General features: G+C 49.1%; 4 protein-coding genes, 1 long non-coding RNA gene and 1 pseudogene across 10 annotated transcripts; 4 read left to right on the forward strand and 2 right to left on the reverse strand.

Moving 5' to 3' along the window:
* Positions 1-28,222: 28,222 nt before the first annotated feature.
* DUSP23 (dual specificity phosphatase 23) lies at positions 28,223-29,704 on the forward strand. The gene is made up of 2 exons (XM_057727347.1): positions 28,223-28,616; positions 29,273-29,704. The coding sequence occupies exons 1-2, from the start codon at positions 28,350-28,352 to the stop codon at positions 29,456-29,458; spliced, it is 453 nt and encodes a 150-aa protein (XP_057583330.1). The 5' UTR covers positions 28,223-28,349; the 3' UTR covers positions 29,459-29,704.
* Positions 28,495-62,723, forward strand: FCRL6 (Fc receptor like 6). Of its 4 annotated transcripts, XM_057727321.1 has the most exons (14): positions 28,495-28,616; positions 41,451-41,618; positions 42,396-42,527; positions 43,043-43,172; positions 47,604-47,668; positions 52,149-52,169; positions 54,015-54,281; positions 54,808-55,092; positions 55,219-55,494; positions 55,873-55,998; positions 59,321-59,386; positions 59,954-60,025; positions 62,288-62,319; positions 62,396-62,723. In XM_057727321.1, exons 5-14 carry the CDS (start codon positions 47,626-47,628, stop codon positions 62,522-62,524), a joined length of 1,317 nt encoding a protein of 438 aa, XP_057583304.1. In that variant the 5' UTR covers positions 28,495-28,616; positions 41,451-41,618; positions 42,396-42,527; positions 43,043-43,172; positions 47,604-47,625; the 3' UTR covers positions 62,525-62,723. The 4 variants fall into 4 exon arrangements, with proteins under 4 accessions (XP_057583304.1, XP_057583294.1, XP_057583320.1 ...); XM_057727311.1 differs by lacking the exon at positions 43,043-43,172; XM_057727337.1 differs by lacking the exons at positions 43,043-43,172; positions 62,288-62,319; positions 62,396-62,723 and adding an exon at positions 62,157-62,281.
* Positions 62,724-64,198: 1,475 nt separating this feature from the next.
* Positions 64,199-67,342, forward strand: LOC130835722 (uncharacterized). 2 transcript variants are annotated; one of them, XR_009049019.1, is made up of 4 exons: positions 64,199-64,582; positions 65,004-65,190; positions 65,274-65,378; positions 66,855-67,342. It is a non-coding gene; the product is annotated as an uncharacterized LOC130835722 (long non-coding RNA). The 2 variants fall into 2 exon arrangements; XR_009049020.1 differs by having other exon boundaries at positions 65,018-65,190.
* A 2,351-nt stretch (positions 67,343-69,693) lies between these two features.
* SLAMF8 (SLAM family member 8) lies at positions 69,694-80,006 on the forward strand. Its single transcript, XM_057748038.1, has 5 exons — positions 69,694-70,471; positions 73,002-73,328; positions 76,562-76,867; positions 76,948-77,052; positions 78,816-80,006. The coding sequence occupies exons 1-5, from the start codon at positions 70,384-70,386 to the stop codon at positions 78,878-78,880; spliced, it is 891 nt and encodes a 296-aa protein (XP_057604021.1). The 5' UTR covers positions 69,694-70,383; the 3' UTR covers positions 78,881-80,006.
* Positions 80,007-92,116: 12,110 nt separating this feature from the next.
* Positions 92,117-92,670, reverse strand: LOC130830446 (60S ribosomal protein L17-like; annotated as a pseudogene).
* A 1,960-nt stretch (positions 92,671-94,630) lies between these two features.
* Positions 94,631-102,981, reverse strand: VSIG8 (V-set and immunoglobulin domain containing 8). Of its 2 annotated transcripts, none has more exons than XM_057727362.1 (7): positions 102,784-102,981; positions 99,079-99,254; positions 97,950-98,151; positions 97,605-97,826; positions 96,753-96,872; positions 96,230-96,419; positions 94,631-95,317 (listed from the first exon to the last, which is right to left on the reverse strand). In XM_057727362.1, exons 1-7 carry the CDS (start codon positions 102,830-102,832, stop codon positions 95,041-95,043), a joined length of 1,236 nt encoding a protein of 411 aa, XP_057583345.1. In that variant the 5' UTR covers positions 102,833-102,981; the 3' UTR covers positions 94,631-95,040. The 2 variants fall into 2 exon arrangements, with proteins under 2 accessions (XP_057583345.1, XP_057583353.1); XM_057727370.1 differs by lacking the exon at positions 102,784-102,981 and adding an exon at positions 101,639-101,749.
* Positions 102,982-110,873: the final 7,892 nt, after the last annotated feature.

A 110,873-nucleotide genomic window follows, 5' to 3' on the forward strand; every position in this document is an offset into this window, starting at 1 on the left:
AGGTAAAGAAATTAATGTGAATTTTTTTTTCAAATATAGCCCTTTGGGAAGCATAGTGGGTGTGACTCAGCTTTACACTAGACAATCATAAAGTTTGCCCTTGAGGATGCCACCATACTCTCTGTGATGCAGAAGTAACACCATGACGTGATTTGGTGCTGACTCAGAGGAGGAAGAACAATTCATCTCAAATCTGTCTGCACCACCTGACTATTGGTTTCTGTGCACAACTATTTTGTACTGATTTAGCCCCTCCCCATTAAGATTTGTAGAATAAGATGTGTGTACCTCAGAGATTCTGGTCCATTCTGCTTTATGCAACTAGAAAAGTCAAAAGGAAAATGCAGAGACTCAACTAGGCGTTAAAAAAAAAAAAGACAGTTGTTTCACTTATGTAACATCACGATCAAATGATAATATACAGAGTATACATTGGCCAAGGGGGACAGTAAGTATATGCACAGGCAGTATGCGACCAGAAGAATGATGAGGGGTGGTGTCAGTAGGAACTGCCTGCAGCCATAGTAACAGAGACCCAGATACATGTGGCTTATGCAAAACTAAGGGTTCAGTTTCTCACATAAAAGAAATTAAAAGATAGAAGGCCCAGAGATGATATCATAGTTTCACAAAATTATCAAGGGCTTAAGTATCCTCTAACTTACAAACCAACCATTCTTATCAGGTGGCTTCTATTCTCAAAGTCACAAGACAACTTATGAGATCTGACCATCACATTTGTTTTCAAAACTGGGGGAAAAAATGTAAAGACTAAGGGCAAAAGTTTATGCTCCAGCATTCTGTCCCCTTTCAAGAAACCTGCCCAGGAGTCCCGTGCAACAAGTTGTGTTTAACCCTCATTGGCCAGACTTAGTTATGTAACCAAATATACCTTCAAGGGAGGCTGAGAAATGTGGTCTCCTAGCTGCACACAGCACACCTTGAATAAAAACCAGGGTTTATTTCTCAAAATAATGGGAGAGTAAGTATTGAATGGGCAAAATCAAGAGCTTTCACAGCAACATGTAGTATGCGTGAAGTCAGTGAGCTGGTTTGTGTGATCTCATCTGAGCACAGTGTAGGGTGGATGTCAAATCACTGAGGTGGTGAAGGGTGTGTGTGGTTGGTGTGAGCCTAGTAGGTCAGTGAGAAACTTACACAGTCAGATGTGCGATTAATAATGGGGTAAGTGGTATATAATCTGTGTGGGTTCAGTGAGATGGTGAGGGCTGTGTACAGTTGGTGTGAGTTCAGACAATCATATTAGTGTCTGTTTGGCCTATACTGAGGAACCTTCACTAAAGCCTTCATACCCATTTTGCAGCTTTTTGAGAGCATCGGTCCATAAGAACTACTCGGCAAGATCAGGGAAAAGATGGGAACCCTGCTGTCCTTATGGAGGCCATGCCTACCCCTCTAACTACATCAGTGGTTTGTAATCAGAGTCTGCCTTCATTGGGACAGATGTTACATTGACCGGTACAGGTGGCCCCTCTTGTCAGTTCTAAGCAGGCTCTACTTTGCTATTGTCCTTGTACAGCCAAGTCTCCTCAGGTTAGCAGGCTTCATACATCATAGTGGGCAGGTTTACACACCTCGACCCAAAGCCAGAACTGCTAACAAATTACCTTGACGTGTTGATTGCTTGCCTCATCTCACCCTGGAGGCCTCCAGAGTCCTCTTTCACATGGCCAGAAACACTTCCAATTACTGCATTGGTTTATCAGGGACTGTTTTCTTGGTGTTCCTTTTCTGCTCTCTACGACCTTGGTTGTCTGAGTGATAGAGTTGTTGCTACATCCCTCTTAGAATGGCCCCTGCTTATCTCTGCCTCTGTTCCTATAGGATGTGTTTTATTGTTACATGAACTTGGCTTGTGGCCTCTATTGCATCATCCAGCACCAACTGTCATTCAAGCAATTCTAGAACACCTATAGGTGGCCTCTGTAAAGAGACATTTCCAGAAACAGCATACCAAACATAATGTTTCATCAAACTTCTTGTTACACAATAGGAGGAAATCTTTACTTAGGATTTCAAAGGACAACAAGAGAATTTCAACACAAACCGGGAATAGTGCTTTGTTTTTGATCCAGTCAATGCCAGGTAGATGACGGGAAAGGACAACTAATGTGTCATGGGACTGCCAAGCACTGTCCAAATCCTTCCTGAGGTCAGCAGTCCCAGCCCTGCCCAGCCCTATAGCTCAAAAAGCAGCTACAAGTACAGAGTAAAGTGTGACGTTGTGGAAAACTACTTTAAGAGCCACACCTAAAATTGCTTGATTTTTTATTTAAAATGTGGTTGGTAACATGCCCTTAAAATTATGAACTCTAAGAGGCAACATTGACACATCAACTTATCTGTCACAGTCAGTTATAATTTTAGAAATAAGCTTGATGCGAATTCTTAAGAACAATGGTCTAAAAGAATTGATATTTGAGAGCCCATCCCATCTTCAACTGCAGATGCTTCGATATATTCCCAGAAAATGGTGAGAAATTAATCTTGGGTTCATTTGCTCCAAGAAATTACCCATGATTATATACACTCAACAAACCTGCAAAACAAAATATGAGAGCTTTGTTGGGATAAGATATTAAGTTTTGTTTCCCAGCCAAGAACCTTGATTTCGGTTGGTTATCTTGAATGGGAAATTCTTCTTCTTTTAATAATACCCTATTGAGATAAGTTGGGATTTTACACAGGTAAAGTTATTTCAAAAATCTAGGCTCTGTGGGGAAACTGACTTTTGTTCACTTTTAGAATGAGGAAGGAGCAATAGAAATTATCACCCATGAACTCTATCAAATATCATGCACCACAGGAACAGGTTTGATCTTCTTTGGAGAGGTGGACTGACCCCAATTTCAGGACACTGTAGGAACGCAATAAAACTTGGAACACTATGTTACAATTTATAGAGGCACAGCTAACTCAACAACTGGAAAGAATAACAATTACTGCCCCTTGATTACAAAAAATTTCTTCTGTTCAAGCATTCTTTGAACTCTTACAACACGTAAAAGCAACTCCATGATCAAAAAGACTGTGAGACTCGTGCCGAATGCTGGATGATGATGTGACATTATCAGCTCCTTCCACAGTCCTCTTGTTTACCTGGCTGCTCAATGAGATGGAATCTCCCTATTGAGTCAGGACTGGTGCTGGTGAGGATTATCAGATCCCAGAGCCAGGGTGGGCAGCCAGGCTGAAAACAAACCTAAGAATCTCAGGTAGGGGCTGGGGATGGGAAAAGCCAATAGGGCTCCAGCCAGATGAACAGTCAGGAGTCAGATGTATATCAGGAGTCAAGATTAAGCATGTAGGTTAAAAACCAAGCCAACAGGGGCTTCCCTGGTGGCACAGTGGTTAAGAATCCACATGCCAATGCAGGGGACATGGGTTCGATACCCGGTTTGGGAAGATCCCACACGCCTTGGAGCAACTAAGCCCCTGTGCTACAACTACTGAGCCTGAGCTCTAGAACCTGCAAGCCACAACTACTGAGCCTGTGTGCCACAACTACCAAAGCCTGTGCACCTAGAGGCCATGCTCCACAACAAGCGAAACCACTGCAATGAGAAGCCCACACACCACAACGAAGAGTAGCCCCCGCTTGCTGAAACTAGAGAAAGCCTGCAGGTAGCAACGAAGACCCAAAGCAGCCAATAAATAAATGAATAAATTTATTTAAAAAAAAAAACAAGCCAGGAGTTAGGAATTAGGAAACCTACAAGCACTAGAGTCAGGCAATACAAGTCAAAGGACCAGAAACCAAGTAAAAAGCTGTGACAGCAGATTAAGAGGCATCATCACAATGGCCTAGAAGCTGTGGTACCTGCTACTTCGGGGAAGAAGGCTCTCACCCCAGTTCTGTGAGCGCAATCCAAGGTGTGGCCATTCTGGGTTGTATAGGTGGAAGCAGAGGATCCATGTGAAAAGGAACAGAGTCAAAGGACAGAAGTACAGTGCTTGCAATCATACTGAAAGACACATCATGACACCTCTGTGCACTGCCTGATGAAGGTCAGAACTGTAAGCCAGTAATTAGCCACCTATGTTATATCAGGATTTGGAGGCATACTGGCTAGGAATAGCCATTAGGGGTCAGGGAAGAAATGGAACCTGAGAAATTTCTCACTGACACTTTCCCAACGCGCTGTCAGTTCTGTTTTCCCATTTTCTGGCAAACTTCCCTGCTGGTTTTCAAGTACCAAAACACTCCATGGTGCCCATCTGTGGTCCAAAGCCTGCCTTGGAGGCATAGCACTCAGGTTTCTCCATTTCCCCAAAGTTTTCCAAGTTTAAAAAAAAATGCTTTTTTAAAACAAAATTTGGAATGTATATCACAGATGCTAAGAGGAAAGCAGGTATATCAAAGTAACTCTAGGTGAGGTATAAATGGTGAATATGCTTAGCGCTCCTAAAGGTATGATAATTTGAGGGAAGATCTAATTAATATAAAAGAACCTCTAGAGCTCTATCCCTAGCACTCTAGATAAATGGGGGTTTAAAAAAACTCCGTCTCTCTTCTTAAAAAAGTACTTAAGCATATGACTTGAATTACAGCTGTTTTAAAATGTTGGTTTTCCTTCACAATAAAAAAAAAACCTTATTAATCAAGACTTCTAAGAACTCTGTTTAAAAGTGATAACTAATTCATCTCCTTTATCTCACTTTTTAATCAGACCTCATTCTAGGAATAAACACATACAATTTGAATTTTAATGATTTTCCAAAAAAATGATGCTTGACCGTATAAAAAAGTTCAGACATTTCTGTTTTCTGGGACAAGAGAGAAATTCTTACAGAGGCTGCACTGCACAGTGCAAAGAGCATATACTCAGTATTGTCTTGGCAAATCCCTCTTCAACCTGGTCTCCATCTCCTCACAGAGATAATAATATATACTTTGCAGAGTTCTCGTGAAGATTCAAAATAATGTATGTGAAGGATCTAGCACAGAACCTGGCACATTGCAGGTGTTGGATGAATAGTAGCAATTGTTAATATTAGCTCACTTATCTAAAGAGTGCCTAATCATCTTTCATTGTAAACACATTTCTACCTAGTAAAAAGGAGAGAGCATGTAGTAGGAAGGGCATTCGGTATAGCAGGAAAAATTCCAGTAAGATCCAGAAAACTGGATAACAATCCCAGCTTTGTCACCAAGTTATCTGTGTAAGTCTTTCCAAGACCCTGAACTTCTCTGGGTCTCAGATTCTGCATCTGAAAAATGAGGGACTTGAGCTACATCATAACTTTGGTCACTCCCAGATCTGGGGGGTCTCTGCCACTAACTGATTACCTTCCCAGGTAAAGAGAAGATTGGCAAAAGGTTGTCCTTGTCTGGGGACAGCATATCCCTAGATGATCAGACATGGGCCTAGGGGACCTCTGCATCCACTCTTCCAACTACAATTCCCAATCTTGCCTCTCATCTTCGGACCTTGCCTAAATGCACAAACAGACTTAGATTCCTAAGCCAGACGTAAAACTTTCCACTGATACACATTCACCCTGAGATTTAGGATACTTTGTTTAAATTACCTGGGCCTCAGTTTTCTCCTCCGCAAAAGTAGAAGAGTGATGTACACCTCATCAAGTTTTGGAGAGAATTAGATGAGATACTGTATATGAAAATGATTTGTAGGCTGTACAGTTTTGTGCAAACTTAATACAGCAACTATGATTATTGGTGGTTTAAAACCTTTGGAAGCACTTTATGGAAAGCACCCCAAGAACCTGAATTCTGATTCAGAACACTTGTGAATCATCCACCTGGGCTGCTGGCTTTTGGGGGATTTATAGACCCTGAAGAAATCCAGCAGAAAGGCATTGAATTTTGCTGTAATCAAATATTGACTTTGGTTTTCCTAATCAAGAAAGGAGGTTTATTTACACTTTCACTTACAGGCAAGTGGCAGGATCTTGTTCTAATGGTCTGGAAAAGTTTCACCCTATTAGCAATTTCCTACCCACGTAACCTGGGATTTTCCTATTTCAAGAGGCAAATGTGGAATTCCAGGAGAGCCACCTGTTACTAATCGTAAGAAATCAAACTCCGGAAAGAACTGCAGCTCTGTCCCCACAGAGATCTACTGTTTAGCTTTGCTGGGCTTACTGTCCACAGAGCACCAGACTCCTATAATCACAGTGAGACCGCAAGAAATGTAAGGCAGTCTAAGAAGAAGCTGCGTGTGTTTTGGGGATCCTCACAGGTATCCTGAAATGCCCCTGTTTGCAGGGCTGAGCAGTGCTGTAGATTCTCTTCCAGCATTTTCTCTTCAATACTGAAGTCTAAAAGCAATTTGTTGTGAAAAGGTTTTAAGCAGTTACCTCAGAACATGGTCCCAAGTGTTGAGTTTTCTAAGCCGTCAGCCACATGGAAACTTTAATCAGCATTTGTCTCTCTCCTGGAGTCGATCTCATTCACATGTGCAGGTCACATGCCCCTGGACAGGGCTGAACCCACAAAGAGGAGAGTAAGCAAATACTCACATAGTATAATTTGAGATGTGTCACAGCCCCCTTCCAAAAATATCTTCCCCACCAAATGCCACAGAGCCTAGAATTCCCAGCATTGAACTCACTGCTGCTAGTCTGCTCCATCCTCCACCCCATCCTCGCTCCAATGTCTGCACATATGAATCACATCCACCCTTCCAGGTCTAGCTCAGCATCACTCTTACATGAAGTCTTCCATGAACCTCCACTTGGAAGTGATCTCTCATTCCCCCGAACATTTACAGCATTTAATTTGTACCTCTTTTATGATGTGCAGTTGACCTTGAACAACATGGATTTGCACTTCATGGGTCCACTTGTACATGAATTTTTTTCAGTAGTAAGTACTACAGTACTACATGATCCGGAGTTGGTTGAATCCATGAATGTGGAACTGTGAATATACGGAACCGTGTACGTGGAGGGCTGACTATAAATTATAAGTGGAGGTTTTGCTGTGCAGAGAGTCAGCAACCCTAATTCCCAGTTGTTCTCAGGTCAACTGTATATTACTTTATTTTATTTATTTATTTATTTATTTAGGCCACACTTCATGGCTTGCGGGATCTTAGTTCCCTGACCAAGGATCAAACCTGTGCCCCGTGCAGTGGAAGTCCTAAGCACTGGACAGCCAGGGAAGTCCCCAACTGTATATCATTTCATGTTTAAACACATGTACTATCCCCACCAGGTGTAATCTTGAGAGTCAATCCCTGAGCAAGGTCTTACTTATCTTTGTACCACCATCCCAACCCCAGAGTAAAGAACCAACATCTGACCAATGGGTGCCATGTGGGTGAATGGATGGTAAGACACACCTTCACCTGTGCTGAAATTTTGCTCTGTGTCCCTCAGCAGGTACTTTACTTCTCAGGGCCTTATTCCCTTCCTAAAAATAAGGGCATTTGAGAGTCACACAATTCCAGCGCTCTCCCAGCCATCGTTATCACTATACTGGGTGATCTTAGGGCTCACATTGGTTCAGCCAAGGCCCAGCATTACTAACATTCACTTTTTGAAGTGGTTTCATAATGTATATACTGCTTTGGAGTTTTTAAAAAGAAAAAAAAAAGGTAACGGGAATAGCAGGATGAGTCCAAAGGAAAAGTACAGTCCTATTTAGTTACAACAGCGGGGCGTGAATTCAGCCTTGGGCTTCCTAGCAAACAAGGCAAAAAGGTATTAAAGTAAAAGATTCTAGTTGTTCAAGAATGTGCAGCTCTTTCTGATATTAAGATCCACAAGAAATTGGTGTCATAAACTTTGTCCTCAAAACAACCCAACAATGAATTGTGTGAGTTTAATAGAACTGTTTTCTGTTGCATTGTTTCCTACCAAGACTGTTCCAGTTATATCTTGCTGCACAACAACCTCAAAATAGTGTCTTAAAACGATAGCAATCATTTATTACTATCTCACCGGGGACTGAATGGAGTCAGCTAAGCAGTTCTCTAAGCTGGGGGCTGGAACAGCTGGTCCTCTTCAGATATCTGTAGGTGGTCTCTCCACGTGACTTCAGGATGGTAGCAAGAGAGCAGCCAGAATCCTTATGTGGGAGCTCAGACTGAGACAGAGAGAGCCAGGCAGGCTGTTTCATAAACTAGCCTCAAAAATCATGTAGCATCACTTCTTCCACATTCTATTTGCCAGAAGCAAGTCACCCAAGCCAGTCCATGACCCACATTCAAGGGAAGGGTAATTTGTCTCCAGATTCCTGGAGGAATGTCCAGGAATATGAAAACATGTTTTAAAACCACCTTAAATGACAAAGTAGAAATTTGCGATTCACTACATGCTATTCTTTTGAAAGCCAAAGGATAGTCAGACTTGACCCAGGGATAAAATCTAGAATATCTAGAATTGTGCTGCCCAAAAAGGTAGCCCCTGGCCTAAGTGGCTATTTAAATAAATTTATTTATTTATTTATTTATTTATTTATTTATTTATTTATTTATTTATTTATTTTAGTGAATCATTAAGTTTATTTTGAATTTTTTTATTTTCTCAAAAAATATATCTGGAAGTTGAAACAGAAAGAAAGCAAAAACTGAGCAACAAAGTGTTTAAGAAGTGCTAAATCATTTCTGAAATCAGTTACCCAAGACATTAGGTATAATTTTACTCTTGTCAATTTTGGCCGTGATTAGTGAAAAACAAATTATTTGTAAATGCTGATTGGAGTACTTCTTTCAGAGGATTATTATGAGGATTAATTGAGATAGAGCAGAGCCTGGCACATGATAAATTTTTTTTTCTTTTTCAGTTTTAATCTTTTTTTCAGATCTTTATTGGAATATAATTGCTTTACACTGTTGTGCCAGTTTCCACTGTATAACAAAGTGAATCAGCTGTGTTTATATGTATATCCTCATATCCCTTCCCTCTTGAGCCTCCCTCCCACACTCCCTATCCCAACCCTCTAAGTCATCACTAATCATCAAGTTCATGTCGTGTTACGCAGCAGCTTCCCACTAGCTATCCATTTTACATTAGTAAAATAGTGTATATATGTCAATGCTACTCTCTCACTTCATCCCAGCTTCCCCTTCCCCCCGACCCTCCATGTCCTCAAGTCCATTTTCTACATCTGCGTCTTTATTCTTGCCCTGTCTCTGGGTTCATCAGTACCATTTTTTTAGATTCCATATATATGCATTAGCATACGGTATTTGTTTTTCTCTTTCTGACTTACTTCACTCTGTATGACAAACTCTAGGTCCATCCACCTCATTACAAATAACTCAGCGTTGTTCCTTTTTATGAGTAATATTCTATTGTATATAGGTGTCACATCTTCTTTATCCATTCATCTGTTGATGGGCTGCTTTATGTTGCTCCCATGTCTTGGCTATTGTAAATAGTGCTGCAATGAACATTGGGGTACATGTATCTTTTTTAATTATGGTTTTCTCAGGGTATATGCCCAGTAGTGGGATTGCTGGGTCATAAGATAGTTCTACTTTTAGTTTTTTAAGGAATCTTCCTACTGTTTTCCATAGTGGCTGTACCAACTTACATTCCCACCAACAATGCAGGAGGTTTCCCTTTTCTCCATAGCCTCTCAAGCATTTATTGTTCCTAGACCTTTTGATGATGGCCATTCTGACTGGTGTGAGGTGATACCTTTTTGTGGTCCTGATTTGCATTTCTCTAATGATTAGCAATGTTGAGTATGTTTTTATGTGTTTGTTGGCCATCTGTATGTTGAGAAATGTCTATTTAGGTCTTCTGCCCATTTTTGGATGGGGTTGTTTGTTTTTTGTTTTTTGTTTTTTTTGATGTTTAGCTGCATGAGCTACTTGTATATTTTTGAGATTAATCCCTTGTTGGTTGCTTCGTTTGCAAATATTTTCTCCCATTCTGAGAGTTGTCTTTTCGTCTTGTTTATGGTTTCCTTTGCTGTGCAAAAAATTTAAGTTCCATTAGGTCCCATTTGTTTATTTTTGTTTTCATTTCCATTACTCTAGGAAGTGGGTCAAAAAGGATCTTGCTTTGATTTATGGCATAGAGCGTTCCACCTATGTTTTCCTCTAAGACCTTTATAGTGTCTGGCCTTACATTTAGGTCTTTAATCCATTTTGAGTTTATTTCTGTATATGGTGTTAGGGAGTCTTCTAATTTCATTCTTTTACATGTAGCTGTCCAGTTTTCCCAGCACCACTTATTGAAGAGGGGTCTTTTTTCCATGTATATTCTTGCTTCCTTTGTCAAAGATAAGGTGACCATATGTATGTGGATTTATCTCTCAGCTTTCTATCCTGTTCTATTGATCTATATTTCTGTTTTTGTGCCAGTACCATACTGTCTTGATTACTGTAGCTTTGTAATATAGTCTGAGCCAAGGAGCCTGATTCCTCCAGCTCTGTTTTTCCTTCTCAAGATTGCTTTGGCTATTTGGGGTCTTTTGTGTTTCCATATAAATTGTATAATATTTTGTTCTAGTTTTCAATTTTAATTTTCTGTTGCTCCCCTTAGGGTATTTTTTTTAATTGAGGTATAGTTGATTTTACTTTATTTATTTATTTATTTTGGCTGCACTGCATGGCTTGAAGGATCTCAGTTCCCCAACCAAGGATTGAACCCACACCCTTAGCAGTGATAGTGCACAGAGTCCTAACCACTGGACTGCCATGGAATTCCTGAAGTATAGCTGATTTTAAATTTAAATTAATTGAAATTAAATTTAAAATTTTAAATGTCATTCTTCAGTCTTGACATCCATATTATAAAATTTTAATAGCCACACATGGCTAGTGACTATTATATTGTACAGCACAATGATAGAACATTTCCATCATTGCAGAAAATTCTATTGGACAGTGTTGATCTAGAATAATGAAAGAACTGTATATCTTTTAGCTGTCGATCAGAATTGCTCACCCATCTAATTAAGCTCTTGGTAGGCACTGGGCAACAGAAATGTCCAGGTTTTAACATTTGACAAGAGTATGAGCTGCATGAAATCTGTACTGCTAATGAGGGAGAATCCCATACGCCCTAACAATCAACAGGGCAGCAGACAGTTTCACTTCCTTTAAAGTAAATGAAGGCTCCTAACCAAGACCCTAATAGCTGGCCACCCCAGCCTCCATGTGGGGGTTTTCAGGAGAGGCTCTACCAGCAAGACTAAAATTCTCCTCAAGATGGTTTCTAAAAACTATTTCCTAAAAACAGTTGTGGGAAAGAAAGGTAAAAATCAAAGTTACAAAGTTAATTCCCTCACTCTTTCATTCAACTGAAATTTACTAAACAGGCATGGATGCTACACTTTGTACCTGAAAACATTTTCAAAATAGATTTCACCAATCTCCTGGGCCCCAGAAACAAATATCAATAATGAACCCAAGAAATGTCTACTTTTAAGTAGCATAATTTTCCAGTGAAACCACCAGAGAAAAATGGTTGCAAAATGGCCTCCTAAGTAGCTGAAAAACTTGGCCAGCTATATACAATCATTAGATATAGGGTAATTAGATTGAATATACTATCTGCCAAAAATGATGATTTGGGATTTAGAAAAGTTGAATTCAAGCCTCTCTATTTTCCAGTAAGATAGAGAGGCTGTTTCTGGTTAGTGACAATAAAATTATATCACCAGCATAGAGAATAGTTATTTTTATACTTTTCATAATAGGGGTATATGCAGCTAGAACAGGCACAAATTGTTTCAAATTGTTAAGAAACAAATTAAAAAGAAAGGTTGGAGGAAGCAGAGGCAGAACACAGCTCGATTTTTTAAAGAAAAATTATTATCTGATCTGTTAGGAGACCGTTCTCATAAATGTTTGCTGTGGTCAAAAGCTCAGGTTGAACATAAACCTTAGCTATCAGATCTTGCACCCTAGCTGTGTTGAATGTCTTCTCTCTGGCCTTCTCCATCCCCTCTCCACACTTCTCCCCACTGCTCTGTGCCCCAAGAAGGCAGAACTATACAGGCTGCATCAACAAGCTCCCTTTCCCTCTCACTTCTAGAGGAGTTCAGCCAATGGGAGGCACTAGCAGGTGATGAGAGGATGAGAAGATAGAAAGGTTAGACTATCTGTCCCTCCCTGCCTGGCCACCATGGGTCTGCTTCATTCCTTAAACAAAGGTATATTTCATGTCAGGCAGCCCTCTCCATAAAGCTGTACTCTTGAATTCCAGTAAGCCCTCACTTCCTTTGATCATTCAGCCTTGTGAGTTGCAATGCTCCAAAGGTACTACACCAACCCTTGCAGGTTTTCCTCAACCTTGCCCATACCTTTGTATATAGTTCCTTTCTAAACTTCTCTTTAGTTATTCAGTTTGTATGGGCTATCTCTTTCCTTACCAGCCCTTACTGATATACTAGCCCATTACTAATTTTTATGCACAAAGACCAAAACAAGATCAACTACATTTATAAGCAATCTTAAAGCTATTCTTGACAGATTTTTTCCAATACATAATTGTATGGTTAATGATGGAATATTTTACCTAAGCCCAATCTTTTCCTCATTGAAAATATTAGTCAGAAAAAAATCCAGAACTATAATTTATGAAAGGCAAAACCAACACAACACTTTTAAGAAAAGCCCACGAAAATAATTGCTCTATGATTTGATAGAGCAATACTGTCCTTTTTTAAAAAGCAGAGGGGCATTTCCCTGGTGGTACAGTGGTTGGGAGTCCACCTGCCAATGCAAGGGATGTGGGTTTGATCCCTGGGCTTGGAGGATCACACAAGCTGCAGAGCAACTGAGCCCATGCGCCACAACTACTGAGCCCACGCATCTAGAGCCCGTGCTCTACAACAAGAGAAGCCACCGCAATGAGAAGCCCATGCACCACAACGAAGAGTAACCGCCACTTGCCACAACTAGAAAAAAGCTCACGTGCAGCAGCAAAGACCCAAATGCAGCCAAAAATAAAAAAAGTAAAAAATAAAAAAAAGTCGGGGAAGGAAGGGTTCAACCAGATAAAATCAATGAGAGTACACAAATTAGCTCCCAATCAGAGAAGAATTTGAGCAGTTCTGGTGGTGAGAAGTCTTCAGAAAGCACTTTGTAATCAAAGTACTACATAAGGAAGTAAAACCAGAATCTAATTGGTGAAGAGACTTGTTCTCCCAAAGATTAGTACACTTGTTCTTGGCCTAAAGGCTTTGCAGCTGCCCTACCCACCACCACCATGGTGCAGTGAATGAACAATCTTTCCAAGTCAAATCATTTATAAAGTGGGGAAAACAATATCTCCAACGTAGGGTAGTTGTGAGGATCAAATAGAAAAATACGTATGAAAATCCCTAGTGCTGCATCTGATGCATTGACGTTGCCCAACAAATGGAAATTCAAAAACAAATTCAATGAAAGGAAACCAAAGACTTACAACCCAAGACCAGCCTGAAAATCAGCAAGTGGATCAGGAAAAACAATGGGAAGGAATAAGCTGTTGATTAAATAGCCACCCGCCCTACTACCCAGTCTCCCATGTGTCATGAACATTTTGGGGACCTTTATAATGTATGAATTCCCTTCTCAAAAGGACTATAGGGAATAATCACCTAAGGACTATTCTCATTCCCTGCCCTAGAAGAGCTTCTACTTTTTTTTCTTCTTCCATTTTATGTTTTGAAGTTAATTAACCTTTTTTTCCCAGTGCACCATAGGGATCATTTCTTGCTATCACAAACTATCCTGGAGGCCAGCAGGGTTCAAATGGGTACTAGACTTAAGTAGGCAACTCATTGGTAGCCATGGTGCCCTTCCAATTGGCCAGGAGTTCCTCTGGTACCTTGTTTTAGAAATGTCCTAAATATAGTGTCCAATGGAGTCCTCTTCATTTCCTGAGACCATACCATCTGAGTGATGAAATGTTGCCTTTGCCTGGGTTGACAACATCTTCACCCCGGAAGTAAGATCATCCTTTTCTCACAAAAGGGGATATTTTCCTTTGTATGTCTTGGGTTATGTCAGAGACAGGGTACTGACTCTACTTCTGAATGGAATTCATATTTGAAGAGCAATTTGTAAGACAAAGAGGTACTTCAGCAGGACTCTAAGGAAATGGGACTAAGGACAGATTATTTTCACAAGTGAGAGAGAAGAGTATTCCAGAGATTGAGCCAATGCACAACGTGTTACAAAAATCAATGAAAGCACATATGAAAGAAACCTGAAGACAAATCAGTTCAGAAATTCTGCTCTATCCCTGGAGTTGGTTTACAGATCCCTAATCCTGCAATCATGGACCCAATTTCCCCCGTTTTCCTAATCCTGGAGTTGGTAATCCATAATCCCAAGGCCAAGGTCCCTGTGAATTCCTCAATGAAATGCTGCATGGAGAGCAGAGTGAACTCAAGTAGAAAGGAATCAACGTATAACGAACACCTGCCATGTGCCAGGGATTGCACAGCATATTGTTATACATATTATCTCAGTTAATCCTGATAGCATAAAATAGGCAATGTCATCCTTATTTCACAGGTGCAGAAACAAAGACCCTAAGAAGTTAGGTAACTTGCCCAAAGTTCAGTTTTAGAACTACAATTGCACCAGATCTCCCTGTTTCAGAGCCCATTCTCATTCCTCCATTCTACCACATGTTCATCAAGGACTTTCCATACATTTCATTAGAAAAAAGCTATACTAACAATTATTTTTAAGATGGGCCTCTGCTTTGATCAGAATGTCAAGGTGCTATGGGAAAAATGCCCTTGAGATTCTTAGAAGCCCTTTTACCTAGCTAAAAGGGTCTTGTAGACACCATTTAAAATCTTACTGTGGTCTTCACAAAGTCTTACAGCCACACTCTTGATCTGATCTGTTTCCTGAGGTCATTTCTTACTTTGAGATTGGTCATTCCCAATCTAAGAGACCAAGTTGAAAAAGACTGGAAATGTGGACTGGTTTTATTTCCCAGCTCAGCATTTCCTGGACCCTCCATATGTACCTTAAATTCTGCTTACAAATGGAGCAGTTCTTTCTTTAGTTTCTCTCTCTCTTCTCATATCCTATTATACAAAACTTTTTAAAAGTTAATTGACTCCCCCTTGGCATTCTAAATGGAAATCTTAAGCCAAGTCCACAACTTCATTAAGTACACTTTCTATCTTCCAAGTTACTGGAGGTGAGAGTGTTGCCAGTTGTGTCACTGCTATATATTATGGGGTGCCCTTTATCAGCCTCCAGCAGCAGTTTCCTCTCACGTCTTCCAGGCTCCACCAGCACTCTACTTACTGTCCCTATAACCTCTGCCAGACCCTCAGTCCCAAAGCCAATGCTACATAGTTTAGGTTTTTAATACAGCAACGTGCCACTTCCAGGTATCAGTTTTTATATCAGTTTTCCATCTCTGGAGCAAACTATTCCAAAACTTAGTGACCTCATGTTTATCACTACTCCGTGAGTTAGCTGGATCATTCTTCTGCAGGTCATAACTTGTGTCACGGATGCAACTGCATTCAGCTGGGAGGGCTGCCCTTGGTTACTGGACTCAACTGGCCTCCCCTACCACATAGTATTTAATTCTGGGCTCCTTCATTGCATGGTGGTCTCAGGGTTTTAGAAGGACAAGCCTCAATGTGCAAGTACTTATCGAATCTCTGCTTCCATCACATTTGTTTATGCCCATTGGCCAAAGCAAGTCACAAGGCTGAGCCCAATGTCAGTGTGACAGAAGAATGTATGAGGGTGTCGATACTGGTAGGTATGATTCATTCATTGGGGTCATAGCTATCACAATCTTCTACACCACTAAAATGTAAGTTTTGTGCTTTTCTCTGCATCTTCATTCAAGTGTACAGCCCAATGTATTTTGTTTACCTAGACAGATCTGGTATATATTTGTTTAACTGAATTGAAGAGGTACAGAGTTTTGGAAACAAAAGGATCAGAAAGGCTAAGACTACTAAATCCTTGGAGATCAAAATACTATAAAACAAAGCCACTAAAAAAAATTTTCTTCCCATCATCTTTCCACATTCTTGTGAATCAAATATATTTCTGGCCAAACATAGTGTTTAGAGTATCATGAATTTCAAAAAATAACTCTCACTCATTAATCTTGTTTCTATTATGGTCATAAGCAATGCCAGAAATAAATTATATATGAATTTGAAATATTTCTGGTCCTAGACAACTGTTTGAACATCAGAATAATCACATAATGTATATTCCTCAGTATTTGCACAAGAGAAAAGAAATTGAATAGAATTATTGGCATTTCAAATCCAGTATTTGAATTTTGCTAAGATCAGATGTGAGACTTGATTTGTCTCTCTCATCTGGGAATACAGGTGTATTTAGTTTTTTACTAAAATAAAGAGAATCAGGAACCTGTTTTAATGGCTTCAGAGGTTCTCTTCCCATCAATCATTTTCTCCAGAAGAGGTTGGGGTTTTTCATCAATAGTAATGGATAATGACGAACACATTTTGAAACTGTCTCTTGATTAATGATTTCTTGCCTTCAAGGATTGATAGACCATAAAATTCTGTGCTAAAAGACACAGTCTTCCCTTGCTATCAATTGTGATTCTAAGAATCCAGATGTGTTTGCACTATTTTCTCCCATGAAGCAAAATATTCCATCAAAGTGTAACAAGAGGATTCACTGAGACTTTAATTTGCATTCGGTGGTTTTCTTTTCTGTTCTGTATTGTTTGGTTGGTTGCCTGTTACACTACTAAACCTCTGCCTAAGTGTCTAGCCCTCTCACTGCAAATGATGTTCCTACCCCAATCTAAGGGACCGGGCACAGGAGCAATTCTTGAGCCTATTCTCTGGAACCAGAAGGGGTCACTAAAGCACTCCCAGCAGAGGGCAGAGAGGAATGGACATCGCTGTTAGTCTCTAATTGAAACACCTACCACCAATTAGTCCTGATAAGCACATGGAGCCTACCGTGATGGTGATAACACGAGCCAGCGTTTATTGATCTCTCACTGTGCCAAGCATTGTTCAAAGCACTTTACATGAATTAACTCATTTAATCCTCACAACCCTAAGAGGTAGGTGTTATGATTATCTCCACTTTATAGAGGAGGGCACTGAGGTATAAAGCAATTGATTCAGGGTTATACAGCTTTAAATGGCAGAGTTGGAATTTGAACCCACCACCGACTCTATTGCTTCAAAGATCCTGGTCTCATGCAGAATTCAAAACGCCTTTCTATATCTATGACCGTGGGACTGTACCCTCAGCACCAAGTCACTGACATTTATACATGTATGATGTTAGCTGATTTATCTTTCTAGTGATTCACACAAGTTGCTAACAGAAAGGCAATTACAGAAACCTCTGACCAGTCATATAAGGCCAGTGAATCTCAGCCTAGGTTCTTTTCTCTTTGACTGTCTGGGCACCTGCATCCTCCTGGAACTTGAGTGGGATTGGTACCCAGACCACTGCCTCCAAAGATACCTCACGGTCTCCAGTCCCACAGAGTGAAACTCTCATGAGCTGTTCACCCTCCTCAGCCACCAACACTAAGTCCTGCCCCAAAACACAGTCGATCAAAAGCTGTTTCCTGAGGACCTACCATATGCCAGGCCCCATGGTTGGCACAGGATATAGACCTGCGTGTGGGCAGTTTTCAGCCCCCATAGCCCTGACTTCCAATTTGAGAAAATTAATTTTGGGGAAATACCAACCTGGAAGCAATTAGAGGGGATGTTTTAAAAAGATTCTAACTAAACCACCTTTCTGGTCCCTTCCAACCCCACCCCCATCCTCTTGGTTTCTCTCTAAGGCAAGCATTTATTAGTTTGATTTCAACACACACACTTGTACCTGTAATTACTATATAATGTCTGTTTACTTTTTTAAATGAAAATGAATTTAAATTAATCTTGTTTTGTGAATTTCAAGGCACCCCCTGAGATAAATGAAGACACTCCAGGGTGTCATCAAACCAGTGCTGGGAATCCTTGCTCTAAAAAGTAGAGAAGCAAGCTCATTAAACCTTCAAGGAGCCAGAAGGGAGAAATGTACATAGATATAAAGATAGAGAACGCACAGTAAAGAGAGAGTTATTATTCACTTACAATCACACACACACACATACACATACGAAAGGTGGTGATCAAAATGTGGTTATCTTTGGGTGAATTGTCTGTTGTAAACTTAGCATCGATGCCGCTGATTATAAAGACCTCTGTACCACAGAGGAGATTCTATGAACAATATTTCCAAAACAGAGAAGAAGCCATTCTTTCCCAAAGATAAGTAAATACATAAGCAGATGAGAGGTTCAGAACAGCATCCAGGTGAATCTCTTGAGACTCCCCACATTAGTGGTGCAGACTGAGATAACTGGTGAGAATTTCCCAATAGTTCTTGAGCTTTATACTGGAGTGGCTTTCAGGCGAGGTCTTTGAGCCTCTCACTTAGATGTTACAGGCTAAGAATACCTGGGACCTTTGCCACTACAGCCCATCTAACAGGTGTGTAAGCCTCTAATTTTTTGTATCACTTCCCTTCATACTTGAAAAACATAGTGTCTTCTCTTTGAACACTAATATAAATAGGTAATAGGCAATCATTTTTTTCCTTTGTGTGTGTGTATGTTAATGCTTTTAAAATAAAAATATGGTATTTGAATAATAAAGCAATAAATGCTTTCAAATATTTTCAATATATGATGTAACATTGTTTTCATAGAGATTCTACAGAAGAGGGATACAAAACGTGAATTATAAGGGAACAGGGAAGGCTTCCTAGAGAGTGGTGTGTTCCAAACTGAACCTCAAGGGAGGTGAGGGTTTGCTGCAGCGTAAAGGTAAGAACAGGACAGGTAAATGGAACAGCATGTGCAAAGGCACAAGAGAGGTCTCTGCTCTGTATGATGGAGACACACATTGTTGCAGAGGAACGAGGTAAGATGAGGCTGAAGAGAGAAGCAAGAGGCCACACCCTGGAGGGCTTTTTATGCCAGTATAAAAATGTCGGGATTTTCTTTTTTCTTGACAGCAATAAGGAGTTACTGAAGTAAAGGAAAGTAAGGTCTTTGTTCTATGAAAGGCACCATAGCTGCACAGAGGGCAAATATGTAGAGGCAGGAATAGTGGAGGCCAGTCCACAGAGCCATGGAGGTGATGGCTTCTAAGGGGATGCCAGAAGGATGGGATCCGGTGGGGAGGAAATTCTCCTGCAGGGTTGAGGGGATGTGACAGGAGGTGTTCCAATGGCTCCATCTCCTCTTCCCCAAACTGCAGGGAGGCTGGCACACTTAAACTGAAGTATGATAAATAAGGCAATTTCAGCCATGCTTGGAACGTACTTTAAAGGTGGAGAGAGTGGAAAGTGATGTTTTAAGAATTCCTCCAGAAAGGAAACCTGGGAGCCAAGCCCTTCCTTGGAACAAAAACAGGAAATTCACGATGTACATCTAAGCATATTTTTCTTGAGTAGCTTCCTAACCAGTAGATAATGCAATAGATTGTTCCAGCCCGGGACAGTTAAATGTTTGTAATTGACCTTGGGCTTTTATCCAGACCAGTTAGGTCTCGCTGAGGCCTCTCCCTGCACTAACTGGCTCCCCTGCCCACAGCCCTGCTCAGCCAAAGACACCTGGAGATCTCAGGCACCACCCCTTCTGACCAGGCTGTGTTTTAGGTGCCACCAATGACTGTCAAGCAGAAACAAAACAGAGCTACAGGACAGAGGTCTTACAACAGGGCTTCTCAGGCATAGGTGTGCATGTGACCCACCTGGGACTGGAGATTCTGCATTTCTCACAAGCTCCCAGGTGATGAGATGCTGCTCAGCTGTGGATGACACTTTGAGAAGCACTGGTCTAAAGGTGGTCAGTGGATGAGCCAGGAGGTTGGGGAGCTGCCTAGAGGGGACGAGATAGTGACAATTCCCTGCACTCCACTGATTCACTGGATTTGTTGCATCTGCCCTGGAAAATGGACCTATGTGGTCTAGAGTTTTGAAGATTGGAAGACTTAAAGGGGAAAAGAGACAAGAAGTATGACTGCATTTTTGAAATCTCAAAGGTCTAGGATTGCAACCAGCATATTAAAAATAAGAAAATAAAGCAAGTAAATAAGCCATCTGCATTAGTTTTCTATTGCTGTGTAACCAATTGCCCACTTATTATCTCACACTTCTGTAGGTCAGAAGTCCAACTACAGGTTAGCCCAGGGGTCCCCAACCCCCTACCAGTCCGTGGCCTGTTAGGAACCAGGCACACAGCAGGAGGTGAGCGGTGGCCGAGTGAACAAAGCTCCACCTGTATTTACAGCTGCTCCCCATCACTTGCATTACCGCCTGAGCTCCGCCTCCTGTCAGATCAGTGGCGGCATTAGATTCTCATAGGAGAGCGAACCCTGCTGTGAACTGCATGTGTGAGGGATCTAGGTTGCCTGCTCCTTATGAGAATCTAATGCCTGGTGGTCTGAGGTGGAGCTGAGGTGGTGATGCTAGGGCTGGGGAGCAGCTGCAAATACATTATCATTAGCAGAGAGGTCTGATGGCACAGAGACCATAACAAATCAATTGCTTGCAGACTTATATCAAAACCCTATTAGTGGGACTTCCCTGGTGGCACAGTGGTTAAGAATCTGCCTGCCAGTGCAAATGCTGTGGGTTCGATCCCTGCTCCAGGAAGATCCCACATGCCGCGGAGCAACTAAGCCCGTGCGCCACAAAAAAAAAAAACCCTATTAGTGAGTGGTGAAAACAAGCTCAGGGCTCCCACTGATTCTGCATTATGGTGAGTTGTATAATTATTTCATTACCTATTACAATGTAATAATAATAGAAATAAAGTGCTCAATAAATGTAATGTGCTTGAATCATCCCAAAACCATCCCACCCACCGCCTAAGCCCAGTTTGTGAAAACCTGTCTTCCAGGAAACCAGTCCCTGGTGCCTAAAAGGTTGGGGACCACCGGGTTAGGCGGGTCCTCTGCTCAGGGTCTCATCAGGATGAAATGAAGATGCCAGCCAGATCAGAGACCCCGGATCCTCCCCTAAGCTCATTCCTTTAGCAGAATTCACTTCCCTGCAGCTGTAGGACGGAAGCCTCTGCTTTCTTAGTAGCTGTCAACTGGGAATCACTCTCAGCTCCCAGGGCCACCTTGCTGAGTGGCCCCCTTTTGCCGTGTAATGTGACATAATCATGGGAGTGATATCCCCTCATCGAAGGGTACAGGTCATTTGAGGACATCTTAGAATTCCACTAATCACAGCACCCTGTGATAACACTTCACATCAGAGATATTTCAACATAAGTGCAATTTCTTCATCTATCCCCATCAGGCTCTAAATCATCCTATGGTGATGGTGACAGCAGCAGTAGCTTCCACTTGCGGGCACCAATTACTTGCCAGCACTTTGCCAAGTGCTTTACATATTCCTAGCTTATTTAACCCTATCAATAATCCTTAACAATCTGTATTATTATAGACATCTGAAATGGAGACTTAGAAATTTAAAGTAACTTGTGCCAGCTCACACAGTTTAGTGACCCAATGATGTTTGATAGTGTGGGGATATATATATACACACACACACACACATATATATATATTTTATATATGTTTAAATATATAAATATATATTAATATATATTATTAGTATGTTATTAATTATATTATTGTATTTTATATATTGTATTATTATATTTTATATTATTAATATATTACATTATTAATATATTAATATTTAAATATATTATATATTATTATAGATAATATAAATATATATTTAATATATATATTTAAAACTGAATCATTTTGCTGTACACTGGAAACATTGTAAGTCAACTATACTTCAATTTTTTTAAAAAAAGATAATGATTCCATCATTGCTAAAAGTTTTCTCACGCCCTTTCCGATTTATCGTTCTTACCACAGAGAGGCAACCATTATTCTGATTTCTATCACCACAGATTTACTTTGCCAGGCCTTGAACTTCACACATATAGGATCATACTTCAGTCTTCTTTGTGTCTGATTTATTTTGCTCAACTTAATATTTTTGAGATTCATCTGGTGTGTTGCTTTTATCAATAGTTTAACTCCTTTTACTGCTAAATAATATTCTATTTTATGGATATATATCACAATTTGTTAATCTGTTTTCCTGTTGGTGAATGCCAATTTTTCGTTATTATGAATAAATTTTCTAAGAATATTCTTGTATGAGTCTTTTTGTAGACAAACGATTTTGTTTCTCTTGAGTAATTCTCAGGAGCGAAATTACTGGATCATAAGGGAGGTGTATATTTAACTTTATAAGCAACTGTCAAACAGTTTTCCAAAATAGTTGTAAAATTTTACACTCCCAGCAGCAGTGTGTGAGGGTTCCAGTAGTCCCTTATCTTTGCCAGCATTTGGCATTATCAGTCATTTTAATTTTAGCCATTGCAGTGGGAATATTACTGTGGTTATAATTTACATTTCCGTGATGACTACTGACATAGAGCCCCCATTCGGGTGAGTACTGGCCATTCCTATACCATCTTTTATGAAGTGTCCAAGTCTCTTGCCCATTTTTCATTGGGTTGGTTTTCTTTTCACCTCTGAGTTGTAGGGGATTGAGCCCTAGTCTGGACCAACTGAGTGACTCAACGAGGTGAGTTTCCTCACCTAGAAATAGCGAGGTTAAGCCAGAAGATCTCTGAGGTTCCTTCCAATTTTACATTTTGCAATGAAAACTGCAGTGCCAAGATTTTCAGTAATTTCTTCCTTTTGAACCCAAGACAAAGCAAAGTTTGTAGCAGCATGAATGTTAGAAGTGAGATAGCTCACCAAAACTGTTCTCACTGCAAAGGTGTCTCTTACCTGAGTGCTCCCCCTTCTCTGATTCTGCTCTCACCTGCCTTTGCTGAACAGCTTTGCAAAAACCAGAGTCTGGCCCCCAACTCCATCCCCATCTCCAACGCCCCTAATCATAGCTTCCGGTATAAGGCACCACCCCTAATATACCGACATGGTCACAATGTGCTCCTGGAATGGTCTCAAGGAAAAACATAATTTTAAGGGTCATAAAGGTAACAGAGTTGTCAGAACTACAAGAAATCAACTAGTAAATTGTGAGCTATCAGTCATGTTATGTTCTGTAACAGTATACAAATCAAAATACAAAAGAGAGAGAAAAACAAGGAAAAGCTATCAGTGCCATCTTGTGGAAAGACACATATTAAAATGTCCAGGGTAATCTGGCCACACCCCAGATCACGTCAGAGCCTGTGCACGCAACACTAATGTGAATCCAATAGATAGCAGGATAGCATCACCGTTTTTTTGTAGGCAATGGTGCTGATTGGTAGAGAGTCCATTCTGATTCCTTGTTTCCTGTGCCATGGCCAGTTATTAAGTAATTTGGTATACGAATACCACATAAAATCCCCATACCTCCAGTACCATATGCACACAAAACCCATGCCCAAAGTATCCTGCTTGGTTCCCCTGCACGGCGTGGTTCTCCAAATGTAGAAAATTTTCATTGACCTATCACAACACCCCATCCCTCAAAACACACACGCACACTTAGACCACAATCTCTTATAGTGTAACTTTTTCTTTGAAAAATAAACGATGTTTTTAAATGTTTTTTTGTTGTGGTAAAAGTCTCATAATATAAAATATACTATTTTAACCATACTTAACTGTACAGTTCAGTGGCACTAAGTATAGTTCATTCACATTGTTGAGCGACTCTCACCATCATCGATCTCCCAAATTTTTCACCTTCCTAAACTGAAATTCTGTCCCCATTAAACACTAATTCCCCATTCCCCCTCCCTTCCCAACCCACCTCTGCTCCTGGCATCTACCAATATACTTCCTGACTCTATGAATTCGCCTGTTCTAGGTACCCCGTATAAGTGGAATCAAACAGTATTTGTCTGCAACTACCCTGATATATAAACTTGGTTTTATTTCACTTCTTAAGTTTTTTAGAAATTATTTCTTGGGACTTCCCTGGCAGTTCAGTGGTTAAGACTCTGTGTTTCCACCACAGGGGGCACAGGTTTGATCCCTGGATGGGAACTAAGATCCCATGCTGCACAGAAAGAAGGAAGGAAGGGAGGAAGGAAGGAAGGAAGGAAGGAAGGAAGGAAGGAAGGAAGGAAGGAGAGAGAGAAAGAAAGAAAGAAAAAGAAAGAAAGAAAGAAAGAAAGAAAGAAAGAAAGAAAGAAAGAAAGAAAGAAAGAAAGAAAAAAAGAAAGAAAGAAAATTTCTAATCTCAATATTCCTATCTGTATTGGTTTCATATCATTGCATAAAAAATTACCCCAAAATTTGATACTGTAAAATAATAAATATTTATTATCTCATAGTTTCCATGGGTGAGAAATTCAAGAGAGGCTCAGCTGGGTGATTCTGGCTCAGGGAATCCATGAGGTTGTTGTCAAGATATAGGGCAGGTCACCTAAAGTTTTGAAGGGGCCAGAGGATCAACTTCCAAAATAGCCATTTCCCTTACGTGATGTCGAGATGAAGCTTCCGCACACAGATCTCTCATTAGACTCCTCGACTGTCCTCACAACATGGCAGCTGGCTTCTCCCACAGAAGAGCAAGTCAAAAAACATACTATATTTTATGATTTAACCTAGGAAGTCACACACCATCATGTCCACAATATCCTACTGGTTATACAAACAGGCCTATCAATGTGGAAAAGGATTACACAAGACAAGAGATGGTTCACTGGGGGGTGTCTTTGAGGTTGGCTACCATACCATCACTTCTGAAACTCAATTTCCACACCATTGGGTCCCAGGTGTGAAATGTGTTTGGACAAAAGATCAGAACATTTAAGACACTGAGAGCTCTGACTGCAGTCCAAGGGCCACAGGAACCCAAACCCAAGCAATCCTCTGCCTTGGTGGGACACAGGGACCTACTTGGAGGAAGGAATCTCTGACTCTGATTCCATCTCCAACTGCCACTGGTATCAAGCCCTCAGAGAACTGGGGCCTCAACATCAAAGAGAAGTAGGTCAAAACATCTTATCAGCTGGGGAAGGGGGAGCTAGGATGCTCTAAAACTGTTCTGTTGAGCTTTCGAAGAATGTTATTTCCAGTATTTCATAACGAACAGAGAACAAAATAGAAGGAAGACCCCTGTCCTCCTAACACTTATCTAGTGGTTCCAACCCAAGCTTATCCTTCCCCCACTGACACCTTTTGTGCTTATTATTTTTACTGCACAACTAATTTTTCAGTATATATGATCTGATTGTCTTTGGTGAGTAGTTCAGTACTTTATTATATGTTATGAGAACAATTACTTTTGTGTCTAAATCCGCCCCCCCCCCCCCAGTATGTTGTCAATTCCTTGAAGTCAGGGAAATTAAGCTTATTATTTAGACCACCATCAGGGTCAACAGATTGTTCTCCAGGAAAATGCCCCCCTCAACACACTCACATACACACGTGATCAAACACATGCACACAACAGGTGCAGAACGCTTCAATGAGCAAGGCTTATGTATCCCTTTTGATAAAACAGTAATTAGACTTAGCCAGGATCATACTGACACAGTCATCCTCTCCTTAACAAGCATGTAAAAAGTACATCTAGAGAAGATGCTACACAGCATTCAAATAGTCCTCCAACTCATGCAATTAAAAAGACACACAAACACTCCAGCAGGAAGACAGATTTCCTTCTGGCCCATCAACAACAAGCTGCCCACTGGCTGTAGCCAATGAAGAACCATCACAGCCCTCCTCAATTTCCTCCTTTCCTCTATAAAAGCAAGCCCCTCTCCTCTGTTCCCTGAACTTGCCTATGGTTTGCCATAGTTTGCTTGCCCCGAATTGCAGTTCTCTACTATTCCTGAATAAACTCATTTTGCTGGTTAAAAAAAAAAAAAAAAAAAAGACACATGCACACACATTGTCACATAGGGGGCTCACCTACACGCCCAGAAATGTACCTTCACAGTCTTGCCTACGCATTCAACTTATTTTTTCATTCATTTCACAATTTTGAGCACTGTGTATCAGGCTCCGTATTAGATATGTGAAATTCGAAGGTGGAATGATGCCATCTTGGCTCTGACACAGATCACCCCAATCCAATAAACTAACTGCTATATATACTAAGAGGACATATTTATATAAACTGAGATGGGAGTACAGGCCCCCAGGGCCCAAGACAGAAAACTGAATAGTATTCTTGACAATGGGACACAGACCAAGGCAGGGACCCCTTTACTCGGGGACTGCTGGAAGCCAGGGGCAAAGCAGTAGAGAAGGGGGAGGAATTCCTATAAAGGAAGCCCAGGTAGGTTAATGCATGCACTTCGACCCCTGCAGAGACCCACATGGGAATCTCTGTCTCCCCCCAGAAATGTCTTCTTTCTGGAGAAGATGGACTTTGAGCTGGATCTCAAGGAGGCAAAGAAGGGGCATAGGGTGGTAGAGAGAGATGTGGGGAGTTTTTCCCTAACGAGTGAGGGAGCAAAGAAAGGACAGCAAGGAAAAAGGACTAAGAAAAGTTCAACCTGAAAGGAGCAAGTGCTGGAGTCTTGTCCCCAGAGGCAGTGCAAACAGAAATCCTGAGCAAGGGATTGAGAGAAGTTGCTGGGAGGGGAGAAGGGGTGACTGGTGGCTGAGAGACCCAGTAGGAATAAATTGGAATGGGCTAGAAAGAGTCATAGGGAGTTGTGCAGGAAGTAGGAGCGCAGACAGGAAGGGCTTAATCAGGGCTGTGATTGTACGGAAGAAAGGGAAAGGGTAGATTTGCCAGCTCCTGGAATCTGGGGAGAGTAGGTGGAGACGACGCCTGGAGTTGCCAGGTAAACGGTAAGTGCATTTTCCACAGGGTCCAAGCAGGCTTTGATCTTTGGAGGAAGAAAAATTCCTTTTCATTTTGCTGGAACCAAATGTGTGTCAGGGGTAGATAGGGACAGAGAGAGGGAAGTATATATTCATGGCTAGGTACCCTGGGCTTGGAATGCGAGAGACCTTGGCGCAACCAGACCAGCTACTTACTAGCTGTGTGTGCTTGGCTGTGCTTGGCTAAGTTAACCAACTTCTTTAAGCCTCAGATTACTCATGTGCAAAAGGGATATAAAAATACCTTCCCCATGTGGCTCTTCCAGAAAGCATCTGGCACAGGGCCTGGTACATAAACAAATGCAATAAGGGTTAACTGTTTTCATGATTATAATTAGTCTGGTCACTAGAAGCACATTGTTCAGACGAGGATATGAACCAGATCATAGTTAAGACGCTGTGTTCAGATCAAGTTCCCCATCTTCTATGAATGACACACATAAACTCTAGCCTCCCCAGGGAAGGGTGACTCACAGAACCTGGGAATCAGGAAATATGCAGAGAAATTAAGAAATCCTGCAACGGTTTAACCAAGCGGAGGGGCATGACGACGGTTATGTAAAGAGACAGTAACCTTCTCTTTAACTTTAGAGTACAACACTGCTTTGTTAAAGATTCTGGAGCCAGGCTGCTTGTTCCAAATCCCCCGCCATAAACCATTTCTTGGTCAAGTTCCTGCCCCTCTCCAGAGCTTCCGTTTTCTCATTGTAAAACAGTTAATTAGATTACCTACTCATAAGAGTATTGTGACAAATCAGTTAATACATGTAAAGTACTTAGAATAATACCTGGCACATAGTAAATGCTCAGTTTGTTCATTCTTATGTTGTTGTTGTTTTATTATATAATTACTATCCCGGGTAAGATTTCAGGGTACCAGATGGCAGCAACACTGTTTTTTATTTTTTATTTTTAATAATTCCAGCAGTAGGAAAATAAGAGTAGTCCCCTATACAGTAGTGATTCTCGCTTACTGGACGAGTTCAAAAAGTCACTGATATTGACTTGTCAGAGTCATTGCAGAGGCGATTCCTGCCCAAAGGCGGATGTAGATTTGCCATCTCTTAAACCCTTGGGTATCCATTGTGACGAAAGTTAAGACAGATCCAGGCCCTTGGGCAGCCAGGGCAGTTGGCCACTGATGCAATCACTGCCACCGACCGCCAGGGAGCAGCAGAGCCCGATCCCGGGTTGCCACATCCACAGAAAACAGTTCTTCATTCCTTCTAGGCGTTCCTTCTCGGCTGTTCGCGTGGTTCACCAATCCGCGTGCGCACTGCTGCAGTAATCCCGCCCATTATTGACTATCCAACCAATCAACGACTGTTCTGCTCGGGGCGGGGCCGGACCAGACCGCTCCTCACGGTCACCCGGAGCCAGGGAGTTCGGCGCTCTAGCCCCGCCCCCGCGGCGGCTCGGCCAATCCGCTGCGGCGGAGCAGGACACCATCCAGGTTGCGTCCCGGGGCCCACGTGGTCACAGGAGGCGCCAGGGCCAGGTAGGTGGAGGGTGACCCGGCCCGGGGGCGGGGCGGCCTCTCCCCTGGGGACCCGCTGTTCTGTGCCCTCCCTCAGCCATGGGCGTGCAGCCCCCCAACTTCTCGTGGGTGCTCCCCGGCCGGCTGGCGGGGCTGGCGCTGCCCCGGCTCCCTGCCCACTACCAGTTCCTGCTGGACCAGGGTGTGCGGCACTTGGTGTCGCTGACGGAGCGCGGACCCCCGCACAGCGACAGCTGCCCCGGCCTCGCCCTGCACCGGCTGCGCATCCCGGATTTCTGCCCGCCGGGCGCGGAGCAGATCGACCGCTTCGTGAAGATCGTGGACGAGGCCAACGCCCGGGGAGAGGTCAGCGGGCGGGGCTTGCGCCGGGAGGGGGGGGCTGGGGGGGGTCAGCCGGGTCACGCGGAGCTGGGGAGGTCAGGGCGGGGCATCACGTGACTGGGCTCCGGGGAAGAGAGAGCGCAGGAAGAAGGCGAAGCCGGAAGGCCGCTGCAACGAGGACGCAAGGCCAGAGCGGGGCGGGGGGAGGCGCAGTAAGAGGCAGGAGTGAAAAGAGGGCTCGGAGGTGTGAACTGGGCTGGGGAGAGGCGACGAGGAACCAGCTAACGCTGTAAGTTGAGGAGGAGAAAGGGTGGACAGACTCGGAAGAGATGGGGGTTGGAGTCAGGAGCTATCGAGCAGTCTCCAGAGCAGGGTTCTGTCCAAATGTAACAGAGCCACATTTGTAAAAGGTAACCAATGAGCAGGAGAAATTCATCTTGGTAAGATAATTTAAGCCAGCAAGTCCAAAATATTATCATTTCAACATATAAGCAATATAACTGCATCTCGATAAAAGTTGTTAAAATACATATATATAAGCAATATAAAATAAATTCTTCACCAGATATTTTCATTCTTCATTGCCCTACATCTTTAAAACCTGGTTGTATTTTGCAAGTGAGGGGCAGGAGAGTGTTGGGAAGGCATCGAGCTCCAGCCCACCCAGCTTCCCTCCGCAGGCGGTGGGAGTGCACTGCGCCCTGGGCTTTGGCCGCACGGGCACCATGCTGGCCTGTTACCTGGTGAAGGAGCGGGGCCTGGCTGCAGGAGACGCCATCGCTGAGATCCGGCGCCTTCGACCCGGCTCCATCGAGACCTATGAGCAGGAGAAGGCGGTCTTCCAGTTTTACCAGCGAACGAAATAAGGGACCTCAGCACGCGTCTGCCAGGCACCCCGCGGCCCTCTCCCATGCGTTCAATGGGGCCAGAGACGCGGAAGCGGACTAATCAACTGCTAAGCCCTCCAGTGCTCGGCTTGCTCAAGAGACTGAAGTAGCCCTTCCCTGCAGGCAGGTCCTGGTAGGAGGGATGGCTGGAGCTGCACCCATGTGGGGGCGGGGGGGGGGGGGGAGATCCCTCTGCAGCTGCCTTGAATAAATAAAGAACCAGCTCACACTGCGTGGGTCTTTATAAAGTGCTCCCACGCATCTACTTTTTTGAGCCTCACAGTAGCCCCGTGATAAAGGAAAGGCAGAAGGGCCATCCCTGTTCTTTGGATAAGGTGGCCAAAGCTCAGAAAGGCCCAAGGTCACACTTCTGGAAAATGGAAGTTTGGGCCAGGACTTGAGCATACATTCAGCCTCTTAAAGATGCTGAAACTCTTATGTATCTCCTCTCTGAGACTATTTGATGTGTCTTCTGGGGAGCTGGTCACTGAAAAGGAAACAGATCCCTGGCAACCCAAGGTCTCCAATGTTCACAGGGCAGGAGGGCCCCTGTGGACACCGCCCCTCAGTCCAGGCCCACATGCCTCACATGTGTCATCCTCTTAGCCCTCTTAAGACAGAGAAGGCCTGGATGCTCATAGATAATCACCATCTCCATTCCCCAAGGTCACTCACCTGTGACCTCCAGCCCATGATGCTGCCCCACAACCTGAGGCAGGGGAGAGCCAGAACCTAGCCTCTCAGAGCAGTTATGCAGAGGATGTTTGATGATTAAATGAAGAAATTCAGGGCCTTGAACCTTGGCCATGTTTCTCAGATGTTACCTCGACTTCCCCATTGCACCACCACCACATCTGCAGCTTCAAGAGATAGGACAAGTGGGATAAACTAGCCAGGTGGACCCTTTTTGCTATAACTCGTGCCTAATTCTTGTCCTCTTATGTGATGGCAGGCCAGGCTGGATAAGGTAGGAATTCATCATGAAATGTGTACTGAGTGCCTATGTACGAGTCCAACCACATAGAATAGATACTGTGGCTGAGATGCATTCCACACACAGTGGAGACGTAGAGGGAGGAGGCAAGGGTTACCTGTAGGCCCCAGCCTTCATAACCTAGGTCGCTGCCAGCTCCAGGCCACCTGCCCCTTCCTGCATCTTGGTTCCTCTGCCGCCCGCACAACTCAACCCCCTCTGGCTCTCTTAGACAAAAGGAATGTGAGCCAGAGTCTTGCCAAACTAGGAGTGAGAGAAAGGCTATAAGTGCCCTCACCACCACCACCACCCCTCCCTTATCCTCTCTCCAGTCTGGATAGTTCATTTCCTTCATTCTGTTCCCTTGGTCCCCAGCCCAGCCTACCCAGGTGAGGCCATCTCTCAAAGAGCAGAACCTACAGTTCCAAGCATTCAGGCTAAAGCAGAAGAGCGAGAAATAGCAGAAGAGGGGAAGCACTGAAACCCTCACCCTCCTCTCATCAAAGTCTCCTCTTCCCTGCCCACCCACCCACTCCTGCCACAACGGCATGGACCATTCTGTTTCTTAATGCAAACCAGAGCATCTTCCAAAGGGGTATATTGATTGTGTGTGTGTGTACATGAAGGTGGTGGGGCAGGAAGGGTGTGAACAGCCCACTACCTGGATCCCTTCCCTCCAATTACCAGAATGAGGGGAGAGAAGAAGGAGGCTTGAAGCTGCACCCCAGAGTCCTGTGTCTGATCCCGACCCACTGGGGTCACACAACCATTCCTCACATTTTCTGCCCTTCCGTTCCTATCTTACTCCATCCTCCCCTCCGCATCCTCTACACGGCAGGAGAGGAATCTGCCCTTCCCTTCCTCTGAAGCCTTCTTCGGAGGAGACAAAATTTTTCTAACCCCATTAAAGCCCTGTGTGCAGCCTCCATCCCCATAATTTAAGCAGGTCGCCTCTGCCTCAAGAGTTCCTCAGGGAAATAAACATACAATTATGTGCTTAAGGAAATCGGTTTTTAAATAAGTACGGGTTGGCTTGAAATGAAAAGCTCTACCCTTATCCTTCCATCTACCTTGCGAGGTGAGCCTGAGGCTCCCTTTGGGCTCAATCCCATCCCCCAGTTTTTTGCCTTCCCACCACCCTGTCTTCTGTATATAGCTACCAATGAGGGATTGCAGACTAGCTGTGACCCTTCCCTGTTCTGCCCCACACTGAGATGACAGGTGAGAGGAACAGGCCACCTCCATCGACAAAGAACCTCTGTGTCGCCTCAGACCAGGCTTGCTCAACCCCAGCACTACTGATGCCTGGGGCTGGGTAGCTCTTTGCTGTGGGGCCATACTGTGCTTTGTAAGGCAGTTAGCAGGATCCTTGACCTCTACCCATTAGATGCCAGTAGTATGCCCCCCCCAAAAGAAATATGACAACCAAAAGTGTCTCCAGACATTGCCACATGTCCCCCGGGAGGACAAAATCAGCCCCAGTTGAGAACCACAGCATCAGACCAACAAGCACCAGATGCAGCTGTAGGCTTTCGTTTCCTGTGGGAGTAGAGGTGGGAACAAATGTGGGGATTTCTTCCGTGGGTGCACACATCTTGATAGGGAAGAAAGGGCCAATCAAACACCATCGCACACCATTACCTTTTCATTATGTTGTTGGACACCCGTCCCCAGTCCCTCCCCTCTCCCCGGGCTGGCTTTTCAAGAGGGTGACAGACACCATTAACTTTCTACACTCAGGAGGGTTTAATTCTCGATAAGTTGCTGGTGGGTGTAGCTGCAATATCAGCTGCCACCCTCATGTTTTTCAAGTTTCACGTGTGTTTATTCCCTGGCATGTGATCCAAGTTCCCTGCTGAATGGAGGCTTTTCTATGTGGAAAACATCCACCCGTCATCTCTTGGGTTCCTCTCCCAGAAAATTGTTCTGGTCCAGAAGCAACTGGAGTCAGGACAGGAGGAGCCCTTCTTTGAGCCCATTCCTCCCTGGCCTGGATCCCCCTCTTCCACTTCCCCTGCAGCTTGCCCCGACTGGGGTCCTTTTGGTCTCCAGGCTGCAGGCTCCACCACTGCCACCCAGGCCACGTGTCCCAGCACATAGCTGCGGCTGCCCTCACTTCCCTCAGAGCTATGCTTCACCGTCACCCTTACAGCCGTTCATAACATCCCCTAGGGCGGCCCGTCACTGGCCATCCCCCTCGCGCACACCCTCTCCACCTGCCCCGCTATGGTCCCCTAGATCAGGTCTTCCCAGGGCAGTGATAAACTTGTCACCCCGGGCAGGGATTTGATCCAAACCATAAACCATTTCCCAGAATGAACTGCACCCATCTGCCAAGCTTCATATCAAACCTGCTGTCTGTATCTTGCCAGTCTTTCTAAGAAAGAAACTAGTTTGGTCTCACAGGGTTGCTTTGTCACAAAACAGTATCAGGTACCACTAATGCATTTCACACTTTGCCATGACTGTACTTTGCTTACTTATATCCTCATTTATGAAGCACCTACCATATAGTAGGTGTGTTACATACATTGCACTGTATCAGTTTATCCTTATAGTCACTCTGCAAGTCAGGTATTTTCCCCTTTGTACGGATGAAGGAACTGAAGTTTAGAGACCAGTAACTTGCCCGAACCTCACACTTGCAGTGAAGAAGCTTCACACACTGGTAGTGAAGGAGCTGGGATCAAACCCAAGTGGTAGCTCCAGACTCATGCTCCTTTCACCAGACATCCCACCTGCCAGGACCTCCCCCTGGTTCCAGTTACATGGGGGTCTTCATGATCAGAACTTGACCTCGGGGGCCATCTTAGCACAGCCTCCAACATTCACTCTCTTCATCCTCTTAGAAGTCCAAAGAACAGCCCTGCATCTGACATTGAGGCCGGCAGCCTGAGTTACAGGCTAGTGTTTAAAGCGCAACCGGAGCATTGAAGGCCAAAATAGTGAAGCTGATTCCCTAGTGCACTTCTGTCACATCCACTATTATCTAATTCAGAGCACATGGATATCCTCACCCAGCATGACAGTCTTGAGGCACATGTGATTGGCATCAAGCCCTTGAAAATGTCTTTTTCTGCCTGAGGATTTATTAAAAACCTTAACATTATTTCTTGTTGTGTTGTTGTTTGAGCCCTTAATGCATGCTCGGTGCTGTGCCAAGTGCTTTATAGGTGTTATCTCATCGAGTCTTCAGAACAACCCTATGGATAAGGTCTTACTATAATGACCAATGCACAGAGGAGTAAACTGAGGCCCAGAGAGTTTAAGCAACACACCCAAAGTCACAGAGCTAGAACAGGACTCAAACTTGGGTTTGTCTAAGTATCAACTGCCTTCCCTCTTGGGGACAGAGAGCAGAGACTTCATTGTAATTAGAAATTATATAACAGCATCTTGTGTTCTCCAGAATCGAGGCACTTGGCTCATGGGGCCATTGGCGGAGCTCTGAGATCACACGGTTCCCCCACCCCCACCCCCCTACCCCACGTCCTGCTGCTGCCCCAGGCCCTGGCAGGGCCTCTCTGACTTGGGAGTGTCGGGCCACCAGCACAGCCATCACGCCTAACAGGCTTCTGCCTCAAGCCTCGTGCACAAAAATATAGTCCCCTGTTGACTTAGAAATGAGTTACATAAGCACTACTTCCATTACTTTAACAGTTTTCTCCAGCTATTATGCATTCAGGGCACACGCTTGAGAAGGCAGCATGTTTGTTCAAGCAAGCAGAAATTTGAGAAACACTTTGGTGCACGTCCATGCCTGAAGTTGATGACTTATTTGCAACCTTGATAACTGAGTCCTTTGTGCCAACAAATTGCTTAAATCGCTGCAACCACTCTCTCACCCTATTTTTCCCTTGACTTATTCTGTCACCATGGATATGTGACCATGAAACAGATAGGTGACGTCACCTCTGAGTTTTCATTATGTGGAATTCAGTACAGAAAATAGTCCTGCGATTTTTTTTCCCCCGAGCTTTTATAATAAACAGGCCACTGTTTCTTCTTTACCAGTATATATCGAGTAGTGACTCAGCTCCAAACCCAAGACAGACCATACGGGAAATAATGGGTGCAGCCATCCAGACAGGTGACACTGCTCATCCCCTCCAGGGGGTTTTATGTGCCCTTGGGCTCCCCCAACCCCACCACAAGCAAATTCATGATTGGCATGTTTTCTTTACACACATTTTGTGAGATCCAGTCAGGGCTGGATGTAGTCTAGGGCCATGGGATAGAATTAAATAAAGTAATCACATTGGAATCAAGCCCACAGGCAGAACCATGCCATTATTTTTTTTAAAAGTATACATATATATTTATTTATTTATTTGGCTGCTCCCGGTCTTAGTTGCAGCGCATGGGATCTTCATTGCTGCATGTGGACTCTTAATTGCCACATGCGGGATCCAGTTCCCTGACCAGGGCTCAAACCCTGGCTCCCTGCATTGGGAGCATGGAGTCTTAACCACTGGACCACCAGGGAAGTCCCAGAACCATGTCCTTCTTGACCATGACCTATAATGCTCTGAGGAGTCCAGTCTCTTTCTGCATCTCCCCCATCACCTCATTTGTTCCCCTCCCCCATAGCCCTTGTTCTCTCTGCTCTGTCTGTGCTGGGGTCCCCAAGATCACCCTCCGTTGTGATGATTTGCTAGAGGGACTCACAGAAGAGCTATTTTCCTCTCCATTTTGGTTTACTGCAGTGAAAGGATACAAATTACAATCAACAAAGGGGAAAAGCACATGGGCAGAGCCCAGGAGAAACCAGATGGGAGCTTCCAGTTATGCTTTCTGAGTGGAGTTGCACGGACAGTGCTTAATTCTCCCAGCAGCAGAGTGTGACAACACATAAGAAATACTGCCAGGGTGCTTCACCCTGGCTGTGGTTCCAGGGTTTTTGTTAGGGGTCCATCATGTAACATGTAGGCAACGCCTACATAACTGACCTTAGCTCCTCAGTCCCTAGCCCCCACAGAGGTCACATTGATATAGAAGGCCCCAAGCAGCCTCAGCATATAAAACCAGGCATTCACCATGTCATTTTGTTAGCATAGACCATCTGGCCTGGCCCAAGGTCTCAGAGATACAAAGGCACTCTTCTTAGGCAGGATATTCCAAGAGCTTAGAGGTCATCTTGCAGGAGCTGGTCCAGGGGCAGTCCTTAAGGTCTTGGAATGTATAAGATTGGGGCAACCCACGCCAGGTGAATTAACCCTTTCCTGCATGTTACCAGATGCTTTATGACCATCTGGGCATATGCTATTCCCTTTGCCTGAGATGATTTGTTCCCCAGCTCTGTCTAGCTCCCAACTTCTACCCCCACTATAGATCTCAGTTTAACATCATTTCCTGGGGAATGGCATCCAGCCACCCCCACGTGTACCCACACATATTCCCAAAGCATCTGTCCTTCTACTTTGCAGCCCTTTGCTCACCTATAACGATTCCCTCAGTTAACTTCTCTCTTTCCGACTAGAGTCTAAGGACTGTGCCCATGCCCGTAGCATCCAGTCTGGCACCTGGGTGCTCGATAAGCACGTGGCAACTGACTGACATGTCGTCACCTGCCTGGGTATCTGCACATAGATGCAGAAATGGGAAGAAAAGAACAAATTTAGGGGTTGTATAATCTAGTGGGGAGTACGTGCCAGGTGTACACCCCTAAGTGTGTATGCAAAGATGGATACGTACACTTAGAAAAGATGCAATGTATAAATACTTACTGCTGGAGTGATTAAAGAGATAAGAGGAGTACATCTGGTAAATTTCACAAAGCTGGACCTTCAGTGAGATGCAGAGTGTGGGGTCAGATAGCCTAAAGTGACACACAAATTTGGGTGTTACTAAAAATACACATGGGGCTACCTGGGTGGTGCAGTGGTTAAGAATCCACCTGCCAATGCAGGGGACACAGGTTCCATCCCTGCTCCAGGAAGATCCCACATGCTGCAGAGCAACTAAGCCCATGCGCCACAACTATTGAGCCTGCGCTTTAGAGCTCATGAGCCACAACTATTGAGCCCATGTGCTGCAACTACTGAAGCCCACATGCCTAGATCCCGAGCTCTGCAATAGGAGAAGCCACGGCAATGAGGAGCCTGCACAACACAACGAAGAGTAGCCCCCACTCACCACAACTAAAGAAAGCCCGTGCACAGCAAAAAAGACCCAACACAGCCAATAAAATTAATTAATTAATTAATTAATTTTTAAAAATATACGTTATGTGTCAGGTAGCAAGTCCACATAGGAAAGCTTAGAGAGAGATGGGCAACATGAATGGGTGGCAGTGAGGGAGAGGGAAAGATGTAGGGAGTCAGCTGGCATGAGTGAGGCAAAAACTTCAACCAGTGGGTAGCAGAAAGCACGTGGTTAGATGAAAGCGGTGAAAGGGCAGCAGAACCTCACACCAATGGGATCATAGATGGTCCACAGTGTGGAGTCACCACCGGCTTCCAAGCAGAGGACATGTCACTAGGTTTCAATTTTCTTAAGTTACACAGTGAGAGGATGGCCCCATTACTTAGCAGCAGTACTGTGCTTTGTGATTTAACGCTGCCAACGTGAGACAAGGTCTCACCGTGGCTGATTTTTGAGACTTTTCAGAAGAGAAAAGTAAGAACATTTCCCTGCTTGCTGGAAGTTAATGACTTCAATGCTTTGCAAAAGAAAGTGAAAGGGTTGTTAAGTCAGAGTGCTCACCCTCTGGGCTTGCAGGTTATGATTTTTTAATGCTTCTCAGATGGGAAAGGACCTCATGTGTGTGTCATCCCTACATGCTAGGGACGTGTGCCTTTCCGATGGCAGCTGGCACCGGCTCCTGCACACCCACTGCTCTGGCTGATCCACTGGCGTCACATTTTACATCTTGGGCTGTTGACCCAATTCAAAGGCCTACGGGGTGGTGACCGCTGGTGCTACATTCAGCCCAGCGCCCCAGTTTTTCCCCTGACTGTCCCAAGGCCAAGGGGTACCCCGTGAGCTCAAACTTTCCACCTCATTTGCATCCCCACTCCCCAGCTCTCTCTCCCGTTACATCCATCCCCTTACCTTCAAACTTGTCTCTTTTCTCCAAATAGTGGTTGATTTGTTAAATACTGAGGAGGCAAACAGACCATGTGGCATATTCTCCTGTAAGTGGAGGGCATGGTGTGTGCCAAGGAGGGGCAGTGCCAGCGACACCAAAGACAGCTCCCACCAGGGGAACACGCAGAGTCCTCTGAGGCTTTGAGGCCACTACAAAAGCCAGAGCATCCTGGGTCCCAGGCTCTCCTGGCTGGCACTCTCCAGCTAGAGACCCTGATAATAACAGACCAGCATGGGCACCCAGGGAGCCCTCTCCTGCCCCTCACAGGAGCCTTCAGAGCTCCGTGGGACTGGGCAGGGAGAGTGCCCTGGGTCTCCACACTTTGCTCTTCAGCCCTGAGGTCCTGGATCTGGCCTAGTACATGAACTCAAAACCTCCCAGGAACGGAAGGAGGCTGGGAGTGCATGGAGAGCTCTAGACCCATGCAAGAGTCAGGCTGCCCCCTTGAGAGCTTAAGAGTGACTCTGAACCCACCCCAACCCACTTCTGCTCATCTGATAACCTGGAAGCCACAAAGGAAGTCAATTGGTGGGAGGAGGGGAGGATCAGAAAGGAATTAGGGAAATCCAAATTAACACAAGAAGATATGATTTGATATACATCAGGTTGGATGCACACACACACCAAATCTCAAAATAACCAAGGTTGGCGAGGCTAAAGGGAAATGAAAATTCTCACATTTGCTGGGGGATGTATAAATCGGAACAGTACCCTTGGAGAGTAACATGCTGAGCTCAACCTGAAAATTCAGCCACTTCACTTTTCTATGTATATTCTGGGCAAAGTGAGCAACCTTGAAACATGCATGTGAGCGGCCTTGAAACATGTATGAGGCTGTCCATTTTTTCATTAACTCAACACAAATTTACTGAGCACCTTCTTTGTGCCAGGCACACTTCTAGGGGCTCAAAAGTAAGCATGAATAAAACACAAAAATCTCTTTTGAAGTGTGTATGCAGCATTGCTTAAACAGCCAAAAACTGAAAACAATCTAAAAATACATTGTTAGGAGAATAAACACTGAACTAGATATACAGGCATCAACACAGATTTATCTTGGAAACAATGTTGTGTGCGTAGGAAAGAAACCTGCAGGATGATTAGGTACAGAACTCCATTTGTATATTTACAAAAACAAACAATACTATACATTGTTTATGGATACATACACATTATACAAATAAATGGTTTGGATACACCAAACTCAGGACCTTAGCTGCCTCCTAGAAGGCAAGGTGGTGAAAGAATAGGAGAATTTCAAGTGTAACCGGAATGTTTTGTTTCTTAGAAAGAAAACATCTGAAGCAAAGGTATAGGTTAAAATGTTAGCATTGTATATTTTGGATGTTACGCATATAGATTTTTTTTTTAGTAACCTGGGTCCTTTTCGGTGTTAGCTCAAGATGGAGAAGTTTTTGTTTTGTATTGTTTTCAAATTTTAGAAAAGATTTGGAGGAGAGGAGAGAGTGGAAATTGCCGCTTTGAAGAGCAATCTGGCACTATCTAGTAAAGTTGAAGAGGCATCACTATTATTCAGAAATTCCGATTTTAAGGTTTTACCTTAGAGAAACTCTCAAATATATGCCCACGGAGACTGTACAGATGTTCTTTGCAGCAGTGTTTATTATGGCCAAAAATTGAAAATGGCACCATTATCGATCATTAGAAGTATAACTAAAGTTAGACGGATGAACTACTGTGCCACCTTGGAAATGACAGATAGAGTCACCTGTGTCAGTGCGGCTGCATCTCACAAACCATGCTGAGGAACCCGGCGAGTGGCAGAATCCTCCCACAATAGAATACCATGTATATAAGATTTTATGCTGACAACGCTATCTGTTGTTGATGGATACACACACATGTAGGGAAAGTATAAAAACAACACGGGAAGGATCAATACCAAATTCAGGAGTTAACTCTGGGAAAGAAGGGGGGAGAACAGAACTGGGGAGAAGCAGAGGGGGATCAGCTAATTCCATGCTACTTTATTTCTTTACAAAAGATGCAAATATGAAGCAAACATGGTGGGTACCCAGATGCTTCTTATGTTATGTTATGCTTTTCTTAACATTTATATCATTGCACACACGCGCGCGCACACACACACACACACACACACACATACACACACACCACAGAGGGTGGAGGGAGAGGTGGAGGTTGGGGGCAGAGCCTCCGAGGCAGAGGGAGCTGCAGATGAAGGCTGCATGGAGGGAGGAGGAGCTGCGGTCTAGCCGAACTGAAGTGTCATCCTCAGCAAAGTCAGAGAAGTGGGTGGTTTCAAATGAAGCCGGAAAGAGAGACAGGGCTTCCCCTGTTGGGTGTTATAAGAAAGGGCATGTTTTATTCTCGGTGCAATGGAGAGATGTTGGAAGTTTTAAGCCAAGGAGAGTTTGCACTGGGTTTGTTTATATTCTGTGTAGGTCATGTCTTTCTTCTCCTGTGAAATGCAGGGGAGGGCAAGAGCAGAGGTGGGAAAAGAATTAAGAGGCTTTCACAGAAATGCAGACAAGAGATATCAGGAGCTCCAGTATAATGGTGGCAGAAAAGATGGGCAGAATTAGGTGGATTTGAGATATATTTTGGAGAGGAATCAATAGAACCGGATAATAGAGTAGCTGTGAGGAATGACTCAAGTTTCTATCTGAGTAACTAGTGGTGGTGCTTACTAAGTTGAGAAAACATGGGGAGGAGGGCAGGGACGGGGAGGAGGGCAGGGACAGGGGAAGGGTAGTTTGTTCCCAGCAAGGAGAGGGATGAAGGGTTTTATTTTGGATATGCTAAGTTTGAGATATTTGTGAACTACCCCAGTGGAGGAGGAGAGCCACCAGTTGTATATTAGGGGTCAAAGTCCACCAGAGAGGTCGGGTCAGGTCAGGAGATATAAATTTGGGTTTGCCCTACACTATCTAAAGCCGTGGGACTAGGGAGACAGTGTAAACAGTGAAGAGAAGTGATGGGAAGGGGAGGGGAGGGGAGCCCAAGACTGAACGCTGAGGACCCCTACATTCAGGATCAGGAAGAAGAGAAGGGTCCAGCAAACAGACTAAGAAGGAGTGGCCAGGGAGGTAGGAGGGCGCTCAGACAAGGGGGATGAGATGGATGCCAAGAAAGAAAAGTGTTTCGAGAGGGAAGCAGTTCGGCTGTTGGAAATGCTGCGAGTAGCCAGATGATGAGAGGCTAGCCGCCCAGGAGTCACTGTGGCTGTGACAGAGGCAGGTCGGGGGTGAGGTGGGGGCTGACACCGGATCACCCAAGACTGAGGAGTGCGCAAAGATTGCAGAAGAGGAGACGGGGAGTGTGGGCGGCTCTTTTGCGAAGCTTGGCAGTAAAGGGAGAAGAAGCCCAGGTGGAAGCTGAAAGAGATGAGGAAGGCAGAGGGCAAGGTTTGTCTGGTTTGAGATGATACTTGGGCGTGTCCTTAAGCAGATGAAAAGAACCTAGTGGAAAGAGAAATTGGTGGTGGGAGGAGCGGAAGGAGTGAATGCAGGGAGGAGAGGAACGAGAGTGAAATCCAAGCTGCACAGTGAATGCAGCTGAGCCCGGGTTCTAACTCAGGTCTGTCTGATTCCAAACAGCATGGTCTTTCCCAGATACCTCATTGCCTCTTTTTAGTTTTTATTTGCTCACGGGCATCCAATTCCCAGGGTCCAGTGCACTGAATCCTTTAGCACCACCTTCTCTAAGTACACAAGTCAACAGTCTTCCCATTTCCATCTGGGTTCTGTGTCTATGCAGGGAACTGGAGAAAAAAATAAGCAAACTGAAGAAAGTGAAATCTGACCTATTTTATGCATTCTGCATAAATGCATGAAATAGATTATGTTTGACAATGGTGAACAGGCAACCTCAAAAAATTCAATTTGTTGTTTTAATTATATATGCTTTTCTTCCTCAATCTCCAGGGAAGAATGTGCCTGCATCCATTTCCAGCTGCTTCTGTGGAGCCATTCCCTAATTTCTAAGGTTGCTTTTGGTGACCACAGGCTTCTAGGCTGCCCTATCTGAAGCACAACTGAAAAAAAACTTTAACATGCTAAGTAGGAATATATATGCAAGGAAGAATGTCATGGGTATGTATACAATCAGAAGTAAGGAAATACAGGTGGGGGTGGAGTTGTGATTCAAAGAAACATAGATTAAATGGGAGCACCGCCCCTCCCCTCAAAGAAGTTGATGATCTCCCATTGCCAGGAAGGAAGGAATAGGGGGACTTACTGTACTGAGTTATTTGGATACTAGGCTAACTCAGAGACAACCAAGCACCTTAGGCAGGGAAATCTCACCCCCAGACCCACTTATTTATGAATCAGAGAATGGAGTGGGGGTGAGAGAACCTGAAGAAGGGCAGATCAGGTGACGATTGAGCAGAGCCCTCCTGCTGGCTGTTACATACGCAGGACCAGTAAGCGGGGGGCCTCTGCTGTATCTCAGTCTCCATCCCACGCACATTTGTAGAACCAGGCACTGAATACACAGCAAAGAACAAGACAAACATGCCCCATGCCCTCTGGGAGCTTGCAGTCCTGTGGAGGGAATGCAAACAAGAGGCGATTACAATGCCAGATGGGTGTGCTGAAGGCTGAGACAGAGGTTATGTGCCCCTAAGCCAGCCTGGGGGTGGTCAGGGAAGAGCTTCCATAGGAAGAGTTTCATAAATTGAAATCTAAGACATGACTGGGATTCAGGCAGACTGACGGTGGGAGCAGGCAGTGGGGAAATAGTAAACGATGGAAATACAAAGCACGCATACACCCGACACCCGTTATCCAAAAGAGTCATAGGAGGGGAACAGTTTTGCACTCTGGGACAAATCAGAGTCATGACACCCAGGTTTCTGACTTTCACAGCTAGGTGGTGAGTGGTACTGCCAACCAATACAGGAAACACCAGAAGAGGACCAGGTTTGAAGGCAGGCGCTGGATTCAGTCTCAACACACTGAGCTTAAGAAACCTCTGAGACCTCCATGCAGGGCTCTCAGGTAAGCAGTGTCATATCATTTTTTGAAAAATTTTATTGGAGTATAGTTGATTTACAATGTTGTGTTAGTTTCAGGTGTACAGCAAAGTGAATCAAATATACGTATACATATTTCCACTCTTTTTTAGATTCTTTTCCCATATAGGCCATTACAGAATATTGAGAAGAGTTCCCTGTGTTATATATAGTAAGTCCTTATCGGTTACCTGTTTTATATATAGTAGTGTATATATGTCAATCCCAATCTCCCAATTTATCCCTCCCCCTGCAGTTTCATATCTGAATTGCAAGGTTATACCCTGCATTAGAAAGACAAATTTGGGAGTCTTTGCATTAGATGTGATCATTTAAACCATGGGCACAGATGAGACTATTGAGAGACACTATAGAGTGAAAAGAGAAAAGGGCCTGGACTGGGGTCAGAAGAACTTCTTTAAAGCCCCTGGGGGAGGGAGCAGAGCCTGCAGAGAGTGGGGAGGAAAACGAGGAGATGTATCCTGGTGTCCCAATGTTTAGGGAAGGAGGCAGGAATCAGCGGTGACAACGTGAGCATGAAATCAAACAGAATGTGGACAAAAGCCCATCCGTTGGATATGCTGGAGGCGTGAAGGAGGCAGAAGCCAAACTGGAGTTGGTTGAGGGATGAGTAAGAGGGGAGCAAAGGAGAAGGGGGGATGGCAGAGTACACGTCTCTGCTTCTCAAGCCCTTTCGCTTTGTGGCACATACAGAAAACTATCTTTAAACGGAACTTTGGGTAATTGAGCAAGGCTGCTCCCCACTGGAAGTGTAGCCCACCCAGCTGCCCCGAGGGCTGACAAAATTAATATCTTATAACACCTGTAACCATTCGAGACACACCAGTGAGTCTCAGAACGCCGACTGGGAAGCACCACCATATTCTACTCTTTGAAGTAGAGTGACTGTGAATGGGGCTTGTGGTGGGTGTGGAGTTAAGAGAAGGGTTGCTGGAATGGTTTGGTTTGGTTTGGTTTGGTTTGGTTTGGTTTGGTTTGGTTTGACAAAAGAGATTTGACCATCTTTCAGAGCATCTTTCAGAAAGATCCAGTTGAAATGATGTGACCAAATTTACGGGAGAGAAAGGTTCATGTAGCATTGGTGGTACAAGGCTCCTAAGAAAATATGTGTGACCCCAGTTTTAGGTGGAGGGATGAGTGTACAAGATATTGTGTGTGCAAAAGTGTAATCCTCTCCACGATACTGGAAATCAGTGTCATTACTACCTTGTTAGAGATTTAAAATCTGAGGTTAGTGATATTAACCCACTCCCCCCCAACCCCCATCCTCCACTTAGTAAGCAGCAGAACCAGAATTAGAACCCAACTCTTTGACTCCAGAACTTCTAACAATTATACTTTGCTGTATCTTGAAACTTTTACTATGCTAGGCCTAGAGACACAAAGATAAATTAGACTTGGCTCTTGGCTTTGGGGAGATCACAAACTGGAATTAGAGAAAGACAGTAAAACAAATACGATACAGTCTGATGAAATAGGATAGTGGAGGCATGAAAAAATGCTTTAAAATGCAAAACTATATTGAGTGTATGCCTGTCTCTTCCTGAGCTCCCGGAGGCAGGGGTGGACAGGGCATTGAGCAAGAAGTAAAAAATAAAAAATAAAGCTTGATGGATAGGTGGGTGGGTGGATAGAGAAGGACCTTTCAGTATTAATAAAGATGCTCTCGTCAGGGCAGTTGTCCATGTAGCCACTAGGGGTCGCTGCAGACCTGATACAGAGTTTCCCATCGGCCCTTCCAAGCTTCTCCAGGTGTCTAGGAGGGAGAGGGTAAGAGGGTGAGCGGATGCCTCAGGGTGCTGTCTGCCCCCTGCAGGCCAGGCTCAGAGCTGCGTTCCCAGGCTGGCTTCCTGGTCACTGGACTCCTGGTCTTTACAGCTCCTATCCTAAATTCTAGGCTTTTGATAAATTTCCTCAGCCCTCTCTTTCAAATATAACTCAGAGAAATGATGTCAAGTCTTTCCTTGGGCTTCCAGTCCCAGCTAGGGATGTGGCTCCAGGCCCAGCAGGCTTCATGGCTGAGTACTTCCGCACAAATTACTTCCCCTCTCTGAGCCTTACCAGTACAAGCTAAGGTTGAGAGGAAGGCTCTGGTGGCTCAAGGCTCCTGCACTCCTTTCCTCACAACAACAGCTAATCGTCAAGCTCTTCTCACTTGCCAAGCATTGTGCTAAGGCTGCAATATTGAACAAGGCACCCACTAGCCACATGTAGCTCTTTAAATTTATTTTTATTGTTTTAACTGAACTTTTATTTTACATTGGAGTGTAGTTGATTTGCTGGCTATTTAAATTTAAATTAAGTAAAATTAAGTAAAATTCCCTGGTGGGCAGTGGTTAAGACTCCATGCTCCCAATGCAGGGGGCCCAGGTTTGATCCCTGGTCAGGGAACTTGATACCACATGCCGCAACTAAGAGTTCGCATGCCACAACTAAAGATCCTGCATGCTGCAACTAAGACCTGGCACAGCCCAATAAATAAATAAAATTTTTAATAAACATAAATTAAGTAAAATTAAAGACAATTAAAATTTCAGTTCTTCGGTCCCACCAGCCAACCACAAGTAGCGACATGTGGCTAGTAAGTGAACTGGACAGCCCGGAGAACATCACCCCCACCAGCACTGTCTAAGCGTGTCTCACGGTTTTATCTCCTTTAACCTTCCTAACACCCCTGTGATGCAGGACTAATCGTTTGTCCACTTTAGAGCTAAGGACTTTGTGGTGCAGAGAGGTAAGAAACATCACCAAGCTCTCAGCAGATTAGTATCCAGAGCAAGGATTTAAGCTCAGGTGGGTGTCTCCATGCCCAGAGCTGCCCCTAACCACAGCTACCTACCCCACTCTCGCCCCTTACCTCCTAGGGCTGGGGCTGAATCCCCCCACTCCCAGAAGCCATTGTCCCTCAGCACTGCTCCCCCGCCAGCTGACCCTGAGGAATGAGGGCCCCTGGGCTCCAAGCCCCTTCTGGCTGAGAATCTCCAGTCTGTTATACGCCCCCCCTCCTTTTAGCCCTTCATTTCCCTTAGCATATTAGTATGTTGGGTTTTGATTCCACCAGCCCATCTCAGTCTTGATTCAAGGTCAGCCTGGGTCCGGAAGAAGTCTAACCTGGGAGCAACCCTACTTCCCTCGAGTAATCTTCATCCCCAAGAAGCGGTGTGCAGCCCCTTCAGCTCAGAGAGCCAATTTCACTAACACCTCTGAAGGTGTAACCAAATCTCACCCTGCAGGGGTGGAGTGAGAAGTGGGGGAGACTTCACACACTCAAGCTGCTGGAACCCAGTGAAAGTAGAAGCAGCCAGGGGCCAAGACTTCAAGGGTTCTGCCTGCAAAACACCTCGAGTGCTTGCAAGCTAGACCACTTGTGGTTGCCCTGTCTCCTACCTTAGCTGCAGCCCTGCAGGGCTGTCACGTTACGCTCTACACCTGCAGCTGAACAAAGTTAAAGACAGCTCAAGTCGGGAGATCTGTTGGAAGGAGAACAATAGAAGAAAATGTGTACATGTTAACATCTCAAGCTGACCCAACAAGATATTCAATTCCAACGTTACTTCCTCACTCCTTTTACCTCTCTCCCAATCAACCGAGTCTCAAAACAATTGCCTGGCAGGCCAGGTTGGTTTCCCATTTCCACTGAATCAGAGAATCTCGGGCAAGAAAACTTAGAAAACTCACCCTCTCCATTCCTGCCTTCAGCAGTAAGCACAGCAAATTCTTTCCAGACTCTACGAAACTTCTCACCTAAAGAATTCCAGGAACAACCTTACCGTCAGAAACTGCTTCCTGGTATTTTACCCAACTCTCCATGCTTCACCTTAAACTCACATGTTCAGTCTTCAAAGGATGTGGGGGTGGGAGAATGGCCACCTTCTCGGTTGAGAGACCAGTGGTTTCCAGTTTTTATCTGTTACAAGTGACACTCCTCGGAACATTCTTGCAGCTGCCTTTTGATACACACACGTGTGCATATATCAATACTAGGAGTGAAAATGCTGGGTCATCAGGCAGACATACGTTCGGTTTCAGTAGCTTCTGCCACATGCTTTTCCAAAGTGGCTGTATCAATTTGTATTCCCTCTGGAAGTGTACGGGAGTTCTAGTTGCTTCACATCCTTGCCAGCACTTGGCTGTCTCTAGTTCTGGCCATTCTTCTGGGGGGTGTAGTGGTATCCCATTGCAGTTTAAGTTTGCATTTCCACGGTGATTTATGAAGTCAAGTTCCATATCCTGTGTTTATTAGACACGTGCATATCTGCTTTTGTGAAGCACCCATCCAAAATATTGTCCTATGTTTCTAGTGGGTGGTCTTTTTTCTTATTGACTTGTAGAAATTCTTACATAATGGATGTGAGTCCTTTGTCAGCCATATGTATTGAAAATACTTTGCCTCCCTGTGGCTTGCCTGTTCACTCTCCTACTGGTGGCTTTTAACGAACGGTTCCTCTCAAAATAATAACCTAACCGTCTTAAAGCCTCAGATTCAGAACCTCCAGCCCCATTCTACCCCAGCCTCACCAGTCCCCGATTCTCTCTTGGACTGACAGTCCTGTGCACTCTTTTCACGATTCCACTTCTCTGCCGCACTGCAGTGTCCAGACGCATTTCTCCCCGAAGAAGAGGCACCTTGGAGAACTAGGCGTGGCTCAGGGTGGGCGGTGGATGATCTTAGTGCTTCTAGCACTGTGCTACCTTCCAGACTAGGTGATGCTGAGGCCAAGCAAGTTCTAGCGGTCTCTGGGTCTTTCCATAGCCATGTCCCACCCCAGTTCCCAGCATGAGCTTTTTCAAACCACAGAGAGCGCCAGAGGGCTTGCTAGTGGTCACATGACTCCTTTATGCTTCACGGCCAAGAAAATTCATTCGTTTAACACTCCTTCTACCAAAAAAGAAATACCAATTTGAGCTTTTAGAGTTTCTTCCCCACTTCCTGTATTTAGATTATCAAGTGGTAACACCACCCAGGTCAGAGGGGGTCACCCACCCAGCCCTGGGCCTGTGGCCTAGATGCTCTCCCTGCCAGCCTCATCCCTGCCTTCAGTCTGCCCTAGGTTCCCTCCTCCATGCCCGGCCTCATGCTGCTCTGGATGGCTGCGCTGCTCTCCGGTAAGTCACCCAATGTCAGCATTCTCTTCTGGACACCAAAGACTGTGAGTCATTCCTAAGATGCAAAGTTCCTTATTTCACCTTTCCTAGTTCGAGTGGGTTGATGGCTGGAGCTTGAGACGAGTGCGTGTGCATGGACGTGCTCGAGAGTGATGGGGATGGAGACGTGGGGGAGTCCTGGTGTTTCCTATGCCATTTCCCTGCGTCCTTGGAAGGGCGACTCTTCGATGTCTCAGAGCTAATTCAAGGAGGCAGAAAATCACATGCTGAGGCCCAATGACATTTTTACCCTGTGAAATCGGGTTAAAATATCCATCAGGACTATCTTGAAAAGAAAACGATATTATAGAAGGGAAAGAGGCTGCTGGGGTGTAAGAGACGAGATCAGGGAAATGGGAAAAAAGCAGTTCCATGCATTTTGTTCAGCAAAAGGAACAAAATATGGGGTTTTACAAGGAGATACATTTTTATGAAGCCTCAGCTTTTTCTTAGGACCAGTCAACAGTGACTGGGCTTCACGCCTGGCCGAGAGGTCTATGCTCTAAATGTCCAAAGCCCTCTTCAGACTGACCATTCCTCTTCTGCCTACATCCTCTCTCTACTGGGGGGGGGGGGGGGTTCGAATTTGGGTCTGACTGGTCCATGGGGACTGATATGAAGGTTCAAATCCATTCTTCTGAATCTATATCTCTCTCCTTGATCTGCGCACCCCAGAACCTGTCACCCACTCCAGTGACTGAAGGCACTGGTCTCCAGGCAGAGGATTGCTGGGGGTGGGGGTTACTTGGCTCCCGCAGGCTCAACTCTGTCTCAGCTACTGTCACCTGTTACACTTAAAAGGAAAAATCTAGGCACCTAGTTCACTTCGCTTTACGGTTTCTGTGTTGACTTACTTTTTGTTTTAAACTTGGTCCAAGAAGTTTGTTTGTTTATATGTTTGTTTGTTATTTTCACTGAACAAGAAAAGCAAAACCATTCCTAAATACACTCACTTCTTGGACAGAGTTTGTGGGAATTTAGCCGCTGGGAAGAAAACACCTGATCTACTCAGGGCTTTTCCTTCCCCGATATCACTGTGTTACCCTGTGCATTCTATGAATGGCCGTTTGGACAAGTGAGAAGGTCAGTGCTCACATTAGTGCAGGGATAGGTTGGCCTCATGCCTGGATACACTCCAGATAGGAGATTCCCAGGGGCAAATCTCTTCCTTGTGAACGGAATAGCCCTTGGACTTGACTAGATAAAGTCTGAGCTTCCCAGCATCTGGATGGGAGAGAGCAAAGGAAGAGGGAGGCAGAGTCAGTGACTGGCGGACTAGTGGACAGAACACGGGGCACCCAGGCAAGACTGCGTCACACCTGATGCTCAGGACTCCAGAAAGCCAGCCTAAGGTTCAGAGCCCACCGCTAAACTTGTAGGAACCGAGTTACTGTAAGCGTAGAGCTGCTGTTTCCTCTCAGATGCTATTTCCTTTCAGATGTGGCCAGAGAGACAGAGAAAAAAAACTGAATATGGGCCTTGTAGTACATACATTATCTCATATAATCTTCAGGACGTTATAGGGCAGAGGTTTTTTTATCCCTATTAAACAGTTGAGCAAACTGAGGTTCAAAAACATTAAGAAACATTCCTAGAATCACCCTGCTAACAAGAGCAAAGTTACCCTGCTAACAATGCAAACCCAAGTTCATCTGATGTCAGACTCCGTGTTTTCTCCATTCTACATCACTGCCTCTAGTCTGGATATAGTTGGATCCTGATCAGGTAAAACTAGAAAATAAAATTCATTTAAAGTGCCTGGCAGGACATGGTCACACAATAAGAGGTGTCTATTATTAGTTCTGGCTATCAGGGATTCAAGAGGCTAGGAGCCCTGACATTGAACATGCTGGTACGTGGCTGTACTCTAAAGATGTATGTAAAGTTTAGGAAATGAACCTTGATCCTCCTCTGAGCTGTGCTTTAGCCAGTTTCACTCTCAAAACTGGAACCCAGCCCCCGTGGGCACACACAGCATCTCCCAGCTTCACGGCAGCCGCAGCTTGACAAAGCAGCGTGTTCCAGTGTGATAGAACCCGATCATGACATAGTTCCCCATACTGAACTGAACCCTGCCTTTCTGATGTAACTTCCTTGAATTTGTTCCACTTCTGTCCTGTGAAGTAACAAGTCTCTCCCTTCTTTTAAGCTTAGCCCATCAAGTATTTGAATCCCTACTCTGTCTCATCTTTCTCAGATAAATGTCTCCCAATCCTGCCAATAGGAAATGGTTTTTAGACTCTGTCCATTGTCCTGGTCTGCTTGGTCTTGATGGGCTTTGTCAGTGGGCCAGGAGCTGGGTCTTCTCCTCCCTCCCATCGTGGCCTGACGAGTGCAGAGCTCAGTGGGGCTGCTCCCTGAGTCAGTCAGGACTGTATTGTGCAACTTAGTGTGACCATAGCTCCTGGCTCTCTCATCACACTGTCACCTCATCTTCAGCCTGTAGCTCACCGAGGCCTTCGGGTCCTCTTTACAGGAACTGCTATAGGCAGGTGTCGCCCACTCTGTCCCTGGCCGGCAACTGGCTTGATTGTACACAATGGTTCTGCAATCACAACGCCAAGGTCTTGCAGTGCCCTGGACAGCAAGTCAACAGAATCTGGGGACACAAGCTCATTTGAAGTGTCTGTGCCCGCTGGATGCCTTCTGTCTTTTTATACGCGTCAATCCCCTCAACTTTCTTTGTTCCTCACTTCGTAGCTGCAAAATCATTTTCCAGTGGAGAAGGGAAAGGAAGGGGAGGCATCGCTACCCAGTAAGGTCTTAGTCTGAGGTTAGGCCTTCTTTCTGCTTTCAGTTAATGTAATAACCACCTTCCTAGGCAGTGGGTCGATATAATCTATGTAACTACTCTGTAAGGAAAACATGACTATTATCATTTCTGTTATCCAGACAGAACCAGGAATTGGAGGCCCTTGAACTTTAAACAACTTGTCCAAGGTCACATAGAAAGAGATGGATTCATGAGTCTAGTCCAGGTCATCTGGTTCCAAAGCCTGCATGTTTCCCGCTACACCAAGCTCATAGAAGAAGATGTATTTAGACGTGGAGGCAGGTGGAAGATGGAGGGACGGAAGGATGATAAGAAAGAGACACTGCACACACTGAGAACCTGTAGCTGAGCTGACCCTGAGCTGAGTAGGTAGAGGATGTGTCCCAGGTCGTGTGGACAGCAAGGATGACAGCCTATGGATGAACACGCCAAGCTCTGCTGAGGGGGGTCTTCACCCACCCCGCCCAAGGCCATTCTTGCATTTCTCAGGGTTCTGCACAGCACCCAGCAATGAAGAGCTCAAGTAAATGCCTGGGTCCAGCTGGCCTGCCTGCATTCAGCCGTACACCATTCATCGTTCACCCCTTGCCCCAAAGCCCAGAATACGCTCCACTGCTGTATATGCAACTATGCCCCTCTGTTTAGGGTCCTCCATCCCTTGGGTTGATCACACCTGCCTAACCTCCTCTGTCATCATTTTGTGGTTTGGCGTCTCTCTCCCAGCCGCCTGTTCTCCTCAAGCATGGGTTCACGTTAAGCATTAGTGCAGTGCATACAAGGTGCAACTCGGTGTGTGATATGCTGGCCTGCTGCTAGTTCTCTCATCTGTCTGAGCTGCCTGTCCAAGTCCCACAATCTTTTAGCGATTACCCCTCCAGGGAAACCTCACTCCTTCCTTGGATCACTCCCATACTCTTTTTCCCAGAGCTCTGTGGACAGATGGATCACAGGAATCAGGTCCTGCCTTTGCTATCTCAGTTCTTCTGTAGGTGTAAACAGGACCCTCAGCACGTGAGTGCAAGAGTCTAGTCTTATGTCTTCTATTTTTGTTCCTTGCCCCACATGAGTGGGCACAAAGGAAAGCATTAGTGCATCTATTCAGTATATGCTTATTAAACACAGACGATGGTCCAGGCCCAGGCACTAGGCATAGGTAATACGGCAGTGAACAGGACTGGCAGAGTACCTGCCCTCACGGAGCTTACATTCTAGACAGAGGGAGACAGGCAATTACAAGTAGGCAATTTAATGAGACGATCATTTCAAATGGTGATAAGTGCTCTGATGACAGTACAATAGGGTATTGTGATAGTGATGGAGGAGAATTCTTTTGCCTGGGGGGCCCCAGCAAGACCTGTCTAAGGAGGTGACATTTGAACAGAGACAGGGCAAAGGATTCCAGGCAGTGGGCCCACCGTAAAAGTTGAGTGGCTGAGTGGCTGTGTGGCTGGATGCCTGGGTAGCTGGGTGATTAGATAGCTGGGTGGCTGGGTGTTGAGTGGCTGGGTGTCTGAGCAGTTGGCCGGCTTAAATGGTCATGTGTTTAGGGGGCTGGGTGGCTGACTGGTTAAATGGATGTTAGTACCCATTTATAAGGTGACAGGCCTCCTCCTTATCAGAAAGTTTTTCTGCTACTTAATCTAATTCTATCACTTTGTTCTCTTGTAGTTCCCTGTGTTGGAAAAACTGGTGAGTCTTGTCTATGTCTCTTTCACCTCCAAGTGTGTCTCTGGGCCAAAACTTAATGGATGTGGAAAAGTCAGGGCCATTGAGAAATATCTTCAGAGTAGCCCCAGCCTAGGCCTCTTCCTCGGGGGTCTTCACTAATGCCCAGGAAGAGGAGAAACCCAGCACTCCACTGTCTCAGGCTGAGGACAGTGTTTGGGTGACTCAAGTTCCAGAAGAGCAGCCCTGGGCTTCCATCCGGCTCCCTTACAAGTAGCAAGGGCCTCAGTCTCCTCCTCTCAGTGTGGCTCTGGATCTCCTGTAATCTCCACTCGTCAAGGCTCTGGACTCCCTTCCATCCCTCTAATGTTCAAAGAAGCAGGCATCTTTCTCTGTGGATCAGCCTTCTTTCTCCCTTTGCCCTCCTGCCCATTCCGTTCCACTGAGCTCCCTGGAGCTCCTGTCAAGAAGGTGAAAACTCTGGCCTGTGAACCTCTTGACCTCCAGGGATCTGTGATGCCAGGGAGGGAGAATCCAAACTAACACTTAGTGATGCTAGAAAGAGAAGCCAAGGAAGCAAAGTCCATCATTCAGCTACACTGAGAACATTGTTACTTCCAGGGTGAGGGGAATGGGCCCTAGGGATCCAGGTGGATGCAGGCAAAGCCAGGATGTGCTGGGGCTCTTCACAGGGCTCCCTGTCTGATTACTCGTCACCACTCCTAGGCTCCTGAGGCTGTCTGGGACCAGAGAAGTATGTCCTGGGGCCAGGTCAGCCGGGGTTGTTCTGCAGGTGATGCTGGGGCCTCAGGAGCTCTTCTCCTGTCTACATCAGGACATAAAATGCATTTTAGAAATGAGGACAGAGATGACAGATCCCGCATCATGACTGTGGTGGAAATGAACCTCCCTGCTGGGAGTGCCGATGGAGGCTGGGCTCTGGGCAAGCCTGACGAGGGAAGCAGAAGGGAGCCAGCCCAGGCTGTGGCACTTCCAACACCCACCCCTCCAACTCCTTTCTGGTGGGCAGGGGTGCAGCTACCATCAGAGGTGGACTCTGCAGAAAGCGCTGCACTGGGGTCACCAGGGGAAAGAAACCAATCTAGGGGAGTGAGAATCAGATCAGGAGGAATGCAGCAGAACAACGGCTGGAAGGAACCCAGCTTGACTCAAGCTTGTCAAAGTGGTGGAGGGAAAGGGCAGCCTCATCCACCGGCCAGTGCAGGGGACACCGGTCCAGTCTGTGGTCTGGGAAGATCCCACATGCTGCGGAGCAACTAAGCCCGTGCACCACAACCACTGAGCCTGCATGCTGCAACTACTGAAGCCCGAATGCCTAGAGCCTGTGCTCCGCAACAAGAGAAGCCACTGCAATGAGAAGCCCCCGCACCACAATGAAGAGTAGCTCCCCGTTCGCTGCAACTAGAGAAAGCCCACGTGCAGCAACAAAGACCCAGTGCAGCCAAAGATAAATAAATAAATAAATAAATAAATAAATAAATAAATAAGACTCCATGCTGTGCTTGCACTGCAGGGAGCATGGGTTCGATTCCTGGTCGCAGCCACACAAAAAAAATAAAAGGTGGGGGGGGAGACAAGGAGGGTAGGAGGTAGAAGGCACGGTGGGCGGGGGGCGTGGGGGGAAATAGAGGAGAAGGGCTGAGGAAGCAGGCGTAAAGAAAGCAAGCAGAGGCCCTACCCTGGTCTGATGAGAAGGATTGGAGGACAGTGACAGCTGTGAAGGAACGGTCCAGGAGCCTCCATCCCCAGCTGGGGTGGGGGGGTGGAGGCATTAGGCTGGAGGACAGAGGGAGAAAATGGACTGAGGGACCTGCAGCTGCAGGGTGACCCTGTCCCTGTGTCTCACAGCCTGGCTGAGCCTCCGCGTCCAGCCATACCCTGTGTTTGAAGGGGATCTCTTGATTCTGCAATGCCGGGAAAGGAAGAACGCAGCACTGTCCCAGGTGACATTCTACAGGAACAGAAAATTCCTCCATTTCTCTAAAGACAACCAGCCTCTGTCCATGGGGGCAGCGATGCGGAACAGCAGTGGCAGGTACAGCTGCAGTGGGCAGCTGACATACAAGCAGTCTGTGGGCAAACACACCTCAGAGACTGTCACGGTTCAAGTCCAAGGTGAGTCACAGCTCGGGGGATTGGGGGGAGCAGGGAGAGTGCTGCTCAGGGTCTGGTCTTAGAGGTCAGCCGTGGTCTGGGCAGCGCCCCTCTCTCTGGCTGCCCCTGATGCTGAACCAGTCTGCAAGGCCCTGAGATGTCCAGATGCTGTCACACGCCCTGCCCCCCACCCCCATCTGGAGCCAGCGAAGGAGGAGGAAGATGCCCTGGGGAAAGGGAAGAGCCCAGAACCAGCCCTGCTGCTCACCCCCCTTGAGACCCTGGGCCAGACCCTTCCCTGCTGGAGACTAGGTGACCTCTGAAGCCCTTCTGGCTCTGGCCTTCTAGGACCCCAGAGGTGCTCAGGAGTGTGGGAGTCAGTTCAGAGTGGTGGGTAGGAGGAGAGGCCAGGTGCTAGGAGACAGTGACGGCATTTCCCACGGGGCGCGGGGCATGGCCTGGGGTGTGCCCGAGCTCAGACCTCAGCCTCCAGGGGCCTCGAGCTGTCCAGGACTCCCCTCCTGAGCCCCGGGCCGCCTCTCCCCAGAGCTGTTCCCGCCTCCTGTGCTGAGAGCCTACCCCTCTCATGAGGTCCCTGAGGGGAGCCCCGTGACCTTGAGATGCCAGACGAAGCTGCACTCCCTGAGGTCGGCCTGGCGGCTCTTCTTCTCCTTCCACAAGGAGGGCCACACCCTGCAGGACAGGGGCCTCCACCCAGAGCTCTGCATCCCAGCAGCCCAGGAGGGAGACTCCGGGCTTTACTGGTGCGAGGCAGCCCTTGAGCATGGCTGGGTCCAGAAACGGAGCCCCCCGCTGGAGGTCAGGGTGTGGGGTAAGTGGGGGAGGGGAGTCACTCCCCAGGGCCCTGGGTAGTGGGACCCCCTGGGAGGTGGGACGGGGTCCCTAAGGGAGGAGCCTGGGTGGTCCAGCTGACCCTTCCAACCGTGTGCTGCCCCAGCTCCTGTGTCCCGTCCCCGGCTCAGCCTGAGACCCACCAGCCTCGTAGTGGGGGAGCTGGTGGAGATGCTCTGTGAGGCCGAGCAGGGCTCCCCTCCAATCCTGTACTCTCTCCGCCTCAATGGGGACATCCTGCGGAACCACATGGCGCCCCACGGCGGAGCTGCCTCCTTCCTCTTCCCGGTGGTGTCACAGCAGGATGCCGGGAACTACTCCTGCGAGGCTGAGAATGCAGTCTCCAAAGAGACAAGCAAGCCCGGGACGCTCTCCGTGCATGGTAGGTCTTGTCCCCCACAGGGCTCCGGGCCCCACACCTCACGCCTCTGTGCTCCTCCGGCCATGCCTCCACGATGCTGGGCCCAAAGCAGGCACTGCATGACTGACTGCGCGTGGACCCTGCTCGGAGCAGCTGTGCACTGAACTCGGTGAAGTCCACAGAGAGTGAGGGGCACCATGGGGGGAGGAGCCATGCGGTCATCCGTGGTATCACCCGTCCAGGCTGACGTTCTTTGATCCCTCTCTCATTCCCATGGGCAAGGCTCCTTCCGGCCAGGTGGTTCCACTAGTGCCGACCACTCTGCCTCTCCTGTGCCAGTCTGGAGCGCATTCATGAATTTATCCTCAGTGCTCACGGTCACCCCTACTTACCCCTCAGGTCTTCGGGTCTTATCTGCCCCCAACAGCAGCAACTGGCTGGTTCCTTGGCTGCCTGCAAGCCTGCTTGGCGTGATGGTCATTGCCACTGCACTTCTGGTGTATTTCAGACCCTGGAGAAAAACCGGTCAGTAACGCTTTTCGGCTTTCTTGATGGCTGAATCCCTATGCCAGGCACAGCCCAGCCATTGGAAAGGCAGAGCCTAACAGGACCAATTGCTTACTTCTGGGTATGGGGAGGAGGATGGACTTTTCTCCACGTGTCACCCAAAGGGGCCTAGGGAGAGACACTTACATCTTCCAGAACTCATACACACGGATCCATTGTCTCACACACCCACTCACCCAGAGTTGCACACAAACACAGTGCTGCACACTTGGGCGTGAATAAAGGGACAAACAGAGGAATTCTTACAAGACAAATGAGGTGTAGATCAGTGTCCTTCACATCTGAGAGACCGTCTGTAGCTGTGAATATGACTGAACAGACCCGAGGGCTCCAATTCTCCCCTTAAAGTCAGCAGTGGTCTGGTCTGCTTAGCGGAGGGGAAAGAAGACACAAGAACCCCAGCGCACTCCAGTGCACGCACGTGCTCAGGCACACACGCTTCTGTACTGTGCCACGCCCTGGCGAGTGTGTCCATGAATGGTAACTAATCAGGAAGGAAGCGTGGCGGAGAGGACTGGGGAATGGCCTGGTCCCAGCACTGCCGTTTACAAATTTGGTGACTTTAGAGCAATTCTCTCTAAGGTTCACTAAACGTCTCCCTCTTGGGATGTTGTAGGGTGTGAGTTAACGAGGTAACATCTGTCTCATACCTGATGTGTTAGCCTGGCGCTGGGTGGGTGCTCAGTTCATCCTCATCCTGGTCTGAGCACATGACCCCAGCAGGTTCCCAAGCTGCCTTTGCTCCTGTTAGCCATTCTCTGATTCCTCTGATCAGAGCCACAGAAAATAAACAGTTTAGCTAAAATTCAGATGAGAGAAATTCTATAAGGAGAGAATTCTATAGGGAGAAAGAAGTGAAAATAATCAGAAAAATGGCATTTGTAGGTAATCCACTGGTTTTGAAATTGCAGACTCTCCTCTTCTTCCTGTCTTGGTCATGATAATTAAGCATGAGTGTTGGCTTTCAAAGCAATCACCTTGAGTGGCCACAAGTTTATTCCAACTCTAACCGTTGTTTGCCTGGGGCCATGTTGAAGGGAGTGGCTCCCAGTGCCAAAGCTGTTTGGTGCCAGTTTATTCCTAGGGCTTCAGATCCACCTACAGAAGTTGAAATCAACCTACTACTTCCTCGCGGGGGACAACATCTTTATTTTCCACGTGCCAGGGGCAAAAGTAATTGTTCTCATAGACCTCCAGCTAGATTTGTTTATTCAAGTATACAGCTCCCTCTGTTAAGGAATTTGTGATGAGTTTTGGGATCTAAGCCAGACTGCTCTGTGAGGAAGACCACCCAGTCCTGCAATCCAAGTATTCCTCCCTGACCATCAGCCAGGATACCTGAAAGCATCTCTCCCTAGCCCTAGACCCACTACCTCACCAGGCACCCCAGTTAGGGCTTGAGCCAGCCTCCAACTTCCTCTCCCCTTTTTAATTTAGCAGCCGTTGTCCATCCATTTTCTCATCTTTGTACATCAAATATTTCATCCAATTTCAAAGCAGCAACTTCGTCCAGAGTTGCTTTAAGATATATCTGTGCAGTAGGAGAAAGAGGGAGGCAGGCCCAGAGTTAGATGGGGAGGCAGCAGGAGTAGGGGACCATGAACTGAAGATCTGTGAGCTCTACCGTCCCTGCATCTGTCATAAAGCCTCCTTCCCATGGCCCAGCCTGGGCTCAGTAACACCGGCATTTCTGCCCACTCACCTCTGGGTCAGAGCATTAAAGGCAAAGCAACCCAGCACAGCCATCTCCCTCCCAGCCCCAAACAACATGGTGGAGGAGCATCTTCAAGAGGACCAAGCCTTTCCCAGGGGACAAAGGAGGTTTTCTCTTCATGTGGAGATTCTGCCTCCCCACCCATTCCCCCTCCCCTGCCCCACCCCCACGGCCAACCTGGGAGCACCTGGGCTCCGTTTTGCTAAGGAACCTGTCTCTCGTGAAAATAAGACTCCTGGTGGTGGTCCTCTCATCTCAGACTCTCAGGGGCACAAGACCTCCCTTAAACTGTCACTCAGAAAACCACCTTCAGGCCCAGTCCCATAGCTACACAAGAAACACAGTCCAACAGCTTTTTTTCTCCATGGCCAGCTTTAGAAGACCCTCAGTCATTTCCAGACAGCAGATCCATTCCTCAACAAACAAAAATGTGTCACAGACTGTATCTCTGAAGCCAGTGTTGAAAACATTTTGACCAATTATGGTATCGCTAAGACTGGGATGTGGTCATGCAGGAGGTCAACTTCAAAGTAGCACTTACATAAGTGTACAAATTCTGGTTGGCTGTTTAAAAGGGTTCATTTCACTTCCTGTTGTCATGCCTCCCTCTTAAAACAGTCCCATCAGATTCACAGAGCTCTTTGTGAATGTGGACTCAGAAACACAGCCTTGACAGATGAGCATCAGGGAGCGTTTAATCATCAGGGGCCTCTCGGAGCCTCCAAAGATGCCCTCTTGGTTTTCCAGGAGGAGCCGTGTCCAAAGGTCCTACCTGATGACTCTGATGCTTTCTTGCTGTTAGAGCTAATGAATGTCTCTTGGACACCAGGCATGAACCAGGTGTTCTAAAATCCACCTGTGATCCAATTCCTATCCCAGGAGCTCATTTTTACAGTTCTGGGAATGCCTGCTATCACCAAGGCAGCGTGCTAGGGGAGAAAAAGCCTACAGGCTGGATTAAGATTCTGTCTTTACCACTTTCTGTGGACCTTGAAGAAGTCACTTCTCCCCACCTCAGTTGGCTCATCTGAAAAACGGAAATCACAGGATCACCCTTTGCGAGGTGGTTGTGAGGAATATCATATCCCGGAGAATGAGGAAGCCCTGTGCTGGCCCCTGGGGGAGGAGCTCTGCTATCAGACGGATGCTGTATGTGAATTCCCTGGCCCTGTTTCTGGCGCATGGTGTGTGGTCAAAGTCTTAGCTTTTCCTTCTTCTGAAAAGCAGCCTGCCTGGCGGGTCTGGGCCCTTTTGATGAGAGGCTGTGACCCATCCTTCCTGACCCGGCTTCCTCCCAGTTTCTGATTCCCATGGAGCCACTCCACCCCCTGGGGTATTTTTCAAGGGAAACAGCCCATAAAAATGAACCGTGTCCAGACCTGTGCATCACCCTTCTTTAACAAACCAGTCTCAGACCTCCAGCAGCCTCTGCCGACATTCTTTTTTTTAATTTAATTTTTAAATTTTTTATACAATTTTTAAAGATCACTGGCATTCTTTCTCTCTGGTCCCACTGTCCAGTCGGCTCTGAGGGCGCTCAGTGAATTGTGCCTTTGTGTCTCCTAGGGCCCCTTCCAGCCCGGAACCTGCCCCCAGCCCCCGATGGAGAGCAGCACGCACTGTATGCCAATGGTAAGGGCTTGCAGCAGGACTAGGGTCTGTCCATACAGGCAGAGAAGGGCCTCTTAAGGGGAGTCAGAAGGACGGCCTCATGAGCTGAGTCTCAGGATCAGAGGCATCGGGGGAAGGAAGCTTGAGGAGTGAGTGCGTGGAGCTGGTGGTGGGAGAGGGAAGCAGGGAGGGAACCCGGCCCCCAAGAGGGAGGTTTAGACCGAGGGTTAGCAGATGATTTCTCACGGGTTGAATCTGGCCCCCCAAGTATTTTTGTAAAGAACATTTGATATGTATCTTGTATGCCAGGTATTTGCAAAACCTAAAATATTCACTACCTTTTTTGACAGAAAAAGATTGCCAACCTCTAGTTTAAACAGTGTCAGGGCTGGGGAAGCTGCTAGAAACTGCTGCAGGGGGCAGGCACCTCCTGCCAAGATGGCTCTCCCATGTTAATAACTGCTTCCCATCGCCTGTCATCACCATAAGAGCCCCTGATGGGCTTCCCTCCACAAGTGTCTTTAGGACACATGGGTCTTGAGGTGGGAGAGCCACTGGGTCCTATTCAAGGCGCATTCCTTCTTTCAGTTCATTACCAGAAGGAGAACGATGAAGCCTGTATCTATTCTGTGATACACACAATCCCAGAGGAGAGTGAAGGTGAGTGATCTCGGGCCAAACGTGACATTTTTGCTAACATAGGAAGTTTGGGACCTAGGGTGAGGTATCACTACCACCATCCTCACCCTGACCGCCGTCGTCACCCTGACCGCCGTCCTCACCCTGACCGCCGTCCTCACCCTGACCGCCGTCACCACCCTGACCGCCATCCTCACCCTGACCGCCGTCCTCACCCTGACCGCCATCCTCACCCTGACCGCCGTTGTCACCCTGACCGCCGTCCTCACCATGACCACTGCCACCTTCACCACCACCATCATAATTACTACCATCAACATCATCTCCACCACACCTCCACTGTCACCATCCAACTAGGGAGGTTTTGGAGTTTTTTTTGTTTGTTTTTTGCCCTTTTCTGAGCCTTGTGGAGGAACAAAAGAAAAGGGGAAAATGATGATACAGTTTGTCTTTGTCCCCTAGTGTAAGTCTAAGCAGGACAGTCCCAGCTCTAAGAAGGAGCCAAAAAGACCATGAGTGCCGGCCACAGGTGCCAGAGTCAGGATGGCAGGCACAGGGAAGGCTAGTCCTCTCTCTAACAGACGAACAGGCAATGTGAAGCTGTAGGAAGAGTGTGGGTTTCTGAGTCAGTCAGAACCGAGTTCAAAACTTGACTCTAGGGAACTCCCTGGTGGCACAGTAGTTAAGAATCCACCTGCCAATGCAGGGGACATGAGTTCGAGCTCTGGTCTGGGAATATCCCACATGCCTCGGAGCAACTAAGCCTGTGCGCCACAACTACTGGGCCCGCAGTCTAGTACACTCAAGCCACAGCTACTGAAGCCCAAGCACCTAGAGCCCGTGCTCCACAACAAAGAGAAGCCACCACAATGAGGAGCCCACACACCACAATGAAGAGTAGACCCCGCTTTCTGCAATTAGAGAAAGCCCACACGCAACAATGAAGGCCCAACGCAGCCAAAAATTTTAAAAATAAAATAAATTTAAAAACAAACAAACAAACAAAAAAACTTGACTCTACGTACTCACTGTGTGACTGTGGGCAAGTCATTTAAGCCCTCTGAGCCTAATCTATAAAATGTAGACAATGCCCGCTTTGTAAGATTATTATAAATGACTAGGATTAGCACCTGGGATCTAGAAACCTTAAAGATTGTCTGGTATGCAATAGGTGTTCAAAAACAGGGAGCTTGCTTTTATGTCTCACCTGTGCTGCAATTTCAATTCCTGTCCGTAAAATGGGTTTGAATCAGTCTAGGGACTCTGCTCTCTCCCGTAAAGGGCAGTAGGGAAAGTGGCCAGCCAAGGAGTCTCTTGGACTCAGAGCACTCCTCCCAGGACCTGACCAGTTGCTGCACAGAACATCGCCAAGCAGGTGGGAAAGCACACATGGGCACAGTTCCTTCCTGAGAAGAGGCACGATGAGAACTTAAACACAAGAGAGGAAAAAGGAAGCCAGCCTCAGGCTATATGGTTTTCATTAGCAAAATAAGGAAATGTGATCCTTTTAATCCTAGCAGACATCAAAGGTGAAGGCATGATTCGGGGCGGGGGCAGGGGCGGTCTGCTTCCCACTCAAGCTCTGAGCAGGCTTCCCCTGTTGTGTGGGTGCAGGGATCTGAAACCCAAAGTGAGGAGAGTCATTATGTCCCAAGATGCACCGGAGAGGGGACCCTGGATCTTTTATCTCTGGGAGAATGCCTCACTTTCACAAGGATTCAATATTTGCCTACAATTCTGCTTTTTACGGAAGTGACCGTGGAGAGAGATTTACCTCGCCGAGCCTCAATTTTCTCTCCCAATGTGAGAAGGAATCAATACCCCCTACTTGGCAGGACTGATGTGAGATTAGATAAGATATTATAACAGAGGTGTAAATCTATACCTCTGTTAGCTGTATACTAGATAGATTAGATGTATAATTCTCACACCTAAAAGTGTGCCCAGTGCAGAGGAGGTGTCTAATGGAGGAGTTATTCTAGAAGTATCTGGGACGCCTTCATCTCTTTGGCTTCTCGCTGTAACCCTGCTGGGCAGTCACTGTCACCATCTCTACCCTTTCCTGGTTGAAGCGGCTGAGACTCAGGGACAAGTGACTGGCCTCGGGTCACACGGCTGGGGTCTCCTGACTCCCAGGCCCACCTGTTTTCAGATTGAAGGTGAAGGCCCTGAGAAGTAAAAGGGGGAGCAGCCCACCACCCTAGAGGAAGACACCAGTGAGAAGGTGGAAAGGGGACACCCGTGACCCCAGTGCCCTAACCTGAGTGCTGCTCTTTCCCACAGCCAGCCCTGCCCAGTCAGCCCTGCAGGAAAAGGTGAGATGGGACCCCCGCTCTTTTCTCATCCTCTGTGTGACGTCGGCTTCCTCGCCCTGACCCGACTCTCCCACAGGACACTTCTGTCATCTACGCTGAGGTGAGACGCCCGAAGCTCGGGGAGGTTCCAGCCAAGGGGCTGAACGGAAAAAGCAGGACCCACCAAGATCCCACTGGTGGCTGCGAGGAGGTCCTCTGCTCGTGATGGCCTCCCCTCCCCCACAACACACACACCCATCAGCAGCCCCCAGGGCTCCCCCGGAGGCCCGCTGTCCCCAGCCGCTTCTGTGGTCCTCCAGTTCCCCAGCCCAGCAGCCAGAACCCCAGTTTGTGGAGCACATCAGAAAACTCCATTACCCCTTAGATGCTTAAAAAGATACATAGTTGTAGATTCTATTTGTTAATAAAGGTGTATCAATTTGTTTCATATTGCCTACCAGTAGCAATCATTTGGGCTGCCTGCTAATTTGGTCTGGTTTATTCAAGGAGAATGGACTCCCATGGACCGGACTGGTGATAAGAGAGATGGGAGGACGAGGAAGAGGAAGGGTTGGGGTGGAGGAGGGGAGGGGAGTCGCAGTCCCGTCCACAGCCAGAGTGCTCCATGAAGGATTAGTTATATATTTGCTCCTGTGAGGCCCTGGCCCTGACTTTGCAGGCCCCTGCACTGGAATCACAGAGAGGGAGGTCCAAGTTCCCAATGCTGGCAGCCTCCTCCCCTAGCAAGAAGTCCACGCGTGCAGAGATTCCTGGCCCTCAGAGCTGCAAGCATCTAGCATTTCCCCTTGAGCTTATTAGAAATGCAGACGCCCAGACCCGCTGAATCAGAATCTGCATTTCAATAAGATCTCCAGGAGATTTGCATGTACATGAAAGTTTTTAAAGCCTGGTCTATCTCCAAAATATATACTTCATGGAAGTAAATCAGTCCACTTGCTTGTGGGAACCTAACTGCCTGTGGTTTTGCTCTGTGTGAAGGCAGTGGGTAAGACAACCCATGCTAACCTTTTCTCTCAGTTCTACTTCCTTTTCTCTTTTCTCTCTTCCCGTCCCAACCTTTCCTCTTCCTCATCTTCCATCTCTTTCATCAGCAGTCCAGTCCACAGCCAGAATATACCAGGGTCCCCTCCCCTTTGCCTCCCTGGTTCTGCCAGGATGACTGAGAGGTACACACTGTCTAGAAGGGCAGGGTCTTCACTGCTCAATCAGGAAGCACCACCCCCAGACCCTAAACCCTCACCATGCCCTCTGCAAATGAGTCGCTCCCTTCTAAAAAGTTGAACCACAGACAAGATAGCTCATGAGCAGAACGGTGATGATGGAGACTGGGAAGGAATGAGCCCTCCCATCGTCCCCACAGACCACCTCCTGCCTGAGCTTTCATACCTCCCTCCTCCCTGCCCTGTGCCCACCACACTCAATGCCTAGTCCATGGACCAGGGGCTGTCTATGAATTGGATTTACCAGTCCAGGCCAGATAACAGAAAAATTGAAAGCAAGAATTTAGGAACTTTTATAGCAATCTGACAGAGTAATTTTATGTTTGTTTAACACAATCATAAAAATTAGGGCTTGTATTTTGTACCTCTCTTTTTTTTTTTTTTTTTTTTTTTTTTTTTAGTAATGTGTTTTTATTGTATTTTACAAAAGTATATCTCCACAATGGATTGGAAATTAAAAAAACAGATCCTTCAACACAGGTAGGTGAGAAGTCCTATCTTACCCTCCCCCCCCCCCCCCACACACACACACACTTACACACCACTGGCCTGGTCTCTCATACACTTTGCTCTTTCCTCAGACCCTTAATTTATAAAAGAATGAGCTGGGATTTTCCAAAATGAACACTTACTGAGAAAATGAAAGGAAAAGAGAATCCCCAAAAGAACATGGAGAAAATAGAGCTTTCAGAGGAACCCGTGTTCTTCAGCCCAGACCCCTCTCTGGTTTCCCTGATATCAGCACACCCAGCCCCAAATCCCATCTCCAGTTCTCGCAACAGATACCTGCTTCTGTTCCTAGAGGATGCTGGTGGGCAGAGGCGGAAGGGCCACTGCCAAGGGAAGGAGGGCCCCTCACAGTTCTCCAGGGCCAGACCCTGAAGACACGGAGAAAGGATGATGCCACAGTGCCTAGTCTGCCACAGTGCTGCTCTCCACAGGAGTGCCCACAAGTGGCCTCCACACTTTATCAAGGCTCCAAGCTGTGAAACATTGTTTTTCTCTCCAAGTCAGAGCTAAATGCAAACAGTTATCCAGCAGGGGTGAGTTGCCTAATCTAGGGACCTGTGATCTATGGGGTCATATCACTTACAGGGGAGAAGAGAAGAAAGGACTTCTTAGCTGGGATGAGGATGGAGAGGCAGCCGGGAGTGGCCCCCTTAAGGTAGAGAGTAAGAGGACAGCCAGGGCCTCAAGGCTGCCCTCTGGTGGCCGTCCTGGGTAGTCAGGGACTTGCACACTGTGGTCTGATCCGTTCATTGGACAACTTCTTCGTAAGACATCATTAGACACCCCATCTTTGTCTTGCGTGTGGCTACACCATTTAGATACAAACAATAAACGGAGCAGAGCCTTTCCGTGAACCAGGCAGGTTGCACGAGCTGGAATTTCTTTCAACCCCAGGTTTGTTACTTTCAATTTGGCTAAGAAATAGATCTCCTCCTACCTTTTTATTTAAATAAGCATCCACTAAACAGCTCTGCATCCTTCATCTTCGCACCAACTGTGATGACGGCAAGTACAGACAAGGCGCACAGCACGGGAAGGACCCAGGCTTTCCCACCTCGTGTCTCCATCACCACCGCTGGAAGAAGCTGCACCAGGCCGACCTGGAGCAACAAGGCTGGTCCTGCAGCTCGCACCACTCTCCGTGAGTGAAGGGCCCATGTGGTGCTTGTTTGTGGAATTCTCTCCCACATGAGGCACCGATCAGCAGTGACTGTTCCTTTCAAGGCAGGGCACGCGTTCCTGACTCGCGGAGCTTACACATACTAGATGCTCGGTAAACATTTGCTCAGTACATTCGTGAGCACATCATGGGAATCCAACAAATGCTGGGTGAGTAAATGAAGAAATGAGTTTCCAGCTTCCTCCTCTCTACTTCAACACAGCACAATAGTGGCTTTACTTCTTTTTTGCACAGCCTTCCTTAAATTCTCTGGGAAGGTGTGTCTCTGCCTTAAAAGCAGACCCTACCAAAGCCTCAGACCCCTCCTACCCAGTCTCCTGCGGGCTATGTCATTGGCTCCCTCTTTCTCTCCTCTCCTCAGTTTCCCCCCTTCCAGCTTAAGCACTAGGCCCTGGTCCATCAAAGTTCCCATCCCCTCTACTGACGCCCAGCAGGGCCAGGATGAGGGTGAGGCAATGCCCAGGCACACGTATTGAAGAGGGAGTTATCTGTGGGGCCATGCGTACACGCGTGTACCCTCTTGGGCTGGAGGGCGGGGAGGCAAGGTGCATACATTTCACACACACAGGCACTGCCTCAAGCCCAGTCTCCTCCACATGGCAGCATCATCGCCTAAGCTGGCTGCCAGGGGAGGGGCGCACATGCGTCCCCCTGCCCAGGGCAGCCTTTGAGGCTGGCATGGTGTTGGCTGGCAGATGGTGCAGGCAGCTGGTCCACTCTGTGAGAACCGTAGAGGGGAAGGTGGACACAAAGACGGGGCCCAGGTGGGCTTCTACCTGCCCCCTCAGCCCCATCCTGCACCGCCCCCTGGAAGCGGCACCCAGAGGCCCATCCACCCCCCCAGCAACACTCTGCCCTCCTCCCTCACCCTTGCCTTCCAAAAGCCTGCTGAAGGCGCCTCCTTCCCACCTGATGCTCTTCCTCAGCCTCCTTCTCTGCCAGCTCCCTTCTCTCCTCAAACATCCCACCTTTCTTTTTCCCCTTCTCCACTTCTTCCCCTGGAGAAGCAAGGTCCCATTCTGTCCTCAGGCCAGTCCAAGAAGCAAGGACAAGTGTGAGTGTACAGGGACAGGGCATCACTTGGGCCACCCTTCTCACTCCATCAAATCCCACCTGGCCCTGGATCTCGGCACCATGCTGCTCTCGGGGCTGAGGCTTGAGATCAGATGCTGTTCTGGCCACATTTTACACCTGCTTCCCCTGCGCCTACCCCCAGCCTGCAGGGAAGGTGGGCTGATGGCGGGTGCAGGCCACTCCGCCTGGCAGATGGAGCTACCACTGCGCCTGCCTGGGCTGTGGCTCTGGGCTTCCCAGAAAGGCCCCAGGGAGGCTGAGCACAGCCCCGGCTGCCAGCTGCTCTCTTAATTAAGGAATGTGGGAAGTGGCCCCTTTGAACTCACCAGCTAATTTACTCCATGCACTCCCCCTGTGGCTGGGTAATTAATGTGGTCTGGACCTGTGATTAGCAATGAGGGAAGAAACTGCCGCGCAGACTTAACCCTTCCTATGCCTTCATCATTCCATTCTTCTCCAGCTGTCACAGGGCTGCTGGAAGTTTTTCTTCAGGGGGAGGTGGTGGGATGTTTTCAGGTCCTCACCCAACCTCCTCCTCCCCACTTTCTCAGCCTACCTGAAATTTCCCTCAAGGAACAGGTTTGCGGTGGCGACTGGAAGATTGCAAGTCATTTCCTGCTTGGGTGGACTTCTGTGGACCACCCCTTCTGCTAAGAGAGTGTGTGACTGCCCACCGTCTCCTCCAAAGGAATTCAGTACCATATTCCAGCATCCACACACCGGCTGGACTCCTGCATCCCCGGGCCATCCCAGTCCTGGCCTTGACACTTCAGAATCATTCAATCCACTTCAACACATGCTTGGAGGGCACCACCTCATGGAAAGCCCATCCTTGGTGACATACAGGGTGCAGAAATGATGGGGGTCTGATCCCCACCCTCAGGAGCTCCCAACCTGGGAGAAAAGAGTTGGAGCAAGGCTGCTCACACCTCAACCTTCCTTTACCTGCGTTTGCCCAGCTCTCCCTTCTTCCCTCTCTCTGCTCACTTAGCAACAATGGTTAATTTTTTTTGCGTGCCGGCTGTCAACTGAAATTAAAATGCACAACGTGAGAGCTGAGAGTTTCAATTTTATTCGGGGACTTACGGAGGACTAGAGCTGGGGAGACAGCCTCTCAGCTCCGAGGAACTGCTCCAAAGAGGTTAGAGGGAGGTTGACATGTGTGTGATTTTGGAGAAAGATTACGTGCAAGTAAGCACACACCTTGGTAGAAGGTTACTGCCAGTCACGAGGCACCGCTATCTTCATTAATGACTTTGGTGCTTTTCCAACTATAGGAAGATGCAAGAAATCGGGTTCATAAAATTTTCTCTGAAAATATCCGAGGGCCTGTTCTGCCTGTTTTCCCAGAGCACGGAGTGCCTCATCCTGAGCGTCACCCTGAATTGCTTGCAGGGTGTATTGTAGGTCAACAACTGCAGTAGCCACTGATTTGATTCTTGTAGAACTGGAAGGTGGGCATGTAGAGTATTCTTCATTTTAAATGACTATGCACCAGACCCTATTCTAAGTGGTTTCATTCACCCTTACAGCACCACGGAAAGGTAAATACTGTTCTTAATCCTCGTTTCATTGATGAAGATGCCGAACACAGAGCAGTCACTTTGCTCAAGGTTTCACAGCCAAGATCTGAATCCAAGAAGCTTGACCCCAGAGCATGAGTTCTTAAGTCCTACCCTCACCCTCATCTGTTTATATCCTAAGGCTCACCTCAAACACCACCCCCTCCATGAAGCCCCCTGGCCTCGCACCTGCACAGCTGGCTCCCCCCCCATCCACCCTCTGGCTCCCATAGCATCCCGTGCACACAGCTGGCATTGCTCTGGCCACACTGTAATTACTGGGTTACATGTCCATCTTCTCATCTAAACTGCAGACTCCTTGAGGGTGGGGGCTGTGCCTTTCATCTCTGCGTCCCCAGCACCTGGCATGTAAGTAGATGCTCAATAAATACCTGACGCATGGATGATGGAATTGACAGCAGAGTCATAGGTGGGTCCCCTCCCTTGGCCCCTCTGCCCCATAGGCAGGTGGTGTCCAAGTTCTGTCACAACTCCAGCTCTGCCCCTTTCTCTCTAGAGCGTTCCTTTCTACTTCACTCAGGACCATCACGATAGCTGCTACCCAGACCTCCCTGCCTCTTTTTTTCTCTCCCAATCAACCCTGCACACTGTCCTCCCACTAGCAAGTTTAGCCCGAAATGGACAACAGCCCCCTCCATCCAAGCAGGGCTTCTCAGAACCCTTCCTCCATCCTCCAGCTCAGAATCACCTGGAGCGCAGCGCTTGTTATAACTACAGATCCCTGGGCCCAGCCCAGCCCCACCAAACAGAATCCCTGAGAATCCAAGTTTTCAGCACGGGTGAGAGTCGCTGGTCTCCAGAGTAAAAGCCTAAACTTAACTCAGTACCCAAGGCCCATAATCTGACCCCCAACCTCCCTTTCCATTTTACCACGGCAGCCCTAAAGGATTCCTCTCTCTGCTCCTTCATTGTCCCTGGAGCCCACCTGGGACCTCCCCGCCGCCAAGCCTTACACGCTGCTTTCCCCTCATACGCAGGGCCCATCCCTAACCTCTGGCCCTCCCTGTTTTCTCAGCCTATTCAAGTCATGTCCATCTTCAAGATGCAGCTCAAATTCCACCTTTTAAGGAAGCGTCCCCTGCCCACATCCACAGAGACCTCTTCCCACGCCCTCCTGCAGCGTGGACTGTCTGTGCTGCTCTTTTGCACAGAGCCGTGTCTGTCCACAGTGGGCCTTCCCCTCCCAGGCATATCTTGTTCCTACAGTTTGGTGATGAGTATCTGGAGGGCAGGACCCCTATCCCGGAACCGTCCTCCTCCTCTGCCACCACATCTGCCTTGTTCCCAGCTGGGTCCAGAGCAGGCATCCAATTTGACTGACAGGTCAGAAGCTCTACTAGACGCCACAAGCCGCACGCAGCAAGCTCGGGGATTTTCCTTCTCTTCTCGAAGAGCCTTTCCTGAATCAAGAAACCAAGTCACCGGAAGTGAGAAGAGAAACAGACTGAGGATGGGGTGACTGGCAAAATGGACCACACTTCGAAGGCTGAACCTCAGCTCGTAGCCCTGCTTCTCTGTGATCTCCGAAAGGTGCTAACCTCGCTCTGGTTTTCAAACTCCCCCATCTCTAACAGGGCGATAATCAGATCCTCTCGGAGAAGAGTTGTAGAGCTTCCAGGAAGCAAAACATGCAACCATCTCTAGAATTCACATCCTCATTTAACAAGCGTTCATGAAGCATCTATGATGTGCCCAGCACTGAGGGGGGTCACAGAAACAAATATGAGATCTTGGCAACAGACAGTCTGCGGAGATGAGAAAACTGTCACGAGACAATGTGCTAAGAGTTATGACCCAAGAACAGGCGTGCCCGGGGCGCACAGAAGGAAAGGTTCCTCATGCCGCCTTGTGGGCAGGAAGCCTTGAACGGGAGGCCGGCCAGCTGCATAGCATGCAGAGCCACGCCAAGCCCAGGAGGATGGACGGAACAGCGTGCCTGGTGGAGGAGTACGTGCAACATGGAAGCGTGGCATTGGCAGTTCTGAGACAGATAGTTCTGCTTGGCGTGGCTGGAGAGCAGGACAGGCATGGGACCCAAGGCCGGAGAAGCAGGCTGGAGTCGCACTTAGGAGAGCCTTATATGCTAAGCCAAGAGTTTAGTCTCTCCTGAGGGGAGTGGGAGGCTACAGAAGAATTTTAAGCAGGAGAGAAGCCATGATGGGAATTGCAGTTTAGAGGGCTCTCTGTGGCTATGACAGGAAAGGCAGGGGCAGCCAGACAGAGTGGGATGCGGGGAGGCCCGGCGGGAATCAACGCGGAGGATGTGGGCTTGTGCAGAGGCGCGTGCCGTCTGCACTGGCCAACCATAGGCATTTGAAAGAGGCTGACTTACAAGAATCAGCTCCTGAAAGCGTCCAGCTAGGCCCAAGGCCAACTTCCACTTTCCTCTGGATATTTTCACTTTCGGGGCATCTTGTTTTGAGTCAAGATTCCTCCTTCTGAACATGGGACTTTCCAGAAGGACCACAGCTCCTTCCGTGCGTCCACTTGACCTGGGATGTTCTGGATTTTGGTTGTCGAGGGAGTGTGCCCGCCTCTCCGAAGGATGGCCGTGTGGTCCCTGTGGCGTCTGCTTCTCTGGGAAGGTAAGTGGGGCAGGCGGGGGGCCTGGTCTCGCAGAGCTGAAGGCCCCTCTCCAGACATCGGGGCAGGACCCCCTCCCAATCCCAAATGAGAATCCAGGAGCTGAGGAGGGGTAGGGGAGACTGAAGCAAGTTCTTGGGCAACCTCGAAAGCTAGGCAGAGGCAAAGAGATGGAGGGTCTTGGGTAGAAGGATGGCCACACAAGGAGCCTCCGTGTCCATGAGACACAGCTGTTTGTGGCCCCAGGAGGTTAAAACTGAGGCTAGTGGTACCACTGGTTTTGAAAGAGATGCTCCTGAGAAAGTGGGGGTCTGACAGCGTTAACGCATGCAAATTCTAAATGTGGTCTGGGGAGGGCAGGGCTCTTACAATCTGAGGATGTCTTTCCAACAGCCTGTGGGAAAGCTGAGGCTCCTCCCTGCAGGTCTGTGGAAGTGGACCTTGAGGAGGGATGAGAGGCAAGAGCAAGTTCATATAGCACATGTGGACTTGGGGTTGCCAATTGCAGTGTGATGTCAGAAGAGACACATCAGATTTCTTTAACACTGGGTGACACTCCCCCAACCTTTCTTATGCCTGACTTCCCTCCCTTGGTTCACAAGTGGTCAACGTGACAAGGACCAGCAGTGCTGGGCCAGGGGATGGGAGTCGTGGGGTGTGGCAAAGACTTAGACACTTTTGTTTGTGTCAGAGACTCATAGGGACTTTGAGGTGACTTTGTCTGGTGTCCCCACCTAAGTTCCTGGCTCCAAAAGTCTGCCGATTTCAACATTTCTAAACACGTGATGGAAATCCTGCCAGAAAGAGGGAATCTATTTGGTTCACAAATCTTTCAAATCCTTGGATGTGGGAGGCAAAAATAATTTTTCTGAACAGTGAAAGGGATGAGTACCACTGATTGAATGCACCTCCTTGTTTTACGGATGGGACAACAGGAGCCTAGAGAGGGAGGAAGCACGCTGAAGATCGCACAGCTCGTTCGTGGCAGAGCCCCGGGAGGATGGAACAGGAGTCTTGATTGACATCCAGTGCTATGCTCTCTGTATGTGACCTCTCCACTGTGCATTAACCCTGAAGCCATCCCCAGTTAGGACTGAGATGACTGGGGCTGGCAGGGCAGGGAGATGGATGGGAGACTGCAGTTACCAGCAGCTGGCTGAGTGATCATCCGGAACACGGCTCCCTAACTAAACTCCCGGCACTTGGGTGTGTTCCTCATCTGCTCTTGTTCTGCTCCGCACCCCCATGGCCACCACTGTGCCAGGTGCAAGGGAAGTCCTCAGCTAATTTCATCACGCATTAAGGAAATCTGCTGAGCTTCTCCTACATCCTTCTCCTAAACGGTGGTGGGCACGGGGAGAACAAACATGAAAAGAGGAACTCATGGTCTCATGGGACTCAATACAAGCAGTAACAGTAGAGGGAGAGGAGCATTTGTCTTGGTGATTCCAGGCCACTGTGGGGACACAGAGAGTGTTTGTCACCTGCAGTGGTGGATGCGGGAGGTCGAGGAGGCTTCGAGGATGCGCGGAAGTTAGCCAGCAAAGGAGTCAGAGGGGCACATCCAGCAGAGGTGTCGCCCACACACATCAAACTCAACATGTTTCCAACAAAACCGCCTCTTGCCATCTCGCCCATTGTGTCTCCTCCTGTTCTGGACGGAGAATGTCACCCAGTGGGTCCCAAGGACCTGGGAGCCATCCTTGACTCCTCGCTCCCTCACTCCCCAGACCTAACCTGCTACCAGATCCCACCGACTACACACCATGATCTCCCTGTTCCTCCCGCTCTGCCCGTCCCAGCTGCTCCCTTCCTCAGTACACATTTCCATCACCCTCCTTTAGGTGAAGAGATGCAGCCTCAGTCTAGCCCCACCCCCTGTGCAGCCCCCACACCTCTGCTGGAGTTGTCTTTCTAACCTTACTCTGAATCATGTCACTCTCTTACTTAAAGCCTACGCGAGGCCCCCCATCACTCTAAGGATAAAGCCCAAACTCCAAAGTTGCTTTCGGGGCCCTGCAGGATCTGGCCCCCGCAGACTCTGCAGTGCAATTTCTCCCTCCCCCTGCAGAGAACCACTCTCAGTTCCTCGTGGTGCACCGAGCTCCCTCACCCTCCGGGCCTTTGTGTGTGCTGCCTGCGCAGCCTCTGACAAGTCCCCATTCCACTCCAGGCCGTCCCCTGCTTGGCCTGGCTGATTCCCATTCCTCTTTCAGGTCTCGGCTTAACCTTCTCTTCTCTGAGCCCCTCAAGGCCGGGCAAGGTCACCCTATCACCCCACTCATGTTCTCCCACGGCACCCCTTTTTGCCATTGTGGTAAACTGCCTTCTTAAGAGTCTGAGCTCCGTGGGCACAGGGGCCAGATTCCCTCATCGCTGGCTTACTCCCAGTCCCCGGTGCGGTGCACCCTCAGCGTGGGTGGACGGAGTGTGGGCAGAAGGGCCCTCACTGGCTCCATAGCAGCTCAGCCGCATGCAGGAGAGAGGTGAGGAGGTTTGGGGCAGGCAGAGTGATGGGTTCTCTCCTTTCAGCTCTACTTCCCGTGGTTGTCACCGGCGCCCAAGTTCAGGGCCAGGTCGGGGGCTCCGTGCTGCTGGTGGCAGAGCGCCCTCCCAACTTCCAAGTCCGAGACGCCATCTGGAGATCGCTCTGGCCTTCGGAGGAGCTCCTGGCCACGTTTTTCCGGGGCTCTCTGGAGACACTGTACCACTCCCGCTTCCTGGGCCGAGCCCAGTTGCACAGCAACCTCAGCCTGGAGCTGCGGCCACTGCAGCCTGGAGACAGCGGCAACTTCTCCGTGCTGCTGGTAGACAAGGAAGGCCGGGCCCGGACCCAGACCCTGCAGCTCAAGGTGTATGGTGAGTGCGCCCGACCCGGGCTCTCTGCCCACCTCCTCTCACAAAGCTCCAGAAAGGCATTCCTGGACCCTGGGAACTGGGGAGAACTGGGTTCTAGAGGCCTCTGGCCTCTGACCTCATGGCTGATTCAGGGAACAGCTGCTCCCCCCAGCCGCAGGTAAGAAAACTCCTCGGATTCTCTCAGGGGAGCTTCTGGCTGGGGCAGGCAGGCTTTGCCACCCTGCTGTCCCGGTCTGAACTCCCGCCCCGACTTTTCTTATCTCAGTGGCCTTGGACACCAATGCTCTCTGACATTGACCTCACTCACTTGTAAAACCAGCATAGTAATATTACCATGTAAATGCCAATAAAGGTAAAATCAGTAGCATTTGAGAAGGCATCTAGGATAGAGGCTGCCCTACATGGCATCAGTTCTAAGACATCAGGTTATAAGACGTGCCGTTATTTTGTGCACCACCAAAAAGAAACATAAATATTGCAATTAAACTATGATACGCTGTTTTTAATTTAAAAGTTCAGTTGTAATTAAAGTATAGAATTTTTGTTTCATATTTCTTTAAAGAGCTCTTTTAGACGTATTGAGAGATTTTAAATTTATGTCTTTCATGGGTTCACTCTTATTTGTTGTGGCAAAATAAACCATCCCCAAACTTACTGGTTAAAAACAACAACTATTTTTTTTTCTCACGACTCAGTTGGCAGAGCTCAGCTGAGCGGGTCCTCTGATCTACGTCGGGTTGCTAGGGTCATCCACAAAGCTGCTCTCAGCATCTCGGCTGGGGTGACTGCATTCACTGGGGGCTGGACAGGTCTTTCTTTCCAGCAATTCACCTCTATTTCTGTCACAACCACCCCCACAACCACCTCCACCCCCTCCATCACCACCTCCACCCCCCCACCTCCCCCCCCCACCATCACGCCCCCCACCTTCACCTCTCCCACCATCACCTGCACCACCATCACCACATCCACCTCCACCCCTCCACCATCACCACCTCCACCTCCACCCCCCCCACCATCACCACCTCCACCTCCACCCCCCCACCATCACCACCTCCACCTCCACCCCCCCACCATCACTTGCACCACCATCACCACCATCACCACCTCCACCCGCCCCACCATCACCTGCACCACCATCACCACCTCCACCTCCACCCCCCCACCATCACCTGCACCACCATCACCACCTCTACCTCCACCCCCCCACCATCACCTGCATCACCATCACCACCTCCACCCCTCCACCATCATCACCTCCACTTCCACCCCCTCCCCACCATCACCTGCACCACCATCACCACCTCCACCCCCCCACCAGCACCTGCACCACCATCACCACCTCCACCTCCACCCGCCCCACCATCATCTGCACCACCATCACCACCTCCACCTCCATGACAACCGCCTCCACCACCTCCACCTCTACCACTGCCACCATATTTCTGCTGGTCAAGATAAAATGGCCTCTGAGCTTCTATTCATCTACCTAGTGCCTTAGAAAAGATATGTCAGTGACCCCTAGTTCAGTAAAACCTCAGAAATTTGGATAGAATAAGGGGAAGGAAAAGGTCCAAATTTAAGAATGGCGAATAGGGTGATGTCTGGGCAGAGGGGACACGGAGGGAGAGAAAGGCAGTAGCAAACTGGGAAGGAGGAGACCCCCACACACACCTAGAGGGCGGTAACTGGCTCATCACCTGGGTGGGCCACGGGGGCTGCCAGGTGCAATGCAACGTGGGTCCTTTTGGATGCACAAAGCCCTGACTCAGGTTGCATGTCTCGGCAAGCAGAATGCTGGCTGGAATTTAGCGCACACACACACACCCCACCTGTTACCCCCTGAGCCCAACGCCTTTGCGCAGTGAACAGCCTTCACAACCAGGCAGCCAGGGAGCCTCCCCCGCCCCCGGTTCTGAGTCTCAGCCGCCGCACATGTGAAATGAGGACGTTGGATGTGATAATACACGCAGCACCCACACCGCTAAGCTCTAAAATGCCTTGTTCTCAGCATCTGAATTACAGATTTTAAGGAAATTGCTGTTTTATTGCTTCCAAATACATAGCGTGATTAGAACTAATTGCACAAAGCTGCCAAGCAGCCGTCCTTAGGAGCTCTGCTTTGACAATAGCTGAGAATGATTTGAATTAGCAGATCAGTTACCAGAAATGTCGATGGGTGTTTCTGCTGTGCCTGATCGTGTTTGGATGCAGCCTGTCCTCTTAAGTAGTGTAAATATCCCCCACCCCGTAATCTTTGTTTATATTATTAGTGCCCCCAGCAAGTCTTTCCTTTTTTTATATCACAAATCCCACCAGACTGAGCTGGCATTCACGAGGTTTTACTCCGCTTGACTTTGGAATGCTGTCAGAGACTGAGCCCTCCCGTTGTCTCCAGAACGCTCTCCCACTGGCCCCCATTGCCACGAGACTCATGATCTACTCATCAACCGATATAGAACAGGGTGGCCATGGCTTGGGACACCAGGACTCCAACTGGTCCAACAACCCGGGTAGCTGAGCACCTTGAGAGCGAGGGTTATGGAGATTACAAGGCAGAGCCCCTACCGGCTGGGTCTGCGCCTTCACAGAATTTTGCACCCTTGTAATAATTTTCTTAGCTACTCATAATCACTTGTTAGTATGTCTTCCTCACCAAACTCCAAAAGCTCCAAAAGTCCAGGAATGTGTTTGTTTTCATGCATACCTTAATAAACATTTATTGTCTCTCTGACTAATGTATCATGTATCAGGGAAACGCGATGACAGGGGATACACAGAGTTCTCAGGGGCTCAGAGCCATACCTGGGAATATCAGGGAAGGCTTCATAATCAGAGCGGTAAGCAGTGTGTCCAAGCTGGGTCTTGAAGGATGCATAGGAGTTTTCTAGGAGGATGAGAAGAGAAAGGCATATGTGTACAGCTGAGCCATATGAAAGATGTGAAGAAGATCATGGCATGTTTGGGAAAACGGGAAATTAATTAGGGTAGGTGGGGAGGATCCACCAGAGGGACAGCTGGAGAGGTGGACATCAGCCATTTAGTGGAGGATTTGGAATACCAGACTTAGGAATTCAGCTTCTGTCCTGTGGGCAATGGGAGGCTGACAAGTCTTTGGAGCCAGAGTGGCCAAGTCAGAGATGGCATCTAGCACTGCATGGATCCCAGAGCTGGAGCTGTGGGCCTTGCTCAGCATCCCTGTAACCCACACCGGCTCTGCTGTTCTTGCCCAGATGCAGTGCCCAGGCCCGTGGTACAAGTGTTCATTGCTGTATCAGGAGATGCTCAGCCCCCCAAGACCTGCCAGGTGTTCCTGTCCTGTTGGGCTCCCAACATCAGCGACATAACCTATAGCTGGCGACGGGAGGGAACCGTTGACCTTGGTATCGAGCCAGGTGGCCTCTTCACGGACGGACAGGTGCTGAGCGTGTCACTGGGACCAGGCGACAAAGGCGTGGCCTATTCCTGCATTGTCTCAAACCCTGTCAGCTGGGACTTGGCCACAGTCACCCCCTGGGAGAGCTGCCATCGCCAGGCAGGTATGCCAACGGCTGGGGATGGGTGGTTGAGGGGTCGTGAAGCAGCCAGTCCCCCGTGACCCCGCCCCCTCCATGTCCAGCTCCAGGGAGAGCCTCCTACAAAGATGTGCTGCTGGTAGTGGTGCCTGTCTTGCTGCTCCTGATCCTGGCTGGTCTCTCTGCCTGGCACTGGGGCCCCTGCTCAGGTAGGCATGCTGCAGGGGCCGGGGACGGGTGGGAGAGGTGGGTCTACTGGAGGGGAGGGCAGAGTTTGGACCTCCTCCTATTTAGGCTTCACGTGTTCTGCCCTGTTTACCTCTCCCACATCATCTCTTGGCCCTCTCCATCTAATATTCTGGACTCCAGTCAGACTGAACTGCTTGAAGTTCCTTCAGCAATTTTTCAAATGAGCTTCTCTCTTATGGACCTCTGCAGGCATTTGCACAGTCTACTCTGTCTGTCTGGAACACGTTTTCCATGATTCCCCTCCCAACCCGTCTTCCTCATTTGGCTGCCACCTCCACCATCTTCAAGGTGTGCCTCCTCCAAGAAGCCTTCCCGACCTTCTCCCCCGCTCCCAGGCTGGGTTTGTGTCCTGCCCTGACTCTCCAGTGCTCACCCCAGTCACAGCATTTTCTGATCTCACACTCCCACAGAGTTCTCAGCCCTCGGAAGACAAAGGCTGGGTCACCGCTGGGCACCCAAACAAGGGTTCCTGGAACACAGCTGGTATCAATAAAGGTGTGTTGGGTGAAAGTCTGGATCAATCCCAACCCCTTCTTGGCAACCATCCTTGCCAACCAGTGCTCCCTGAGAGAAGCACCTCTGTGGCCGGAGCCTGATAGGACCTCCTTCCACAGGACCAGAGGGAAGGGGACACTCTAGGTTCTGAGGTCTACTTTCAGCCCCGGGATGTACTGCCCCTGAAAGAACTACCCCAGCTGACCCAGGCCTTGTGGACACGTCCATCCTAGGCTGTCTGGGATGGTCCCGGGGTGGAGAAAGTGGGTCAGCAAGAAGGAGGCGTAAAACCTCAGTGGATGTGTCCTAAAAGGCAAGAGTCTTGGCCCAGCCACTGAGCATGCACCTGGCCTGTCTAGCTGGCTAGCTCCTGTATATTCTTTCCACAGCCAAGGGAGGAAGAAGGGAGCAGCTGGGGTCACACTCCACCTAAGGGCCCTGTCTGCTCCTGAGGGGGTCTGACCTGGCCCTTTGCCCCAGACAGCCCCCAGGATTTGTGGTAAGAAGGTGGTAGCCAGGAAAAGAGCAGCTTTTTGTTTTAACAGCTTTATTGGACTATAATTCACATACCATATAATTCATGCATTTAACGTGTAAAACTCAATGGCTTTTATTACAGTCACAGAGTCATGTATCCATCGCAACACTCAATTTGAGAACATTCTCATTACCCCAAGAAGAAATTCCCAATAATTCCCTTAGCCATCACTCCCTGGTCCCCCTTTCCCTTCCAGCCCCAGGCAACCACTCATCTGCTTTCTGTCTCTAGACTCTCTATTCTGGACATTTCATGGAAATGGAATCATGCACTGCGTGGTCCTTTGTGACTGACTTCTTTCACTTCACCTAATGTTTTCAAGGCTCAGAAAAGAGCAACTTTGGCCACTGAGACGGACAGAGAGAATCCAACTACCTGGGATAGTGTAAAGGCTCAACCCAGGGCATCTGGAGGCTGGCCACGTGGCTTCTGTCTAGTCATTTAATTGGGTCCAACCCAGCTCTAAGTTTCTATACCTTCTACAGCTACATAGAAGTTTTAACGTAGTTGCAGCATAAGGCTAGACATTAGGAAGAACTTCCTGTTCTTGAAGCATCTCCTTTTCCAGGGTCTTAGAAACCCAGGAGAGATATACCTTGCCTGAGGCAATCTTGGCCCAGGATAGTGAGGATTCAGAGGCCTTGGGTACAAACATCGGAGGGGTAACCTTCATTCTGATCTCCTTGTCAGGGAAAAGCAAGAAGGATGTCTGTGCGGACGACGTGGCTCCAGAGACAGAGCACCCCCTTGTGTAGGGTCTGCCCTGAGCGATGCCTGGACCCCGAGGAAACCCACTCCAGTCACATGATGCTCTGGGATGTAGCTGGTACCTGGGAACCACCATGGACCTCGTACCTCCCAGGAGACTCCTGTACCACCTCCCAGGAGCAGCCTGGGCAGCCGTCACACTGGGAGGACAGGAAACACCTTCACAACCTTCCACAGCCTCCCCCTTCTCTCTCCCATCATTGCGTGTCCTGGCTCTGCTCTGGGCAACATGGACCTAGCAGGACACCCCCTCAAGGACACTGGAAGCTCTCCAGGACCCAGAGGTTGATTGTCCAGGGCACTCGCTTCCCCACCACTGTTCATGAAGTATTGCTGTGGACTGAATTTGTCCCCTTTAAGTTCACATGTTGAAATCCTAACCCCCAGTATCTCAGAATATGACTGTGTATAGAGATAAGGCCTTTAAAAATGTAATTAAGGTTAAATGAGGTCATTGAGATGGCCCTAATCTGATATGACTGGCATCCTTGTAAGAAGAGGTAGAGACACCAGGAATGCACACATACAGAGAGAAAAGGCCTGGAAGGACACAGAGGGAAGGAAGCCCTCTGCAAGCCAAGGAGGGAGGCCTCGGGAGAAGCCCTCTTCTGTCTGAGTGTCAGATTGCTCTGGGGGGTAGGGGGACCATGAACTAAAGTTACACTTAGGAATTAGCAGATGGTAGGGTTCAGAATTATTCCCTCCCAGGTGTAACTGGATTTTTTTCTGGGACCTCACTCAAGCCTTGATGTTAGAGGAAGAGGGCATTGAAGAAACAGGGGCAGGTTTAGAAGTGTTTTCCCAGGGCGGGGTCAATCCCTCCACCCAGGATGTCAACCCCTTGCAAGGGGCTTCCCTCCTCTCCCCGCTTCCTGGGCTGTCACTTCACCTTGGACAAATGGTCAGCTCAACTGGCCTCCAGAATCACGTGGCCACTCCTCCACGTGACTAGTCCTGGAATTTCCCTGCCTACTGGCTCTGCTTGGAGGTCCCCTGCTGGCCACCTGGCTTCTCCTAGCCCTCATGCCTTTCCTGCATCCGCTTCTCCCCCATCACCTTCTTCCAAGTTCACCTGAACAGCGCACATGGCCACGGCAGCTGGTGCTGCCGCTACCTGCCACCAGGGGCATTCCCCATGCCTGGTCAATGAATCATGCAAAACTGACCTCAGACTCTAATTGTGATGTGAAAGAGAAAGTCCAGGGTCTAGCAATGAGCCGTGGTGGTTGTATGTGGGAAACACACACACACACACACACCATGCTCCCCTTCTCTCTTCCCTTCATCTCCAGGGCCCCACCTCAGATCAGAGAAGTTCTGGGTGAGGTGGGACCCACAGTTCTCCTTCACACAGTAACCCTTTGTCATTTCATGCAGGTGATGGTTTTGTTGTGTGGTTTACCAGGGCTTTTTGAACAGATCCACACTGCTCGAATCAACTGAGGTTCCCATCCCCAGTGACTCACTTGTCCACTAGTGAACTGATTAATCAGCCACTGAAAACCTCAAAGCACTTCTGTGAGAAGAGCGTTTGTGTTGATAAGCGTTGGGGTTGATGTTTTAAAAGTCACCCAAGAATAAATATTGACTGAGGGTGCAGCAGGTGCTGGGTACACTTCAAGGCACTGGTGAATCAGCAGTGAGTAAAGCAATGTCCTTCCTTCACGGAGTTTACATTCTAGGTAATACAAACAAGCAAGTAAGCACGTGTCACATGTGGATAGGTTCTGTGAAGAAAGCTAAGGCAGGGTAAACAGCAAGAGAACGGTGTGTTGGGGAGAACGGTATCAGAGAACAGCCCTGACACGGTGGCATTTGAACAGAAGCCCAATGCCATGGAGTGACATGCAGTGGCTGAACAAGGAACATCCCAGCAAGCAAAGATGCAAAGGCCCTGAAGTGGGAGCACGGTGGGGGTTTAGGAAGAGTGGGGCAGAGGCCAGGGCAACTGGGTCAAAACAAAGGAACAAAGTGGGGTGGAGATGGAAAGGGAAGGGCCGTTGTGATGGCCTGGGGCCACAGCACTTGGAACCTTGTGGTCTCCAGAACACCCAGTCCCTGGGGTTAGGGAAGCCAGGAGCATCCCCTTCTGTCTGAGTGTCAGATTGCTCCCGTGACGACCTTGGCACCATGATCTCCAGTAGGCTCATGGTCAGACCAGAATCCACTCCAAATCTGCATTTGCTTTTCCTTGTTTTCATTATATCTCCCTCGAACAAAAGCCTTTGTACCTGTCCTTTTGTGTAAATACAAGAGCTGCTAGAGCAAAGGGGTCATGGGTAGTGATGTCAGAGAGAAAGGGGCGGGGCGGGGGAAGGCAGGTATCACAAAAGAGAAGGCTTAGAGACACATTTTCTCACCAGTGCCTCATTTAAAAAAAAAAAAAAAAAAAAAAAAACATTGTGGAGAGGGAAGGAGGGAGGGGCAACACAGAGGTAAGGGATTAAGAAGTATAAACTATGGACTTCTCTGGTGGCGCAGTAGTTAAGAATCCACTGCCAGTGCAGGGAACACGGGTTTGATCCCTGGCCTGGGAAGACCCCACGTGCCACAGAGCAACTAAGCCCATGAGCCACAACTACTGGGCCCGTGTGCTGCGACTACTGAAGCCCATGTGCCTAGAGCCCGTGCTCCGCAACAAGAGAAGCCACGGCAATGAGGAGCCTGTGCGCTGCAGTGAAGAGTAGCCCCCGTCCCAGCTAGAAAAAGCTCACGTGCAGCAACAAAGACCCAACACAGCCAAAAAATAAATAAATAAATAAATTTTGAAAAAAGTGCAAACTATGATGTATAAAATAAATAAGCTATGAGGATATATTGTACAGCACAAGGAATTATAGCTACTATTTTAGAATAATTTTAAATGGAGCATAATCTATAAAATATTGAATTACCATCTGGTGCATTTGAAACTAATATAATATTGTAAATCAACTATATTTCAATGTAAAAAATTTAATAAATGAAAAGAAACAACTGCTGCAAACATTAACGACATCTCTGGCAAACCTTCCTTCCATGTTTATCAAGAAGTAGCACCTGCTCAGTTCATCAGTGCTTGGTCACATACTGGTCTTGGGGGGAAGCACCATCTCCTTCCAGATCTGACGCCATGGCTCCCGCACCTGTTCCGCATGCAGCTTGAAGGGAGGCCTCTAACATATACGATATATCCCTAGATTCAGGAAAGTTTTAGCGGGCTATGCACGGGTCAGCCTGGGTCCTGTCGGCCAGGAGAGGCAGGCGGAGCACGTGGGTAAGCAGTGGGGATACCCCCCTCTCCCCCCGCCCCTCACGACCAACCCAGGTCCGGTTCTAGGAGCCACACTTCCAGGGACACACTGGAAAACTCAAGTGTCCAGAAAAGAATGGCCAGAATGGTGACAAGTCCAGAAATCTCATCATATGAGACATGATTAAAGAAACTGGTCGTGTTTAGCCTAGAAAGAAAAACTCAGAAGGCCATAGGTCCTCCAGTATTTGAAGGGCCGTCACGTAAGCCCGATTGTGTAAGTGAGGCCAATGGAACATGTCTCTGCAAGGCAAATACCACATCTTGATGAATAACAGGATCTTAAAGCTAGAAGGAAACTTAGTGGTTACTCAGTTCAAGTTTTTCACTTCTCAGGTGGAAAACCAAGGCCCGAAGAGATTGTTACTCCCTACAATCACATAAGTAGTCAGTGGCAGTCAATCAGAATTAGCTTTAGGATATCTAAAATCAACCCAGCCCCTTCCTCTGCCCCATACTCCCAGGGAAGAACTTAGAAACAAATGGAGACATCCAAACATGAAGTGAGCTGTTCCAATGAATGTGCTCAATCAGAAACCAACTCAGAGCACGATTATAGACCAGAGACATTTTTTTTTCAGAATAGGTGGGAGGCTGCATGAGATCAGGAATGACGAATATGTGGTACATATGTCCAGACTTCCGTCTTCCATGACCATGCCAAACGTGGAGAATTAATCATGACACACTTTTCCCGCTGAGTCCACAACGCTCAAGTAACTCTGACCAATTAATTGAAGCTGGAAGCCAAGATGCCATTCCCGCCCTAGACAATTTACAGGATCCTTCCAACATTCAGAATGGATTATACATGAAAGGGCAAATGACTAGACAGTGGAACAAACTGGGCCAATGAAAAGATTCCACTAGGGTGTCAGAAACAAGCCGTGCTTCCTATAAAGAAGACCTACTCGAGCTTGCTTGCCTCTGCCGTTTGGCTGAATACGTGCTCGGGGAATGTAGCAGAACTGAAGAAAAGGAGAGATGGCTCGAAAGTAGTAGTGCTATTAACAGGAAAGCACCAAACAACAGGATATCACCCAAAAAAGAGAATATAATCCATATAGCCATTTAAAAATCACAGTCTTCAAAATACTTAAGAACAATGGGAAACTATCTTTGGATGCAAACAACAGAAACCAACACTGGTTCTAACTAGGGCGGGAGAAAAAATTTATTAGAAAGTTGTGGGTAGCTCAGTTTAAGCTGCTGTAAACGAATGTGATAGTCTAGGTGGCTTATAAACACCAGAAATTGATTTCTTATATTTCTGGAGGCTGGGAAGTCCAAGATTATGGCACCAGCAGGTTTGGTGTCAGGTGAGAGCCAGACTTCCTGGTTCTTAGACAGCTGTCTTCTTGCTGTGTCCTCACATGGCGAAAGGGGCGAGGGAGCTGTCTGAGGTCTGTTTGTAGGGGCACTAATTCTATTCCTGAGGAACTAATCACCTCCCAAAGATCTCACCTCCAAACACCATCAGGTTGGGGATTAGGTTTCAGCATATGAATTTGGGGGGTAACACAAACATTCAGTCTGTGGCATTTAGAGAACCAAAGAAAACCCTGACCAACCAGGCCTTTGGAAAGGATAAAGCCAAGGAGGGCTTGGGGAATGCACGCCTCAGGACAGTCTCCTTAGGGGCCACCGTGGGATAAATCTTCTCTGTTTTTGGTTCCCATGTTACTCACTGAAGATTAAAACTCCCAACAAAAGATTGAGCTGGCCTTGCTTCTGGGGCCAAGGGCCAGTTCCTCCTATGCTACCAAGTTCTGGTATGAAACCCCAATAGTCCAAGATTTCGGAATCCAAATCTATCCTTCTGGGCTATTTTGAAGGTATATGTGTCTAAGTAGGAAGACAGGACATGTTTTATGTACCAATTTGTTAGCCTGATTTATCACTACCAAAGTTAAGGGTGGGCCTGAATATGGAGACCCCTCTCCCTGGACTTTTTTCTGTCATAATTCCCATCCACCACCTGAACCTGAGACCTGCTGCCTCATGATGAAGAGCAAGCCCCCAGCTCACACTGCAGCCCAGAATCAAACTGTCCTGAAATCAAATCGGCCGCCAATTTCCTGCAGGACTGAGCCATGCGTCTCCAGCGTTCATCACGCAGCATGTCTCCTGCAGGCAGCTGCCGTGCACCTGAGACACTGGGAATACAGTCGTGAGTAGGGCAGACGGGGCTCTGCACCCAGGAAGCTTGCAATCTAGCTGGGAGAGAGAAACATGAAACAAATACACACAAATATTTAACTAAAATCGTGCTAAGCTCTAGAGAGGAAAAGAACTGGACATTGCTAGCAGGAATAATAAGAGAGCAGAATATAGCTGGTGCAGGGCAACCCTAAGGGCCCCTCTGAGGAGGCTTGTTCGCACTGAGACCAGCAGGGACTGTAGTTAGTAGAGCAAAGTAGGGAGGCCTGCCACGCTGAGGGTGAGCATGCCAGGAAGGCCTTCGGGAAAGACCCTGGCACGTACAAACATCTGAAGGAAGGTCCCCATGGCCAGAGGGTAACAAGCAAGTGGGACTCTGGGAAGAGAACATGGCAGAAATCAGATGGTGCAGGGTTTGGTAGGGCATGGTAAGATTTAAAATTTAGTTCTAAATGTAAAAGGAGGCCACTTAAGAATTTTAAGGAGGGAAATGACACGATCAGACTTGCATTTTTAAAAGCTCACTCTGGGGACTGTGTGGAGAATGGATCAAGTGGGGAGAGTGTGAAAGCAGGAAGGCCATGACAGCTTTGAATTGAGGCACGTGAGAGCAGGGGTGGGTGGAGAGGTGGATGGATTTGAGAAATACCAGGAATTAGAATACACAGGACTTTGGTTATGAGGAAGGGGATCCAGGGGGGGTCAGGAATGACACTGGGGTGTCTGACCTGAGTAACTAGGCAGATGGAAACGCCACTTACCAAAACTGGAAATACAGAAAGAAGGGCAAGTTTTAGGATGAAGTTAAAAGTTAATTGGTGCTTAACTACCGGGAGATAGGACTTTAAAAGGACATTTGGAGGCTGAACAAATGTATTGGGTGGAATCATATGAAAATGATCATTTTTTTAAGTTAAAAAAATGCTCAGGGCTTCCCTGGTGGCGCAGTGGTTAAGAATCCGCCTGCCAATGCAGGGGACACGGGTTCGATCCCTGGGCCGGGAAGATCCCACGTGCCACAGAGCAACTAAGCCCATGGGCTGCAACTGCTGAGCTTGAGCTCTAGAGCCCGTGAGCCACAACTACTGAAGCCTGTGCACCTAGAGACTGTGCTACACAACAAGAGAAGCCACCGCAATGAGAGACCCACTCACCTCAACGAAGTAGCCCCTGCTCGCCACAACTAGAGACAGCCTGCGTGCAGCAATGAAGACCCAACCCAGCCAAAAATTAAATAAATAAATAAATAAACAAACAAATAAATAAATGATAAACTAAATCTTTAAAAAATGCTTAAATATAGACAGTTTCACAAAATGCAAAGTAATAATTTAAATGTAAATCGACTTAAGGAAGAGAAGCCATTGATCCCTCTGCCCCGCTCCACTCCCCACCAGGACAGCTGTTTCACACCTCTAACCAGTAAGTTTTTACATTCAGATCTGGAATTACATTCTAGACCCCCCAACACGAACCTGAAGTTGGAAGGGCTGCAAGCCATCTGCGCCAGAGAGGGCCGCCCACGGCATTCTCAGGGCAAACTGCCCCAGCAGACGCTGTCCTGGTCATTTTCTCCCCGACCTGGCCTGATTCCTGCCTATTCACCCCAGAAAGCCCCGAAACACTCAGGACCCGAAGCTGATAATGGTGGGGTGCCCCGAAGCTGCCTCGCTGGCCATGAGGGGCCACCCGTGACCCCCAACACTCTCTGAATCCACCGCCACAGCACTCAGATGCCTGCCTAGAGTGTCCAGGTGGAGCCCTGCTGCTGTCTCAGGAGAGCCTTTCCAAGCAGAGGCAGTGTCACGGTCAGACAGAGAAGACCAGCACATCAGTCACTCCAAAGGCGTCACCGTCAGACACCACGGTTGTCCTGCAGAGACAAGTCTCAGCAGCCAGGTCAGAGGCCCTGGGCCTCTCTCTGAGGCATCCTTTCATGAGGGGCGGGGGGACGTCAAGAGGAGCCGCCCCAGGGTCAGGCTGGCTGGGGAAAGGGGAGTCCACAGCGGTGCCTTGCCTGAACCCTAGGGAGTATGCAGCTTCCTGGGGCGAAGGCCATGCCTACCAGCAGGGGGCTCCCGGCCACAGGGCTGGAGCAGGGCTAAAGCAGAGCGTATCTGACTCCTCCGGGCTCTGGACTGGGAACGTTCCTGATTCTTCCCCAGGGCCAATGGGTACCTAGAGGAGCAGAGGGCAAGGCAGGGAGTTGCAGGCAGCATGAGTCAGGGCCTTGGGATGGGGTGTTTTTAGGCCACAGAGGAGCGTACTAGTGGTCTGCTGTGTCCCGGCCCTTGAAGCTGTGGTCATCTGGCCATCGCTGACCACAAGGAACATCCTCCCCTCTGACACACAGTCTCCTGTGAGGCTGTCCGAGCACCCAGTTTGAAGGACACACAAACATCCCATCACCAAGTTGCCTCTTTGCCTCAGGGACCAACGTAACTCCAATGCCTCCATCAGAGCACAGCCTCATTCCTGGAGGACTGAGTCAGCCGAGTCCCTTACGCTAAAGAGAAGAAGAGGGTCATGGACATCTAGGGAAGACAGAGAGGAAGCTGAAGTGACACAGGGATGAGTCTCCACGGTCCTTTTCAGCGGAAGAAATAAGGGTCCTCAGTCTGGAGCGCAGAGGAGGACACACCTCCCTTCACGCTCACCCCCACCCCTTAGTGGGGAGCATACCAGCTGACACACACACACCCCTCCCTATCCCCCAACCCCACCCTGGGCGGCCTTAAGATGGAGATGACTCAGCAATTAGCAGCCCCAAATCACACCCTCCATCACAGACAGGCCCAGTCTTTGTCCCCTAACAAAACAAGCTCACGCACTTCTCCCCTACCTCCCCTAGAATATATTCCTTTATCCATCGTTCTCCAGTCAAACTTTCAAAGCCCAGCCCTTGGCACGCCTCCTCCCGGGAGGCTTCCCTCGAGGGATCTCACAGCATCGCCTCTCCCAGCTTTGTATGAAGCTGAATCAACAGTCAGGTGCATCATTCTTTAATTTTTCCAAATGGATTAATGGTCTCCCGAGGGAAGCTGGGAGGTCTTGGAAGGGTCGGGTTTAAGACCCCAGTCCTACCACAGGCACGCACTAAGTGCATTGCCAAACATACTCGGGAACTAAGCAGTTAATGCAGAAGTCGGGGACATACAGGTGGAAAACAAGTGACCATGCTTCAGACATCCCCTCCACGAGGAAGCCAAAAGGCTCCAGTTGGGAGATTCTGTATCACCCCAGCCTCTCCATCGAGAATAAAGTGTATGTGGACAAGAGAGGAAGCATGGAGGTCCCCTGAGACACTGCTGCTGTAACCCAGGCGAGAGGTGATGGTGGTGGGAAGCCGGCGGGTACCCGTGGTGGAGGAGAGGATGGTCAGGTTCTGGGTCGACAGAAGGTACAGCCAACAGGACTTCCTGACAGAGTGGATGTTGTGGGGAGAGTGGGGAGAGAAAGAAAGGTATTAAGGAAGGAGAGAGTGGCCATAAACTGCCACAGACAAGGCGGTGGCGCGGAGCAGCTTTGGGGAGAACCAGGGGCAGGGTTTGTAGCATGCTGAGTTTGAGATGTCTGTACACATCGAAGTAGGTAAGGGAGTAGTCCATGTGGGAGAGAGGCCTGACCTGGGTACATTCATTCGGGTTTTGTAGGGATATTGATTTTATTTATTTATTTAGGGTATACCATTTTTTATTAACATTTAAATGTCAAACAATGAGCTCAAGCATATGTTGGCCCTACGTTTGGATTTGATATAAAGATAAATGGACAAATGTATACATTTGATATAAAGCTTTCAGGGTGCAACGTATTCAACAACTAGAGAAAATTTGGGGTGATATAACCATATAACTTCATCCACTCAGGAGCACAGGCAAAGGGACAAGCAAGGAAAAATCCCAGCCATTCAGGATGAAACAGAGGTCCTTGGACATATCGATTTTAGGTGGAGGGATAGATAGAAAGGTGGGGTGCCAGGTGGGAGATGATTGCCATCCTCACTCCTCGGTTTCTCCAACTGAGGGCTACATTCCTGGAAAGGCTGACGCGTATGGAAAGGCTGATGCGTATGGAAAGGAAGGTATCTGATTTCCCCACAGGGACGATGTTATCATAGCAGGTCAGGCTCCTGCCCAAGAACCTGTCACTCAGTTTTTCAATGGCTGTAATCAGAAGATGGTATTTCCACAGGCCCTCATAAACCGAATGGAAAGCCTCCACGCTGTACAGGAAAGAGCTTCCTAAGGAGCCTGTTAGTCAAAAGAACAGGGGCACCTTGACCAGTTCAGTAGAGCCATGCCTGACGCATCCACTGCCCTGGTCCAGGAGGCCTAGAGCATCCGAGGGAGCTTTCCCAGGTAATGCCTGACTCCGCTCGTTGCCTGCCAGGCCCTTTCAGGGAGGACAGTTTTCACATGCACATTTGAGAAGGATCTGAGGGGATATGTGTGGCTTTGTCCATCATCACGGGCATTGGCTAGTGTCACCCCAAGTTAGGAGAGGATTCCTTAGTCCAATCTTTATCCACCACACTAAGTTTAGGGAAGGTCAGCTCATGGAAAGATTCTGAACTCTTGAAGGGAGTAGATGTTGAGAAAAGAGGTGACACAGCCCTGCCCTCCGTGGAAGCCTAGTCTGATGGATGTGAGAGGATGACAGGACATTCCCAGGACAGGGCAAAAATAGCAAAGTAAACACTGCCTCCCCTCTTCTGGGAGCAGGCTAGAGACTGCAACGGTGAAACAGGACACGGCCAGGCCACCTTTCTACAAAACTGATGCAGGCTGAGAAACAGGATGTAAGAGGTGGGGAGAGAGGGAGAAAGAGAGAGACAAGGAAAACGGCCTTGATCAACGGGCTGAATGCCGGTGGGGGCTGGGGCTGGGGCTGGAGCCGGGGCTGGGAGCTGAATTGCAGCATTTGGGGAGCCGCAGAGATGAGCAAGTTCAGGCTGGTCAGGGCAGGAAGGGGAGGCACCACAAGGCTGCAGGTGGCATCCAGGCAGGAGAAGGGGGGGTACCCTGAGCAGGGGGTGTCTCTGGGATCTGACAGGCAGCAAGCGGGGCCTGTAGTCACTAAAGGAGCTCAGTTCTGAGGTGGAACTGATGCTCCCAAAAACACTGAAGAAAATCTCTGCGCCCTTAGCCGGGCAGGACCCTCCTTAGCCTTGGGAGAGGTGTGCGGAGACCCTGCTGGAGGGGTTGTCAGGTCAGTGATCCAGGCGACGCTGCAGTGGGCACTGGGGCCAGGCGGCCGTGGACGGGGCCTGAGCCCCAGGAGTGCAGGCAGGCAGGTGTGAAAGGACATGGAGTGCACACCTTGGTCCAGGGAGGTGGCCCTGAGCATTCCGGCAGCTCGTCCCCAGGCCTGGCTTGGAGCCTGCCGAGCCCGTGTTTCAGGTACTTCCTGTTATTAGTAGTAGCAGTATTACTAAGGAGGACGGTCATCAATATTAACACCTGCATGTGGGTTCCAGGATTCAGAGGCAAGGCCTGCTTCTCCTACTTTTCTACTTGCTGCTTCCTGGGCTGCCTGCCTCGTCCCCCAGAGGGTGAGCCATCCCCAAATTCAACGTCAAGGCTTCGTTGTCCTTGCTCATTACCCTCCCTGTGGACCTCACACGGCTTCAGCCTCCACCTCCCACCCCCACCCCTGTGTGGTTGGATCTCTGCCTCCAGGCCTGCCCTCCTCTGGGAGATGAAATTACTTATTGAGGACTCCGGGTTTGGAATCAACCATTTGCAGAGCCCCTGCTATGTACCAGGCTCTGCAATAAGCACAGCATGTCACACAAAATATTCTATTACTATTCCATTTGACAGATGAAGAAATTGAGGCTTTGGGAGCTTATTAATAACGAGGAACCCAGGTCTGTCTGAATCCAAAACTGAGGACTTTTCCTTTGTATATGTGGGCATGACTAAACCACAAATATTTACTACAAGTTTTCTTCCTCCCTCTTTTACTTCTTTTCTCCCCAAGACACCCAACATGGGTCTACCGTCACCTGAAACTCAGCCACTACACAAATGAGCCCGACAGCTTCACCCCATCCTCCTCTGCTCAATGTCCTGCCTTTGTCAAGGGCTTCAGTGTCCTTCCTAACAGCATCCCATCCTGCTGTCCTAAAATATATCCAGGAAAAAAAATTAATAAAAATTTAAATTTAAAGTTAGAAACATAAATAAGATAAAATACACCCGGGAGGGCTGCTGAGGGCGATGGCCACAGAAGGGTGGCAGAAGGCTATCTTGTCCGCTCCCCAGCGGCAGGCACAGTGACCATGCCCATGCTTTTCCAGATTCTCCAAAGCAGCAACCTATTCCCTGCCTGCACGGTTCCACCTCTCTCAACACTCTTTCCCTTCACCATGTTCTTCCTAACCTAACTGCAAGGAACTGAATGGAAACAACCAGGAATAAATGACATGATTCCTCCAGGTGGGCTGGATGCACAAAGCGTGTAAACTCCAAAGCCTCACCTGAGGTTCCCTTGGGAAGCAGAGGGGGCAGGGCTAAACCTCCAGCCAGGTCACTGCCTAAGCTGTGATTAGGTAATTTAATTCTCAAAACTCCTTTGTTTCCACTGAACCACGGAAGAAAAAAAAAAATTAATCCCTCCCCAAAGTTACACAGTGTGACTGGGCCTAGAGTAATTGAAAGGTAATGGGGCAGCAAGCATAGTTATTCTACTGGGAGCACAGAAGAAAAAAATCACTGGGATTCCACCCCGTCACACTCTTGAGAATCTGGGGCTTAAGAGAAGATGACTAGCGAATGACTTCCTAAAACCTGGACAAGAGGATCAGAGAAGGAATTGAGTCAGGAAGGACTCAAAAGGTCCTGTGAGTAGATTTTCCAGGGTTGGATGGCTTGGCAGACCCATTCACAGAAACTCTGTGGATGCCAAGTTAGGTTTCTGATGGTTACCAAGGGCATATAAATTATCTGAACAATTTTTCATTGACCAGAGGAATTAGAATTCAGTTTCGGCAAGGCTGGGACACAAAAAGGCAAAACTAGGAAGTGGAATAAAGACAACTGACTTGGTGCTGTCTGTGTCTCTCTGGAAAAACAGAGGAAAATCAAGACAACTTAAGATTCCCTCTCTTGAAGCCATATTCGTGTACACAGCCTTCTGCCTGCCCAGGGACATGGTCTGCCTAAGTTTTGCAAGCCAGTTGTTAAATGCAGCCGTTATTAAAAATTAAATTATATCAATTTACAATTAAATGAATTCTATTGAGACATAGGAGAGAAGTACTCAAAATTCAACCCTTCCTAATTGGTTTCTATAGTTCATGATTGTCTCAGTTCTTGAGGTTATTTACTTCTGCAGTGATGGTGTGATACTGCACATTTCTCCTGACTCCACCCCAGGGACATCACAGTTGGTAGCCTGAAATCAGCATGGTGGGAGAATTTATATCAGGGAAATAGCAAATGATACCCATCAGGGCTCCCAGCCCCCTCCCCTTCAACCCCACTCCCAAAACCACTGGTAAACATTTACCAGAAATGTTCTCCTCCAACACTGACAAGGTTTCATGTAGAAGAAATGAAAAAACCCCAAGGTGTCCTTGAAGCAAAACCTCAGGAGCAGAAACGTCCCTTCTTCCTAACCCTGGTGACGAGGGGAGCAATAATTTTTTTAGGGATCTAGGAACTTCCCTGGCTTCCCTGTTTTTTTTGTTTGTTTGTTTTGTTTTGGGGTTTTGTTTTTTTTTTTTTGTTTTTTGCTTTTACATTGCATTTATTTTTTGTGACATTTATTCCTGGGCCATAGGTTTTTGTTTCTTTAGTTTCTTCTGGGATATCTTTTTCTTCTGTGCAACCTCCTCTTCTGGTTTAGGAACAATCTGTTCTTTCTCAGTAAGGATCATCTCAATGTGGCAGGAGAACTCATGTATGGGTTGATCCGACCATGAGCTCTGCAAGTCCTTCGCCGCATCTTGGGGGCCTTGTTCACCTGGATGTGCTCAATAACCAGAGAATCTACATCTAAGCCCTTAAGTTCAGCATCACTCTCTGCATTTTTGAGCATGTGCAGTAAAAATTCAGCACTCTTTTTGGGCCACCGACCCTGTGTCCAGCCCCACTGTTTGGCCTGGGCACACCTACCAACTCCCCCATTGTAATGACAGAATGTCACACATTGTTTCTTTAAAGTGACATCCTTCAGATACTTGGTGGCTTTTCAGATATGCATACCCTTCATGGCCTGGGCTGTTTCACGAGTGTTCTTAAAGTGAACACGAAGATTTGAACCTCTTGACTTGCATGATTTTGGGGGGTTTTCTGGGTCAAAAGACTAGCGAACCATTTTTAGAGGTCACCTCAGGCCGCTTGCCAGAAAAGCCCTGGCTTTCCTGTTGAGTCGCCCTGCCAAAAGTTGTTTCCAGGGTCTCTCTAAAATCTCTCAGTGCTTTGTTTTTTTTAATATTTTATTTATTTATTTATTTGGCTGCACTGGTTCTTAGTTGCGGCATGTGGGATCTAGCCCCCTGACCAGGGATCAAACCTGCGCCCCCTGCATTGAGAGAATGGAGTCAACCACTGGACCACCAGGGAAGTCCCTCTTACTGCTTTTTAAAGAGCTTTTCTTGCCACAGCCTCGCTGTTCTCCCCCTTCAAAGGAAGGCTAAGTCTGAGCATGGCTCCCCAGTTGCTGGAATGGGGAAGATGATGTCATTCAACACAACCTGTATAGCTGGCTGCCTCTGTTCCTCACCTCCTTGCAGGAGGCTGAGCTGGAGGCTCCTCAGACTGGAAGAGCCCTCCCCAAGTCACTCTATTCAATCCCCTGCCTTAGGGCAAAAGTATGCTAAGCCCAGAGCCCCACTGAAGCTCTAACTATTTATGAACAAATCATCCTATAGATGCTCATAAATGTTTTAAAATAAATGAGGGGATGGGGGGTTCTTGCAGTTCTCTGTTCCCCTCACTGCTTAATTGCCTTACCCCCTGTATCCCCATCCATCCTCAAGAACCCCCCCACCTCCCCACCCCCACTCCAAGACATTTGTCCCTGGCTCCCTCTGCCCCACCATCATCTCTCCCTTCTCTTTCTAAGCTCTATCAAGGCAGAACCAGAGATGCCATCACCCTTTTGCAAATATCCAAACCAAGCAGAAGGATTTCCTAGTTATGTACGACCAAGTAGGGTTTCAGGGCTTCCTCTGTCAAGAAACTCTGAGGTCCACCCATACCCCACACTTCACATGGGCACGGGGTAAAAGCAGAAAGAATTAGGAAGCCCAGCTTCTCCTCAAGAGAAAAGAGACAGAAAGAAAGGGAAGTGCCTGGGCTCTCAGCGGGCAGGTGGCTGGGCAGAGGTAGGTAGAACAGAGTGACCCTGAAGTACCATGCTCTTCAGAAGACCCTCAACCCCTAGACCAGGCACAGGTTCAGCTCTGTGTCTGTCGCAGTCATCCTGTATGGAGTACAACCGCTTGGTCCACTAGAGGCAGCTGAATTGGAAATGTGATGGCTAGGGCTCCCTAAGAGGAGAACTTGAACCAAGGGATAAAAACTATGTGGGGACCAAAATTGGGTTCCGTAGAAGAAATATATCTCTGACCATCAGAGGCCAATGGGCTGCTTTCGGAAGTAATGAGATGCCACGGGAGGTACTCAAGAAGAGGTTGAAATATCTTTTGTCAGGAGTGCAGTAGAAGCAATCCAAATGTCAGAGAAAGAGCCTGATGTCCTAGAGTCAAACATGCCTAGATCAAAACCTGTTATTACCTTTGTGGCCTTGTTTAAGATACCTAATTCCTCTGAATGAGGAAAAGATGAACTAGGAATCAGAAAAGACCAAAGACGAATTTGGTCTTTCTACCACACAGTATGACTCTGAAAGCCTTCCTGGTGGTTGAGAAGAATGGCATACATCTGGGAGAGATAAAGAAGTTGGGATTTGGTAGATAAGGGGAGAAGGAAGGAGGATGCTGAGAATGGTCAGGGAGGACTCACTCAGAGAGGTCATCCCCGCCAGCTCCTTGTTTCCCCTCTTTTGATTTCTGGAATATGAAACAGAAAAGCAGGATTCTGGATTTAAAGGCAAGCCTGAGGAGTCTCAGTTTCCCCATCTGCATAGGGAAGAAGTACGATTAGACAGCCCTGACTGCTCGCCATCTAAGGAAGGGAGTGGAGAAATGGTGCGGAAATGACGCGGGACAACAGGGAGCACCCCCCACCCCCACCACCATCCCCATCCATGAGCAGGGCCCACCACCCTGACCCCATGCCCAACCCTCCGTGGAACCAGAGTCACCTCAGGCTCGAGTCTTACAGTTTCTTTATTGTGCTAACACTGGCCCCTCGGAGCTCAGATGTCACAGGCACCATTCAGTCCAGACCCCCACCCACCGCGGGGCTCTCTGCCTTGACTGGGGACACCAGGCCTCCAGCGATCTAGGACATTTCCTCCTCTCTCCCTCTCCCCGAGCCTTGGGGCTCCGGGGATGCGGAGAGGGACCGGGTGGCCTTTTTCTGCCCCCCCCCCGCCCCCTCCCACGGGAAGGGAAGAGGCTCGGCCGCCCCGCTCAGTTCGCGAGGCAAACTCCTGCAGCCCCCAGCCGCCCGGCGGCGCGGGGCAGGCGAGGTCGGCGCCGGGCTGAGCGCGCCCCCAGCTGCGAGCAGAGAGCCCCGCAGCGTCCTCCCGGCCGGCGCGCAGCCCGGCGCCCCGCGCTCACACCAGCAGGCCGTCCTTGCACGGCAGCGGCCCCTCGGCCGCGCCGTCGGCGGGTTCGGCGCTCTTGACTTTGACGTAGACCGGGGAGGAGCCCGCTTCGGCGGCGGCGGCGGCGGTGTGGGACGCTAGAGCCACGTCCTCTGGGCCGCCGCAGGGCGAAGGCGCGGACTTGCCGCGCAGCGAGCTGCCGATGTTCTGCGTCGGGTACCCCAGGAGGTGGGTGACGCGGCTGCCGCGGCCGCTGGTCTTGCACCCGGGCGCTACAGCGTCCTCTCTGTGGAAAACAACAGGCGAGCGCGTGAGCGGGCTCCTCCGCGGCGCGGCGTGGGCACGGCCTGGGCAGAGCCGGCGGGGGGTCTTAGCCACCTCTCACTCTCCCGCGCCTCCCTCCACCTCCCCTGGCTTCTCAACCTCAGCCTCGACCTACTCTCCTCCCTGCCTCTTCCTGGGCTGGCGACGCCTCAGCGCTCCCGGGGCCATCATCCCCATCCTCTGGACGGGGCTTGTCCACACGTGTCCGGACAGCCCACGGCAGGCAGCCCCATCGAGGCGCCCTCTGGTCCCCTTCTGATGTTTTCGCAGAACCACTGGCTCTGGTAGAGAGGGAACCTTGGAGATCCAGAAGGAGCCGCTTTCCCTGTCCTTCTTTCGTTAACTAACCTTGACCTTGCCCTCTCTCTCTCATTTCTCCTCACCTCCTGCCTCTTAATCTTCTGCATCTTTCCCTCCAACTCTAGGGCAGGGCAATCATTAGCACTACTAGTCTTGCTCTATTTTTATCTCCAGTTTGTTTCTGATATAAGTTGTTAGCACTAGTCTTAATATTAATTAACTCTTCTTAAATAAGCATGTCCAAGAGTTCTCACCGTCGCAATACAGGAGAAAAGTGAAAAAAAATCAATACAGGCCCTGCCCTCCAGGAGCTTACAGTCTAGACAAAACAGACAGAGAGGCGCAAAAGAGAGGACGGAGATGGAGAGCAGGGGAGCAGCAGTGAAGACCCAGCATGGGAAGGGGGAGAGAGAAAAGCCACACGATGAGTCGATACACTGGGGTCCCAGCACTCCGTGGCGATGGCAGGCGGGGTTGGGGTGGGGGTTCCAGCCGGCCGGAGGCAGAGGGTTGAGGAGGGGCCGGGCGCCGGTCCCCTGCCACGCAGCAGCGTGCGGCATGCGTCAGGTGTTACCTGATCTCATTAGGCAAGTCGCAGCAGGGCCCTCCGCCGACCCCGCCGTGGGCCCCGCCGCGGTAGCAGCAGGCACAGCCGGTGCCCCGGCAGCAGCAGCAGACGAGCCCCCAGATGCCCAGCAACAGGCAGCCCAGTAGGAGCAAGGAGCCCAGCACTGCGCCAATGATGATTCCTATGCGCCTGGAGTCTGGGGAGAGAAGCAGAGACTCGTCAGGCTTTCTGCAGCCAGGCAGGTGCCTGGCTAACCAGGAGTTGTGGGGACAGGGCATCTGTGGGAGAGGATGGGGGACCCAGGGGATCTCAGGGTCCCTGCACACACAGCGAAGAATATATGGGGAGATGCAAGTTAACCCCTCACGTTTGCATGTTTCTCCCAGGGCTTCCCAGCTGCACTTGGCAGAGCTATGCACTGATGCCAGTAGGAAGGCAGAGCCAGCTGAGGCTCCAAAATACAGCCTGGGTTCCTCCAGTCCAACCCTCCCAGCCACGGGGCCCCCAGGCCCACTGCCCCTGCACCCACCTGAGACCTTCACTTCAACCACACATACGCTGTAGCCTACGTGGTTGGCCACTGTGCACTGATACAGCCCATCATCCTGGTAGGAGATGTCCTTCAACACCAGCTCACCGTTGTTCAGGCCTAAAACCAAAGGAGCGTCAGAGGGCGATGGTGAGGCCGAGGGACCTGGTCTCTAGAGCTTCACCCCAGCCTAGACCACTGCAGGGTGGGGCATGGAAGGAGGGGAGGGTGTCTGCACACACACAGGTCCACCCCATTCTCCAAGTGAGTCACCTTCCCCCTGCTGAAACAGAGAGGCAAGGAAGGGCCCCTTTCCCAGCAACAGGAGAGAAACCACGAATTCACTCTGTGAACTTCGGGAAATATGTCCCCTCATTTGTACAGTGAGGACAGGGTTAGGCCAGAGGAAGTCTAAGGTCCCTTCCAGCTCTGATAGTCTGTGATTGTGAGTACTAGGCAGCTCCTGTCTGTGCCAGAAGCTTTATACACCTCATCCATTCAATCCTCACGTGCCCCTGGAAGACAGACATCATCACTCCCTTTTCATGTACTCTAGAATGAAACCAAGGCACAGAGAGGTTAAACCACTTGCCTGAGTCTTGTAGCCAGTCATGGTCCAGCCAGGATTCAAGCCCAGCTCTGTCTCAGACCATGCTTTTTCCAAGTTAACCGTACTGCTTTCGACTGACTCTCCCTTTTTGCCTCCTCTTCGCTCAATAACAGCTTCTGGAACAGGCTCAGAGGAGGGGTCTCCCACAGGGGGTTTAGGTTTGACTTGGTGCCACTGATGAACCAGGGAAGCCCCAGTGGGACCCCGTATCCCGATCTTCCCCTCTTCCCGGGTCCCCTCACCTTGACTTATGGAGCTGTGGAAGGACTCGTGGTAGGAGGCCTCAGAGTGGAAGCTTTGCTGGGAATAGTAGGACCCGGCACGGTAGGGGTGGGTGCGCCCGCTGATCTTGGCCCACCTGTAGGTGAGAGGCATGCTGCCTCCATTGGCAAAGCACTTCAGCACCAGATCATTGCCGTATGTCATGTGGCCCTCCGACCAGCACATGGGCACCGCAGGCCGTGCTGCAGGGAAGGGGGCAGTTGTGAGCCAGGGCCCAGCCAAGAGGCAGAGCCAGGCTCAGGGTGGCCAGGCCGCCCTTGGCTCTGAAGTCTGGGGAAGGGGAGCCCAGGGGAGCCTGGTCACACCTTGGACAGTGATGATGACCGTCCGGGTGGCCGTGGTGGTCTTCTTAACCCGGCACTCATAGGTGGCTGTGTCGGACACCTTCAGGTTCGAGAGGTTGATGGAGGCGTCGTACTGGCTGGGGTCCGAGGCTGCAAAGCGGACCCTCTGCTGTAGGTGTGGGAGGTTGCCGTGGTTGATCCTCTTGTCCTGGTATCTAAGGAACTGTGAAGAGAAGAAACCAGAGGTTGTGAGACAGGCAGCTCCAAGGAAGGCCTTGTGGATTGGCTGTCGGGCAATTCACTGAACTTTTCTGAGACTCAGCTTTCTAGGCTGGAAAATGGGAACGATGATGCCTGATCCACTGATTTTTTTTTTTTATAAATTTATTTATTTATTTATTTATTTATTGGCTGCATTGGGTCTTCGTTGCTGCACACAGGCTTTCTCTAGTTGCTGTGAGCGGGGGCTACTCTTCATTGTGGTGCACAGGCTCCTCATTGTAGTGGCTTCTCTTGTTGTGGAGCACGGGCCCTAGAAGCATGGGCTTCAGTAGTTGTGGCACATGGGCTCAGTAGTTGTGGCTCACGGGTTCCAGAGCACAGGCTCAACAGTTGTGGCGCACGGGCTTAGTTGCTCCATGGCATGTGGAATCTTTCCAGGGCAGGGCTCGAACCCGTGTCCCCTGCATTGGCAGGCAGATTCTTTACCACTGCGCCATCTAGGAAGTCCCTGATCCACTGACTTTTAACAGAATGTGTGAGATCAAAGGAGATCAAGCATTATCTGCCTGACATCTACCTTCCAGGGGCATGTGAAGATTAAATGGGATGAGGTATACACAGCGGCTGGCACACAGAGAAGCTGGCTGGTACTCACAGTCGAAGACTGTCAGAGCTGGAAGCACATGGTCTAGGCCAGGACCGTGCCTCATCTTCCCTTTGGACTGGGGTGGGGGGAGGCTGAGCGACCGGCTGACTTGATTGGTGTTTACAGAGCTCCCCACTGTTGCCCCATTCTCTGGGAAGTCTTGGGGGAAGTTCAAGGCCTTGGTTTTTTTATCTGCCCTGCTTTTCCCCTCAGGGTGCTGGGTGGCCAACAGGCAGATACCATGAACTGTGAAGTAAAGGGAACCCTGTGTCCAGCACTCACCACGTTCTCCCGATTTGAGGGTTCGGAGTTGACCTGCATCCACTCGATGTCCAGCCCGTTAGGGCCGTAGTCCTCAGGGTCCAGGACGTAGGGGCAGCCCAGTCTCACGTTGTCACCTTCCGCCAGGTACAAGGTTTCCCGGTCATCCCCGTTGATCCGCACAGCGGACAGCAGTGCTAGGACACGAGCAGGGCAGATGGGGTAAGGGGACCAGGGCCAGGGCTTGGGTGGTCAGCTTCAGCCCCCTGCCTCCACCATTCCTGTCAGTGGGTGTGTGCATGAATTGATAGATGCACATCTATACAGATTTGTCTAAGTGTGACATTCTTTGATTGTATAGGATTCCATCTATGTAGTTTGTGTATATATAGCTGTTAAGAATGCTTGTGTGGGGGACTTCCCTGGTGGTCCAGTGGTTAAGACTTTGCCTTCCAATTCAGGGGGCGCCAGTTGGATCCCTGGTTAGGGAGCTAAGATCCCACATGACTTGCGGCCAAAAAACCAACACATAAAACAGAAGCAATATTGTAAAAAATTCAATGAAGACTTTAAAAATGGTCCACATCAAAAAAAAATCTTTAAAAAAAAGAAAAGAAGGCTTGTATATGTGCGTGATTGTGTATGGGCATATACACATGTGCACATTGTATGTTTATGAGTGTTTGCAGCTGTTTATGGGTACTGTAGGGAGATTCATGCACATGACCAGGTAGAGTGTCTGCTTATATATTTACATGACAGTGCACGTGTGTGGGGGAGGGTGTATACAGGCCTGTGGAGCACCGAGAGCTGTTAAATGCTCTGATAAGACAGACTGGCTGGTTAAAAGCCAGCTCCATCTGGGCCAGGTGTCGTGGGTCGTGTCTAGACACAGGAGGATGGACACCGCGGCCTCTGGAGTCCCTTTCCAGCCCCAGGAGCAGAAGAATGGGTCTGTCTCTGTGTGCCTGTGTATGACAGAGCACGTCTGTGGCCGTGCGCCTGTGTGACAGCGTGTGCCTGGCTGTAAGTGCTCTGAGTGATCGTGTGTGCCTGTGTGACTGTGACCAGGAGCCTAGCTGTGTCCATGTGCGATCGTGAATGATGGTGCTGGGACCATGGCCACATGCATCTATAGGGCAGGTGATCCTTGCGTGAAGGCATTTGACATTGTGCACTCTGCATCCTGCCCCTTGTGTGATCGCGTGGCCACCCCCCCCCCCCGCCCCCCGCCGCATGCTCGCTCCGTTTGGGGCCCCTCCCGATACTGCCAGCCTTAGCCCCACTGAGTCAGCTGGGGTGAGGAGCCAGGATCTGGAAGCTCAAGACTGATCTCTCCCTCCCTACCCTGAAGCCCCAGGCAAGTGCTAGCCCCAACCGGTTGGACCTAGAGAGGAATACGAAGGCCCCAACCCTGGCTGGGCGGGCAGCACGCCACCTCCCAATCTCCTGCAACACTCCCTCCACCGGCCCCTCAGCCAGCCTGGCTCACTCTCCTTTTGCGAGAGTCAGCAAGTCCTTTGGAGTCCCAGCCTCCGGTCTCAGCAAACTCATCCTGCTCTGCCCTTCTCTGGCTCTCTCCTGGGACCACCTTCCCACTTAGAGAGTGTTTCACACACGTAATTACACACTGTCACAGCCAAAGAAATCAACACGTAGACACACTCTTATAAGCCTTCCAAATGCAGGTACCTACCTATGCAGTCCCACCTTCTTACACACACAGAAACTGTCAGATCCATACAGACACACATGTACACACAAACACAGGTACGTATTAATCCAGAAGACACACCCACTGCACACACTTACAGTCCTCGTGCAAGACCAGACATACCTGCAGAAGCTTAGTCTGGTTCTAGAGAGCTAGTAGGCATCCTTTCAACACCCCCAACACCTCAGGCATCCCTGCCCCTGCCCCTCGGAATCCTGGCTGGGCTGTCAGCCGTGCCCTAATGCCCCTAGGCTCCAGGGTAACCAAGAGCAGGCAGGCTAGCTGCTGGGGTTCTAACGGGACCTGGTGATGCCTCCTCCAACCCCAGGCCAAGTTAACACCAGCCCACTCCTGAGATAAGGATCCTGATGCCATCAGCCAGGTCCTGGGCTGCCACAAGTCTAGCCAGGGATGGGCCAAAACTCAGCAGAGAGCAGAGGCTCCACCCCGAGGAAGCCAAAAGCAACCCACAGCGAGAGAATGCTCTCCACACCTCGCAAGCCAGCCGGGCAGGAGGCTAAGTATTCTCGGAAGGGGGCTTGGGAAGGAAGGACAAGCTGGAAGGGAGTGCCTCCACCCTGCACTAGGCAGAGTGTCTGCCCTTGTCCCAGGCCAGGGAGCCTCACCCTAGCCTTTCAGTCTCCCTAAAAGCTTTCTCAACCTCCTCCCAAGGGTTCCAGCCTTTCTGCACTTCCCTGGGGAAGTCGTTCCTGTGTGTCACCTTCCTTCCTCTTGCTGTGGCACTGAGAAACTCCTTCCAGGGAATGTGAGAGAAGACAGAGGCTGGAGGGAGGGAAGAGGACCAGAGTAGGAGAGAGAGTGGGTGCAGAGACTTGGAGGGAGGGAGGGAAGTCACAGCAGGCTCACCAAGGACGAGAGCGGATGCCTCCGTAGTCAGTCCTGTCTACTCTCAGTTTGGAAGTCGCTTGTCAATTTTTGCATTGCTCCCAGAGCTCCTAACTGTCCCTCTGCAGAGGAGGGAGGGGGAGGGGGAGGGAAAGCAGGGGAGAAGAGGCGGCCCCCGCAGAGGGTATTGGTGCGTTAAGCCATGAAGACACACTACACACAGATGTCCCAGGTCCCCATGGCACAGCTTCCTGAGGGAGCTCTGCCAGGCCAGCTCTCACCAGACAGAGGGGGTCTTGCAGGCATCCTGCTGGAAATGCAGTCACACACTCACACTCACACTCCAAGGCTGAAAATGCTCCCTCCTTCCTGAGCTCCTCCTCCACGCCCCCTTAGCCCAAACCCAGGCCCCAGGAGGGTCTCAGAGCCGTTTGCAGCAATGCGCACTCAGATGGGCCCTTTCTGGGCCGCACCATCCTGGGCAGGCAGCCACGACGACGTACATTCCTGAGCCCTGCCCTGCAGGCATGCCCCAGGCAGGGGGCTCTGGCAGTACCCTCCCCACCATCCCCAGGCTCATCCTGGCGGGGGCGAGGGCTACCCTGGAGTTCTCACAGTGCAGGGGGCCCAAGCAGAGGTCTCGGGACCCCCTGCTGTCACTGGCCAAAGCCGTGCTGGAGGCAGCCCACTCACTCTCCACCAGCCCGAGGCTCCGCCCTCTCAAGGCAATCGGGGCGGGGGGAGGGCCCTCCCGCTGGGAACAGCACGGAGACCAATGGAAAGGGGATCTTTTCCCCGGACCCCTCCTCAGCCCCCACCCAGCTTCGCGGCTCACCTGGCCCTCCTACCCCACCCCACCCCCGTTCCCACAGTGAGTCCGGGCAAGCCCTATGCTCCCGTTTGCAACGTGCGCCTACACGTGTGGGCCCCGCAGGCTCACGGACACCCTGAGGAGCCATCCGAGAACATGCCCCAAACCTTCAGGCCCAAGGCTCTCCTGGGGACACCCAGGCAACACCCAGACCCCGGGAGCAGCAGGCCGAGGGTGAGCGGCGCCGGCCAGGGCAGCTCGGTCTGCCTCCCGCGCTCCGCTGTGGGCCCCTCGCTGCCCTCTTCCCGTCCATCCGGCGTCACGAGGGCATCTGTGCCCCTGCCCAGCCCCATACCTGGGCTCAGGCACAGGAGCAAAAGGCGGAACACTCCTCGGACTCCCATGTCTCTAGGCTCGGTGTTTCCTCCGCCTGGGCTGGGATCCCCGGGGCCGGCGGTGGTGGTGGGTGTGAGGCCACAGGTGGACGGAGGGAGAGCTGAGGGCCCAGACACTGCCCAGGGTGGCAGGAAGGTGCAGTGAGTGCCCGGCTGGAGAGCACCCAGAGTTATTTCTATGGAAGGGAGGGGGCCTGGTCCCCGCCTTGGGGAGGAGTCCCAGGAGCCCTAATTAGCAGGGTGACAGAGTGACCTACCCAGGCATTCCTCAGCCCTTCCCCAAGCTCGGCCCTATCCCCAGAGTGGCGCAGGGCAGCCAGCGGAACTTGTAATTAGGCACCTGTTAAACTTCCACTTCCTCCTGGCCCTATCCTCGGGGTGACAACAGTCACCGGATTGTACAGCATCCACACAGCTCCCCTCATCACTCATTTGTGTGTCCCCTCCCTGGGGGAAACGGAGAAGGAAGGAGAAGCCAGGCTGGGGACAGAGGGCGGCCAGGCCTTGAAGGGGCTCGCACTGACCCCAGGGCACTGGTGTCTGACACGCTCTCCCAGCACAGGCTCCAGGTTCCAGCTCGCCGCCCCTTCCTCCTATCCCTGACCCTGCAGACGCCCTCCCACCCAGGTCAAGGTCTGTGGGAAAGGGCACCAGGGAAGGGGTCCCTGGGGCTGGAGGGGAGGCCCTGGCTGGTGAAAGGAACAGAGGACCTCAGAGAGTCAGGCCTCCTGAGCTGAAGGAGGGAGGGAAGTGGGGTGTGGGGGGACCGGATCATCCCCTGGTTGCCTCCTCTGGAGCGGTGCCCCCCACGCATACCTGACACAGGCTGGGGGTGTTACAGGGGATCCAGCCCCACACCCCCACACAGAACTGAAACCAGTTCAGTGAGGCCTGAGAGGAGAGGGACCAGGGTGTGTGGAGGGAGTGAGGTGCGTGGACGGGTGGGTGAGGGGCTGCTGGGGAGAACAGCGCCCAGCAGGCAGGGGAAGGGGTGAGACTGTGTGCCTGGTACCCCCTCGCCAGGATGTGTCCCTGTATCTCTGTGGAGGAACGCCGAGTGCCTCTGCGTGCCCCTCTTTCAAGGGTCGCTTGGTGGCCTTGCTCCTATGCACAGGAAGGGAGACCAAGGACCCTTATAACCTGGACTGTCCTCAGGGTGACTAAGCCACCACAGTTCTGGGCAGGTTGGAGCTGGGGTGGGGAGGTCCTGCTGGGCAGAAGGAGAAAATGGAGGGTCAGTCCCTGCTCGTTGGTCCAGGGGGTCCCAGAACAGGCCTTGGGCCTCCCCTGGACTCCAGGACTGCCCTGTACATGGCGGTAGGGGTCCAGTCATGAGTGGCCTCGTTCAACAGCTCAGCCCTCTCAAAGGAATCAAGGGCCGTCCCCCATCGCTGACAGGGTCACTGGAAGGGTGGCAGGAAGAGTCTCGGAGAGAGTTACGGGGCTCAGGATGCTGCCAGGGCCCACTCATCTGGGAAAAGTAAGACAGAGCGACAAGAAAGCACAAGGCGTCCACGCATCTCTGCATCCCAACCCCCCAGCTGCTCTCCCGATAATAGCAGAGTGCTCTGGGACCCACAAGATGTACACAATGAATGTCCTCCTTTCCTTATTTATTTTGAGGATTATGGGGTTGTCCTGCACACTCTGGAGAACAGGGATCATTACCCCCGCTTTACAGATGGGGAAACAGAGGCCTGGAGGAACATGAGAATTCAGCCCAGGTGGTGCTGCTGGGGCCTAAGTGGGGGGCGGGCAGGCATCCTGACCCTCAATCCAGAGTGGACCAAGAAAAGGCATGGTGACCCTGTGGGTTACTAGATCCACCCATGGGGAAAGTCAGCGATGGGTGGAGGGGTGAACAGGTGGGACCTGGAAGAGGGAGTCTGAAAAGAGAGGCATTCCATTAGACTGAAGAGTAAGGCTGGAGTTTAACCAGGTTCTGGATTTTAGCTAATGTTCGAGTTGGAGTGAAGCCTGGAGCTGGGATTAATGTTGGGGTTAGGTAGGATGATGAATGAGGTAGAGGTCAGATGTGAGGTTGGGACGAGAGTTAACACTGAGATTAAGGCTAGAACAACAGGTGGAACTAAAGCTAGGGTTTACGGCTGGGATTCGTGTTACGATAAGGAATAGGGCTTTAGTTCCATTTACCGCTTTGCCTGGGAATACAGTTAGAGCTCAACTGAAGGCTGTGTTGAGATTGATTTAGGATTGGATTTACAGCTGGGTTACACTTCAGTTTGGGATTTGAGTTAGAATAGGCTGTGGCTAGGGTTAGAACTTGGGTTAAAGTTATACGGACAGAGGATTCATGGGGATCAAAACTGAGGTTTTGTTTGTGACATAGAAAAACCTCAGCCTCCATTCACTAAATCTAAATTTGGCTAGAATTTTCATCCCTTTGCTCTGGGAGAATACCAACAGCACATGTTCCTTGGGCTCCCAAGATTTTGGAAAGATTTCGAAATACACGAGCCCCTCTGAGGGGTATGCTGCAACTGAATCCTGTAAGACATGTAACCTCTGAAATTCTGCTCCACAACCTAAGCTCAGCACCTGCTCAAGCTCCCAGAAGGGCGTTTGGGGAGGGGATGCAGGAAGCTATAACAATGAGTGGGGCTCTGACACCAAATTGAACTGGAAGATGGGGTCCATCAGAGGCAGTTTTACTAGGGAGGAGGGGGGTCCTGGTTGTGGAGTCTAGGAGATGGGAGTTGGGGGAGACTGAGGACTTAGATGCTCCTGGAAGAACAGCCACTTTTGCGAGCTCCATACAAGGGCCCCTCAAAGCCTCAAAAGGCAGGGCACATTGTTGCTCACCTTTGACCCACTGAGGCTAATTACCACCTCCTTGCAATCTGGGGCCCATAAAAGAGGCTGTCAGCATTCCTGCCTTGTGCTCAGAGCCCTACAGGCATTTGGGGGGCAGGGGGGAGCTGCGGTGTTGGAGTGAGGATACTGGGGCATCAGCTCAGTTTTGATAGCACAAGTCCAGGCCATGGCCCCTCCTCTGGGACCAGCCTGCATTTCTCTGTGGATTTCATCCTCAGAGGAGGAAGAGGGCCCATTCTTGGGAGGCCACCTCTCCCAGCTCCTCCCTCTCTTTTTCCCCACCAGTCTCCACCCCAAACATCCCATTGCCCCACCCTCTTCCTTTTCAGGTCCCACATAGGTCTGGACAGATCTCAGAGACTATTGGGGCTCCCTCTGTGCCCCCGGGAGAGAGAAAGAGATTGGGAGGGGCAGTGGTTAGTACAGGGGCAGAGAAGCACAGGTGCCATCCGAATGACCCAACCAGAGGTTGAGAGAGAGACAGGAAGCAGAGGGCCCAGGCTACGATCAGGGACCCAAAACACCAGTTTCCAAAAGGGCCCCTTGCTTTTCCCAGAGTAATCTGTAACTCCCCAGCGGGGAGAATGTCCCCTCCTTTCAGCACAACCCCCACATTGGGTTGTATTTGCTTCTGTTCTAAGGCAGAAACAGAAACTCAAAGACAGAAGCTTGGAAAGGAGTGAAAAGAGGTACAGAGGCAGAGGGAAGAGGCAGGACAAGGACCCAGAGAAGCCCAGAAACTGCTTCTGAGAGGAGGTACAGCCCGACCCCAGAACGTCGTGGGGAGGGACAGGCGAGGATGTGGCTCGTGGCACTTCCTCCAAAGCGCCCTTCACAGCATCTCTGCACAACCCCCGTAGGCTCTCCCCTCACCTGCCTGGACCTACCCTCAACCCCTCTCCCCAGGCCTCCCAGGCGCGAGTTCACGCCCCCCATCCCTGCTCCAGGACCCGGGGTCTACAACTTGACCCTCATAAACCTCCCCCACGTGGAGTCACCAGCCTCCCGAGCACCTCTCCCAAGTCCCCATGTAGACCCAGGCTCACCCCTGCGGCATCCAGGGAGCAAGCTGCAGTCCTGGGGATGGCGTGCAGAGAACACCTCCGAGGAAAGCGTCTGGGAGCAGGAGGGCCACGGGATAGACAATGCCACGCTCAGAGAGGGCAGACAGAGGCACAAGGCACACACAGTCACAGAGAAGTTAGGGAGCCCCGGCAGCTGCTGCCCTTCCACCACCTCTCAGTGAAGGTTTGGGGTTGGAGGACCACGGCGTGAGGCCCTGCTTGCGCAAGAAGAGTAGGGGACTTAGAGGTGGTACCGGTGGTGTGATGGGAGAAGTCAAGTGCATATGAGGAAGGGTTGCAGTGAGTTGTAGAGAGAAGGACAAGATCCACGTGTGGGGTTCAGTTTCAGGAACACGGTTGGGGTTTAGCCACTGAGGCCCAGATCGAGCCTAGTGGGCAAGAGCTTCTGACACGTGAGACCCCTCGGTGATTCCTGCTGGTCCACTTCAGAAGAAGGGGGACCCTAGGAGGGAGCCTGGATATCCCCAGATCTCTCCCAGTGGTTGATATTCTGGAGCTGATCCAGACTCAGAGGAGCAAACAGCGCAGAAATGGTCCGCATCCCTGAAAGGAGTGGCCAAACCTCCTTTATCAGCAAACATCTCAGCAAAGGGCGGCTGATTAAATGTGAACTGAACTGTTATCAAGGCAACAGTGGAGGAAAGAAGAATTCACTTTTAAAGAGTGTGTGAATCCCTGATGACAAAACCCAAAGAAGAATTAAGAGACCCTGAAGATGAACGATATCGCACCTGGCTGAGATCAGCCATCTTCTTCATTCGTTCAACAAACCTGCTGGGCCTTGTGCTAGGCCCTGGGGAAGCAGCAGTTAACAAAATTCTGTCCACCTTCTACAGCACCCAGTCTGAAGGGAGAGACAGACAAGGGAAGGGGTGCCAACCCCTCCTCGCAGGCTGCCGAGCCCCAGTGCTATGTGTCAAGACCCCCTGACCTGGTGGAAATGATCTTTAAACAGCCATCTGAAGGATAACTAAGGATGAGCCAGGCAGGATTGAGAGTGGAGAGAGGTGGCTGAAAGAGTATTTCAGTCCTTGAAAAATAAACCTGCCAGACATGGCAGAGAAAATAGTGAAGTCTGGAGAGATAGCTGATGGGTATGTTTGGATTGAGGAGGGAAGATCCTTGAGACCTGAACCTCTGGGGATGCTCTACCCGCCCCCCAACCTGAGCACTCACTGGGGCCAGAGCCAGACCCTGAGGATAGACTAGGCAACTAGGACTGATCATCCTGGACCGTGTGTGTTTGGGTGCGGAGAGAGAGACCTTGTGATGGATTAACCCATATGTCCAATGAGACTTTGACCTCTGAAATATTTTAATTTTTTATTTAATTTGTTTATTGGCTGTGTTGGGTCTTTGTTGCTGCACATGGGCTTTCTCTAGTTGTGGCGAGCAGGGGTTACTCTTCATTGTGGTGCACGGGCTCTTCATTGCAGTGGCTTCTCTTGTTGCGGAGCACAGGCTCTAGGCGTGTGGGCTTCAGTAGTTGCAGCACATGGGCTCAACCGTTGTGGCTCACAGGTTCTAGAGCACAGGCTCAATAGTTGTGGCGCACGGGCTTAGTTGCTCCGCAGCATGTGAGATCTTCCCAGACCAGGGCTCGAACCCGGCTCCCTTGCATTGGCAGGCAGATTCTTAACCACTGCACCACCAGGGAAGTCTTGACATTTCTTTTTTAATATTTATTTGTTTATTTGTTTGGCTGTGCGGGATCTTCATTGTGGCATACAGGATCTTTAGTTGCTCCGTGGCATGTGGGATCTAGTTCCCCAACCAGGGATCGAACCCGGGCCCCCTGCATTGGAAGCATGGAGCCTTAACCACTGGACCACCAGGGAAGTCCCGACCTTTGAATTTATAGAAGTAAAATTTGCCATGGGTTCTGCCATGTGGATTCCCCACCACATATCCGAAGAAGGGGCCTGTGATCCCCCTTGGCCCCTGAGGCAGCCCCAGGCCTGCCTGGCCTTCCTGGAAGTTGCCAGGGAAGGTGCACGGAGCTGGCAGGGAGCAGAGCAAAGTTGGGTGTGTGTCTGCTTCAAAGCCTTCCCCACTAAGCCCTTCCGACCAGCCCTCATTCTGCTCGCTGTTTGTTTACCCCGTTGCCCGGACACCGGGAGAGGGGAAGGTGGTGACAGAGGGGGCGGGGCTCAGAGGCAACACAACTCGGCCAGGGCTGCCTGGGATGGTTGACGTGTTCACCAGCCCAAGGGTTAAATGAAAGGTTCCCCAGTTTCCCCCACTTCCTCCCTCCAACACACCCCTGCCTCCCCCCACCAAATGCTCAGACGAGATTGTGTTGCAGAACTTCAGGCACCTCCCCACACGGGGTCGGGCTGCACAGCAGCTGGGGTAGGAGATATCTGAAGGGGCATCACGAACAAAACTTGGACTTGTTTCATGTGGTCCTGAAGGGCGGAACTACGGCCCCACAGCGGGTGCTTGGCAAGACATGTATTAGCTCAATACTGAGAACTTCCTGAGCATCAGGGCTGATCTGAAACAGTTTGGGTTTGGCCTTATAAGGTAATGAGTACCCTGTCCCTTAGGGTGTGCGAGCTCAGATGGTCCAACCATTTGATTAGTTTACAAAGGCAATTCAAGGACCAGAGTGTCTTGGAGGTCCTTTGCGGCCTTGATATCTCATTTGGTGCCCACCGCCACTAGCCCGGGGACAGTCTTTCCCCAGGAGCCATGCAAAAAAAAGCTCATGAGCTCTGGGCAGCTTCTCAGACTCCCCACTCCCACCCACCCCCTTGACTCCTCTTTCCAGGAGTGTCCTGAGAAAGTCACCCAAAATCTCAGTCCTCTTCCTGTCCCAGCCTCGAAAGTCACCAAAGGGCAAGGAGGTGATGGCTACCGTGCTCCCAAGAGGACATGAGAAATGCGGGAAGAAATGCAGAGCTGGGAGGCTGGGAGCTTTGGGAGCTAAGACAGAGGGAAGGTCTAAGCTATTTAAAGCCAGTCAAATCTAAAATAACTGAGCTTTTTCTGGGACTCTAGATTTCTGTGATTTTGGACATGAGCTTCTTTCAGGTAACCTTGGTGTGATTTGCCAAGCTATCTCTCAGAGTGTGGGAAGGGGAGGGAAAGGGGGACAGGTTACCTTGGCAGCAGCCTAGAATGGGGAAGGGAGCTCTGGTCTGGAGTAAGCCACCCCCTCCCCCACAGTCCTCTCGCAGGCCCCCAGCTCCCCAGAAGCAGCAGCAGGGATGGATGAGTGAGAAAACAGAGTGAGGAGCTCCGTGGCCTCCACACCCAGACTTGTTGTCTGAAACCCCAACGTCTCCCCTCCACTGTCACCTCAACAGCTGCCACCCTTCCTCACCCCCAAAAGCCCTGACTGGGTTTGAAATCTCCTGAGCCCCTTCCATCCGAGCTTAATCAGAGTGTTTTACTGAGACCGATTAATGCCCAGCAGCGGCCTGAGTCATTGACGGGGATGCTGAGGCTTTCAGGGGTATTGAAGGACATCCCAGGACCCCTCTGAGGCAGGGACAGCGTGGCTTGGCCACCAGGGCAGCCTGCTGAGTCACGCCCAACTGGTGCTGCTTCTGCGGCAGGTGCAAATGTTCTGAGACCGCCTCCGAGCCCCAGCGCAGCGTGACACAGGCAACAGGCACACGTGAGCAGGAAGAGCATGGAGCCCAGCCAGGAGCCGGGGCACACGTGCCCAGGAGGCAGCTGCCTGATGACCTGACTCAGTGCACCAAGGTGGTGCCCAGCCACGTGATTTTCCAGGCTGCACCACCCCAGTCTGGTGTTGCAAGGACCGGAAGACCCAGGGAAGAGAAGAAAGGGAGCTGGAAAGTCAATCAGGTGTACATACAACAAAGTTAGTAGCTCAGGCACTTTTTTTTTTTTTTTTTTGCAAGCTTCTAACATCTTTACATCAACAAAGACAATGAACCAAACAAACCTATCTCCAAATTTCCCCAGCACTGCTCTACAGCTTGGAATCTCACAGCTTCCTAGATACCCCTAAGTTCATTCAGCAGCTTGGAGGGGAGCACAGAGTTTATTTCTACCCTTGAGCCCTAGGAGGGAAAGCTGAAGCCATCCCTAGGAGAAAACGCTGCCCACCCAAAAGTCCAACCTCTAGGCACAAGCCTGAAGCTAGTTGTTCCTGA

This window comes from Hippopotamus amphibius, chromosome 1 (assembly GCF_030028045.1).
Source record: "Hippopotamus amphibius kiboko isolate mHipAmp2 chromosome 1, mHipAmp2.hap2, whole genome shotgun sequence".
Classification (NCBI taxonomy): Eukaryota; Metazoa; Chordata; class Mammalia; order Artiodactyla; family Hippopotamidae; genus Hippopotamus; species Hippopotamus amphibius.

What these genes read in the sequence shown, in the direction of transcription:
- DUSP23 (XM_057727347.1), top strand. Translation starts at nt 28,350, where the DNA reads ATGGGCGTGCAGCCCCCCAACTTCTCGTGGGTGCTCCCCGGCCGGCTG. An exon ending in AGGCCAACGCCCGGGGAGAG is followed by an intron (nt 28,617 to 29,272) that starts GTCAGCGGGCGG and finishes TTCCCTCCGCAG; the next exon opens with GCGGTGGGAGTGCACTGCGC.
- FCRL6 (XM_057727321.1), top strand. Translation starts at nt 47,626, where the DNA reads ATGCCCGGCCTCATGCTGCTCTGGATGGCTGCGCTGCTCTCCG. An exon ending in CGGGACGCTCTCCGTGCATG is followed by an intron (nt 55,495 to 55,872) that starts GTAGGTCTTGTC and finishes CTTACCCCTCAG; the next exon opens with GTCTTCGGGTCTTATCTGCC. An exon ending in CAGACCCTGGAGAAAAACCG is followed by an intron (nt 55,999 to 59,320) that starts GTCAGTAACGCT and finishes TGTGTCTCCTAG; the next exon opens with GGCCCCTTCCAGCCCGGAAC.
- SLAMF8 (XM_057748038.1), top strand. Translation starts at nt 70,384, where the DNA reads ATGTTCTGGATTTTGGTTGTCGAGGGAGTGTGCCCGCCTCTCCGAAGG. An exon ending in GAGCTGCCATCGCCAGGCAG is followed by an intron (nt 76,868 to 76,947) that starts GTATGCCAACGG and finishes CTCCATGTCCAG; the next exon opens with CTCCAGGGAGAGCCTCCTAC. An exon ending in GCACTGGGGCCCCTGCTCAG is followed by an intron (nt 77,053 to 78,815) that starts GTAGGCATGCTG and finishes TCTCCTTGTCAG; the next exon opens with GGAAAAGCAAGAAGGATGTC.
- VSIG8 (XM_057727362.1), bottom strand. Translation starts at nt 102,832, where the DNA reads ATGGGAGTCCGAGGAGTGTTCCGCCTTTTGCTCCTGTGCCTGAGCCCA. An exon ending in CCTCAAATCGGGAGAACGTG is followed by an intron (nt 98,152 to 99,078) that starts GTGAGTGCTGGA and finishes TTCTCTTCACAG; the next exon opens with TTCCTTAGATACCAGGACAA. An exon ending in GACTTGCCTAATGAGATCAG is followed by an intron (nt 95,318 to 96,229) that starts GTAACACCTGAC and finishes TGTTTTCCACAG; the next exon opens with AGAGGACGCTGTAGCGCCCG.